This window comes from Zea mays, chromosome 2, assembly GCF_902167145.1.
Source record: "Zea mays cultivar B73 chromosome 2, Zm-B73-REFERENCE-NAM-5.0, whole genome shotgun sequence".
NCBI classification, from domain to species: Eukaryota; Viridiplantae; Streptophyta; class Magnoliopsida; order Poales; family Poaceae; genus Zea; species Zea mays.
The window spans coordinates 228,640,904-228,785,082 of NC_050097.1; the positions used below are offsets into that span (position 1 = coordinate 228,640,904).

The window sequence follows — 144,179 nt, forward strand, 5'->3', positions numbered from 1 at the left end:
TATCTCCTGGTGGAGCGAGAAAGAAGAGCCCTGCTGCTCCTGCTCCTGTCGTCGACGTTCCTGCTCCTCATGCAGACGGTGGTGTAGTCTCTCCAAGTGGCTGGACTGTCCGGCCACGGGACGGCGAAGCGGACGCTCAGCAAGGCGGGAGGGTAAGAAGGGGATGACTGACTTTCGTGCAGTGTGTCTAAGTCGAGCCATCTACCAAAGACATCGCAAGCAAAGGGGTAAGAACAGAATCAATATGACCAGCAAATAATGAATCATGAGTGAATGAAGGATTAGAATAAAACATGTTTTTTTCAGCAAGGTATAATATATAGTAGAACATAGGTTTGGTCGGTATGACCAACTTTTGAAGGGATATCAAAGTCAAGGCAGAGACAGAGGTCTATAGTCCTTAGAACGACCATTCTACTCTAGGTTAGCGGTCCTACAGTCAGCACGGCTTTGATACCACTTATGTCACACCCGGTTTTAGAAGGCAAACCGAATGCGAACCATGTACGTGCCAGGATCAGTTATTCACGTACACAGCAGTTACATAACATGGACATCATCACACAGTGCTCAAAATAGTATTAAAAGGGAATAATAGTCGATTACATCGTACGTCTGAGACGTCCATATAGTTCTTACAGTAAATCAAAGTGCGGAAAAGAAACGTAGATAAACGCGGCCTTCACAGGCAGCCGACTGGGGGTTGCCGCTAACCCACACCTAGAACTCGTCATAGTCTTGGAACTCCTGGAAGTCTCCTTCCACAGCTTCATCTTCGCCTGAGCAGTGGTTGCAATGCTGACAACCTGGGGGGGGTTTGGTGTGTAGAGCAAGGGTGAGTACACATCAACATACTCAGCAAGTATCCTGTTTGGCTGTAGTGGACTAGCTGTATGTGGGGATGAGTCAAGCAGTTGCTTTTAGTTGGTCAGATTATTACTTACTAGTAGAAAGCCAAGTTTTAGCATTACCCAAGTTATTAACCCGATGTACCCTTTCCAAACGGAAAGAATACCACTTACCAGCACCATAGTCATAACCAGAACCATCGATCTCATAACCACCTGTACCACAATGTCTCTGATCAAGTACCACTAATCACTGGAGCTCCCTTGGCCGCTCATAACCGCGAGCACGGCTGATATATCAGTTTTCAAACACTCTGCAGAGGTTGTGCACTTTACCCACAAGCCGTGATTCCCATTCTGCCCGGAGATCATGACTCTCCATTGATCACTACCAAGGTGACCCAGCAGGGCATCACTACGTAGCCTTTACAAAGATTCCCCGGGGCTGTAGCCACCCGTTAGGTTTCCTAAATGTACCGCACTCCTCCCCAAGGGACAAATCAACCTTGGCAGAGCGAGCCGCATACACCGAGTCCCATTGACGGCACGACGGCTAAGTGAACTACACCCCGGATCCTCTAATTATTCAGCTAAGGGCACCCCATTCCACCCTCATGGTTGCACTGTTTTCCCGGGCGGTCATCCATAGAACAGGTCCTTACGGAGAGGCACTCGAGAAACCGCTCGAGCCCCCTTGAAGGTCACAAGTACAACATCATAATAAGAGAAGGGAAAACAGCGTATCATAGATAATCTCATCATGTTCATTGATTAGAGTTTGAGCAATAGCATAAAGCTAAACAGTAATAATCCAACCCAAATAGGTAAGCAAGGATAGGGATAACAAAAGCTAGTCAAACCTTAGGTATAAATATGTAAAGCGGGGGGTGAATTAAAGAATGAATAGGACAGAGATAGGTCAAAGGACACTTGCCTCCACCAACCGACTGCTGCTCAGGGGCTTCTCCTGCGAGTTCCTTGGGCTCTTCAACCGGATCGTTCTCTATGCGATTGCAAACATACATACATCCACACATTTAATACAAAAGAACAGTACACCATACAATAGAATGCAATAAGTAAACAGACGTTCTACGCGGGCTCGCGAGTACGGTTAAGAGAGAAAGAGGAAAAGACAGTCGAGAAACGATCACGTTACATGATTATAAATTAACCACTCGCTTAATGGAAGGAAATTTAATGTAGACACTATGTTTAGCGTAAAGTAAAGTCATGTTTCATGTCCAATTATTATAAGCAGGTGGAGGTAAACAAAAGGATGGTCGCGCGGCGAGACGCGCGACAAAGCTCTCTAAAACAAATTAAAAGTTAACGACTCGTCGCGCGACCGAGCACGCAACGAGACACTTCGCCTTAGATACGAGGAGACGTTAAACGTCGCGCGACGAAGCGCACGACGGCATACGTCGACTAAACTGAGTCCAAAGTGGAACGTCGCGTGAATACACACACGGCGTTACACCTTAAACAACCTGAAACAAAAAATGGGTCGTCGCGCGACGAAGCGCACGACGCAACACAAGATAGAATCTGAATTTAGACAAACCGTCGCACGGCGAAGCGCGCGACGCAACACGCTAATTAACGAATAATCACCGCGAGCGCGGGCGAGCGAAGATACGGTCGGGCGAGGCCGGGACGGGAACGGGCGGCCGAACGGGGGGAAGGGCGGTTGAACCGGCCAGGGGGGCGGCCGAGGCCGGGCGGGCACGGGGCAGGGTGCGGGGGCGGCCGAGCCGGGGAGGGGTCGAGCGGGGGGGAAAGGCCGGGGACGGGGAGCCGAGCGCCGCCGCGGGAGGGAGGCCGGGCGGACAAGCCGGGGGCGGGCGCCGAGCGCCGCCGCGGGAGGGGCCGAGCGGACGAGCCGGGGGCGGGCGCCGAGCGCCGCCGCGGGGAGGGCGAGCGGACGAGCCGGGGGCGGGCGCCGAGCGCCACCGCGGGAGGGGCCGAGCGGGCGGGCAGGGGCGCCGCCGCGGGGAGGGGCCGAGCGGGCGGGCAGGGGCGCCGCCGCGCCGGGCAGGGACGGGGTCGGGCGCGGGCAGGGGGAAGAGGGAGGGTGCGCGCGCGGGGAAGAAGAGGAGGGAGAGGGAGAGAGAGAAGAGGAGGGGAGGGGAGCTCACCTCGGGGTCCAAAATCCGGTGATCGCCGTCTCCAAACCCTAGGGCACCACGGGGAGAGAGAGGTGGGAGAGGGAGAGGGAAGTTGTTGTGCGGGAGATCCAAATGAGGGAGAGAGAGAGGATGGGGGGCGCAGGGGGGGGGGGGTTGGGCGCCAGGGGCGCGCAGGCCGGGCCGGGCCGGGCCGGCTGAGCTGGGCTGGGCTAAGTTGGGCTGGGCCGAGCCACTTCGCGGATCGAAAACCCACGACGAGCGCGGACCACTAAACGAACTTAAAACGCGAATCAAAATCCGGAACGGAACGAGACGAACACTCAACATCAGACAAAGAAATGTGCTTCGGCATGATGCAACACCCATGACACTTAGGTTTTGGTTTATACATGACGCGGACACCTGCCGCTATACTGATTTGAAATTGGGAAGAAGGAGCAAAAGGGGAAAGAGAAAAGAGAGTAACGCCCGAATTTGGTGAGAGAAAAGAAGAAAAAATTCTACCCCAAATTCAGGGCGTTACACCGGGCCCAGTGGCTAGTGGCTTGGGTGGGCACCAAGGTGCGTGGCGGGACGCATGCGGGTGTGGGCGCGTCCTGACGAGCGGGGTCCGCCTGTCAGCGACCCGAGAAGAGGGGAGAGGGGTTTGACACAGGGAGGCTAAAAGTGGGCCCCTTGTGTCAGGGTTGCCGTCTACCTCTCGCCCGTGCATGGCGTGTGAGCCGTGTGTGGGGTCGATGGTGCACGTGGAAGGGGGGACGTTGGGTGGCGGTGGTGGCTGGTTGGAGGACCACGGTACGACGGCACAACGCCGCCGTTGTCCCTCACCGACGAGAACGCAACGAAGAAGAGGGAACGGAGGGAGAGAGAAAAAAAGAAGGAATGACCTGCTATTTTACCTCGAGTGGAGCTCGGCCGGGGCGGGGCTTCGGACGGCTGTGGTGGATCTCAGGCAAGAACAGCGGGGCGGGCTCGCCGTGGGGGCTCCATGCGTGAGCGGCTTGTCAGGCATGGCACCGGCGAGCTCAGAGCGGCGTCAACTCTACGCGAGGGCGGTTGGCTACATGGGCGAGAGAAGTGAGGTGGGGGAAGGTGGCGGGCGTGCACAAGTGCTCAAAAGGGGTCGGGGTGGCGGCAGTTTCGCGAGGAGGGCGTGGCGTGGCCCGCCTTCCTTAGCGTGCGTGCGCATGGGGGGTAGGGGAAGTGGTTACGTGGGGTCGAGGACGAGTTTAAATCAGCCGCAATCCACTGACGAGTGGGGTCCACGGGGTGGCTTTGCGGGCGACGGTTGCGGGGGGTGGGGAGGTGGGTGGGGGCTTCCGGTGCGTTGGGCCCGCTGGTCAGTGACCACGGGCCGCGAACACGCAGGTGCGCTACGGGCGAAGCCGCTGACGGGTGGGGCCCGCTGGTTGAGGAAAGGAGAGGGGGCACAGGCGGTTTGGGCCGGGAATGGGCCGAAAGGCCAGTTAGGCGGGGGTTAAGGGCCTCTTTCCCTTTTCTTTTTCCTTTCTCTCTTGGATTCATACTCAAATATGCCACAAATTCAAAGGAGGTCATCACAAGCATATGCATCACACAAGGGTAAAATTTGGGGTTCAACATGATGCAACACTTCATAAATACTTTAAGGTTTTATCTCGTGGATAAAATAAGTACAACTCCAACTAAAACAAGAACCCTCCCTCTAAAGGAAAGAAGAAATGGGGGTTAAGGGATAAAAGAGGAGGAGTAACACTTGAATTTATGGATAAAAGCAAAGAAATTTTATACCACCAAACTAAGGGTGTTACAACATCATCCACTTCACTCGATGAAAGACAGATTATACGACGATGCCCAACCCTCATTTGATTTGCCCGACCTCAAACTCTTGTAAAAAGGCCCCACTTCGACCTTAGCTTATAAAAGGATGGGAGAGGTCCACGCTCAGGACACAACCAATCGAACAACCAAACGCCATAACACTTGTACGCATTAACACACCCGAGACATGGGAACTCCTTCCTCCCTTGCCTATTATAACCCCTACTACAAACTCGTGTAGAGTAACATAGATGGTACAACTAGACATAGGGACATTCTACATGAACCCGTATAAATCTTTGTATCATCTTTGCACACCATCCCTCCCTTGACGCGTAAAGCATGATAATTACTAGCCAGTGGTACGAAATATCAACAATAAGCTTTATATTTATTTGGATAAAATATTTTAGACATTTTATATGACCCATAATGCGTAACAGTTTTTCTACATCTGAAATAACAAGTTTTTAGAGTTTTTTTAATTTGTGCCATTAGTTAAGCATCAATGCTTAGTTTTACCCCTATCTAGTAGTAAGAACGTCTCATTCAATACTACTAGAGAGAAGTAAACCTTAGGTGTGCTAGTGAACTAAGAGCACAAATTTAGGACATGTTTGGGATAACTTTTTTGTGAAGAGCTTTTCTGAGAATTTGGATTCCTAAATAATCTCACTCTCACAAAAATTTAGATATCGCGAGGCTTGCACGTGGAGGAAGATAAAGGGGTCTGCGCGGTTTAGAGTTTAGAAAGCTCAGATTCTTTCCATCACGATGACTCAATAGATTATGCATGTACGTTGATTTAAGTAATTTTCACAGAAGAGATTCTCGCAGAAGCGTGCTGAGAAACGAAATGTTTGGTTGCTAGAAGCCGATTCTGATGGCCAGAATCCGACTATAAGCCAAAACAAACATGGTCTTAAAATTCTCATTTATAGGAATTGTTCGATTTAGGATGGATCGGAGGGAATTAAAGGGGATTAAATCTTTGCTAATCAAAATTAAATAGAAAAAATTAATATCTCAATAATCAATCCTCTCCGACCCACGGCAAACGATAGTGTACAACTTAACCCTCATGTCGTGTCTTTGTGTTAATCTGCCCTGATGCGGCTAGAGATGACAATGGGTATTAGAAACCTGACAGCTTTTACCTGATATAAAGGCGGGTATGAGATTATTTCTCTACCCATAGGTAAAATATATCTGCATCAATGCCACTATAACAATCTAATAAAGTCCATCTTAACTAAAATAAAACTCTTCTCTAGCTATCATTTATCTAGTATGTAATCTTATGATATGTTATAGGTGAAGTTTAACTTGTTTTTTATGTTTATTTAATATTTTGAGTGATTAATATATTGAAATTTAAGACTTTTCTAGTGAGTATAGGTTACGCGACGGATAAAATTACCCGCGTGAATAAGGATATGAATACAATTTTATACCCACGACCCTATACAGCTAACCTAGAATTTTTTTGATACGTACCCGTTGGCATGATGTGGCAAGAGGCCCCGAGCACATCTTTATCACTTATCAGCGTCAATGGGCCACTCGGATCTCTTTTCCCAGCGCACGGGCGGCCCACGAACGGATCGGCGACTCCTCTCCATCCGTCTCCTCTCTCGCCGGCGTTCTGCCGCACTGCAAATTCGAATTCGAACCCGAATCCTCCCTCCCCCCTCCTCTCGGCGAGAGGAGGCTTTGTGAGGGCCGCCAGGATCGACAGGATGCAGAAGAAGCCTGATGACGCCATGGAGGAGGAGGCGGCGGCGGCTCCTGGGCCGGAGATAGGGTTCTGGTTGGCAGCACGGCGGCGACTCGCCCCAGAAGACCCCTTCTTCGCTGCCGGGGACCTCGAGCGCGAGCTCCTGGCCAAGCACGTACGTTTAACCCCCCTCCCTCTCTCTTCATACTGCCCCCGCTACACGCACGCTGATCCCTGTTGCAAACGCATCGGTACGGCATGCCTGGGGAGATTCTCGTTCCCGCGGTCACTTGGGGTGATGCAAATTCCGGTGCGGGCAAGCCAATTTTAGTAAAGGGTTAGCGGCGCGGCGGGCGGCCCTTGATTTTCCTCAGGAAACTGCCGGCCCCGATATTTATCGGGATGGTGCTTGTACGGGTTCTATAGCGCTCTCTGCTGTAGGGCGGTTGATCCAGAACCATAGGGTTATATTTGGGGAGAACTCTAGCTAGTAACATCAGCGATTTGATGCTAGGCGTAATTCCATTCGTGTTCTGTGAACTTGGTAAGAGGGCCCTAGATATTCTTGAAATTAGAGGCTCCCTTCAGCTTTCAACTCCTTTGCTTTTGTGCCAGGCTTGCACATAATGTGTCCTTACTTTTTGTTCTTTGTTTGCCATGAAGCTTGCCCTGGATCTTTCTGAAGATGACCGCAACCAGCTTGAGAAGATGGAAGTAGCCAGCACGTGGTAAGAACTTATATTTGATGACATTGATTATCCATTGTAGGGATTCTAGTGGAGAACACCGTAGTAGCTAATGATTAAGCTGAAATCCTGTCTCTGGTGTCCATGCCACTGATAGAAGCCAACTAGAAGTTACATGGTCAGGCTCCTACTTTTCATGCCTGAGATATACTAGTGCGGATTATGTTTCTGCATCAGATGCATGCATCTACGGTATTCATTCACAATCACAACACATTTTCAGCAATGAAAACTTGTGGTTGGTACTATACTGTGGGTTTCTTGGCATCTATCAAGTACAACTTGTTCTCTTATTGAAGGATTTAGATTCTACATGAGCATATAATCTTTATTTCCCATTGCCTTGAGTTTGTCTTTGTTTTTTTAAGCTACATGGATGCTCCTTTGAGGGTACTCTACATGAACAATCTCATCGCATTATGCTTGTTTTCGCCAAGGGAGCTTCCAACTCCTTGAATTCCCTGTCAATTGTCACTTAAGGCCTTATTCAGTTGCACATGCATTGGAGGGGATTAAATCCCTTTCTATGAAATTTTGACTAGGAAGGGATTTATTCTCCTCCAATCCCCTTCAATTCACTCAATCCCCTTCAATTCACTTCAACCGGACAAGCCCTAAGTTGGTCTTACCGATAGAGAAGAATATGGGAGTGCTTTCTGTATAACTAAAACCGGACATTGTCTGTTCACCTTCAACACTGTTGCCTACTGTAACGCTGAAGGAAAAGTCTATTTAAACTTAACCAAATGCCCTTAGGCTGGACTGAGGAGTAATGTTTGTTACTAGTTTCAAGGTCAAAAGGCCTTTTTTCGTAACATAAGGAATGAACTCTCCTAACATAAAGATTTTGTGTTCTATATACTGCAGCGAGTGCTTTCCCATATTTATTCCATTTTTCCTGTACATTTTCCCAATGTGCTTAAAAACTCTTGCAGCACAGTGTTTTGTCCAATTGCTGGTTGTGGTGCTCATCTAGATTGCCTGGAGGAGTTTGAGGACCACTATGTCACTCGACATACTGCTTCATGCTCTGTATGCTCGCGAGTTTATCCAACTTCAAGGTTGCTGAGCATCCATGTTTCTGAGACGCACGACTCGTATTTCCAAGCAAAAGTTGCCCGTGGTTTTCCAATGGTAATGGTCATATGTTTATTTATCAGCTACACAAATGGGTTGCTTTTTTACATATTAGCAAATGGGTTTCTATTTTTTTTTAACACTGCTTATAAGATTTTTATACACCATCAGCATTGTTCTCTCTGCAAATCTACAGAAGTGCTTTTTAGTCTGACAATGACCATGTATGTTGATACCTGCAACTTGTTATAACAGTACGAGTGTTTGGTGGAGGGTTGTGGTATGAAATTGAAGAGTTACAAGAGCCGGCAGCAGCATCTCATCGATAAGCATCAGTTTCCCAAATCATTTGAGTTCTTCAAAAAGGCACGGGACTCCCAGCGTCAGCGGCAGAAGTCCCAGAGGAGGCAGACTGCTCACAAGGGTGAAGAGACAAGGGATAATTCGATGGACGTCGACGGAAAAGGTGCAAGGCAAACAAACCGGAGGTACCGGCTGAAGCAACATGATCATAGCGAACCGAAAGAGAACAAGCAGCAGCATAAGGAGGCCCAGGAGGACGAAATGGAGGTCGAGCAGAAGATTGATGAGCTCACCTCTGCTGTATCGAGGTTGAGCACAGCAGATTCTACGCCCTCAAGCGTCACCTTTGGCCACCGTCGCTCTCGTGGCCTTACGTTTGTTCCCAGGTCAATCAGGCAGAATAAGCAGGCGGCCCTCCCAGCTGGAAGCAACAAATGACTAACCACTGTCATTTGGCCTTTTGGTAGTTCCAGAATCTGGCTTGGAGCTATTAACTTTGTATGAAAAAATGATCTTGGATGTTAAATGTACACGGAAGCTCATGTTTCCACTGATATCCTTGGATGACTCAGTGGCAAACGTTTTCTTGGCTATATATAATGGTGTTATACTGCTTTGCAGAACGCAACGCAGTGGGCCCACAAACTCTGTATGCTGTATTGAAATGTTGCATAGTTTCGTAGACTGTTCACCGCGGTTACTCATAAAATTCTTCAACTATATATTACTTTTACACCCCATAAATTTCTCCTCTTATATACTATTACTTTTGTACCACGTCTCCAAAATTTCACTCCTACTTTTTCATCTCTGCATTGGTTCTATCTAAATTCACTCTATATATCTGTACAACAATAAAATATTATTTTCTATAGTTACTTTTCATATATTATCATTTTTCCTTTACTAACAATTACTTATGGGCATAAAACCCGAGAACTGAACAGTGCAAATCCCGTCCTGTGTGTGGTGGTGGTGGTGGTGGTGGTGGTGGGGGGGGGGGGGGCTGTAGGGGCAAGCGCTGGCGGTTCCTAGCGGTCTACTGTAGCTCTCGAGCTGGTGAGGAGGGGTAGGGGAAGCTATTGTAGTCGATCTTTGACTATCTGGAGTGCATGACGTTTCCCCTCCTCTCCCCTACGACTGTAGCAATATGCCAATATAGCATCTCACTAGCGCTGCAACGGCTCACGCCAAGGACCCCCATACGAGGTACAGTTGAATGGGAGGAAACAGGGAAGCGCCAAAGCTGGTGATACCCCTCGTTCTATGATATTCTGGCCAAGGCTTAATAAGATTGATAGAATACTCATACCAAAAGATGTATCTTCTTTTTTAGAAGCCTGTCTCGCAAGAATCTCTAGGTTAAGCATGCTTGGCCTAAAGCAATCTTGGGATGAGTAATCGACCAGGAAGTCTTCTCGGGTGCGCATGAGTGAGGACAAAGTGCACACAAAAGACTTGTGTTGATATGTGGGAATGGTCTATAATTCTGAGAGCTATCATGAGTAAGTACCACCGGTCCAAAAGTAGATAGGATGTTACAAGTGTTATCAGAGTTAACCCTCAAGGTTTCACGGACGTGTGTGGGCTAGGGGTTCAGGTATATGGTGCATAGCACATGTGGGCTCAGAGTGGTCGCATGAGATGACATACGACAACACCAGACATGCAGATGTGGCCAAGAGGGGGAGGTTCCTGGCTTAGGGTTGACCGATGAGGACGTCAATCTTCTAAGGGGAGTGGATTATGATATCCTGGCCCAAGGCTTAATAGGATTGATAGAATACTCATAACAACAAGGTGCATCTTCTTTTTTGGTAGCCTACCTCGAAATAACCTCTACATTAAGTGTGCTTAGCCTAGAGCAATCTTGGGATGAGTGACCGACCAGGAAGTCTTCTTAAGTGCGCATGAGTGAGGACAAAGTGCGCACAAAAGACTCGTGTTGGTCTTTGGGGATGGTCTATGGTACTATTAGGCTGCCATGAGTAAGTACCGTCACTTTAGAAGTGAACGGGTTGTTACACGTTCTGTGTGCACGACTGTGTTTGTTGGTTAGTAAAAAAATTAATAATAGATGGTGAATATGTATGGAAAATGATATTATATGGTGGTAGTCGGGTATAGGAAGAGAATATAGGGGAAATCGTTGTGTGAGATGAAAAAATAGGGGTAAAATCTTAACAACATGGCACAAAAGTAAGATATATATGGAAAAATTTAGAAGTAACAACTACAACAGTCATAGGGACGCCATTGAGTAGACCCACACGTGATGCACCTCCACAAGTCACTTCTAATAAATCGCAACCATTAAGATTTTAGTCAACCATATATCATGAAAACTGTCCTGCAATAATGACACACATGGTCGTGTTATACGACACATCTTAGAGCATGTCTATATTCTATATTATACTTAAAGCACCAGCAGATGTTTTTAATATTAAATATAAATTGTATATATGTATATACATTTTTTATAAAATAAAAAATATATAATCGTGTCAAACCGGATCATTACTACGGGCCGAGGCTACAGCCTAAACACGACACGTCGTTTTTGGCTCTCGCAAGCATTAGGTCGTTTCTGAGACTATATTGGCGCAATGGACTCAATGGTGTTTGAGGTTTATGAATTGGATGAAGCAATAATGATTTGTCACACTAACAGTAAAATAAAAAGGTTATTTGTTGGTTTTAAACGTTAGTAATTGCTACGAAGTAGCATAATTTATTTGGAGCGCATCCAATTTTTATTGATGCCTGACTTTAGCAATCACTCCATATTTTGATCTATCTCTACTATACCTAAAGCACTAGTTTCAACGGTCGTCTGCATCATTTTTTACAAAAAAATCCATACATTTCTTTCAAATCAATTCAACATAAAATATTAAAAAACAGTGCAGCGGGTGGGATATGTTAAATAGTAGTGCAAGAGGTGGGGTTTGAATCCACACCCTGATGAAAGACGGGTGCAAGACACTGGGTGAAGCTGTCTAACCAATAGAACATTATGTTCAGGTGTTTATAATATTGAATATAAATCATACATATGTATATATGATTTTTTGTAAAATAAAAAAATAATCATGTCGGGCCGGGCCAGCACTACGGGCCGAGGTTACGGTCCAAGCACCGCACGATGCTCGTACCGGGTTGGCCATCTATACCTCCGCACAATAATCATAGTTCTCGCCTCAGTTGCCACCGCCTCGTTCGTCATTCTACTTCTTTTCTCTCTCCCCTCGTGCTCCTCTGCGCCGTCGCCTTCTCCTGCTCCCTCGCCGCGGAATTCCGCAACGTCAAGGTACGATGCCCTCCCCTGCTCCGCGCTCCTCCCCAGCACAATCCACGCGCGCGCCCTCGAACCATGGCGCGTCGATCTGCCCGTGGCCCCTAAATCTCGCCCCGGCTCCTCTCCCTTCCCTAACATTGCACGAGGAGGTGCGTGCTGAAGATGTGGAGCAGATCCACGTCGATGATGCGCGTCAACAGTGGGCTCGCCGGCGTCGGCCCGTTCAGGAGGAGCACGACGGCGATGGAGTCCTCCGTGGGGAAGTCGAGGAGGTCGTCGATGTGGTGAGCCCTTGTTCTTAGCCCCCACCCCGCCGCGCAACCCCCTCCCCCCGCGAGATCAACCCCTAACCCAGTTCAACAGATCCGTCCCTCAGTCACGCACCTCACCTCCAACTCGGTGTCCTCTCCCCTCTGTGTCCGGCATGGCGCAGCTCACCTCCATAGAGGGCCTCCGCCCGCGCGCCGTCATCCTCTCTAGAAAGCCCCACTCAGTCCACGCCCTAGGGCGCCCTCCTCCCTTGAGGGATTCCTGGGCTTCGCAGCTGCTGCGGGCGCTCAAGTGTCTCACGCAGTCCCTCGGCGGTGGCGTCGTACAGTTGCTCGTGTTCTGTTATGCCTCAAGTGAGGGAGAACAGGACCATCAAGGCGCACACACGTTTTACTAGGACTTGCCAAATATCTGCTTTAGTTCGTCTTACATAGACCAGATAGCTGTCATGAGCATCCTACGATGTTTTTGCATGCCTGCGCCATACACAGTCCCAAAGTGTCACTCCGCACTACACTACTGCTAGCAACCAGTTTGCACCTCCTATAGCATCTAGTGGTTAGTCTTCGTCTTCTTCGAAGTCCCTGACCTTCACATCTGCATCTTCCCCATATTGGATACAGGTGCCGATAGAAGATAGCACATATTGTATGCTGTAGAAACAGGGCTAGTTAGGGATATGTGAACCAATCGACATTGTTGGAGACTTGTTCTCAAATGCTTCAAATTAAGAACAAGGCAACATAAAAAGTGTTAAATGTTAAATTCCTTCGTCCTTCAAGACATTATGTCCCTTCGGATATAATGAATTCCGGACGAAGGTTATGAAGGAAGAGACCTTCGTAAGCTCGACAGATGATAAAGGAGAATACATATACGAAATACGAATAATAATACAGATATTATTATCAACTTATTTTTATTTTGCATTATCAAATTCATAATAACAAATTATAAATGTACCTTCAAATTGACGAAAGGTAAAGGTACAGGCGTGATGCGAAAAGCAAATGCCAAGTCAGCCTGAACAGTACGGGAGTACTGTTCATCTATTTATAGGCACAGGACGCAGCCCGTGGAGAATTACATTAATGCCCTTTACATTTATCAATAACTTTATAGTAATTCTTCGAGGTCTAATTTGGCTTTTCATCATATAAGTCGGTTCCCCTTTCCTGCTGTCATACCGAAGCTTTTTCTGCGCATAGCTTCGTGATCATCTTATCCTTCGTCATGATCGCCTTCCGTCCTACTCAAGCTTCGTCTTGACCATATTCTTGTATACTCGTGACCCGATTCCGAAGATACATGTTCACATATTTCACTTGGAAAACACTGTCAAATCATGTTTTTGAGGACCTTCGGAAGCTGAAGGCCCCCAACAGTAGCCCCTCGCAATATTAATTTGCTGGAATGATAAATTCATATTGCGACATGGATGAAGGCTTTAAGCCGAAGGTCCGAAAAAACACCTTCCCTTTGCTAGAATAGCAACAGTCTTTGACAAGCGGGACCCTCCAGTTTTCAATGCACTAGGTGTATAAATAAGAGCTCACCACCAGTTTATTTGGCACGCTCCCTTGCCATCTGCTTTTACTCACCCAACTTTTAGCCTGCGCGCAACAACACTTGCTTGGCTTTTTAAATTTTTAAGCTTCGGTTTCGAGAGCACTTTCTCAGTGTTTGCGAAGATGTCTGAAGATAAGAAATCTATTGGTGATTCAAAGCTAAGCCTTTCTGAGGAGATGCATCTCGGCTTTCTTGAATCAATATCAAAGACTAATACAGAGAAGATTACTAGGGAGATTTTGGAGGGTTTATCTGAAGATACTGGTGACAGTGACAGTTATGATGTGGATAGTGGTGGTGAAGATTCCGAAGATCGACCTTGGTGACCAAGCCATGCCGTTTTTGGTAAATCCAGTATTAAAGAAAATCATCTTGTCAATATGAGGGGTAGATATTTTTGGGACTTATCTGTTGTGAGGGATGACGAAGGAGAGAAGACTTGTCCGACTCCCGAGGAAAATGAAGTCGTGATATTCCGAAGCTTCTTAAAGGCTGGACTGCGATTTCCCTTGAGTAGTTTTGTCGTGGAAATACTGAAGATATTTGAAATCTACCTTCACCAACTTACCCCCGAAGCAATCATAAGGATAAACATCTTTGTGTGGGCCGTGAGGAGCCAAGGTTTGGAACCTAATGCAAAAAGCTTCTGCAACATACATGAGCTATTGTATGAGACAAAACCCTGGGGTAAAGAGCAGTATCACAACAATTTTGGCTGCTACAGCTTCGGCGCCCGGTCTGGGTCAAGCTGCCCCGTGCCAACCTTTCAAAAGAGGTGGCCCGGCGACTGGATGACGGAATGGTTTTATGTGAAAAATGACTTGAAATCACGGGAACATATTAAAGGTATCATTATGTGCCCTATCTGGCAACACTTCGGCCTCCGGAAGCCAAAGGTGGAAATGAATGAAGCAGCCGAAGAATGCCAGAGAGCCTTCGGTGTTGTTTGCTCTTTTATTGGGACAAGGGATTTGGTCCAAGAACACATTGCTTTCAGAGTATGGCCACTTGTGGAAAAGTGGGAAATGCCAGAGGAGACCATTAAAGAAACTGACGAAGGTGGACTAGTCAGGCTAAAATACACATTCAAATACGGAGATAAGTTCGTTGAGCCAGATGATGACTGGTTGAAAAGAATTGAGGTCATAAGTGACGAATTGCTTGGGGTATACTCAAAGGCCGAAGATACTGCATTATCAGCGGCCTTCGGAGGCCGAAAGAAGAAGAGACTCAACCGAGTATTTTATGCAATTGGGTTTGTTTACCCCGACTACGGTTATCCAACGCGGGGTCAAAAAAGAAAGAATACATCTTCTGCGAAGGAAACTGCTTCAGCCGCTCTTAGCGAGCCGGCGCCGAAGAGGAAAAGGGTAAAAGTTCTCACTAGAGATGGCAATGGGTACCCGAAACCCGAATACCCGACGGGTTTTATCCGATATGAAGGCGGGTACGGGATAATTTCTCTACCCGCGGGTATGTTAATGGGTAAAAACCTCTACCCGTTGGGTAGACGGGTACGGGTATGGGTTGGTACTACCCATACCCGTCTACCCGTGGGTAAAATATACCCGCATCAATAGCACTATAAACATCTAATAGAGTCCAACTTAGCTAGAATAAAACTCTTCTCTAGTTATCATTTGTCTAGATACCAAGTTATGTAATCATATGATTTGTTATATGTAAAATTGAAGTTGTTTTTATATGTTTATTTAATATTTTGAGTGATTGGTATATTGGAATTTAATTCTTTCCTAGCGGGTACGGGTTACCCGACAGGTAAAAATACCCGCGCGGGTACGGGTATGGGTAAGATTTTATACCCGCGAGTATATATGGGTAACCCGACGGGCAGAATTTTTTTTGATGGGTACGGGTATGGAATGATACTACCCGACGGGTATGTACCCGTTGCCATCCCTAGTTCTCACACACCGGCCACGTTATATTGAACCGGCCACAGTGCCTGAGTTTATCGGTGAGACCTCTTCGGCCACTGAAGCTAAAGAACCAACTCCACTGCCAAAAATCGAAGAGCTGGCCGAAGTGCCAGCAACAGAAAAAACAGAAGAACCGAGGACTGAAGAAACAAAGACATCAGAAGTTTTAAGTCCTTCAGCAAAAATTGAGGCAGCAAAAAGCCAAAAGGGTCCAGCAGTGACCCCAAAAAGAAAAAGGATGGTTAATGTGTTGGATGTTTTGGAGACAATTAAGTCTTCAAGCACAACTCCGAAGAAAATTGTTGAAACTTCCGAAGTGCATACTGAAGCCTTTGTTGCCGAAGCTTCAAAGCAACAATCTGAAACTGAAGCTGGGCCTTCAGAGCCCACGAAGGTAAAATCCTTGGAAGCCGAAGAAACAAAAATGGCAGAGCCAATTTTGGTTGAAGAAACTAGCACTGCTGCCCCCGAAGCATCCTCCAAAGCCCTCGATTATATTGTACGACATGCTTCGGGAAAAAGATTATTTGAAGAAGAGATTTTTGAAGCTAATCACTATGCCCGAGAACTGAAGTATCCAGAGGGGGCCTTAGTATTCAATGGCACAGACGAAGATGACTTCTTATATTGTCTCCCAGATAACAAAGAATTATCCGTCTGCCGGGAGATGGCTAGAAGTATGGGGTTCCCGAAGCTTGAAGCTGGCCTCTGCGCTATGACAAAGGACGATCTTGCAGATAGCCTCGCATATAATAGTCTGAAGGTATGAAAATTGTATATTTGGAAATTTATTATTCTTTTATTCTTATACTAATTCTTTTCATATAGGGTTTAATACTTAGCAACGCTTTGAGAGCGCAAAGGAATGCTGAAGACGAGAGCTATAATATTGCTTTCAACAACCTACGAACAGAGGTTATTAAGCTGAGGAACGAAGCCTTGGAAAAAGATAAAATTCTGCTTACATTGGTGGATAAGATAAAGGAAGACGAAGCTACTTCTAAAGCTCAAGCTGAGGCTCAGAAGCACGAAATCGAGGATCTTCGGAAACAGTTAGCCAGAGCTAAAGTAGAACGCATACTTGAAGAGACGAAACGAGAACTTAGCGATCAATGGGCAAATCATTTAGAAGGAAACGTTGAAGAGCTTCATGCATCCAAGAAAAGGTGCCATGACAAATATATAGAATGCGCTAAGAAAATAAAAACTAGCTTTTGGCGCATTCTCGAGCGAGGAAAACTTCACAAGGGGTAACCCCGAAGGTCCGATTGAATGGATCAATCACGAAGCTGAGGCCTTTGAGGAAATTTTGAATAGCCGCAGAGACATATGTGCCTTTTTGGGTGCCAGGGGGATTGCTACTATTTTGGAGAGGAAAGGCTGTGAGCATGTGAAATCTTTGGCACAATCCGAAACTGCCTTATCCTCCGAAGATATAAAAGACCCCTCGGCCGAAGCAAGCATGGTTGGTGGAAAATTTTTCACCGACATCTCGGACAATGGTGGCCGGGAAATGGCCCAAGAAATTATTCAAAAAAGCGAAAAAGGCATTCATGATGCTAGAAAAGTAGCAGAGGCCGCTGAGAAAAGCGCAGAGCCCGAAGGGCAAATAGGTATTAACTAGTGCTTTTTGACTCTTTGTTGTAATTTTTTGATTTCGAACTTGTTCACAGTTTGTAATAGTAATAAATCTGTATCTACTCTTCCCTCAGAACCTGCTGAGTCATCTGCGGGCCCCCACACGAAGGGGGATGACGAAATTAGACAAATGGCCGAAGCCATCATGGATAGAGTTGTTGATCAGCTTCTAAACGAAGCTGCAGACGAAAACATTTAGAATGTAATATTTGTTGAGAATCATGTGTAATATTGTGTAACTTAGGGTGTAATATATTAGCTGTTTATAGTTCTATTCTTTGCGATGCATGAAACATTATATACATACCGTTTTTGAGCCTTCGGCGAAAAAACACCTTCCCTTCTTTTCATGCTTCGTAAATAATATCCGTGTTCTCATAAAATCAGTAGCCAATCCTCGTAAAATCAATAATCAATAGATCTTTCCATTTCAGAGTTTGACGAAGATATAACTCTTCAATGGCTATTGTTTGTGCCGTGTCACTATTTCTTCAAAACGATCTTCGAATATCAATATTGAGACCCCCCTTCTTGCGTTGTTGATGCACTATGATGTATGATGTTATGCTATGCAAATGATGTAATGATGTGATGTTATGCAAAATGATATTTGCCGAAGGTTGACATTTATTTTTCACTGTAAGCCTCCCTTAGGAGCTTCTTCGCCTTTTACTTCAGCGGAATCAGCGTTTATTTTTCGCTGTAAGCCTCCCTTAGGAGCTTCTTCGCCTTTTACTTCAGCGGAATCAGCGTTTATTTTTCGCTGTAAGCCTCCCTTAGGAGCTTATTCGCCTTTTACTTCAGCGGAATCAGCGTTTATTTTTCGCTGTAAGCCTCCCTTAGGAGCTTCTTCGCCTTTTACTTCAGCGGAATCAGCGTTTATTTTTCGCTGTAAGTCTCCCTTAGGAGCTTCTTCGCCTTTTACTTTCAGCGGAATCAGCGTTTATTTTTCGCTGCAAGCTCTGCATTCCCTTCGGAACGACTTTTGAGCAGAAAACTTACACTGCGCTCCCTTAGAAACGACTTTTTGCTGTTTCGAAGAAATCGCACTGCATTCCTTAGAACAAATTTTTGATAATTCGAAGGTCCTCCTTGCCACCATAAATTCTTATGCTTCAGCAACTTAAGCCTATTGAGAAGATATATTTTTCTTATGGTAAAAAGCGAAACTGCTACAAGAGATTGAAAAACGATGAAAAGCACTTAAACTTCCCATAATTGTTCCTTATTAAAAAGAAAGTAAGACTGAAATGCGAAAATGCGAAAAGCTGCTGTCGAGGTAGGATATTTGTCAGTAAATATGCTTCGACTCTGGCACAGTGCTATTGACTGTGCGAGCTTCGGACTCCTCTCTGAAGTCCCGCTGAAGGTGATTGTGCTGACTCCCTTCTGGCTGCTGACCTCGTTGCGTTGGTGGTGGCGGTGGAGGCTGTTGCCAAGATGCTTGGGGTTGACTTGCCGAAGCAACAGAAGCTGCAGGGTGGTTGCCTACATATTCTGGAATGTAAGGCGAATGGTACGAAGCAGTATGCATGACTTGCTTCGGCTGACTCTGTTGTGCTGCAGCTTCTGCTATCTCCTTTTGCTTCTGGATGGTAACATGACACATCCTGGTAGTATGGCCCTTGTCTTCACCACAGAATAGGCAGTAAATTTTTCTTGGCTGATCCCCAAACCTTCCCCCGAAGCCCCTGGCGCCTCTGCCCCTTGGCGCTGGCGGCCGGAAAGAGCTTTGCTGTTGCCCCGAAGCTTGCGAGGAGTACTGTGGACTTTGCTGTTGACTCCCTTTGTCATCACTTTGAGTAGAGTTGTGAATTGACCTGACGTGCCTCGGATGGAATCTTCCTCCGAAGCCCCTGGTCATTTCAGAGAACCTAAATGCTTCTTCCCTTCTTTGGCGAAAATCATTGTCAGCTCGAATATACTCGTCCATCTTCTGGAGCAGCTTCTCCAAAGTTTGAGGAGGCTTTCTGGCAAAGTACTGAGCTGAAGGTCCCGGCCGAAGCCCCTTGATCATGGCCTCAATGACAATTTCATTGGGCACTGTTGGTGCCTGTGCCCTCAGACACAGGAACCTTCGGACATACGCCTGAAGGTATTCTTCGTGGTCCTGGGTGCACTGGAATAAAGCTTGAGCAGTGACTGGCTTCGTTTGAAACCCTTGGAAGCTGGTTATCAACATGTCCTTGAGCTTTTGCCATGAGGTGATTTTCCCTGGCCGAAGAGAGGAGTACCAGGTTTGTGCAACACTCCTGACAGCTATGACGAAAGACTTTGCCATGACCGCCGTGTTGCCACCATACGAAGATATGGTTGCTTCATAGCTCATCAAGAATTGCTTCGGGTCTGAATGACCGTCGTACATGGGGAGCTAGGGTGGCTTGTAAGACTGTGGCCAAGGTGTAGCCTGCAGTTCTGTTGACAGAGGAGAAGTATCATCAAAAGCAAAATTTCCATGATGGAAATCTTCATACCAGTCGTCCTCGTTGTAGAAGCCCTCCTGATGAAGCTCTCTGCGTGGAGGCCTTCGGTTCTGGTTATCTTGAGCAAGATGACGAACTTCTTCAGAGGCTTCGTCTATCTGCCTTTGTAGGTCAGCTAGACGAGCCATCTTTTCCTTCTTCCGTTGGACCTGTTGATGGAGCATCTCCAAGTTTTGGATTTCTTGATCCAAGTCGTCCTCCGGAGGCGTTGGACTGGTGGCCTTCCTCTTCTGGCTTTGGGCCTCCCTGAGAGAAAGGACATCCTGATTGGGATCCAGCGGCTGCAGAGTGACAGCCCCTGTGGCTGAAGCTTTCTTCGGCGGCATGACGAAGGTGATGCTTGCCGAAGATGTTCAAAACTCAAAAAATGGACGTGAGTTCACCGGAGGTGGGCGCCAATGTTGGAGACTTGTTCTCAAATGCTTCGAATTAAGAACAAGGCAACATAAAAAGTGTTAAATGTTAAATTCCTTCGTCCTTCAAGACATTATGTCCCTTCGGATATAATGAATTCTGGACGAAGGTTATGAAGGAAGAGACCTTCGTAAGCTCGACAGATGATAAAGGAGAATACATATACGAAATACGAATAATAATACAGATATTATTATCAACTTATTTTTATTTTGCATTATCAAATTCATAATAACAAATTATAAATGTACCTTCAAATTGACGAAAGGTAAAGGTAAAGGCGTGATGCGAAAAGCAAATGCCAAGTCAGCCTAAACAATACGGGAGTACTGTTCATCTATTTATAGGCACAGGATGCAACCCGTGGAGAATTACATTAATGCCCTTTACATTTATCAATAACTTTATAGTAATTCTTCGAGGTCTAATTTGGCTTTTCATCATATAAGTCGGTTCCCCTTTCCTGCTGTCATACCGAAGCTTTTTCTGCGCATAGCTTCGTGATCATCTTATCCTTCGTCATGATCGCCTTCCGTCCTACTCAAGCTTCGTCTTGACCATATTCTTGTATACTCGTGACCCGATTCCGAAGATACCTGTTCACATATTTCACTTGGAAAACATTGTCAAATCATGTTTTTGAGGACCTTCGGAAGCCGAAGGCCCCAACAGACATTTTGCATAAATATCCATAAATATCATGGCAAAAGAAATGTCAGCAAGGAAGAACGAATCGGTGAGAGAATTCATTTCAAACTAGCCAAGTCCCCTTCCTTTTCATTCAAACCCCCCATATATCCTGTTGCGGTCTTTCATAAAGTTGCCAGATTCTAGGGTCGAATCAAACATGATTTTGTAACAGCACGAGAACACGCAATAGATTACTACTGCATCAGTGTCTTCTAGGTCAAATGTGGTATATGAAATGTGGATCTGTAGGCAATATTAGAAGAAAAAATCACATGCTTTCCTTTCTCAAATCAAGTGGAATGAAATTAACCATGCTGTAATCATCAACCTACACAATGGAATTTAGATTAATATTGCAAGTTGGTAGCACCAAAATAAGATGCTAAAAATATTAAATGACACGCTGAAGGAAGTGATACAATTAGAATATTGGAATTGGTTCACGAACAAAGGAGAGAAGAATATAGCACGCTATCCTAGAAAAAATAATTAAACAAGCATGCAAATAAATACATCTTCTTGCTTGTACAACTTTATATCAATGTTTCCGAGCTTGTGGTCAAGCACAAAGAAACTAACTACTTCAATTGGTTCAGACAATAATGACTTATGCGGCTTCCAATGGAACACATATGGACGTAAAGTATTCAATTATATTACTATTTACTAGATTAAAAAATAAAGCTACCAGAAATCCATGTGAGAATCTCTGACAATCTAAATTTCCTAAGACATCCACAATCTGAATTTCCTAAGACATCCACAGATTTGGCAGTATTTGAATCGAGCTTTCCACGGCCAAGAATCGGTGATAGATTCCACTTCCCATCCATAAATAAATAAAACAAAGGTGAATTGCCCATGGTCCATTGGACGACAACGAACATGACACATGCACCATTAAATTTGAAACACACTAAAGCTGTTGTAACTGTATCTGGCTTATAAGACATAAGCACCAAGGAAGACGATCTGTTCCATGGTAGTACTGAAAGGGAAATAGGGTCAAATCTTTTCCAATTGAATTTTGGTGGTTGAATTGCCCAACACAAATTATTGGACTAACTAGTTTGCTCTAGAATATATGTTCTACAGGTGCCAAAGGTTCACAACAAACCAATACAAAGATAAAAGAAAGGGTTTAAAACAAAGGAGCAAACTATACCGAAGGCAGCCGTGGTCTGGCGCACCGGACTGTTCGGTGCACCAGGGAGAATCAAATCAAACTTGCTAGCCTCGGGAATCTAGGGAGGCCGCTCCGCTATAATTCACTGGACTGTCCGGTGTAACACCGGACTGCCCGGTGTGTCAGCGGAGCAACGGTTACTTCGCGCCAACGGTCGTCTGTAAGTGAACAGTGAAAGCAAACAGTGCGCAGAAGTCAGAGCAGGCGCCAGAAGGCGCACCGGACAGTGAACAGGACATGTTCGGTGCACCACATGACAGAAGCCTTCACCAACGGCCATATTGGTGGTTGAGGCTGTAAATACCCCCCAACCACCACACTTCAAGGCATCCAAGCATTCACTACACCTCATTCAATACAAGAGTAATACACAACACTCCAATACACAAATCAAAGCCTTCGATCAAATCAAAGTCCCCAATTCAACTCTAGTTCTTAGGACTTGTGAGGAGATCGACTTGTGTTCTTTTGTTGCTCTTGTTGCTTGGTTGGCTTTCTTCTTTCTCTCATTCTTACTCTCAAAATCTTGTAAGCGAAGCAAGAGACACCAATTGTGTGGTGGTCCTTGCAGGGTCTAAGTGACCCGGGAAATCAAGGAAGAAAGCTCACTCGGTCTAGGTGACCGTTTGAGAGAGGGAAAGGGTTGAAAGAGACCCGGTCTTTGTGATCACCTCAACGGGGAGTAGGTTTGCAAGAACCGAACCTCGGTAAAACAAATCACCTCGTCTCACTCTTCATTTGCTTGTGATTTGTTTTCTCCCTCTATTTCGGACTCAATTATATTTCTAAAGCTAACCCCGGCTTGTAGTTGTGCTTAAGTTTATAATTTTCAGATTCTGCCTATTCACCCCCTCTAGGCGACTTTCAATTGGTATCAAAGCACGGTGCTTCATTAGAGCCTAACGCTCGAAGTGATGTCGGGAGAACACGCCAAGAAGGAGATGGTGACCGGCGAGAAGCCCGCCACAAGCCATGGGAAGGCTCCATCAGGAGAGTCCCGCAACAATAAGAAGGAGGAATCACCTCCTCACAAATCGCATCGGAGTGGTGAGAAGAAAAAGAAGATGAAGAAGGTGGTCTACTACGAGACCGATTCTTCGTTGCCATCCACCTCCGGCTCCGACGCGCCGTCCGTCACTTCAAAGCGCCATGAGCGCAAGAAGTTTAGTAACATTCCCCTACGCTACCATCGCACTCCTAAAAATACTCCCTTACTTTCCGTCCCATTAGGTAAACCACCGGCTTTTGATGGTGAAGATTATTCTAAGTGGAGTGAAATGATGAAATTTCACCTAACCTCACTCCACACAAGTATATGGGACGTTGTTGAATTTGGAGTACAGGTACCATCCGTAGGGGATGAAGACTATGATGCGGACGAAGTCGCCCAAATCCAACACCTCAATTCCCAAGCAACCACTATACTCCTCACCTCTCTAAGTCGAGAGGAGTATAATAAGGTGCAAGGATTGAAGAGTGCCAAAGAGATTTGGGACGTGCTCAAGACCGCGCACGAAGGTGATGAGGTGACCAAGATCACCAAGAGGAAAACGATCGAGGGGGATCTCGGTCGCTTCATGCTCAACCAAGGAGAAGACCCGCAAGCCATGTACAACCGGCTTAAAACCTTGGTGAACCAAGTGCGCAACCTCGGGAGCACCAAGTGGGATGACCATGAGATGGTCAAGGTTATTCTTGGATCACTCGTATTTCTTAACCCCACTCAAGTTCAATTAATTCATGGTGATCCAAGATATAAACTAATGTCTCCCGAGGAAGTAATAGGAAAATTTGTGAGCTTTGAGTTGATTATCAAAGGCTCCAAGAAGATCATCGAGCAAGGTGCCTCCTCCTCCGTACCCGAAGCACAACTCATTGCATTCAAGGCAACGGAGGAGAAGAAAGAAGACTCTACACCGAGTAGGGTCCCCATTGACGCCTCCAAGCTCGACAATGAGGAGATGGCACTCATCATCAAGAGCTTCCGCCAAATCCTCAAGCAAAGGAAGGGGAAAGATTACAAGCCCCGTTCCAAGAAGGTTTGCTACAAATGTGGTAAGCCCAGTCATTTTATCGCTAAATGTCCATTGTCTAGTGATAGTGACAGGGAAAACGACAAAAAGGGGAAAGAGGAAGGAAAAGAAGAAGTATTACAAGAAGAAGGGTGGCGACGCACATGTTTGCCGGGAGTGGGACTCCGACGAGAGCTCCAGCGACTCCTCCGACGACGAGGATGCCGCCAACATCGCCGTCAACAAAGGACTTCTCTTCCCCAACGTCGGCCACAAATTCCTCATGGCAAAGGACGACAAGAAGAAGAAGGTAAAATCAAGATCCTCCACTAAATATGCAACCTCTAGTGATGAGGATAATTCTAGTGATGAGGAGGATAACTTGCTTACTCTTTTTGCAAATCTTAACATGCAACAAAAGGAGAAATTAAATGAATTGATTAGTGCCATTCATGAGAAGGATGAACTCTTGGATAGCCAAGAGGACTTCCTAATCAAAGAAAACAAAAATCATGTTAAGACTAAAAATGCTTATGCTCAGGAGGTAGAGAAAAATAAAAAATTAATTAGTGAGCTAAGTAGTTGCCATGACACTATTTCCAACCTTAGAATTGAGAATGCTAATTTAATTGCTAAGGTTGAGAAGTCAAATATTTGTGATGATTCAATTGTCAATCTTAGAAATGATAATGCTAGTTTAATTGCTAAGATTGATCAATTGAATGCCTCTCTTGCTAGCCTTAGGAATGAGAATGAAAAATTAATTACTAAGGCTAAAGACTTGGATGTTTGCAATGCTTCCATTTCCAATCTTAGAGATGAGAATGCCATTTTACATGCTAAGATTGTTGAATTAAATGATTGCAAACCCTCTACATCTACCGTCGAGCATGTTTCTATTTGCACTAGATGTAGAGATGTTAATGTAGATGCTATCTATGATCACCTTGCTATGATTAAACAACAAAATGATCATATAGCAAAATTAGATGCTAAAATTGTCGAGCATGAACTAGAAAATGAGAAATTTAAATTTGCTCGTAGTATGCTTTAAAATGGGAGACGCCCTGGCATTAAGGATGGCATTGGCTTCCAACAGGGAAACAATGTCAAGCTTAATGCCCCTCCTAAAAGATTGTCTAATTTCGTTAAGGGCAAGGCTCCCATGCGTCAGGATAATGAGGGTTACATTTTGTACCCTGCTGGTTACCCTGAAGATAAAATTAGGAGAATTCATGCCAAGAAGACTCATCTCACCATGCTTTTATTTATAAGAGTGAGGCTTCTAGCTCTAGGTGTTCTACACATATTAAAATGCCTAAGAAGAAATCTCCTACTGCATCAAATGATCATAATGTTTCATTCAAAACTTTTAATGCTTCTTATGTGCTAACTAACAAATCAGGCAAGATAGTTGCCAAATATGTTGGGGCAAACACAAGGGCTCCAAGACTTGTGTTTGGGTACCCAAGGTGCTTGTTTCTAATGTAAAAGGACCCAATACCGTTTGGGTACCTAAGAACAAGGCCTAAATTTGTGTTGTAGGTTTATGCATCCGGGGGCTCAAGTTGGATCATCGATAGCGGGTGCACAAACCATATGACCGGGGAGAAAAGGATGTTCTCCTCCTATGAGAAAAACTAAGATCCCCAAAGAGCGATCACGTTCGGGGATGGAAACCAAGGTTTGGTCAAAGGATTGGGTAAAATTGCTATATCACCTGACCATTCTATTTCCAATGTTTTTCTTGTAGATTCATTAGATTACAACTTGCTTTCCGTTTCTCAATTATGCAAAATGGGTTACAACTGTCTTTTTACGGATATAGGTGTTACTGTCTTTAGAAGAAGTGATGATTCAGTAGCATTTAAGGGAGTATTAGAGGGTCAGCTATACTTAGTTGATTTCAGTAGAGCTGAACTCGATACTTGCTTAATTGCTAAGACTAACATGGGTTGGCTCTGGCATCACCGACTAGCCCACGTTGGGATGAAGAATCTTCACAAGCTTCTAAAGGGAGAGCACATTTTGGGACTAACAAATGTTCATTTTGAGAAAGACAGGATCTGTAGCGCATGTCAAGTAGGGAAGCAAGTTGGTGTTCATCATCCACACAAGAACATCATGACGACTGACAGGCCACTTGAGCTCCTCCACATGGACCTATTCGGCCCGATTGCTTACATAAGCATCGGCGGGAGTAAGTACTGTCTAGTTATTGTGGATGATTATTCTCGCTTTACTTGGGTATTCTTTTTACAGGAAAAATCTCAAACCCAAGAGACTTTGAAAGGATTCTTGAGACGGGATCAAAATGAGTTCGACTTGAGGATCAAGAAAATAAGAAGCGACAACGGGACGGAGTTCAAGAACTCATAAATTGAAGGCTTTCTTGAGGAGGAGGGAATCAAGCATGAGTTCTCTTCTCCCTACACGCCACAACAAAATGGTGTAGTGGAGAGGAAGAATAGAACTCTATTGAACATGGCAAGAACCATGCTTGATGAGTACAAGACTTCGGATCGGTTTTGGGCCGAGGCGGTCAACACCGCTTGCTACGCCATCAACCGGTTGTATCTACATCGAATCCTCAGGAAGACATCTTATGAACTCCTCATCGGTAAAAAGCCCAATGTTTCATATTTTAGAGTCTTTGGTAGCAAATGCTTTATTCTTGTTAAAAGAGGTAGAAAATCTAAATTTGCTCCTAAGGCTGTAGAAGGCTTTTTACTTGGTTATGATTCAAACACAAGGGCATATAGAGTCTTTAACAAGTCCACTGGACTAGTTGAAGTATCTTGTGACATTGTGTTTGATGAGACTAACGGCTCTCAAGTAGAGCAAGTTGATCTTGATGAATAGATGATGAAGAGGCTCTGTGCATCGCGCTAAGGAACATGTCCATTGGGGATGTGTGTCCTAAAGAACCCGAAGAGCCTCCACAAGCACAAGATCAACCATCTTCCTCCATGCAAGCATCTCCACCAACTCAAGATGAGGATGAGGCTCAAGACAATGAAGGAGAAGATCAAGAAGATGAGCCACCTCAAGAGGACGGCAATGATCAAGGGGGAGATGCCAATGATCAAGACAGGGAGGATGAGCAAGACCCAAGGCCGCCACACCCAAGAGTCCACCAAGCAATACAACAAGGTCACCCCGTGAACACCATCCTAGGAGACATTAATAAGGGGGTAACCACTCGATCTCGTGTTGCTCATTTTTGTGAACATTACTCTTTTGTTTCCTCTATTGAACCACACAGGGTAGAGGAAGCACTTCAAGATTCGGATTGGGTGTTGGCGATGCAAGAGGAGCTCAACAACTTCACGAGGAATGAGGTATGGCATTTAGTTCCACGTCCTAACCAAAATGTTGTAGGAACCAAGTGGGTCTTCCGCAACAAACAAGATTAGCATGGTGTGGTGACAAGGAACAAGGCACGACTTGTGGCCAAAGGGTATTCACAAGTCGAAGGTTTGGATTTTGGTGAAACATATGCACCCGTAGCTAGGCTTGAGTCAATTCGTATATTACTTGCCTATGCTACTTACCATGGCTTTAAGCTTTATCAAATGGACGTGAAGAGTGCCTTCCTCAACGGACCTATCAAGGAAGAGGTCTATGTTGAGCAACCTCCTAGCTTTGAAGATAGTGAGTATCCTAACCATGTATATAAACTCTCAAAGGCACTTTATGGGCTCAAGCAAGCCCCAAGAGCATGGTATGAATGCCTTCGAGATTTTCTTATCACTAAAGGCTTCAAAGTCGGCAAGGCCGATCCTACTCTCTTTACTAAGACTATCGAAAATGATTTGTTTGTATGCCAAATTTATGTTGATGATATCATATTTGGGTCTACTAACAAATTTATTTATGAAGAGTTTAGTAGGATCATGATTAAAAAATTCGAGATGTCTATGATGGGGGAGTTGAAGTATTTTCTAGGATTTCAAGTGAAGCAACTCCAAGAGGGCACTTTCATCAGCCAAACAAAGTACATTCAAGATATTCTCACCAAGTTTGGAATGAAGGATGCTAAGCCCATCAAGACACCCATGGGAACCAATGGGCATCTTGACCTCGACACGGGAGGTAAATCCGTAGATCAAAAGGTATACCGGTCGATGATAGAATCTTTATTATATTTATGTGCATCTCGACCGAACATTATGCTTTCCGTATGCATGTGTGCAAGATTTCAAGCCGACCCTAAGGAAGTTCACCTTAGGGCCGTGAAGCGAATCTTGAGATACACTATACCACAACACTAGAATAGCGTCGGACATCAGTCGGTATAAATCAATAATTGTGGACACATGGTCAGTCGGTAAAAATAGTCCACAGATCATGGGTCGGTATAATTAGATTTTCCGACAAATCATTAGTCGGTATATTAGTGTCGAAGTATCCGTCGGCTAAGATATATGTCACAACAGCCCATGTGTCGGCATATAGATTGGGCCATCCCGCGCTAAAAAGCCTGCCTAATTAAACCCTAGCACTTTTCTTTTCGCAACTATCTCAGTCGCCACTCGTTGCTTTCCAATCGACGCCGTCGTACGCTGCAACCAGGGATCCACGGCCACCGTCGCGCGTCGGCCGGGGAGCGCGTCACCGTCGTCGGGCCGTGGACATCGCCGTCGTCGAGGAGCGCGCCACCGTCATCGGGCCGTGGAGCTCGCCGTTGTCGAGGAGTGCGCCACCGTCGTCGGGCCGAAGATTCTGCTCTGCCATTGCTATAGCAGTGCACAAGTTCCAGGTGAGAAGCACTGTTGCTTTGCTTAGGCGTTTTTGTAGCAGTGGAGGTGCGACTTGCGAGCGCCGCAGCTTTGGGACTGGGGTGCGGAGGTGGTGGCAGGGGCGAGCGATGCCAGCCACCAGGAGTAAGGGCAGCATGCGAGCTGGACGGTGCCGTTGTCTGCTATGGACGCGGTCGCTCTGTGCCTCGGCATGCAGCAGAGCTGCTACAGACTCGAAGTGTTGTGTGCTAGCCATTGGTGCGGACGGTTGGGGACTGGGATTTCAGGCCATCCTTTTATAAGTGTTCTTTACTGGTGCTACGACTCAAGTGCGGCTAAGAATCACTTGTTGTTTGATCAAAAACCAAACCACTACTACTCTGCTACCCATTATTAGGTGCTGTTGCTGCAGTGCTACAATGAGGACCGAGAGATTGAGGTGAGAAATTGGGGATTAAGGTGAATGGCTAAGATTTGAGTATTTTACATCGATTCATTGAGGTCAGCCTTGTGAGCACAAGCCTGTGTGTGAGAAGATGACGATCTCAATTTCCCCCAAAATTTTCTATCGAATTAATATATTTCTATCGATTCATTTTACTGTAATGTGACAAGCTCATTTTTGAGGCAGAGAAGTTAATTAGGTCACTCTGCTATAGGTAAAAAGAAACCCCCCTTTTTACATGAAGTGAATCCGGTTTCGATTTTTATAGGAAGCACATGCAATTTTACAAATAATATAGACAAATATAGGTCTTAATTAAAAACTAATATAGATAAGCATGGATACACAGAGGAGCTAATTTCAAAAGTTTGCCGATGTCCTACACAGAGGAGCATGGATAAAACCTGGATCGATGCCGAGGCTAGGTACAAATTAATTACTTCACAAACATTGAATGTGTTGTTAATTGTCAAGTAACATAGAATTTAACATAAATTTGCATGTAGGCACACCAAGGTATATCAACAAGGAGTGAATGGTTTCTTAGCTTTTGCATTTAGGAATTCAGCTATAGGCAACAAAATATTATGCCTTGTAAAAGGTGTTTTAACTCATTTTGGAGAGAGGCAAGTGAAGTACGTGAACACTTGATATGTGATGGGTTTATAAAAGGGTACAAAATATGGAACTTACATGGAGAAGCTAGCTCCTCTTCTGTTAATCAAGGGATTGAGGCTACGGAGGAGTCTAACGAAGATGATGACATATCAGATTTGCTTAGAGATTTAGTTGCCGGTTTAGATGATAGAGGTGATTTTGAGGACAATAGTTCTGTTATTGAGCCTTGTGAAGAGCTAGTTTCCATCCAAAAATTGGTCGCAGAAAATAGCAAAGAGTTATATCCCAGTTGCCAGAAATATACACAATTGCGTTTCCTAATTAGATTACTCCACATCAAACTCCTTGGAGGATGGACCAATAGATCTATGAACCTGCTACTAGATCTACTTAATGATGCCCTTCCTGAGGGTTCAACACTCCCTAAAAGCTTTTATGAAGCTAAGAAATTGGTGAAATCTATAGGAATTGGGTACAACAGTATTCATTCATGTCAAAATGATTGCATTCTCTATTGGAAGGACAATGAAAATTTGGATTCATGCCCAAAATGTAAGGTTTCACGGTGGAAATCAATACGAAAGAGTCTAGATGGGAAACATATCTACAAAGTCCCTAAAAAGGTTCTCCGTTATTTCCCAATCAAGAAAAGACTCCAAAGGTTATTTTTGACCTCTAAAATGGCAAGTCTAACGAGATGGCATGATGAGGACCGGAAAAAAGATGGTTTGCTAAGGCATCCTGCAGATTCACCTTTATGGCAGAACTTTGACCAAAAACATCCTAACTTTGCTGCAGATAGCCGTAATATCCGCCTAGCATTTGCAACTGATGGCTTTAATCCATTTAGGAGCAAGAATGTTAGCTATAGTGTATGGCCTGGTATTTGTATTCCCTACAACTTTCCACCTTCAATGTGCATGAAGCAATCAAATTTTATCCTTTCTTTGCTGATTCCTGGTCGAAATGGACCTGGTAGTGCGATGGATGTCTATTTTCAACCCCTTGTTGATGATCTGCTAGATATGTTTGTCAATGGAGTTAGAACTTATGATGCTTCAAAGGGTGAGTTCTTCAATTTGCGAGCAGCAGTATTGTGGACTATTACTGATTTCCCAGGTCTAGGGTACACGTCCGGATCTATCACCTCTGGTGAAGCAGCATGTCCTGATTGTCACTACCATACTTGTTCACTTAGACTTAGTAATGGCAGCAAGACTTGCTTTATGGATCATCGTATATTCTTGCATGAAAACCACCCATTTAGGTTTGATGCTGATAAATTTGGTGGCAAAACTGAGTTTAGGCCAGCACCTACTCCGCTTTCCGGAGAACAAATTTTAGAGTGCACTAAAGATCTTAATCCAATTTTTGGCAAGGATCCATCCGGAAAAAAACAAGCAAAGCGCAAGAGACGCAAGGAAGGGGAACCATTAGTCATTTTTAAAAAGAGATCTATTTGGTTTAAACTCCCATATTGGAAAGATTTAATGTTGCGACATAATTTTGACTTCATGCACATAGGGAAGAATGTGAGTGAAAGCTTAATTAATACATTTTTGGGCACAGATGGAAAATCGAAGGATAACTTGAATTCTCGGTTGGACCTTTAAGCTCTAGGCATTAGAGGTGATCTTCACCCCATTGAAGTTGAAGACCAATATTATTTACCACCTGCACCTTACTCAATGAGTTCTAATGAGAGAAAGCTATTCTGTCAAGTACTAAAAGGGGTGAAGTTTCCTGAGGGTTATGCATCTGATATACGACATAATGTACATGTTAAAGAGAAAAAGGTATTTGGCCTTAAGAGTCATGAGAGCCACATAATTCTACAACACCTGCTGCCGCTTGCTGTGAGAAAAATATTGCCTGAGGTGGTCAGCGCTGGAGTGATTCGTATAAGTAATTTTTTCAAGAAACTTGCATCACCTGTCATTCGAATCAGCGATATGGAAAGTCTTGAGGCTGATATAGCTGAAACATTGAGCTTTCTTGAGATTGTATTCCCACCTTCTTTTTTTGATATTATGGTACACTTGATGGTACACCTTCCTACCCAAGCAAGGATAGCTGGTCCAGTCCATTTCCGTAGCATGTGGCCAGTAGAGAGGTAATTTTCGTAGACATATTCTACCACAGTGAAAAATATTACACACACAAACATTATAACATTAACAATTTGCTAATTATGTGCATAGGTATTTGATGAGATTGAAGGGTTCTGTTCATACAAAAAGCCACTGTGAGGGATCAATTATGGAGTGGTCTTTGTTTACTGAGTGCCTTACATTTTGTGCTCGGTATTTACATGGTGAGACTCATTTGAACCATCAACTTAGAGATGATGAACAATATAGTACAACTCCTTTCTTCCATTGCATTGGTCGAGGATTAGCTGGGAAGTGCACAGTGAATTTAGACCACAAAACATGGCTACAAGCCCATAGATACGTCTTGTTCAACTACGACAATATAGGTCCTTACTTGGAGTAAGTTTTCTTTATTCTTGTCATTAGATGATCCCTTTCCTGTTGCATTAGAAATGATAAATTGAATTTTACAGCAAGCATGCTCACTATCTCTCCTCAATTGGGGTTCGGAATAAACGAGCGGTCAACCGCATGCAGCATGAATCCTTTCATGAGTGGTTTAGGTTGCATGTAAGTAAGAATAAAACTAAGCATATACTATTTGATATGAAATTACCTTTAACTTTGACACTAGTATTTCAATATCACAGGTGGAAGAAATTGGTGAAGAAGCACCACATGAGATAAAAATTTTAGCTAAGGCACCAATGATGGTTGCACGGCAATATAGTAGTTATACCATTAATGGGTTCAATTTCCACACAAAGTCCTATGATGAGGGTAGGTCTATTCAAAATAGTGGGGTTGTTGTAGTTGCAGAGTCAACATGCTTTGAAGGGGGCAGAAATGATGACATTATTATTGGAAACAAGGCCTATTATGGTATTATAAAGGAAATTCTTGAACTAAACTATCACCACAACGGAAATGTAGTGTTGTTCAAGTGCGATTGGGTTGACAATCGTGTGGAGCACAAATGGGTAAAAACTGATCAATTTGGGATCACAAATGTCAATTTCAAGCATCTGTTCAATACCGGTGAAAAAATATCAGATGAACCATTCATTCTAGCATCACAGGCACTTCAAGTATTCTATGTTCCTGATCCGATTGATACTGAGTGGGCTGCTGTTGTTCAGTCAAAACCTAGGGACTTGTATGATGTGGATGATTTGGAGAACGAGCACACAGATAATTGTAGTGGACAAGCTATGCTTTTTCCCATTCTCAATGGCAATGTGACAGTGGATATTGTAAGAGGTGTTGTCCCTTCTGTTAGAGCAGATATAGATGGTATAATTGTTGGTCCAAAAAAGTCTAAAAAAAGCTCTACGAAGTAAGTAATGTAAAAAATGGTACATGCTGGAAATTTTTACTACCTTGCAAAGATCGCTAATTTGGTGTCCTTCTTTTCAGGAGAAAATATGACAAATGCAAGAAGAAACATTAATGATGCCCCTATAAATGCGTACGAGCAGCAACGGATAGCAATCATTGCAGAAAACAAAAGGAAGCTAGCATCTCTTAATATCCCTACTTTGAAGACCGCGGGTCCATCCGAGAAAAGAACAAAGGTTTTCTCTAAACTACAGGTCCATTGCACATTTTTCATGGTAATATTTACAACATCATGGGGCTTTTTTGTAGAGGACTCATGACACAAGTGTTGTAGCAACCGAAGGTCATAATTTACGTGCAAGGCCACAAAGAAACTATAATGGGAATGAAAATATACAGATCGCTGAAGATCTTGTGATAAATCAATCAGATGGAGACTTTCTATGTGATAATGAAGGTTGTAGTATGCATATTCTCTTGTATCATAAATAAATATATGTTGACCTATTTCAGATTTCTTATGTTTTAAATTACTTGCAGCAGATTTTGAAGACATTCCAAAAAAACGAGCAGGGAAAGGAAGGGGTATTACTAGGCTAGATGACATATTCGCAAGGAAATCTGACATGCCTAAAATAAAAATAACACTAAATGAACATGGTCAGCCTGTTGGAAAAGATTGTAGGAAGTTTTCTAGTGCCATTGGGTGTCTAGTGAGGAAGAAACTATCAGTTGCATGTGCTGATTGGAGGCTGGTTCCTGCTGAAAAGAAGTATGAAGTTTGGACAAGCATTAAGGTATTATATCTATCATTGCTTGTATTGTTTGTGTTGTCAGCTTTTCTTTAGTTTTCTTAAGTAAGTCATCAAGTCATCAGGTAAACCATGGGAATGCATAGCTGGTGTTCACAGAGCCTGTTTATTCTCAAGCTTTTTTTATGCCAAGGGACCTCATAGCTGGTGTGCTTTTTTATGCCAAGGTCCTGTTTATTCTCAAGCTTTATATAAATGAAAAATAGCCCGACAGAAACCACTTCATCAACACTAGAATCGACATTTTGTCCAAACTGCAGGCTGGATACTTCATCTGATGTCTGCTGTATAGAATTCATTTCAGACATATGTTCTAGAATTATATACTCACTGTTGGAGTAGTATTCCCCTGTTTCCTTGCTACTGGTTTTGTTGTGCACTATGACTTGTGTACTAGAGAACATTATATTCCTATGTGGTAAATGACTGTTCAGCTCTTCCATGGTACATTAGGAAATCTATGACATCGATGCTGCTGCCTTCAATTGGTTCCTTGCTAGTGCCGGGAGAAAATGGAAGGAATTCAAGGCAACCCTAAAGGAGCAATACTTTAATGAGAAACTAACAAATGAGGAGCTGAAGACAAAAGTTGGTGACAGAGTTGATGATGATGCTTGGAATTTTCTCACAGAATATTGGATGTCTCCTAACTTTGATGTAAGGAAAAATTAATATATTAAACTGCATTATATAGTGAAAAAGTGTGCTGAATTTATTTATTTCTAACATAGGCTCGCACGGAAATTGCCAAGGTCAATCGCTCAAAGTTGGAGCAACATCATACATCTGGCAGTAAAAGCTTTGCTTGTTCTGGTCATGAAATGGTATGAAGAATTATCTATTCTGTTGTACTTTACTACACTTTTGTTTTGTATTTTCACAACTAAATTAAAACACTTTAGGAAAAGAAACTAGGGCGTCCTCCTCGAAGAGATGAACTTTATATCAAAACACATACAAGAAAAAATGGAGTTCCCTTGGGTCCAGCAGAACCAATAATTGTAAGTGTGTCCCTCAAAAAACTTCAATATTAACACTACTTTTGGTCTATAAACATCCACATTCTTTTTTGTAGAACAAACTTAAAGCAATAGTTGAAGCACGTCCAGAGTTGAAGGAAAGATCAATTCAACAAGGTGATGCCTTTGCTGCCGTTTGTGGAGAAAAGGAACCAAGAGGACGGGTTCGTGTTTTGGGTCTAGGTCCAACTCCTCAAGAAGTTGGTACCCCTGGGTTGAAGTGCTACACACCAACAAGACTTCAAATGGAAGTTTTTGCTCGCAAAAAGCTTGAAAGTGAGAAAGCAGCCTTAGAAAAACGTATAGCGGATATGCAAGAGGAAATGATGGAACGAGAAAGGCAAAATGTTGAAATGGGATCACACAATGATTCAAATTCAAGACTCCATTCGCAGGTGTGCTTTCTATAAATGTTTATTTATTTTATGGTCTTTTTCTATAGTACAGGAAAAGCTACTTAGAACCTTAGGCATGTGTTTCATTAGGCATGTAGATATATAATTATGGTATATATTTTAATCTTTCATGTAGAGCCCAAGAGAGGAGCATATTCACCAGGCGCATGATGCTCAGTTCCAAGAAGATGATGCTTCTCTAGATAACCATTGTGAAGAGGATGAGTACGTGTTTCTCCCCAGGGGTGGTAATATTCGCCCTACAAGCGTGACCACAACTAGGCCAAGAATTGTTTCTGCGACTCGCTTTTCACATGATGCACTTGTAATATTCTCAACTATTCTACAAGTTTGTACCTGTCACTTAAAAATAGTTCAGTTTTATTCATTGACTTAATGCAGTTCTCACAAATATGTTATGTATTTCAGGTTGGGGAAGATGGTGCACAAACATCTGTACCACCCAATGAATGCAACCCGATTCAACCTAAAAGAGCAACCACATCAGTCTGGCCTAGAAATGATGCTGCCACTCGCTTTTCACATGATGTTCGACCAAGAAATGATGCTGCCACTCGCTTTTCACATGATGTTCAGCTAAGAAATGATACTGCCACTCACTTTTCACATGATGCACTAGTAACATTCTCATCTATTCTACAAGTTTGTGCTTCTGATTTAATAGCAGTTCTATCCATTGACTATGTTCTCACAAATATGTTATCTGCTTCAGGTTGGGGAAGATGTGATACTCTATGCAATGTTGAGATCTGATCCTGTGGCAAAGGGAACAATTACTTCAACTAATCCAAACACTGTGCTAGGAGGTGAAAATCTTGGAACACAATTTTGTGAAGTAGTTGTGAATGTTGTGCTAAAAAGGGATGCAGATCTGCCTCGCCCTTATGACCATATGGAGACCATGGGTGATGCTTATATGATGCCTGTTGCATGGCCATACAAGAGAGTAATAACTGCACTTGCCTTTGCTTCTATTTTTCATGTCTTAGTGTAAACAAAGTTTCTAATTGTTGTTATGTTTGATAGATGAAGGTCAGCAAGGCTTCCAAATCATCCCATGTTGCTACTGGTATGGTATTTTGTTTTTTCTTATTCACATGCATAGGACCACATAGCTCTTCCTTTCCACTAGTAGCAAAAGGAAACATCCATCTATAAATACTGCAATCTTGATTAGTGTTAGTTGTTTCGTGTTTGTTTTGCAGAACCTATTATTCTAAATTTCTTATCATGTATCATGTATGGTGCACTCTAAAATGCTATTTCATTTTTTGTTATCTATGTGACTTAGTTTATGTTTCACATTTAATAGATTGCTGAATTAGAACCCTGGACTCCATTATCTACTTATGCAGTGAGCGCCATCAATTAGAACACTAGATTGCTGCTATTTCACATTTGTGTTTTGGTTGGTTCAGAGTTCATAGCACCATCAATTGAGCTGTTGTGCATATGCAGTGAGGAAATAGAGGTTGGGGAAATGAGGGACCTTGTTAGGCTGGGGAAAGATTAGTTGTTTATGCTGGGTGTGGCAGCCCCCTTTCTCTTTGTATAAATAATTATTTGTTGTATGTCCTGATGGGCACTTCCTGGGCTATGAGAGGGAATGATCTCCATATTATTTCTGCAGTTTCCTGCATACTCAATGTTGAGTTGTGGTGCCTTATGTTCATATAGCTACTCATTGCATTTCAGGTAATTCTGGGATATGCTAGGTAGCACATTTGATGGACCAGCTGACAGCAACTTGTTCAAACAGCAAGCATATGGTGTAATGGAGAAGGGTTGTCTTCTTAGTTTGCAGCTTTTGGGTTTCCTACATTAAGACTGTAGTTGTAGCTTTTGGGTTGCAAGCATATGGTGTAATGGAGAATGGTTATAGCTTTTGGGTTGTTGTGTTGACAACTGTAATAGTACTGACTGTGTGCTGTTTGGAAGCGACAATGCACTTTTGCTGCTTGTGCTTGGTACCTTTGTTTCAAAGATTGTTGAACAATTTCTTGTGTGTCCTGAGAAATCAAAATGTTTCTATGCTGATGTTGAATCAATGAATGATTGTGCCAATAATTGTGTGCAAATGGTGAATTGTATTGATAATTTGGGGGTATTATAATAATTAGAAATATATTGTACATATTTTATGTCTGAAAAGTTCGCGTCAAACTGTGGGTCGCTAAAAATGCATATACCGTTTCACTATCAGTCGGTACAACTAGTCACAAACTGCGTGTCGGCACAACCAGGTCGGTCGATATTACTCATTATGGTGTCCGACTATCCGTCGGCATAGATTCGTCGGTCGGCAAAAACTTTTGCCGACGCCAGTATCACCGACCTATACTTGCAGTCGGCATAAGTCTATACCGACTAATCCTCGGTTGCTATAGCCACTTTTAACGACTCTAAAGGAGTTGCTAAATTTGGGTTGTGGTATAGTGATATTTAGTTCAAACACCTAAGTTTGGTCTTTGGTACCCTAAGGGATCCTCTTTTGCTTTATTAGGATATTTCGATGCTGATTGGGCAGGGTGTAAGATTGATAGGAAGAGCACATCAGGGACTTGTCAGTTTCTGGGGAGATCCCTGGTGTCTTGGGCTTCAAAGAAACAAAACTCAGTAGCTCTTTCTACCGCCGAAGTCGAGTACATTGCCGCAGGCCATTGTTGCGCGCAATTACTTTAGATGAGGCAAACCCTTAGGGACTATGGCTACAAATTTAGCAAAGTTCCTCTCCTATGTGACAATGAGAGTGCAATCCGCATGGCGGATAATCCCGTTGAACACAGCTGCACTAAGCACATAGCCATTCGGTATCACTTTTTGAGAGATCACCAACAAAAAAGGGATATCGAGATAGCCTATATTAACACCAAAGATCAATTGGCCGATATCTTTACCAAGCCTTTAGATGGGCAAACCTTTACCAAACTTAGGAATGAGCTAAATATTCTTAATTCTAGGAATATTGGTTGATTCTTTGCACATGTAGCTCATTTATACCTTTGATCATATCTCTCTTCATGTCTATGACTAGTATGTTTTTCAAGTATATTGTTATGCTTAGTCATAGAATTGAAAAGGAAATAGAGTATTCGGCAAAGAAGGCGCTTCCACTCAACTCCATTGATATTTGTCGGTATTCCGTATTATTCTCCACTTTGGTATAATCTTCACTCATCTCTATTTATTTGCCATTGGGGAGAAAGTTAAAGGGCTTATATTTCACTCATAAGTATTAGTTTTTGGCGATTCATGCCAAAGGGGGAGAAAGTATGAGCCCAAAGCAAAAGGACCGCACCACCACCAAATTTTAAAAATGAAGTTTTTCAAATTGATATCTTATTGTGTTCAAAAGGGGGAGAAAGTAGTATCTTCAAAAATTGCAAAAACCCTCTTGAACACTAAGAGGAGAATTTTATTTAGGGGGAGTTTCTGTTTAAGTCAAAGGAAAAGCATTTGAAACAGGGGGAGAAAATTTCAAATCTTGAAAATGCTTCTCTCAAATTTATTCATATTCCTTTGACTATTTGCAAAATGTTTTCAAAAGAATTTTACAAAGGATTTGCAAAAACAAAACTTGTGGTGCGAGCGTAGTCCAAAATTTTAACTAAGAGAAAATCATCCACGCATATCTAGTAGAAATAATTATTGGTTTCAATTCCAAGCAACCTTTGCACTTCCTTATGCAAACTAGTTCAATTCTGCACTTTTATATTTGCTTTGGTTTGTGTTGGCATCAATCACCAAAAAGGGGGAGATTGAAAGGGAAATAGGGTCAAACCTTTTCCAATTGAATTTTGGTGGTTGTATTGCCCAACACAAATTATTGGACTAACTAGTTTGCTCTAGAATATATGTTCTACAGGTGCCAAAGGTTCACAACAAACCAATACAAAGATAAAAGAAAGGGTTCAAAACAAAGGAGCAAAGTATACCGAAGGCAGCCCTGGTCTGGCGCACCGGACTGTCCGGTGTGCCACCGGACAGTGTCCGTTGCACCACCGGACAGTGTTCGGTGCACCAGGGAGAATCAAATCAAACTTGCCAGCCTCGGAAATCTGGGGAGGCCGCTCCGCTATAATTCACCGGACTGTCCGGTGTAACATCGGACTGTCCGGTGTGCCAGCGGAGCAACAGCTACTTCGCGCCAACGGTCGTCTGCAAGTGAACAGTGAAAGCAAACAGTGCGCGCCTGCGCGCGTAGAAGTCAGAGCAGGCGCCAGAAGGCGCACCGAACAGTGAACAGGACCTGTCCGGTGCACCATCGGACTGTCCGGTGGCCTAGTTGTCAGAAGCTCCAACGGTCGGAACCCAATGGCCTGGTGACGTGGCTGGCGCACCAGACAGTGTCCGGTGGCGCACCGGACTGTCCGGTGCGCCATACGACAGAAGCCTTCACCAACGGCCATATTGGTGGTTGAGGCTATAAATACCCCCCAACCACCACACTTCAAGGCATCCAAGCATTCACTACACCTCATTCAATACAAGAGAAATACACAACACTCCAAGACACAAATCAAAGCCTCTGATCAAATCAAAGTCCCCAATTCAATTCTAGTTCTTAGGACTTGTGAGGAGATCGACTTGTGTTCTTTTGTTGCTCTTGTTGCTTGGTTGGCTTTCTTCTTTCTCTCATTCTTACTCTCAAAACCTTGTAAGCGAAGCAAGAGACACCAATTGTGTGGTGGTTCTTGCGGGGTCTAAGTGACCCGGGAAATCAAGGAAGAAAGCTCACTCGGTCTAGGTGACCGTTTGAGAGAGGGAAAGGGTTGAAAGAGACCCGGTCTTTGTGACCACCTCAACAAGGAGTAGGTTTGCAAGAACCGAACCTCGGTAAAACAAATCATCGCGTCTCACTTTTCATTTGCTTGTGATTTGTTTTCTCCCTCTCTTTCAGACTCAATTATATTTCTAACGCTAACCCCGACTTGTAGTTGTGCTTAAGTTTATAATTTTCAGATTCCGCCTATTCACCCCCCCTCTAGGTGACTTTCAAGTACCACATTGAAGGAACATTTGGCTCAAGCTATAATACTTAGCATATCTTAACTTGCCAATGAATTTATATCCAAAGGATATAAACTGAAATGTACAAATCCAACAATTATGGGTGCATGCATCACTAAAGAGCTCTGATAAAAATATTTTAACATTAAATGCTTGTATGAAGGATGATTCATAGTAGGCTTACCAGTTCAGCTAAACACTTGTTCAACTTGCCAAACCAAGGTGCCATCTGCCGATTCAGCTGTGAAAGAAGAACCTGTGCATTTGGGTCCAGGTACCTAGAGCCATTGGAACATTAATACAAACAAGGAAATTCAAACCTTTAGAACTATGCAAGGGAGGAAAGAAATAAAACATTTGCAAGAGAGGAAAGAAATAAAACATACTCTTCTACATCTTTTTTGTTGGAGATCAGATCCATCTTTGAAAGGATGTTGATATGAGGAAGTTCAAGCTGAATCATAGCAGATAGAGAAGCCATGCAACCACTAATGTATTTTGTTACATCGCTGACAAACTGGATCATGAAAAAATAACCGTACTCGGGCTTGGGTTTTGGTTCAATATATATTCATTGTCAAGAAAATTTCTATTCATGATTCAAACCCGTGAATCAAGAAGGTAAACAGCGCAAACGTTGAAAATTTTCCGTTTCAGGTGCTCGACAAAGTTCCGCAGAACTGGAACATGTGTGAAGAGTTCAATCTGGCCTAAAAAGCAACATGCAGAAGCTTATTAACCACTACACATAATGTCAACCCTGTAAATATGTAGTTTTCATGTATATAATAATTATTAGAAAGACATACTCCCTCCGTTCTTTTTTATTTGTCGTGTTTTAGTTCAAAAATGAACTAGCGGACGGCAAATATTCGAACACGGAGATAGTACAAACTAGCATTGTTAAACACAGCAGAGGTAACCCAAAATGGTATTTTGTATATAATTGGTGGACCTGTATAATGCACAAGGCCACAAGCAGTAAAAAGAATGATTGCTTGATTTTTCACATTCATGTAAGTGGCAAGAATAAGTGAGATGAAATTGTGCAACTATTATAAAACAATTAAAGCATGCAAAGATGAATCGAGAATATACCAGGGCAATCAAACACAAGATAATCATCATCTAAGTAGTTCTCTAGCTGTTCATCAAACCAATCATCCAAGCTGTCTTCAAGGTGCCTGAGGTTTTGTTAAGGAAACAGAAAATGAAAGCATAAAATCCTAACAAAACAAACTCCATGAACATAAGGAACAATATCTTCATGAATTATTACATTGTCATAAGTTGGCTATATTAGTCCTTGAGCCAATCCATCCTGCAACATTCTGTCTCATCAGTTTACATCCAATGATTGCATGATCACATTTTACAGGGCTTATGTTCTAATGGTCAAAGTAATGAATCGTGCCCTTTAAAATAATATGTAATAAATGTTGAAACTCAAAATATCAGTCTCACAGAACAAACAAGTGCAAAAAAAGGTAAAGCAAATCCAGTTTTAGCTCATAACAGTCTGCCTTTGCAGGTCCAACCCATTAGCAAGCAATAAGTGTAAAAATGCACCAGCAGAAGTGCATTAGTTCAGAACTAGAATCCTTCGGATACAAGGAAAATAATTAAAAGGTTCTAATGATAAAACTTACAAGTTTTAGAGGTCCATAATTTCGAGGAACAGATATCTTAAGCACTTCATTCCATACCGGATTCAGATCACTTATTTTAACCGTTGATTGAGCTTTCTGCAGTTAGAACCAATTGTTGAATTTTTGGAGCAAAACTAACAGGATAAATAAAATGATTTGTGTATATAAACTTTATATAAATATACCTGCCCTCCGAGGCCCGAGCGTTAAAACAACATATGGATTACTTGTTAGCATGTCTCTAACGGCCAAGTTGGTGCCTTTGACCAGTGTGATATTCAACTCTCCAACAAATTCTCTTGTATCTTCCTATGATAAATTTGTAACGGTAAGGCAGTTTGACAAAATCACTACAACCATACAAGTTTCAATGAACATGCTCCATCACAGACATGCAATTGCTATGCAAAAATCATATTAGCCATGAAATAGGTGAGATAAATATAAAAAAAATGTAAGACATATTTCTCAGCACAACTTACAGAGATGTCCTTCCTTGAAGTGCTAGAGAAATTGATATCTACACTCTTCATAGAGGTGGTAGATTTAAAAGATGATCTTGATGAAATGCGTAGACTTGGCTTCAAAAAATCTTGTGTCTCATACTTAGCTCTGTATATAAAAAAGATAAGGGATTATTATATAGGCGAACATTGGTGACATTACAGAGCACCGATGGAACAGTTAGCAGACCTTATAATTTTTGTCATATATTCCATCGTTGAATCTGGTTTGGGTTTTAGGTGATCTTTTGGAAGAAAAGCCTCATAAATTGAATTTGCATGTGAGTTTCCACCAACCTCAACCATGGAGTCGATATCACTATCAGACCAATCATCCAAAGTTACAGATAAAACCTGATGGAGAATAGCGAAACCATGAAATGAGTAAGGAGTCTAAGCGTGAACTATGACAGACTAAAGATCATAAGAGTACTAAAAATGCTGATGAGTTTGAAGGTGCATTGACATATATGTACAGTACAATGAAAAGAAATGTAAAAGAAGTTTGTCATGTTCAAATAACCTTTGAGATGTCAGGTCCAAGTGCCCTATGAACATCTCCACATTTTAAGCAAAGAAACACTCCAATATTAGCAGATCTGAAATGCACAAAAAACAAATAGCTTTTACAACTTATGTATAATGAAATGAAATAAAAACAAAATAAAGTATTGTGCATATTGAGCATTTTTTTTGTTTGTTTTGTAATCAATGGCATGGGTATAGTAGCAAAGCTGTGTGTGTACACATGGGCGCTCCATTGCATTCTGTCTTCATATAAAAGAAATCAATGATCCAGTTTATCAACATAAAAAGGAAGGATCTTTTGTAGAGAAGCCATGTAAGTAGCTATCTTCTGAAATGATAAACATAATAATAGAAGTTCAATGAGAAACAATGAGGCCACTTACGCCCATTTGGGATCAGGTGCACCACAGTCAGCACATATCCTATTGTCACTTTTTATCATGAGATCCTTCAATTTTCTTGCTTTGCCTATCAAACAATTAACAAGAATTTAGCAAAAAAAGTGCATGTGACAGAAAATAAAAGGAACCGAAGATTCACTTGCTACTATTTGTGGAGTTGAATAACGTAATATTAACAAATCAAGGTATAGCACAAAAATACACTCTTATATCCTATTCAATAATATACAATATAGTGAAGTTCATGCCAGAAATTTGTTTGTTTATTGGATTATGATTGTTATTGTATTGTCATGTACTCATGTCATCGTTATTCTTTAGATATAAGCATGTTACAGAATAAAAGCATGGCACATGGCATATAACATATACCATGTTATCAAAGAGTATCTTATATACCTACAACAGGCTTAGTTGACTTGATGTGTTGGTAGCGATTAGCGGTACTCATCTTTGCGGCGCAACTTTGGATAACTCACGAAACGAACTACTTGGACCTGCAGACAAGATATGGATTAGCCGGAGTTGAGGATCATTTTCTTATCATGATGAAACAAACAAACATGTCAAATGAGAGAACAAAAAATGAAGCTTTTTATTTCATAAGATGAGAACATAGCTCCATGATACACACGAATCACTATACAGCTGCTGGTCCCTCACTACAAATGAAGTTGCACTAGCCAACGAATATCAGGCCAAATATAACTTAAAGTCTGGTTGTTTAAAAATGAAGTGAAATAGAAGAATTAGTGTTGGAGCTAGAACAAATTTGTGAATACTGGATATCAAGCTCACAGGGTTGGCCCGTGAAATTTCTTTCATATTTATCACCTAGACAACTAAAACGAAGTGGAAGAACCCATCATCCTGGTAATTATGTTTGGCTGGCTCCGCTCATGTTGATAAGCTCTGCAATCACAAGATGTACATGACTACAAGGTAGAACAAGAACCAATGGTCCTCCCTTGCCTCTGCCACCACAATACCCCAAAGGCAGTGATCACCCAACCCCAAAGGAATATGCAAGTGACATGTGTTCTGAAGCATGACAGAAAGAAATCGCCATAGATCAGGCAGGACTACAAACTAAAATATATAGCATGAACAACTATTGGTGCTTGGCATGAGGAGGGGGGATCGTGAGTATCAGACATTGGTATCTGTTTATATCTCACCAGTATCTCAATTTCATCCAAAGCATGAACCACCCTATTATTCCATACAATAAGAGCTGGGATGTTTATGGATTGTCCCAGCCTTCCGATGCGATCAACCTAGATTCCATTCCAACAACGTGTGTTGATGGTTGCATTCAGACGAGAAATCGCATGAAATGCCTACATAATTCAAACTCTCCAGTAGGGACAAATTGATGTCGCAAACAAACAGTCGCGACCCAGCGAAATCAAACGCATTCACGTAAATCGAATCGCTTCCGCACTATCACGACGCAGCACATCCCCCCTAACTCCCAAACGGATCTTGTAGCCGACCGCATCAGCGCTTGAAAGCATTACTTGGGCTAAATAGAAACATGATGTCACTTGAAAACATTCTCTTTTATAGAAGACTTCCATCTTCTTTTACAATATTTGTTTCACTCCAAAAAGGATATTAGTGTTTTTAGAGTTGGCACATAATTCATCTGGAATGCATGAACAAGATTAGAGTGCACCATCATTAGTATATTGTTCTATTATTATAAAAATGACACTTGAAAACATTCTCTTTTAGTTACCATGATGTCGCCTTGTTTGATATTGGAAGGTTCTCGTGCCCTGTGTGTACTGAGACTAAAGTGTCTAAGGAGGTGGCCAAAGCTGAGCCAAGGGGTAACGAGTACCAGGTGCTTGTGTAAGGAATGATTAGGTAATTGGTGGAAGTTGCACACTAAAGAAATTATTACGATGTAAATGGCAAAACCCAACGATTTATATGGTCTTCGTAGCAACCCATGGGTACTCCACTAGGCCCGATAGAAAAATGACTTCTAATAATGTCAATCCCTCGCGTCGCATAGTAGAAAACACAGATTTATATGATTTCCGTAGCAACGCACGGGCACTCAACTAGTAGATATATATAGATACAAAATCAAGTTTTTATTGAATATTCAAATGCACATGTAGCTCCTTTATTGAATACAATGGTAACTTTAACGATAAACGATAGATGAATGGTGAGGCTCAGTTTAGTGTTTAGACGTGTTTAAACGGAATTAAACTATCTAAATGGTTTTCTACTATAGCAACATTTCAGCAAAATTAAATAGCTTTTCACTAACCTTTTTTGAAATAAGCACAAAGCTTTTGATGTCCTCTCCATCTAAACAATGTACCTACAAAAGAAGGGTTAGTATGTAGTATGTAAATTTTAGTAAGAGTAAATGAGTAAATCCACAAATATATTTGGTTTAGCGATACAACATTGTGATAAACGGACAACAACTCTGACATAAAATATTACATATCCATATAACCAAAATGGCCAATTCAAGAAAACTAAAATCTCCCTAAGTTTAGCTAATTAAAAAACAACTAAAACATGCAAGAAGACATATTCATGTATAGAAACTATCAAAAACCAAAGGAAAGAAGGCAAGCTCGGGTAGAGAAGGTGAGGGGAACCCTAATAGTATCAGGCCAATGCAGCTGACCCACCACATTTTAGCCCTATCAAGAAAACAGTCAAATAAATAGGCTAAACAATGTTTAAACCCGATTAAAATCGTTCCATTTAGGCCATTTAGACCGAAGAAAATGCTCACGAAACATGACCTCAAACTTGCGATCGAGTTGTTTTAAAATAATATAAAACACAAACAAAGTCAAAAAATCATGAAACTTGTCGGCATGTCATGATATCATATGTAGAGGCTGTGATAAAAATTTGAAAATGTTTCGTGAAAGTTGTCAACACACTATGTGTAGAAACCTAGCCGACATTTACATGAAATCATAAAACTTCTATGGAGGCATCGTTGACCCTGTGCCCCGTGCCACTAGTCAGTCCAAGCCCCAACCACAAGCACACCCGTATCTGCACGTCATTCCCTGCTCCGGCCACCGCCAAGGTGAGGAGCTCTATTTTTACTACTGCAGTTCATAATCCAAAGTTAGATGAGATTTTCTTTCTGTCTCAGTTTGTGAAAGGGCTGATAGTTGTCTAAATGTCCAAAACGAGTGGGGCAGTTGCATAATCTATTAGTAGAAGATATGCAGATTGTGTTGACTGATCAAGTTCTCTATCAACTTGATCAAGAGGATCAAGGAGGGGAGGATCCCTATCACTTGTCTTTGCATGCTATTGGTGGTTTTGATGCTAAGAGTTGTATGAGGATTAGAGCCTTAATACAAAATCAGGTGATGTTGGTCTTGATAGACTAAGGCAGTTCAACTAGTTTTGTGGATCGGAGTTTGGTGAACCGACAGAAATTACCAACTAAAGCATGTCGAATGGTTCATGTCACAGTAGCCAATGTATGGGTCTTGTTGAGTGCCATTTAGTACTTGGCTCTGAGACTTGGAGTGATGGTCAGCGGGAGAAGCTCCGTTTTTAATTATGGCTTGGATATAATTGTGGTTATGATGTTGTGTATAAACTTTAGAACACAAGTTTCACTTTCTTACTAGAAATTGAACTTGTGGATGACTTAAGGACTAGTTGAGTTCTATATTTGCAATCAATTCAAGTAATATTGGGTTAGTGACTAGTGCATAGATTGATGTATATGTGGTTATCGACTATCGTGGCATTGATGTATATATGTGCATGTCATCCATCGTGATGTTAGTTTTCTTGCAAGTTTAGAAATCTCATCGTACAGAGGACGTTCTATCAAAATTTTGTGCTGACAGACTTGTCTTCCTTTTTTGCAGAGAAGGTATTTGTCTTCCTAGAAGTTGTGTGTTTGCCTGCATCGCGTCGCCACTGCACCGACCCGCCACAGCCTCAATAGCCTGACTCCACCGTCACCCTAGGTATAACCTCTTTTTCGCATCATGGCCATAGATTATGTAATCCAGTTAGGCATCTCCTGTTCAAAAGAGATACAATGTAGATATGCAGATCTTTGCATATCTACAAATGTATCTGTTTCGAATTGTCCACATTTTTTAGATAGCCCGCAATTGCGTAGATGGTGTTAGTTTCCATGCTCTACTCTGGTCCGAGAAATAATTTCAGCGTCACCTCCCTATTGTTCTCTAGACAGTACACTCTCCCTGCTAGGACGTGTATCCAAAGAACAACGAGGAGGTGCTGTCGAAACTCTGTCTCGAATCGGAGTAGAGCATGGAAACTAACCCCATCTACGCAATCGTTGGTAGGATTAGGACCTATCCTCACCTATTAGAAGGTAGGAACGTAGTGCACATGCATTATAAATTTATATTAAACTATACTCAGTTATATATATTAGAGGATAGATGATCGTGAGTGGATGTACACAGGTCATGTAGGAAGGAATGGTGTCACCCCTAAATGGATTAGAAAGACCGTTTCTTTCGTGGAACGAGCATTTGGCGAAACTGCTAAAGGAGCGAGTCTAGTCCCATGCTCGTGCAGCAAATGTGCTAACAGGAAAAGAAAAACAAAGAAGGCCATGGTAAAACATATCTAGAAGAATGGATTTATGCCAGACTATAGTCGGTGGATCTTCCATGGTGAAGCGTATCGTACGAGAGAGGAGGTGGTGAGACAATGCATCGAGGATTATGATGCTGATGCCGGGGTAGCAGATATGTTGAACGACTATAATGAGACACACTTCGCCAAAGGACGTACAGAGGATGAGCTAGAGGCGACCGCAAAGGCATTCTATGACATGTTTGATGTGGCATAGAAACCCCTTCACGACAAAACAAAGGTTTCTTAATTGGATGCCATTGGGTGTATAATGGCGTTCAAGTCAAAGTAAAGCATGAGTCGAGGCACCTTCGATGTTTTGTTGACAGTTATTGGCAGCCTGCTTCTAGAGGATCATGTTCTGCCAAAGAGCATGTACGAGGTACAAAAACTCTTTCGTGCACTCAAGATGATGTATGAGCAGATACATGTTTGTCCGAAGGGCTGTGTGCTATTTAGGAAAGAATACGCAGAGGCAAAGTACTATCCAAAGTGTAAATTGTCTAGGTTCATGGAGGTAGACTCTTGTGATGGATAGAAGAAGCAGCTCGACATCCTCGTGACAATCCTACGTAGGTTCATGGAGGTAGACTCTGGTGATGGACAGAAGAAGCAGCTCGACATCGCGTGATAATCATATGCCACCTTCCATTCATACCGAGGGTCTAGCGTCTATACATGACCGAGGAATCCACGAAACAGATGACATGGCACAAAAAATGGCAAATGATACAATCCTGACAAGATGGTGCACGCGTCCGATGGTAAAGCATGGACCCACTTTGATGCCATTCACCGTGAAAAAGCCAAAGAGGCACGTAATGTATGTGTTGTGCTGGCCACAGATGGGTTCAATCCCTATGGAATGGCCGCTGCCCCATACACATGTTGGCCCATGTTTGTTATCCCCATCAATCTCCCCCTCGGCATATGCTTTTAAAGACAGAACATATTCGTGTCGTTGATAATTCCTGGACACCCGAGGAATAAAATGGGTGTGTACATGGAGCCTTTGATTGATGAATCAGACCGTGCTTGGGAGGGAGGGGTATGGACGTATGACCGAGCTACGAAAACAAACTTCAAAATGCATGTTTGGTACCAGTACTCCATGCATGACTTACCGACGTATGGGCTATTCTGCACCTAATGTGTTCACGATAAGATCTCATTCCTAGTTTGCAAGGAAGCTCTTAGGTTCATTTGATTGAAAAAGGGTGGCAAATATTCGTCATTCGATAAACATTGACAATTTCTCCCTCCTGACCATGTGTTCCGACTAGACATCAAGAACTTTACGAAAGGTGTCGTAGTGACAGATCGCATATGAAGATTATTTTTAATCGATGTAATGGTTGATAGTGATGATGATACTTATGATTCGGCTAACCTGGACACATATGAACATTAATTTTAATCAATGTAATGCTATATTTTATTTATTTCACATCTGTTTCTAAATACAATTTTTTATCAGTGCTTATTTGCTTACTCTTAATTGCAGGTTGTTGGACAAAGATGGTGGACGGTGGGATAAGGACAAAGAGGGGGAGGAGGAGCACCCGTAAGACGGAGGAGGAGGTGCAGCAGGACAACAACACTCAACATCAGGTGGAGCAGTAGGCCCCTGTCGATGTGGCGTAGCAGGATGACGACGACGCTTAGCTGGATGTCTAATGTTCTGGCGCTTTAGGTTCGAGGAACGTCTACTTGTGAGGTCCCGTGAGTCTCCCTCAATGACCCAAACTTCGTGATAAGCGGCCGCTGATTCGACCCAATGGGGAGAGGTATGTAACTTTAGATGTTGTCACTGCTTTTTCATATTATGTGTTCAAATTCATAGTAGAAACTAATACTTTTTCTTTATCACCTGGATGTTAGAAATATGCCCTAGAGATAATAATAGAGATGAGCATATTTCTTTGTATCCTAGAGATTCTAAATGATGTCCATAGTCAGAGTCGATGACTAGCACATGTATTAGTTGATGACTACATTTCATAAGTCATGGACATGGAGATGTTAAACTAATAATGTGGGCGCATGTATGACATGAGGCTGGACCGACCCAACGTGAGATATTGTAATATAGTTCTCTTTTTGCAACATGTATAATGTATCCTTAGCCTGAGATTGCCGCATGTTCTCAAGATGTGAATTAACTTACTTAGGGACTATCAAATGCTACTATGTAACTTGGTAGTTATAAAGGTAGTTTTTGGTTTGTCAGGAAGCATGATGTGAGGCATGGTCAATCAAGATGGAATTTGTCCCTCTCTTCTTGAGAGAGATATCTCTGGGCCCCTCAAGTGATTGGATCAAGAAATGCATGGCCGTGCTAGGGTTAAGTGTTAACCAATGAAAATAATCCAAGTCACAGTATCAAGAAAGAGAGGTCAGCTTAGAGCCAGACCAAATATCAGGAGACAAAGATAACAACATGTACGTAATGTTGCAATTGTTCGCCTGATATGATCTTTATGTGCGCATAGGAGTTGACATGTATTGTTAGAGGCCGTTGTCAATTATTGGGCCAAGTAAGACTACTTGGGCCATGTCTATATTTACGTGAACCTATAGGGTCACAGACTTAAGGGGAAGGAAGCCTAACTCGGATTAGATCTAAAATTAGAAAGGGCTTTAGGGTTACTAATGGGCCTCGGAGTTAGAAGCCCACCAGAACACCTATATAATGAGGGGCAGGGCGCGGTTAAGAGAACCCTAATTCGACACGAGTAAACGACCAGCTACCTGCCCCTTGCCCTCGCCTAGCCGCCGTCACGAACCTAGCAGTTTGGCACATGACGCTTCCTCCCTGTATGTGTGGATACCTCGGAGGTGCTGCATCTAGAGCACTAGGACGAACCGCGTGAGGACGTGAAGGTCGCCGACGACTGCACAGCACTGCTCGACGCGTTCGTCTACATCAAGACGTCTTCCGCTGCCCTTCACGTCTAGTGGTAATTCCATGATCTATAAACGCAATAGTTCCTGATTTTATGGGGTCGAAAATTGTGTTTTGCGCTATTGTAGCCTCCCCATAATCCTTTATTGGACAGGTCTTGGAAGGTTGTGGACAATGCAGGGGGTCATGCCCGCAACCCTAATGGCATCCTCGGCTTTCTATGCAGGGAGCACCTCCCTGGACTTGTTGAGTACGTCATAGTGATGGGCCCAGTCTACACCTTCGACCACTATGTCTTCGCTCCCGATGCAGTAGATCGGGACGACATGGAATTCAACAATAAGGCGGAGCAGGTGAAGCAAGAGTTGTGGGTAAGTCCTACTTGCACTATATTGTTTAATACATCACATTTGTTGCACATTCTTGAAATAATGTATGAATACATGATTTTTTTAGATGCCAGGCTAGATACGAGGCCAGGGCGGATGTGGTGGCTACCACGAGCGGTAAGAAGCTCGTCATGGACATGCGGACATGGTGGCTACCACGAGCTGTAAGAAGCTCGTCATGGACATGCACTATGAGGCGCGAATCTAGGCCATCGCCACTCACCACAGCTTCATCCTTGGGGAGAAGGTGAGCAAGCAGGATGCCCGAACCATGTCGTTGACTTGGGACTAGTACTTGTAGGTAAATACAGAACTTTAATATTCATATTAAATATGCTTAATTTTATCTTCTAATAAGTCGTGTACTTGTTTTTTTAGATGATTCCTTATTGGTGCGCCGCGCATCCACAGTGCTGGGGGCAGATGATGTAGAGATGGTGCTCACCTGAGTGGGACGAGGCGCACAACGCTAGCCGAAGACGACGTCTGATGATGCAAGGTTCCTCCCACCACCAAGGCAGCCACAACCTCGGCAAATATGCATAAGCATGGGTACGTGCTCTTTTTTATTTAGGTATATAACTTTTGATTAGATATGATTTCTAACAATCTCGTTGGTTTTCTCGCAGTCGACATCACATGGTGGCTAACCTTGCTCTATCTTCTCGACATATTCTATGACCCACAAGGACAAGGCGATGTCCGATGTCACCTACAACCAGGAGGACGTGCCCGAAGCGTATAGCAACCCCGCCGTCTACAGCTGCCTCAATGAGTACACTACCATGACACAGGAGGTCCATGGGCCATATTATTTGTGATATTTATGGTCCTTGTGAGATATATGGTGTGTATGATGTGTGTGATGAATTTGTGATATCTGTGATGTATATGTGATATTTTTTTATTGCTTGGATGGAATAATAAAATCAAATAAAAAGAGGTATTCTGGCCACTTTACCGACTCGGCAAGATGTACTTTGCCGAGTGCCATGACCGTAGCACTCGATCCGGCAAGATATATTTAGTCGAGTGTCATGACCATAGCACTCGACAAAGAAGACACACCTGGGAACCGGTAAAGCTTCTTTGCTGAGTGTTGTGTCCGAGGTATTCGGCAAAGAAGCAACCTTTGTCGAGTGCTTTTTAATGCACTCGGCAAAGTGGCTATCAAAGGGACCCACTAGTGCTCCCGTTGCCGAGGGCTGCTACAGAAGACACTCGGTAAAGTCTCCGTCACCGTTACTTGGCGTTGTGACGACGACTTTTTTTTGTCGAGAACAAGGTGATACAAGTGTCCGACAAAAAATACTCGGTAAAGATGTCGTTGTTGATGTACAGTTTGTTGCGAGTGTTTTTGAGGCTCAGCAAAGCGGCTGTGTCCGGTAGTGCAAGCTGTAAGTCTACTGGTATCTAGAGACACAAAACGGTATAAAAAACAATCAGGTCCGCTGTAATCATTCGTAGATGTAGTTACCACAGAATGAGCTCCCGAATTGTCAAAAATAAACGAAGACCCGGCCCGCGCACGTACTTGATACAGTAATGACTTTCACCTTAATCGACGTAAAAGGTAGTCACGCGGAGGCGAGGCCCGGCCCGCGTTGGGTGGATCGCTTCTCCCTCTGCTGCTTCCGCGGGGCGCGGGGTCGGCCGGCCGGCCGGCCGGGCAGAGGCTGGCCGTGTTGGGCGGCACCACGCGGGACGGGAGGAAGCGACGTGTACGGGTCAGCGCGCGGCAAATCTTTATGCCTGCCTGCCGGCCGGCCGAGGCCTGGGACGGTGCGCCGGTCCGGGCGACGCGTGGCACGGTCACGTGGCCTCTCGCTGGCCGCTCTGTGAGAGCGCCAGTGGTTGGAGAGCGAAAGCGACTGTGGTAACAGTAGAAACCAACCAGTTCGTGCAATCATACAAACTTTTAATATGTGTTCACGTTATATTGATCTAAAGACCACATGGACGTGGATAATTTTGTACTTAACCACCCGCTGCTAATCACACATTTTCAAATTCCCTCCCACCACTAACGTACGTCCTCTTAGATCAATATCATGTGAGTTTGCATAATTGCACGGAGAAATTAGTTTGCACCAGCAGATATGATCCCGTGCTGACGATGATTAATTACGCGTGAAATCGCGCAGGATTAAAGTGGCTTTCACGAGTGTGCCATCGTCATTCCGATTCGTGGTGGGCAGCTAGAGGCTTGCTCCATTCCAAAGGCGAAATCGACCCCGACGACGCATCTTTACCATGAGCTAGCTTCGTGCGCAAGGCCGGACCACGTTTTCTTCTGCACTTGTCGTCCTTCTGAAAAAGCTACTACTGAACTAAGGCCTAGTTTGGATACTCTAATATTAGAGTGTTTTGAAGGGATTGGAGAGGGTGTAAATCTCTAATAGATCAAATACTCTCTCAATATATCTCAATCTACTTTAATCCCACTCATTAATAGAGTATCCAAACTAGGTCTAATGGGATGGGTAGACCACCTAACTGTCCGTCTATCTTCTTTTCCTTTCTGCCGAGTTTTAAACTGAAGTCGGCACGATCCATAGTAGTAGTAGTAGGGAACTGAAAGCTCGCCCATCTCTAGGGTGCAGTTCCCCATACCAATCTGTCCATCCAGTGCATACGAAACCAAGACCACAAGCATCTTTCAGACGCAGTTCACCATCTTCTGTATCTTCTCTGTCCTTGCGATTATTATTATTACCAAACGGATTCTGCCCCGTTGCCATGTCCTCATCTCTCCTCCATCATCTAGACTCGTAGCCCACAAACAACTCCCGACGTCAACAAAGTACCTGGCTTGGTCGGTGCTGTACACATGTTGCCACGTGTTCGCGTCCCTCCCGTCTCCATCAAATCGAGACAAAGAACCACCAGTAGCGCCACGCCAGGTGTCCTCCCCATCCCTATCGCACTGTAGTTTCCAAGAGTATATTTCGTGTATGTGTATATTAAACCTCAGCGCCCCCTCCCCTGAAACACCACCCAAACCCAAGCAGAGAAGCAGAGACACATTTGGCTCACTCACTCACACTCACTCGCTCATAGATTGTCCTGTCCGTCCATCATCTCTAGCTAGCAGCTTCCAGTGAGAGCGGCAAGCGACACCACAACCAGACAACACACCACCACCGAGCTGTGAGAATAAGTTCGCAGACAGGATGGGCAAGCTGTGGACGATCCTCACTCACCTCCACTCCCTAGCAGGGTACGTAACGTACGATGTGCAGTCCATTCACCTTCATGCCGCATCTGTTTTTTTTTCTCTCTCTCTCCCCTTCTTCACTTGTTTTGGTTTTGTCCTGCTTCTGTGTTCAGCCCTTTGTCAGTTCAGTTCCGATCGGTGATGCTGAGAACTGAGAACCGTCTGCTGCTCTTCGTTCCCTTTTTGCAGGCCAACGGTGATGCTGCTGTACCCTCTGTACGCGTCCGTGCGGGCGATGGAGAGCCCGTCCAAGCTGGACGACGAGCAGTGGCTCGCCTACTGGATCCTCTACTCCTTCGTCACGCTCATGGAGATGCTCCTCGAGTCCCTCATATACTGGTAATAACTACTTTTACTCACTGCTTAATCTTGTTTTTATTAGGCTCTAACCGTAACATTTGTTCCAAACGTACTCTGTTCGTTTCTTTCAGGATCCCCATCTGGTACGAGCTCAAGCTGCTGTTCATCGCGTGGCTCGTGCTCCCCAACTTCAGGGGCGCCGCCTTCATCTACGACAAGTTCGTGCGCGAGCAGCTCCGGAAGCACGGCCTCACCGCCGCCGGCTCCGTCAAGTCGTCGTCGCCGTCGTCCAAGGACAAGGACAAGCCCAAGAACAAGTTCCTCGCCTTCGTCACGCCCAAGAAGGTCAGAGCTCCTCAACACCAGATATATGCATCTCCTGTTACACCTGCAGATCACGATGTTTTTTCTCCCCTTCTTTTCAAGTATTTCCTTTCTTTGACTGAAGATGCCATCGGCGTGCTCTGTTTGAACGTTTCAGGATCATGAAGCTTACTGAAGTGGGTTGCAGTGATCCCATTCCTGGACCATGTCCCGGCAACCTGTAGTGCACTCCACTAGATTTCTGTTGTGTTTGTTCTCGACTTGAAATAGAGCCCGTTCGATGTGTGTGTGGCCATTCTGTATGTGTGAGCATCAACTCTAACATGGAATGGAGACAAGTGCCAACTTTCGGTGCTGATGATGATGTGAATGTGTGAAATTTATGTCTGCCTTTTCTCTCTTCTCTCTCTCTGTGAAAACGGCCGTGTTTTCGTTGTTTGGGCCGGAATCTTATGATTAAGTGCAAATTTGAAGAGAGTCATTAAAACATCAATTTTAATATAGTTTTCAAAAGGCCTGTCTCCATGGGCCAAACATCAAACCCCAGACCCGGCCTCGTTGCCAATTTGAGATACCAGTTGTACTTTGTAATATGCATATGTACCAATGCGTACAGTGAGTATATCAGCTGTGCAAAAACCTGTTGTGTAGTCAATACTTCTATATAATCATCGTGTAATCAATCTATCAGAAGTTAGTTTTTTTTTAAAAAAAAGTATTAAACTTTATTATTTACTCTATTAATATATCAAAATTTAAATAATCTATCGGTATATCAAATTTTAAGTTATCAATGATCCTAGATTGGAAGATATAAAAAAGAAAAAAAAATCACATTTTAATATCTGGATAAATTTAATACATAAAATTTACTCTATCGATATATTATATTTTGAGTTCTGATCTACACTATATTAAAAATCTTAAAATAGTAAATGTTATTAAAGGACTTAAAAATTTAGATTTTTGTTACTTTTAAATCTTTATATTGGGGTTCCTTTCTTAAAATTTTAGATCAGAACTTAAAATTTGATATAGTGGTATAGTAAGAACATATTCTAAACCTCTAAAATCATAGTTAGTCGTTATTCTAAACCTCTAAAATCAATAGTTAGTCGTTGAGAGATTTAAAACGGAATCAACTAATTGTTAGCTATCTCTTAAATAGCTATTAGTTGTTAGTTGCTTCAACCTAGCTAAAACAACTAGCTAACAACTTTTAATTAATTAACTAACTAATAATTAGCTCTAGACGTTTAGAATATTTTTTTGAAGTAAATGTTACTGTAGGGGGTCCTACAGTATTTTATTGCTTATTGCTTTTAAGGAAACCAGAATGGGGGAGAAGATACAGGGGGTGAGTACAGAGAAAAGAGGAATTACAGAACAGAATAAAGAAGCCATGTTCTAATTTTATCTCCAATTACTGGTTTAACTCGGTGGCTAAGAAGGTTCATTTCGGATTTGAACATAGCTCGACAACCTTCTATCGTGGGCGGAGTCTCATTGAACACCCAATTATTTCTGCATTTCCAGATGCCCCAGGTCAATAGAATTATAGCTTCAAGTTTCCAAGGGACGTGCCAACGTCTTCTGATTGTTAAAATGGTGTTTAGTAAGTCCACAGAATGTGAAGGAGAAATTCCAATTAAGGACCAACATCTCTTAGCAAAATTGCATCTGAAAAAGAGGTGAATGGCCGTCTCTTCAACTTGGAGAATACAGTTGTCACAGGAATAAGATTCCAAAAACATGGACCGTTGTCTCAGAAAAGCTCTAGTATTTAGTTTGTCTTTCAGTAGTAGCCAAAAGAACACCTTGTGCTTGGGTTGACATTTGGATTTCCACAACCAAGAGAAAATGGGGTGTGTCCACTGGTTACCCATCAGATGAGCATAAATCTTTTGCGAGGAAAATAATCCAGAAGGAGTAGAGCAGCACCATTTGTCATTGTGATTATCATGAGGGAGATTATCCATGCAATCATTCAACTCTTGAAGTTGAATGAAGGCTTCAATGGACAACGGTGCATGGAACAATTCTTGGGAGTCAGCCAATCTTGCTTGTAGCACAGTGATGTCTTTGCAGGCAGAGAAGGACCAAAGTTCAGGATACTGTGTTGATTTGGGAATACCATCCCAGTTATCATGCTAGAGAAGTGTTGTTTTTCCATCACCAATTTTCACCCTAGCAATACTCTTAAATGGTTGAAGCGTTTTAAGGACATCTCGCCACCAAAAAGAGCAAACTGGTTTATCCGAGGGCAGAGAGTTACTATAGTGATTGTTCCAAATAATATTGACCCAGGGGGTGGCAGCTCTGTTGAAAAATTTATGAAGGTTTTTCATGAGAAGGGCTTGATTTTGTAATGACAGATTGATTACACCCAATCCCCCCTGATGTTTTGGCCTGCAAACCGAACTCCAAGCAACTTGAGGGGGTTTCTTGGCGTTTAAATCAGCACCTCTCCAAAGGCAGTGCCTTCTGAGTCTGTCAATATGCCCGATCACCGTTTTGGGGAGCTTCAGAGTGCACATGTAATATGTTGGGAGAGAGGAAAAGACTGCATTAACCATTTGAAGCCTTCCAGCCTGTGATAAGAAGATGGAGGTTGACGCCAGTCTTTTTTCAATTTTCTGGATCAGGGGTAGAAAAGCACCCAATTTAGGTCTTTGGATACCCAAGGGAAGCCCTAAGTAAGTAAAGGGCAATGATCCAATTTTGCAATGAAAAGTATTTGCAAGGATCTCCATTTTCTGGTCCGTGACGTTGATGGGGTAAATGTTAGACTTATGGTAATTCACATGGAGCCCAGTGGAGTCCGCGAAAGAGTTGAGCATTGCTTTTAAGAAGAAAAGTTGTCTAGGGCAGGCTTCCATTATGAGAATAGTATCATCAGCATATTGTATGATAGGGAAATCCGTGCCACAATTGTTTGGTAATGGAAGACGAAGAATACCACCTTCGTAGGCCTTGTTGACAATAGACTGTAAAAGGTCAGCAACAAGAACAAAAATAAGCGGGGACAGGGGGTCGCCTTGCCTGACGCCGCGTCGAAAGTGAAATCTTTTCCCAGGGACTCCATTCAAAAGAACCTCAGAAGATCCGGAGCCAAGAATCATAGAGATCCAGTGGATCCATTTATTATCGAACCCCTTGTGTCTCAAGATCTCTAAGATAGCAGCATGCTCCAGTTTATCAAATGCCTTCTCAAAGTCAAGCTTTAGAATGACCATTTCTTTTCTGGATTTGTGACACAGTGAAATATATTCAAAAGCCCAAGCTAAGCAATCCTGGATCGATCTATCCTTGATAAAACCATATTGATTCCGATGAACGAGCTTTGTGATCACCAGCTACAGGCGATTGGCTAAGATTTTTGTTAAAACTTTGATACTCGTGTTAAGGAGGGAGATGGGTCTGTAGTCACCAACAGAATCAGGAGAGCCATTTTTGGGAATGAGGGTCACATATGATCCGTTGATGCTATGCATGCAGAGAGATCCTTCAAAAAATTTGTTGAATAGGTCATAGAAATCAGGGGCAATTATCGGCCAGCATTTTTTAACAAAGTCTGTGTGAAAGCCATCCGGACCTGGCGATTTATTTGAAGGCAGACGTGCAATGATTTGATCAATCTCCAGGCTAGAGAAAGGTTGTTCAAGCTCGGATAGATTACCAATTGGCTGAATCAAAGTAGGTAAGTTGAAGACCATAGTAGTTTGCTGAGAGGTCCCCAAACGGTTCTTGAAGGTAGTAAAAAGCACAGCTTCTTTTTTATTATGAGAGAGAGCCAAATTTCCATTATCATCTTTAAGAGAGGAGATAAGGTTATGTATGTGCTTGACAGTGGCATTGGCGTGAAAGAATTTAGTGTCGGCATCTCCAAGGGTGACCCATTTGATTTGACCTCTTTGCTTCCAATAAATCTGTTGTTTAGCTAAAAGATCTTGTAAATGAAGAAGCAGGATTTCTTTGAAGTTCCATTCCTGAATGGTTAAATCTCTGCTCTCCTCAATGAAGTCTAGCAGTTGCACCACTAACTTAACCTTATCAATCAATTTTGTTAAGTTGGGGAGAGACTTACACCAGCCATGGATATGCTTGCGTGCCCTTTTAAACTTTGCCATGAGCCTTTTAGCAGGGTCTGGTTGAAAGATAGGCTGATTCCAAGAGTCTTGAAAGATAGAGTGGAAATCATCAAGCTGAAGCCGATAGTTTTCAAATCTAAAGATGGGTGGCTTGGGCACATTGATTTGAACATTGACCATCCAAGGGATATGATCCGAGGTTCCTCTAGGAAGCGAGAGTGCAGAGGTAGCTGGAAAGGTGACCGACCAAGCTTGTGAGACAAAGCACCAATCAAGTTTTTCGAGAAGAGGATGACGTTGCATATTTGACCAAGTGTATACTTGTCCTTTGAGTGGAATTTCCTGCAGCCCCAGTTGACTGATTGCCAGATTAAAACTCATCATTCTGAGGTGATCCCCACCCGGTTTGTTTCGGTTATCAGGGGATCTGATCATATTAAAGTCACCGAGGAAGATCCATAATTTGTTATCATCAATCTCAATGCTGGAAAACCAAGAAAGAAACTCATCTCTCCTGTGAGGAGTAGAAGGGGCATAAATGTTGGTGAGCCACCAGGTTTGATTGGTAAGCTTTGTATGGAATCGGATTGTGTGACCGAAAGAATTTTGATCAATAATCTCCCCATCAAAAAGAGAGCCTTTCCAAATTGTTATGAAGCCCCCAGAAGCGCTAATAGAAGGACCGAATTCAAATTTATCAAAGGATCTGCTGCAGAAGCGACGAATGTAGGAATCATCAAAGGACTCTTTTTTGTCTCTTGGATACATATGATATCACATTTAGAGTCCGAGATGTTATTTCGTAAGGAATTCCATTTAGTCTCTGAGCTAATTCCTCTAATGTTATGGGACAAAATTTTCAGGGAGCGATGTAAGTTCTGAGGGCCGGAAGTCATGGTAAACTATCAGTCTTACAATTAAGGAATACCGGTATGCGTAGCATACACCAATAGGTCCTTATTCCAGTATAAATCCATAAACAGAAGAATTGAAAGGGCCACATAATCAACATGACATGAGGGGAATAAGGCCTCCAATGGGCCCAACCGAAAAAGTGCAAAGAGAGTCCACATAACAAATAACCGAACCTCCAGCCATAAAAAATTAACCATTTCAGGCAGCAAAGAGTCATTGACTCCACCATAGTTAAATGTATCAAACAGGAAAGAAACCTTGATTCCATCAGAGTACGTTTCAGAAAAAGCAAAAAGCGCCACATGCGCGCCAGCTCCAACCATTAACCAACAAAATAGTTGCCAACCAGTGTATAGAAAATACCAAACGACCCAAAAGGGGGAGGCCAAAGCCTTACAACCCCGCCGAGGTATTGTCTTCATCATCATCGTCATCATTGAAGTGGGGGGTCCCCCACCTGTTCATCAGAGAAGTCGGATTCCTCATCCTTGCTGTCGGTGGAAGTAGCCGGCCTCTGAATGGCAGTACCAATGGCCTTGGATCTGTTCAAGTCGTCCGGATTTAGCTTGGAAGGGGTCATTTTACAGAACTCAGCACCCAATTTCTTGATGACGTCAAGATGCATAGAGGGAGGGGCATTTTGAGTGCAGCATGAGCAATTTTTCTTGCCAAACCCAGTGCAATTTTTGAACCCCTTGGCCTTTGCCCTAAGCCTGGCACTCCTTCTGACTGTCGTGTCGACTGAGATAGGCTGCCTTTTTCTGGGAGTTGTCTCTGACTGGGGAGGGAGTTGAGGCTTAGCAGGGGAATCCTGATTGGGTGGAGGGGGAATTCTGATTGAAATGATGTCCATGCTAGGTGCGACGAATGCCGAGATAGCTCCGAACAAAAGGAATTTCCTGGCCCAATCAAATGAATCTGGTCTCATTAAAAGGCCCATGAAGAAAGTAGCCCAAATCTTTGGAACAGAAACTGAGTCATCATTGTCAGAGAACAAATCAGCCCAAAAGGAGGAACACTTTCTGGCCAATAAATCTTCAAGCGCAGGGTCAGGGACGGTTTGATCCAAGTGTAACATTAGGCCCACATTGATGTTGTCTTCAATTTGCATGTCGTCCTATCCCTCAACATTGTTTCCCTCCAAATTTATGTTGGCATGAGGGAAACCAGGCAGCGCGAGAACCGCTTCAGCCGGCGCCGGGGCTTCCTCCTGCTGGAGCTAGACTCCCTGAGGGATAATGATGTCGTTAAAATAACCCACCGAATCGTCAGAAGGGAGATCCTCAAGACCTGAAAGCTGGTAGCTGAACTGCTCATCTTCATTGTTCGCAGCGTTAACATTATTTGGTATAACCTCTGGCACAGGGGGTTGAGCCTGCTCAATAGGCCAAGGGTCCCAGCCATCATCAGCATTGGCAGCAACATTTTCCTCAGCATTGATTCCATCCTCAGGAGGAATATTGAGGTCGAACTGAAAATGGAAGTTGGGCATCGGCTGTCCCATACCAAAAAATTCAACCGGGAGCTGGTGACCATCATGGGGGTATGGAGGCACGGGGTCCTCATCCTGAGGTTGGGCGCCAAGCATGAACTGTTGTACAATGTCACATTGAACCGTCCAAGAGACACCCTGAAAACCATCAGCCATAGAGAAGACAATGAACTGTGGCACTTCCTGCAAAGAAGTCACCCTTGCGCGGACCAACAGCCTAGTAGCATTGTTAGGATCAGGGTCCCACATGAGAACCCTTCCAAAAGCACCCACCGCATTCTGAATGTGTTCATGAGTCCAGAAATCCATAGGGAAACCAAGCAGAATCAGCCAACATTCGTGATTAAAGGTTAGGGCACGCTGATTCCAGCCCTCATTGTGGCGAATAACAGTAAAGGAAAATCCTAGTGCTTGCTGGGGGCCCAAAGCCACTAAGTTATCTCTGTCGAACGCGAACCTGAATCGCACCAAAGCCTGTCCCAGATGAGAGCGCTGGATGCTCCGGACTTGGACCCGCCGGACTTCCACCAAATACTCACGGATAATATCATCGAAGATATGGAAGTTGACCTCATGCTCCGGTAAAGGGTGGACAAGCACAATGCCCCAATCTTCATGCGCCGAAGGTTGAGGACGAGTAACAGTATGTACCATTATCTCGCGATGATCGACTTGCTACGCCACGAAGCCATGGGGGAGGAACGGCGTAGGATCAACTCTGCGAAAAGCCATTTCTTTAGCAGCACCAAGAATGCTGGAGGGCGAAGGTGGCGGAGGTCCCACACTCATAAGGGAGCACGACGGCGATGGATTCTTCCAGGGCAGCGGAGCGGAGTGGGGTTTTGTGAACAGTGTAAGTTCCGTGGAAGGCGAAGCGTCGGCACTCGAAAGAACCGCCTGAGAGAACTCACCAAAGTTGTTAAAAGAGGGCGGGTGAGGGGGCCCACCTGTAAGTGAAAGCAGGGGAGGACGAAACCATAAGCGCGGAGGAAACCCCCAGGAGGCCTTCGCGAACTTATCGGGAAAAGAGACAACCGGTCGATTGCACTTCTGACCCGATATACCAAATATTTGAGAATTATTTCCAGAGAGAGAAAGATCCCGGAAAAACCGGTCACCCGACGCCGCAGGGACAGAAGAGCCATTAATGCCGGGGGCAGAATCCTGTCCAAAATTCTCCGGGCACTGTTCCAAAATCTTCTTGGGCCTCCAAACCAACATCCGCGGGGCCCATGGGGAGACGTGAGGGGTCCTCAGAGAAGACCGAAATCCTGAGCGAACCATGCGGCCAACTCTGCGATTTGAATAATTTTGAAAATGCGGACGAACAACAGCAAACATGATTACGGACAGAGCGGCGGGAGAAGGAAATCCGATCAAAAACCGAACGCCGCTGCATCTGCATCAATCCTTCGGGGGCACGAACAGACCTCTGTCGATGACCTAAAGGAACCAAATTTGCACCTGACAGAGCTGGATAACGAGACATTCGCATTCGGGGCCGGGGAAGAACGGCGATGAGAAACCAGTTTCCAGGAATTGGATTCCTCCGCAGAATAACGCTGCCACTCAATGAACCAATTAGGGCCGCCAGAATTCCACAGGTGCAGGTACGCCTTGAATACTGAGCAAGAGTAGGAGCGTAGATGATAAACTGCAAAACCAACAACTTTGTAAGAGACCGAAAAGCGAAACACCCGGTCTGCCAGCTGAGAAACCCTGAATAAATCAGCCTCGCCACCAACAAACGATTGAAGCAGAAGACCCACAGAATCTGGGCACAAACGCATGGAGCATCTGCCAAAGGAGACGACTAAAAAGAACTCATGGCGATCAAATTTACCCGGGATGGGTTGATCGGACGGTTAAACTTGCTGAAAATATAATCCTGAAAACGGAGACCGTCGGAGAAATCCAAGGACGAAGCAGACGAACCCTCCAGGGGGCCCCCATGGCCACGAGCAGGGGGGCGCCAAGAGATGGCGCGCCGGAAGACGCCGGGGGCGACCAGCGCTAAGACGCCTCCATGCTCAGATGTAGACGTTTAGAATATGACCTAAATAATAAAATATATCCATAATTTTACTACTTTTTAAATCATTTTTTATAGTTTAATTGCACAGCATTACATGAGAAGTTTGATTCCACAACGGTTCATTCATTGATTTGTTTGACCAATTGTGTGTGCACAGTACGCCTGATGGGCGACCATCACTTCAAGGCCCTTTTAGATTATTGCGTGTTTTTTCCCATTTCTTATGGTTTTTTCTAGTTTTTACAAAAATGAAATAATTTTATTTTTACACTCCTATAAAATTCTGTGTTCCATAGTTAGCCGGGCCACAGCCCACAGGGGCCTTGATGTTTCACCAGCCAGGCAAAGATGCAAGTGCACAGATCTCCTTTGACAACCAAAAACTCACTTGGCCGGCAACCATCTGTGTTTTTCCCGCCCCTATTTGTACGCATCACCATATCATTCAAACAACACGCATTGGCCATGCCGTCAATAAACCACACAGGCTTGCAATTGCAAACTGAGGAGGCAAGGCTGCAGCTGCAGTTAACTGTTATCGTCGCTGCAAATGGGCAAGTTGTGGACAATCATGTCTCATCTTCACTCCTTAGCAGGGTATGCGACGTGCTGTTTCATTTACCGAATTCAGTTTCACTCTCACACCTATGATTCAGTTTCATGATTTCTGTTCTCTCTTCCTCTTTCAACGTCGCTGCAGGCCAACCGTCACTCTACTTTACCCCTTGTAAGTTCACATAGCAACTTCTACTCTTTGGCTGGTCAAATCTAAGAGCTAGTTTGTGAACCACATTTTCCCAAGTGAATTCCATTTTTTCAAAAGAAATTAGTTCATTTTTCCTTTGGAAAATAAAAATTCAATGGAAAAATGGAGTTCCCAAACTAGCTCTAAAACTGCATGAATTTCGCGCGTTTTTATGGGATTTTATATACGGTCCACTTCCGTATGGGTGCGCGCGCACTCTACAGATACGCATCGGTGCGGGCGTTGGAGAGCTCGCCCAAGCTCGACGACGAGCAGTGGCTGGCCTACTGGATCCTGTATTCATTCACCACGCTCTTGGAGATGGTCCTGCAGCCCCTGATCTACTGGTAGATTTGTCGCGCGCTGCCCAGTTTTCCTCGCTGCAATTCTATACATAGAGGCTCACCTGTAAATCGTGGACGTGTCTGATTAGCATCTGTATGGATTTCAGGATTCCTGTTTGGTACGAGCTGAAGCTGCTGTTCATGGCCTGGCTGGTTCTCCCAAACTTCAGGGGCGCAGCATTCATCTACGACAAGTTTGTGAGGGATCAGGTGAAGAGGCGTACCGGCAGCACTCAGGCGGCAAGTGCTGCCAGCACTGGCAGCAGCAACGTCAGTGCTAGCAAAGATAACAAGATCCTTTCTACTTCCCCGAAAGAGAAGAAGCCCAAGAGGAAGCTACTTTCCATGGCCATTCCGAAGATGCTCAAGTTTTGATCGATATATGCACGTGTAAAAAGAAACCTTTTGTCCGCTTATGTGTTACTCCTCTATTGTTTTGTATGGTATCTCAGGGTACGTTTGGTTGCAAAATAGCTGAGATAGTTCTATCCTGACCTCTTATACTCAACCAAACAACTTTATTTAAGAGATCATTTTACTCTATCTCCTTCCGTCGTTATAACCAAACATACCTTTTATCTAACTCCTAGGACAAGTGGTTTTTTTTGGCTGTTTACTTTTTGACGTTTTTTTTGTCATCAATCTTGCATCTTGTATAACAGGAGCGGAGCCCGGCCCTTTTAAGGATTATTTAGTTAGGAGTGGATTGAGTAGGATTAAAGAGATTAAATTCATTACTAGTCGACTTTAAATAAAAGAGGATTTAATTCACTCCAATTCAAATATAACCGAGCAGAGTCTTATTAGGGTCAGCTGATCATGATAACTTTCTAAATTTCCGGTGAAAAAATGTTATTAATAAATGTAATTCTATAATCTGGATTCAGTCAGTAATGATAATTACCCGTAAAATATTTACTAGCTTCGCTACTGTTGTATAACCATTGTGGCTGTTGACGTTTTTTTTTTGCTTTTGACAAGGCTTCGATATTGATTTGGGTACGCTGAGCCTACAGAGTACATGATACCTCGTGACACAGTTAGTTTCATCGTCAGATTCACAAATCTAAGCAATTCTTTTTCTATATTCTTTCTCAAGTTGGATGACGTAGTGTCCACTACAAAAAATCCCTAAACTTTCGGTGGCCAAAAACAATCGAAAATAAGTGATCATTTTCGGAGTCCAGACTTTTCCTACATCATACGCATACTTACATTTTTTTTAATATTCATCAAATATCATTCATTCAAAATAACCAAGTCTACACATATTAACTATTCAACATCACATTCAACAGTATTCAACCATGACACTAAAATGACCTAGTCTCATTCATAAAGTCAACGAAAAAGCAAGTCCAGCAAAAAAAAAAGTATCATAGACACTAAGGGTCATTTGAGTTATGTCCACTACCGACGGAGACGAATATGTTAATGATAAAGACGCAGACGAATATGTAATGATAAAGTCAGTAACCTGATCATCTTGTTGTAAAGAGCAAAGTCCACCACTAGGGAACAAATTATGAGTTATATCATTATAAGTAACAAAATGAGCGTAGTTAAGTGTCATGGTTTCGGAAACCGGGGACACAAACAGGGGAGAACTCTAGCTAGATCAAGGCGAGATTTTGTGTTCGGTGGGGGAGGCTAGCGCAGACTCACTCTGAATGGTCAATCATGGGTGTCTCAAACAGGGGGTTTATATTGGTTCAGGCTGGTGTACTAGTTCAGTGTAGTGTTGATCGTACTATTAGCTGAGGGACATGTTACAGTAGGTGCAAGTGTAGGAATGAGGGAGTCGAGAACTCTAGCTGAATGCCCCCTCCTTTGGCTGTTTGGCCCCCTCCTTATTATAGTTCAAAAGGGGGTCCTTACACAGGGACTTGTTGTTGGAGGGTGTGATCTATCGTCTATGGTAGTCCTGCTGATGTGGACCTCTTAACGCTGTCTTGTGACAACCGTGCGACCGGTATGGCGGAGCGTTCCATCTACCCGGTATGCGGGTCACTATAGTGACTCTGGTGCTTAGTTTCCTTGTGGTGACATATGGCTGGACCCGTGTGTCAAAGTTAGAAGATGTTGGGGGTCTTACGTGGCGACACCCCGTCCCAATGTCAAGGACTTCTCTATTATTCAACTGTAGTGTCGTGGCATCATCCAAGACGATACGTGTGTGGCGACATGTCTTGTTGTGGCCGGTATAGGGTGGCAACTCCTGTCTTATATCCACATCAGTCGGGTACAGGCGTGCTACTAGTGCATTCGTGTCAGGAGGGTGTGGTATTGGGGGCCCACAAGCGTACTAGCTCCCATCACGGACATTGTGCATGAAAGGGAAATAGGCTCACACCTTTTCCTAAATGATTTTGGTGGTTGAATTGCCCAACACAAATAATTGGACTAACTAGTTTACTCTAGATTATAAGTTCTACAGGTGCCAAAGGTTCAACACAAACCAATAAAAAGTCCAAGAAAGGGTTCAAATAAAAAGAGCAAAAGACAAATCGAAGGCTGCCCTGGTCTGGCGCACCGGACAGTGTCCGGTGTACCAGGGAGATCAACTCCGAACTTGCCACCTTCGGGTTTCTGGAATTGCCCTCCGCTATAATTCACCGGACTGTCCGGTGTAGCACCGGACTGTCCGGTGTGCCAACGGAGTAACGGCTACAGCGCCAAAGGTCGACTGCAAAAGTGAATAGTGAACAGTGAACAGTGCCGATTGGGCACGCAGAGTCGGAGCAGGCGCCAGATGGCGCACCGGACAGTGAACAGGACCTGTCCGGTGCACCACTGGACTGTCCGGTGGCCCACATCTGAGAAGCTCCAACGGTCGAACCCTAACGGTTGGGTGACATGGCTAGCGTAGCGAACAGTGTCCGGTGGCGCACCGGACTGTCCGGTGCACCCTTCGACAGCAGCCTTCCCCAACGGCCACTTTGGTGGTTGGGGCTATAAATACCCCCAACCCCCAACACTTCAAGGAAATTCAAGTTTTCAGCCAACACATTCAATACAAGAGCTAGTGCATTCAATACAAGACACAAATAGAGTGAATCAAAATCTCTCCAAGTCCTAATTCTACTCAAAGCAATTAGTGACTAGAAGAGAGAGTTTTGCCGTGTTATTTTGAGCTCTTGCATCACTTTTCTTCTGAAAGTAGCCTAGAGGGGGGGTGAATAGGCTACACCTGAAAATTTTCACTAAAAACTTCGAGATAGGTTAAATTAAAGTTGCACTGGTGCAAACCGGTTCAGTCAATTTTAATTACAACTGAACAAGTTTGAACCTGCTCAACTTAAATTAGATAATCTGTTGAACAAATACGAAGTAGTGAAGAATATAGCTAACGACTTGCCCTACACAAAATCTACTCGAATGAATAATATGAACCAACCACCGAATATAAAGCGCTTGACAAGAACACACAAGAACACACGATATAACCCGAGGTTCGGCAACCACCACAAAGGTGTCCTACTCCTCGTTGAGGAACCCACAAAGGGCCGGGTCTTTTCCAACCCTAATCCTCCACAAGCCGACCACAAAGGTCAAGGCAATCACTTCTCAAATCATCTCAAAGAGCGGGTGATACAAACTTCTTGGGGTCGTCCACAAATTTGGAGACTCCCAAGCAACCTCTAACCGTCAAGGAACACGAGGTTCCAAGAGTAACAAATCCGCACACGGTTAAGTTTGCAACGAGCTCAAGAACAAAGAGAATGGGAGAATCGAGATGAAATTGACAGCGAGTTCGATCGAGTTCACCTCACACCAAGGGTCCTTCAAATGATTGAAGGAGATGCGATTGCGGGTGTGAAAGGTGAAATGAATGCGCTTGTTTGAAGGTTGGTCAGCCAAGAATTCGTGGGAGAGGCAGAAGTAAATGAGAGAGAGAGTGTGAGGGGGTATATAAAGGATCCCCCAAAAGCTGGCAGCCGTTGGGAGAAAAGGAGCAAAAACCGGTTGAACCGGTTTTCAGACCGGTTGAACCGGTTTCTACCAGGGGGATCCCGGTCCACTGAGCTACTCAGCTGGAGACTCGACCGGTTTCAAAACCGGCTGAGTAGGGAAAAAATTCGGCTCAACCGGTTTTAGAAAAATATCTGCTGCGACTTTTCTAACAGCTCTGACTGTCAGACAGGTCAGAGCAGAGGTGGCAGGTGAACAGTACCGAAACCGGTTGAACTGGTTTCAGGACCGGTTGAACCGGTTTTGGGGGCTGAAACCAAATTTTGAGTATTTTGAAGGGAACAAAAGTGGAGTATTTGTGGGAAGTAAAATTTGTTTTTCTCACGGGCATTCATGATCTGGAAAAATGTTCTCCAAGAAGTTTTCAAAAGATTTTGAACTTGGCTCATTGCACAACTTACTTAACGGTCGTGGATCCCTCTTAATTGCACGGTGATTCCTATGACTCAAGAATTATAAATTTAGCACCGCCGTTATTTCTTAGCACTTGGAGCACGCCATTTGATGTGGAATTTTAAATCCGCTGTGCTTCTCCTGTCTGTAGAAATATTGTGTACATACTAGGAGCAAACTTGTTAGAATCTTAGTTTGTTTTGTCATTAATCACCAAAACCCTCAATTAGGGTTGATTGCACTTACATCTTCTTCCTTTATTCTTGTTCCTAAGTTCTTTGTAATCAAAACAAGAGACACCAATTGTGTGGTGGTTCTTGTGGGGACTTAGTGTTCCATTTGATTGAGAAGAGAAGCTCACTCGGTCTAAGTGACCGTTTGAGAGAGGGAAAGGGTTGAAAGAGACTCGGTCTTTGTGACCACCTCAATGGGGAGTAGGTTTGCAAGAACCGAACCTCGGTAAAACAAATCACCGTGTCATCCGCCTTATTTGCTTGTGATTTGTTTTTCGCCCTCTCTTTCGGACTCGATTATATTTCTAACACTAACCCCGGCTTGTAGTTGTGCTTAAACTTTATAAATTTCAGAGTTGCCTATTCACCCCCCTCTAGGCGACTTTCAATTGGTATCGGAGCCCGGTACTTCATTAGAGCCTAACCGCTCGAAGTGATGTCAGGAGCTCACGCCAAGAAGGAGATGGTGACCGGCGAGAAGCCCGCAACAAGCCATGGGAAAGCTGCATCGGGAGAGTCCGGCAACAAGAAGAGGGAGGAATCACCTCCCTGCGACAAGTCGCACCGGAGTGGCGACAAGAAGAAGAAAATGAAGAAAGTGGTCTACTACGAGACCGATTCTTCGTCGCCTTCCACCTCCGGCTCTGACACGCCGTCCGCCACTTCTAAGCGCCATGAGCGCAAGAAGTTTAGTAAGATCCCCTTACGCTACCCTCGCATTTCCAAACGCACCCCTTTACTTTCCGTCCCACTAGGCAAACCACCGGTTTTTTACGGTGAAGATTATTGTATGTGGAGTGCTAAAATGAGGCACCATCTAACCTCACTCCACGCTAGCATTTGGGACATTGTTGAGTTTGGTGCATAGGAACCATCTGTGGGGGACAAAGGCTATGACTTGGACGAGGTAGCCCAAATCCGGCACTTCAACTCCCAAGCCACTACTATACTCCTCGCCTCTCTAAGTCGAGAGGAGTATAATAAGGTGCAAGGGTTGAAGAGTGCCAAAGAGATTTGGGACGTGCTCAAGATCGTGCACGAAGGAGATGAGGTGACCAAGATCACCAAGCGGGAGACGATCGAGGGGGAGCTCGGTCGCTTCATGCTTCATCAAGGGGAGGAACCACAAGCCATGTACAACTGGCTCAAGACCTTGGTGAACCAAGTGCGCAACCTCGGGAGCACCAAATGGGATGACCATGAAATGGTCAAGGTTATTCTTAGATCACTCGTTTTTCTTAATCCTACTCAAGTTCAATTAATTCGTGGTGATCCAAGATATAAACTAATGTCTCCCAAGGAAGTGATAGGAAAGTTTGTGAGCTTTGAACTCATGATCAAAGGCTCCAAACAAATAATCGAGCGAGGCGCCACCTCCACACCCGAGGTGCAACCCGTTGCCTTCAAAGCAACGGAGGAGAAGAAAGAAGAGTCTACGTCAAGTAGGTCCCCATCGACGCCTCCAAGCTCGACAATGAGGAGATGGCTTTAATCATCAAAAGCTTTCGCCAAATCCTCAAGCAAAGGAGGGGGAAGGACTACAAGCCCCGCTCCAAGAAAGTTTGCTACAAGTGTGGTAAGCCCGGTGATTTTATTGCAAAATGTCCATTATCTAGTGATAGTGACAGGGGCGATGACAAGAAGGGAAAGAGGAGGGAAAAGAAGAAATACTACAAGAAGAAGGGCGGCGATGCCCATGTTTGCCGGGAGTGGGACTCCGATGAGAGCTCCACCGACTCCTCTTCCGACGAGGACACCGCAAACATCGCCGTCAACAAAGGACTCTGCTTCCCCAACGTCGGCCACAAGTGCCTCATGGCAAGAGACAGCAAAAAGAAGGTAAAATCTAGAGCCTCCACTAAATATGCAACATCTAGTGATGAGGATAACTCTAGTGATGATGAGGATAACTTGCTTGCCCTTTTTGCCAACCTCAACATGCAACAAAAAGAGAGGTTAAATGAATTAATAGGAGCTATTCATGAGAAGGATGAACTCTTGGATAGTCAAGAGGACTTCCTAATTAAAGAAAATAAGAAGCATGTTAAGGTTAAAAATGCTTATGCTCAGGAAGTAAAGAAATGTGAAAAATTAACTAGTGAGCTAAGCACTTGCCATGATATTATCTCAAACCTTAGAAATGAAAATGCAAAATTGATTGCTAAGGTTGAGAAGTTAGATGGTTGTGATGATTCAATTGTTAGTCTTAGAAATGATAATGCTAGTTTGATTACTAAGATTGACAAGTTGAATGCATCACTCTCTAGCCTTAAGATTGAGAATGAAAAATTAATTGCTAAGGCTAAAGATTTAAATGTTTGCAATGATGTTATTTCCAATCTTAGAAATGAAAATGTCATGTTACATGCTAAGATTTATGAATTAAATGTTTGCAAACCCTCTACATCTACCATTGAGCATGTTACCATTTGCACTAGATGTAGAGATATTAATGTTGATGCTATTCATGATCACCTAGCTTTAATTAAACAACAAAATGATCACATAGCTCAACTTAGTGCTAAAATAAATGAGCATGACTTAGAAAATGAAAATTTTAAATTAGCTAGAAGCATGCTCTATAGTGGGAGACGCCCTGGCATTAAGGATGGTATTGGCTTCCAAAAGGGAGACAATGTCAAGCTTAATGCCCCTAAGAAATTGTCCAACTTTGTTAAGGGCAAAGCTCCCATGGCTCAGCATAACGAGGGTTACATTTTATATCCTGCCAGTTATCCTGAGCACAAAATTAGGAGAATTCATTCTAGGAAGTCTCACTCTGGCTCTCATCATGCTTTTATGTATAAGAGTGAGGCATCTAGCTCTAGGAAATCCACTCATGTTAAATTGCCTAAAAAGAAATCTCCTATAGCATAAAATGAACCTAATATTTCATTTAAGACTTTTGATGCTTCTTATGTGCTCACTAACAAATCAGGCAAAGTAGTTGCCAAATATGTTGGGGGCAAACACAAGGGGTCAAAGACTTGTGTTTGGGTACCCAAGGTGCTTGTTTCTAATGTGAAAGGACCCAAGACCGTTTGGGTACCTAAGAACAAGGCCTAAATCTGTTTTGTAGGTTTATGCATCTAGGGGCTCAAGTTGGATAATTGATAGCGGGTGCACAAACCACATGACTGGGGAGAAAAGGATGTTCTCCTCCTATGAGAAAAACCATGATCCCCAAAGAGCTATCACATTTGGGGATGGAAATCAAGGTTTGGTCAAAGGACTTGGTAAAATTGCTATATCTCCTGATCATTCTATTTCCAATGTTTTTCTTGTAGATTCTTTAGACTATAACTTGCTTTCAGTTTCTCAATTACGTAAAATGGGCTACAATTGTCTTTTTAAGGATATAGGTGTTACTGTCTTTAGAAGAAGTGATGATTCAATAGCATTTAAGGGAGTATTAGATGGTCAGCTATACTTAGTTGATTTTAATAGAGCTGAACTCGACACTTGCTTAATTGCTAAGACTAACATGGGTTGGCTCTGGCATCGCCGACTAGCCCACGTTGGGATGAAGAATCTTCATAAGCTTCTAAAGGGAGAGCACATTTTGGGACTAACAAATGTTCATTTTAAGAAAGTCAGGATTTGTAGCGCATGTCAAGCAGGAAAGCAAGTTGGTGCTCATCATCCATACAAGAACATCATGACGACTGACAAGCCGCTCGAGCTACTCCACATGGACCTATTCGACCCGATAGCTTACATAAGCATCGGCGGGAGTAAGTACTGTCTAGTTATTGTGGATGATTATTCTCGCTTCACTTGGGTGTTCTTTTTGCAGGAAAAATCCCAAACCCAAGAGACCTTAAAAGGATTCTTGAGACGGGCTCAAAATGAGTTCATCTTAAGGATCAAACAGATTAGAAGCGACAATGGGACGGAGTTCAAGAACTCACAAATGGAAAACTTTCTTGAGGATGAAGGCATCAAGCATGGGTTCTCTTCTCCCTACACACCATGTGTAGTGGAGAGGAAGAATAGAACTCTACTTGACATGGAGAGGACCATGCTTGATGAGTAAAAGACTTCGGACCGGTTTTGGGTGGAAGCAATCAACACCGCTTGCTACGCCATCAACCGTCTCTACCTTCACCGAATCCTCAAGAAGACATCATATGAACTCCTCACCGGTAAAAAGCTCAATGTTTCATATTTTAGAGTCTTTGGTAGCAAATGCTTTATTCTAGTTAAAAGAGGTAGAAAATCTAAATTTGCTCCTAAGGCTGTAGAAGGCTTTTTACTTGGTTATGACTTAAACATAAGGGCATATAGAGTCTTTAACAAGTCCACTGGACTAGTTGAAGTTTCTTGTGACATTGTGTTTGATGAGACTAACGACTCTCAAGTAGAGCAAGTTGATCTTGATGAGCTAGATGATGAAGAGGCTCTGTGCGTCGCGCTAAGGAACATGTCTATTGGGGATGTGTGCCCTAAGGAATCCGAAGAGCCTCCACATGCACAAGATCAACCATCTTCCTCCATACAAGCATCCCCACCAACTCAAGATGAGGATCAAACTCAAGATGATAAGAATGAAGACCAAGAGGAGCCACCTCAAGAGGAGGACAATGATCAAGGGGGAGATGCTAATGATCAAGACAAGGAAGATGATGAGGGTCCAAGGCCGCCACACCCAAGAGTCCACCAAGCAATACAACGAGATCACCCCGTGAACTCCATCCTCGGCGATGTTCATAAGGGGGTAACCACTAGATCTCGTGTCGCTCATTTTTGTGAACATTACTCTTTTGTGTCTTCTATTGAGCCATACAGGGTGGAAGATGCATTAAGAGATTCGGATTGGGTGTTGGCAATGCAAGAGGAACTCAACAACTTCACTAGGAATGAGGTATGGCATCTTGTTCCACGTCCTAACCAAAATGTTGTAGGAACCAAGTGTGTCTTCCGCAACAAACAAGATGAGCATGGTGTGGTGACAAGGAACAAAGCCCGACTTGTGGCCAAGGGATATTCACAAGTCGAAGGTTTGGATTTCGGTGAAACCTATGCACCCGTAGCTAGGCTTGAGTCAATTCGTATATTACTTGCCTATGCTACTTACCATGGCTTTAGGCTTTACCAAATAGACGTGAAAAGTGCCTTCCTCAATGGACCAATCAAGGAGGAGGTCTATGTTGAGCAACCTCTCGGCTTTGAAGATAGTGAGTATCCTAACCATGTCTATAAACTCTCTAAGGCGCTTTATGGGCTCAAGCAAGCCCCAAGAGCAGGGTATGAATGCCTAAGAGATTTTCTTATCGTTAATGGCTTCAAAGTCGGAAAAGTCGATCCTATTCTCTTTACTAAAACTATTCAAAATGATTTGTTTGTATGCCAAATTTATGTTGATGATATCATATTTGGGTCTACTAACAAATCTACTTGTGAAGAGTTTAGTAGGATCATGGTACAGTAATTCGAGATGTCTATGATGGGGGAGTTGAAGTATTTTCTAGGATTTCAAGTCAAGCAACTCCAAGAGGGCACCTTCATTAGCCAAACAAAGTACATTCAAGATATACTCACCAAGTTTGGGATGAAGGATGCCCAGCCCATCAAGACACCTATGGGAACCAATGGATATCTCGACCTCAACACGGGAGGTAAATCCGTAGATCAAAAGGTATACCGGTCGATGATAGGATCTCTACTTTATTTATGTGCATCTCGATCGGATATTATGCTTTCCGTATACATGTGTGCAAGATTCCAAGCGGATCCTAAGGAAGTTCACCTTAGGGCCGTAAAACGAATCTTGAGATATTTAATTCATACGCCTAAGTTTGGCCTTTGGTACCCCAAGGGATCCACTTTTGATTTAATAGGTTATTCAGATGCTGATTGGGCAGGGTGTAAAATTGATAGAAAGAGCACATCAGGGACTTGTCAGTTCTTGGAAAGATCCCTGATGTCTTGAGCTTCAAAGAAACAAAATTCAGTAGCTCTTTCTACCGTCGAAGCCGAGTACATTGCCGCAGGCCATTGTTGCGCGCAATTGCTTTGGATGAGGCAAACCCTTAGGGACTATGGTTACAAATTAACCAAAGTCCCTCTCCTATGTGATAATGAGAGTGCAATCCGCTTGGCGGATAATCCCGTTGAGCATACCCGCACTAAGCACATAGCCATTTGGTATCACGTTTTGAGGGATCACCAACAACGGGGGGATATTGAGATTGCATATGTTAGCACCAAAGAACAATTAGTTGATATCTTTACCAAACCACTAGATGAGAAAACTTTTAACAAACTTAGGCATGAGCTAAACATTCTTGATTCTAGGAATTTTGATTGATACTTTGCACACATAGCTCATTTATATACCTTTGATCATCTCTTTCATGTGCCATGACTAATGTGTTTTTCAAGTGTATTTCATGCTAAGTCATAGATTGAAAGGGAAATGGAGTCTTCGGCGAAGACAAGGCTTCCACTCCACTCCATCGAATTATTCATCCTTCGTCGTCGCTTCACACCGCTCTCCAATTTGGTATAATCTTCACTCCTATCTTATTTACCAAAGGGGGAGAAAGTTTGAAAAGGGGCTTATATTTCACTCACAAAAGTATCCGTTTTTGGCGATTCATGCCAAAGGGGGAGAAAGTATTAGCCCAAAGCAAATGGACCGCACCACCACTAATTTCAAAAATTTGTAGTCTTTCAATTTGTATTAAAGAAGTTTTTCAATTGGTATCTTATTTTTGATATAATTTCAAATTGGTATGACCTCTTTCAAAATTCATATCTAAAACCCTCTTGAACACTAAGAGGAGAATTTCATTAAGGGGGAGTTTTGTGTAGTCAAAGTAAAAGCATTTGAAACAGAGGGAGAAAATTTCAAATCTTGAAAATGCTTCTCGAAATCTTATTCATATACCTTTGACTATTTGCAAAAGACTTTGAAAAAAAATTCCAAAACATTTGCAAAAACAAAACAAGTGGTGCAAGCGTGGTCCAAAATACTAAAATGAGGAAAGCATCCGTGCATATCTTATGAAATGTAAATTGGTTTAATTCCTAGTAACCTTTGCACTTACCTTTTGCAAACTAGTTCAATTTTGCACTTATATATTTGCTTTGGTTTGTGTTGGCATCAATCACCAAAAAGGGCGAGATTGAAAGGGAAATAGGTTCACACCTTTTCCTAAATGATTTTGATGGTTGAATTGCCCAACAGAAATAATTGGACTAACTAGTTTGCTCTAGATTATAAGTTCTACAGGTGCCAAAGGTTCAACACAAACCAATAAAAAGTCCAAGAAAGGGTTCAAATAAAAAGAGCAAAAGACAAACCGAAGGCTGCCCTGGTCTGGTGCACCGGACAGTGTCCGGTGTACCAGGGAGATCAACTTCGAACTTGCCACCTTCGGGTTTCTGGAATTGCCCTCCGTTATAATTCACCAGACTGTCCGGTGAAGCACCGGACTGTCCGGTGTGCCAGCGGAGTAACGGCTACAGCGCCAACGGTCGACTGCAAAAGTGAACAGTGAATAGTGAACAGTGCCGACTACACGCGTAGAGTCAGAGCAGGCGCCAGATGGCGCACCGAACAGTGAACTGGACCTGTCCGGTGCACCACCGGACTGTCTGGTGGCCCACCTGTCAGAAGCTCCAACGGTCGAACCCTAACGGTTGGGTGACGTGGCTGGCGCACCAGACAGTGTCTGGTGGCGCACCGGACTGTCCAGTGCGCCCTTCGACAGTAGCCTTCCCCAATGACCACTTTGGTGGTTAGGGCTATAAATACCCCCAACCACCAACACTTCAAGGCAATTCAAGTTTTCAGCCAACACATTCAATACAAGAGCTAGTGCATTCAATACAAGACACAAATAGAGTTTTTGCCGTGTTATTTTGAGCTCTTGCATCACTTTTCTTCTTCCTCTTTTCTTGTTCCCAAGTTCTTTGTAATCAAAACAAGAGACACCAATTGTGTGGTGGTCCTTGTGGGGACTTAGTGTCCCATTTTATTGAGAAGAGAAGCTCACTCGGTCTAAGTGACCGTTTGAGAGATGGAAAGGGTCGAAAGAGATCCGGTCTTTGTGACCACCTCAACAGGGAGTAGGTTTGCAAGAACCGAACCTCGGTAAAACAAATCACCGTGTCATCCGCCTTATTTGCTTGTGATTTGTTTTTCGCCCTCTCTTTTGGACTCGATTATATTTCTAACACTAACCCCGACTTGTAGTTGTGCTTAAACTTTATAAATTTTAGATTTGCCTATTCACCCCCCTCTAGGCGACTTTCAGTGCACCTCCACCTCGCAGAGTTGCTCAGCAGAACCTGGTTGTCTGGTTTGCTTCACAGAGTTGCTCGGCAGGACCTCGTCGACCCGTCTGCCTCATAGGGTTGCTCGACAGGACCTGGTCGGCCCATCCGCCTTGCAGGGTTGCTCAGCATGACCTGGTCATCTGGTCCATCTCACAAAGTTGCTCGGCAGGACCTGGTCAGCCCGTCCACCTTGTAGGGTTGCTCGACGAAACCTGGTCGATTTAGATGGGTCATTAAGGGTCATGGGCTCACTTTGGGTACCCCATTCCTGGGTACCATCAGTAGCCCCGAACCTTCGTGCAATCCTTGGAGTTGTTCGGAGGCTTTCTTGTTGGCAACTTGAGTTTTAGGTGCACGTAAGAGCATCTACTAGATGCAGCCCCCGAGCCCTCGAGTAATTTCATGGAGTTGCTCGAAGGCTTTTTGCCGGGATCTAGGGTATCGGGTGTGCATAATCGCATATGCTAGATGCATCCTCTGAGCCTTCGAGTAATTCGTTGGAGTTGCTAGGAGGCTTTTTGCCAGTAACTAGGGTTTCGGGTGTGCGTAACCGCATCTGCTAGATACAACCCCCAAGCGATCTATGAGGACATCGTGGGGGGTTTATTCAGTTTGTTCGCAATCTTACGATGGACCCTTCTTTGCGCTAGTCATCGAGTTCCTTGTTCGCTCTTTTTTGCCGGAGCTGGGCACGGTCTCAGACCGGATTCCTAATTCAGTCGCATTGGCCACGAGCTTTTGTTCTTGGGCATGCATCTCCCCTCGGAAGGACTTTGGGTCCTTTTAAGGGGAGGGCCATCCCCCACTGACTTAGTCGGTGCGATGAAGTGAGATCTAACCACCCTCTGGTAGGGTCTGGTTTGGCGAGTGGCCCCGCTAGGGGCTCAGCCCGCTAGGGCATCTCATTAAGTCCTTCCTTATTGAACTCTATATCAGCCCTTTAGTCGGTTGGGCCGACCAAAGAGGGGCGTGGGTGTCACACCCGGGTTTGGAAGGCAAACCGAATGCGAACCATGTACGTGCCAGGATCAGAAACTCACGTACACGGTGATTACATAATTGGACATCATCACACATTGCTCAAAGTAAATAGCGGAAAGATACTTTATTACATCAAGATGTCCAAGACATCCACAGAGTCTATAACATGGTCATTAATATTATCAAAGTGTGGAATACGAAATGTAGCAGATAAGGCCTTCACAGGCAGCTGACTGGGGGTTTGCCACTAAGATAACTAGAAGTCGTCATAGTCCTAAAACTACTCAAAGTCCTCCATGTTGCCAGCATCTCCTTCTGAGCACTGAATAAAGTGGGGACAACCTGGGGTGGGGGTAGTTTTTAAAGCAAGGGTGAGTACATATCAACGTACTCAGCAAATGTCTCGTTTGGCTAAAGTGGACTAGCTCTATGTGGAGTTAAGGTTAAGCAGTTGCGTTTAGTTGGTCAAGTATTTATTACTAGTAGTAGAGACAAATTTTAGTAATAAACCCAGTTATTACCCAAATGTACCCCTCCAAGGGGAGTGTTGGTCACTTGTTCTCAAATGCTATAAATCAAGAACAAGGCAACACAATTGTTAATAGTTAAAGACCTTCGTCCTTCGAAGCATTATTTCCTTTTGGATACAATGATCTTCAGACGAAGGTCATGAAGGACATGCCTTCATCATTTCAGCATATAATCATAAATATAAATAGGAATGCAAAAGAACATTAAATACCATAGATAATGATTATGTCTTTGCAGTTAATTTATATTTGTATCCATAGAGAATAATCAACATTAATAATATTCATAATACAATAATACATTCGGTTCGCCGAAAGGTGTGAATGCAAAGATGATGTGAGAGAGAGATTAGAATCCAACGTGAACAGTACAGGGGTACTGTTCATCTATTTATAGGCACGAGACGTAGCCCGGACACAATTACATTCATGTCCCTGACATTTACTTACAATCATAATATGAATAATCAAGGACTAAATAGTCTTTTTCCCTTGAGTTGGTGACGACCTTCGACTTCGTCATAATACTAGGCCGAAGCTTCTTCAGCCATAGCTTCGGCTTTCATCAGTATCATCATGTCGCATATGCTTTTATATTATCATGTCGAAGGTGTTTTTGCCTTGAGGACCTTCGACGAAGAAGAAGACCCCCAATAGTAGCCCCTTCGTGGTGCTAGATCATTTTTCGTAACGAGCTCGATCCACGAAAAACACGAAGGCTTCGGAATGCTGATGATCCGAAAAACACCTTCCCTGAGCTCGTTGCCGGGAAACGATTAAAATATTCCGATCGTCGGTCGGTCGGTCCACCGCTCAGCCAGTGTAAGTGGTATGACAATTCACCTTCTCCCCTGTAACACTATATAAACAGACGGGTTGGTGAGGAGTTACCACGACATTCATTGCTATTGCAACGTTGTGCTGTTAAAAAATTTAACCATAGCCGAAGCTACATGCATTGCATTTTCAAGCAAGCGCTTTGTCACCTGGGATTAGTTTTGGCTTAAAGAACCTGAACACAGAAATGGCCAAGGTAAGATCCACCGCTAGGGTATCTCATGAAGGAGAGGATACCGAAATCACCGAAACAGCACCAATTTCAGAAGTAATGAAGCGATCAGGTCTAGTTGTGTCAGAGGAAGTTTCTGTCGAAGGTGCTTCCAATGCCAAAGCTGAATAGATTGTAGCTGGAGGCGAAAGTGATAATGAAAGTGAAGAAGATTACAGCATTCTGAGCCCAACAAAGCCTAGCCATGTTGAGTTTGGGAAATCTACTGTAACGGAGGATCATCTGTCACAAATTTCAATACAACATACAGTACCTTCTCCAATTCTGTGTAATTTCTCTTTGATGGACTCAGTACTTCGGAGACGAAGTATACCAGTGCTTGCTTTTTTGTTTGGCCATCTTGTTTCTCCTGTACAAGTGCCGCACTAACCTCAGCATGGGAAATAGCCAAATACAAAAGTAATGGGGCCCCTGATGAAGGTGGGGTTAGGGTTGTTAAATCTATCAAATACTGCTTCAATTCCTCGAAGGCTTTCTGTTGAGCTGGACCGCATTGGAAGACTTCGGCTAATTTCAATATTTCAAAGAAAGGCAGATTCCTCTCTGCTGATCTTGAAATTAATCTGTTTAACGATGCTAACCTTCCTGCTAACAGTTGAGCCCCCTTTTTTGAATTTATCGGCTCCATCCGAAGGATAGCTTCGATATTTCTCGGGTTAGCTTCGATGCCCTTTGTCGAGACCAGACAACCAAGAAACTTGCCCTTCTTCATTCCGAAGACACATTTTTCTGGATTTAACTTAAGACCAGCTTGTCTGAAATTGGCAAATGTCTTTTGCAAATCAACGACATGGTTTTCTTGCTTTGTGCTTTTCACTATAATATCATCAACATATGTCATCACATTTCAGCCAATTTGGGAGTGGAGAACCTTGGCAGTCATTCTGTTGAAGCTTCCTCCAGCATTCTTGAGCCCCTCAGGCATCCGAAGGTAGCAATATGTGCCACTAGGAGTTATGAAGCTTGTCTTCGGCTCATCCTCCTTTTTCATCCAGATTTGATGATAGCCTGAGTAGCAACCAATAAGCTCATGAGTTCTGAAGTAGCTGCTGCATCTACAAGGGAGTCTATTCTTGGTAATGGAAATTCATCCTTCAGACATGCCTTGTTGAGATCTGTAAATTCAATACACATCCTCCTTTTTCCATTGGCTTTCTTTACCATGACTGTATTGGCCAGCCACTCTGGGTATTATACCTCTCTAATAACACCGGCACTAAGAAGTCTTTTCACTTCATTTCGTGCACCTTTGGCCTTGTCATCAGACATTTTCCAAAGTCTTTGCTTCCTTGGTCTGAAGGACGAGTCTACATTGAGTGAGTGCTCGATGATGTTCCTATTAACACCACAGAGATCATTGGCTATCCAAGCAAAAACATCTTTGTTGTTAAACAAGAACCTTAGCAAAGTCTTTTCTTGCTCATCAGATAACTAAGACCCCAGCAACACTTTTTGCTCTGCTATATCTTCACACAAAAGCATAGGCTTTAGCTGATCAGCCGAAGTAGCTTTTTCTCTTTTATGCTTATACTGCTGATAAGCTTCGGTTTCATCTATGTTATGAATAGCCTTCGAATCCGTCCAACTTTCTTCGGCTCTCCTAGCAGCTTCTTGACTTCCATGCACAACAATGGGCCCTTGTTCCGATGGTATCTTCATGCAAAGGTATGCTGGGTGGAGGATAGCTTCGAAGGCATTGAGCGTCCCTCGACCAATGATTGCATTGTATGGATACTCCATATCAACAATATCGAAGACAACTTGTTCTGTCCTTGTGTTGTGAATGTAGCTGAAGGTTACTGGCATTGTTATCTTGCCAAGTGCCACTATTTGTCTCCCTTCGAAGCCACATAGAGGGTGCGTTGCATCATGTATCTTGTCATCTGGCTCTTGCATTTTCCTGAAAGCCTTTGCAAAGATGATATCTGCTGCACAGCCTGTGTCTACCAGGACATTGTGGACCAGAAATCCCTTCATAACACAAGATATGACCATTGCATCGTTGTGAGGATAATCCTTAAGCTGAAGCTCTTCCTGAGAGAAGGTGATTGGAATATGAGACCACTTTGACTTGATGAAGGGCCCTTGCACCCCAAGATGTTGTACCCTTCTCTGTACTTCTTTCTTCTGCCTCTTATTAGCTGGTTCAGAAGTTGAACCGCCTGTGATTGGGAGCACTAGCTTCATAGCCGAAGGTTGGTTGCTTTGCAGAACCATCATCACAGTTGTGGAAGTGAGTTCACTGGAGGTGGGCGCCAATGTTGGTCACTTGTTCTCAAATGCTATAAATCAAGAACAAGGCAACACAATTGTTAATAGTTAAAGACCTTCATCCTCCGAAGCATTATTTCCTTTCGGATACAATGATCTTCAGGCGAAGGACATGCCTTCATCATTTCAGCATATAATCATAAATATAAATAGGAATGCGAAAGAACATTAAATACTATAGATAATGATTATGTCTTTGAAAGGGAATTAGGCTTACACCTAGTTCCTAAATAATTTTGGTGGTTGAATTGCCCAACACAAATAATTGGACTAACTAGTTTGCCCAAGTTTATAGATTACACAGGTGTAAAAGGTTCACACTCAGCCAATAAAAAGACCAAGTTTTGGATTCAACAAAGGAGCATAATGGGAACCGAAGGCCCTCTGGTCTGAGAGCACCGGACTGTCCGGTGTACACCGGACAGTGTCCGGTGCACCAGAGGACTCCAGCTCCAACTCGCCACCTTCGGGAATTTCCAGAGGCGACTCCGCTATAATTCACCGGACTGTCCGGTGTACACCGGACAGTGTCCGGTGCGCCAAGGGAGGTCGGCCTCAGGAACTCGCCAGCTTCGGGAAACTCCAACGGCTAGTCCGCTAAAATTCACAGGACTGTCCGGTGTGCACCGGACTGTCCGGTGTGACTCCGGAGCAACGGTCATCTCCGCGCCAACGGCTCTCTGCCGCGCATTTAATGCGCGCTCTGCGCGCGCAGATGTCAGGCGCGCCCACTCCGGCACACCGGACAAGGAACAGTAGATGTCCGGTGTGCACCGGACACCCAGGCGGGCCCACAAGACAGAAGCTCCAACGGCTAGAATCCAACGGCAGGGATGACGTGGCAGGGGGCACCGGACTGTCCGGTGTGCACCGGACTGTCCGGTGCGCCATCGAACAGACAACCCAGCCAACGGTCAAGTTTGGTGGTTGGGGCTATAAATACCCCAACCACCCCACCATTCATTGTATCCAAGTTTTCCACTTCCCAACTACTACAAGAGCTCTAGCATTCAATTCTAGACACACCAAAGAGATCAAATCCTCTCCAAACTCCACACAACGCCATAGTGATTAGAGAGAGTGATTTGCTTGTGTTCTTTCGAGCTCTTGCGCTTGGATTGCTTTCTTCCTTCTTGATTCTTTCATTGCGATCAAACTCACTTGTAAATTGAGGCAAGAGACACCAAACTTGTGGTGGTCCTTGTGGGAACTCTGTGTTCCAAGTGATTGAGAAGAGAAAGCTCATTCGATCCGTGGATCGTTTGAGCGAGGGAAGGGTTGAAAGAGACCCGGCCTTTGTGGCCTCCTCAACGGGGAGTAGGTTTGCAAGAACCGAACCTCGGTAAAACAAATCTCCGTGTCTCACTTGCTTATTCGCTTGGGATTTGTTTTTACGCCCTCTCTCGCGGACTCGTTTCTTTATTACTAACGCTAACCCCGGCTTGTAGTTGTGTTTATATTTGTAAATTTCAGTTTCGCCCTATTCACCCCCCCCTCTAGGCGACTTTCAATTGGTATCAGAACCCGGTGCTTCATTAGAGCCTAACCGCTCGAAGTGATGTCGGGAGATCACGCCAAGAAGGAGATGGAGACCGGCGAAAAGCCCACTACAAGCCAAGGGAGCACTTCATCGGAAGAGTCCCGTACCAAGAGGAGGGAGAAGAAGAAGATCTCCTCCAACAAAGGGAAGGAGAAGAAATCTTCTTCTCACCACAAAGAGAAGAAGGAAAAATCTTCTTCCCACAAGCCGCATCGGAGTGGGGACAAGCAAAAGAGGATGAGGAAAGTGGTCTATTACGAGACCGACACTTCATCAACATCGACCTCCGGCTCCGACGCGCCCTCCGTAACTTCTAAACGCCAAGAGCGTAAGAAGTTTAGTAAGATCCCCCTACACTATCCTCGCATTTCTAAACATGCACCTCTACTTTCCGTCCCATTAGGCAAACCACCAACTTTTGATGGTGAAGATTATGCTAGGTGGAGTGATTTAATGCGATTTCATCTAACCTCACTCCACAAAAGTATATGGGATGTTGTTGAGTTTGGTGCACAGGTACCGTCCGTAGGAGATAAGGATTATGATGAGGATGAGGTGGCCCAAATCGAGCACTTCAACTCTCAAGCGACAACAATACTCCTCGCCTCTCTAAGTAGAGAGGAGTATAACAAAGTGCAAGGGTTGAAGAGCGCCAAGGAGGTTTGGGATGTGCTCAAAACCGCGCACGAGGGAGACGAGCTCACCAAGATCACCAAGCGGGAAACGATCGAGGGGGAGCTCGGTCGGTTCCGGCTTCGCAAAGGAGAGGAGCCACAACACATGTACAACCGGCTCAAAACCTTGGTGAACCAAGTGCGCAACCTCGGGAGCATAAAGTGGGACGACCACGAGGTGGTTAAGGTTATTCTAAGATCACTTATTTTCCTTAACCCTACTCAAGTTCAATTAATTCGTGGTAATCCTAGATATACTAAAATGACTCCCGAGGAAGTTATCGGGCATTTTGTAAGTTTTGAGTGCATGATCGAAGGCTCGAGAAAGATCAACGAGCTTGACGAACCCACCACATCCGAAGCTCAACCCGTCGCATTCAAGGCGACGGAGGAAAAGAAGGAGGAAGCTACACCAAGTCGACAACCAATAGACGCCTCCAAGCTCGACAATGAGGAAATGGCGCTCGTCATCAAGAGCTTCCGCCAAATCCTCAAGCAAAGGAGGGGGAAAGACTACAAATCCCGCTCCAAGAAGGTTTGCTACAAATGTGGTAAGCCTGGTCATTTTATTGCTAAATGTCCCATATCTAGTGACAGTGATCGAGGCGACGACAAGAAGGGGAGAAGAAAGGAGAAGAAGAAGTACTACAAGAAGAAGGGCGGCGATGCCCACGTTTGTCGGGAGTGGGACTCCGACGAAAGCTCAAGCGACTCCTCCGACGACGAGGACGCCGCCAACATCGCCGTCACCAAGGGACTCCTCTTCCCCAACGTCGGCCACAAGTGCCTCATGGCAAAGGACGGCAAAAAGAAAAAGGTTAAATCTAACTCCTCCACTAAATATGAATCTTCTAGTGATGATAATGCTAGTGATGAGGAGGATAGTTTGCGTTCCCTTTTTGCCAACCTTAACATAGCTCAAAAGGAAAAATTAAATGAATTAGTCAGTGCTATTCATGAAAATGATGACCTTTTGGATTCCCAAGAGGATTGTCTAATTAAAGAAAACAAGAAACATGTTAAGGTTAAAAAGGCTTATGCTCTAGAAATTGAGAAATGTGAGAAATTATCTAGTGAGCTAAGCACTTGCCGTGAGATGATCGACAACCTTAGACATGAAAATGCTAGTTTAAATGCTAAGGTTGATTCACATGCTTGTAATGTTTCAATTCCCAACCCTAGAGATAATAATGATGATTTGCTTGCTAGGATTGAAGAATTGAACATTTCTCTTGCTAGTCTTAGATCAGAAAATGAAAATTTGATTGCTAAGGCTAAAGATTTTGATGTTTGCAAAACTACAATTTCCGATCTTAGGGATAAAAATGATATTCTTCATGCTAAGGTTGTTGAACTTAATTCTTGCAAACCCTCTATATCTATTGTTGAGCATGTATCTATTTGTACTAGATGTAGAGATGTTGATGTTAATACTATTCATGATCATATAGCTTTAATTAAACAACAAAATGATCATATAGCAAAACTAGATGCTAAAATTGCCGAGCACAACTTAGAAAATGAGAAATTTAAATTTGCTCGTAGCATGCTTTATAATGGGAGACGCCCGGGCATTAAGGATGGCATTGGCTTCCAAAGGGGAGACAATGTCAAAATTAGTGCCCCTCCTAAGAGATTGTCCAATTTTGTTAAGGGCAAGGCTCCCATGCCTCAGGATAACGAGGGTTACATTTTATACCCTGCCGGTTATCCCGAGAGCAAAATTAGGAGAATTCACTCTAGGAAGTCTCACTCTGGCCTTAATCATGCTTTTATGTATAAGGGTGAGACATCTAGTTCTAGGCAACCAACCTATGCTAAGTTGCCTAGAAAGAAAACTCCTAGTGCATCAAATGATCATAATATTTCATTTAAAACTTTTGATGCATCTTATGTTTTGACTAGCAAATCCGGCAAGGTAGTTGCCAAATATGTTGGGGGCAAGCACAAGGGGTCAAAAACTTGTGTTTGGGTACCCAAAGTTCTTGTGTCTAATGCCAAAGGACCCAAAACCATTTGGGTACCTAAAGTCAAGAACTAAACTTGTTGTGTAGGTTTATGCATCCGGGGGCTCAAGTTGGATACTCGACAGCGGGTGCACAAACCACATGACAGGGGAGAAGAAGATGTTCTCCTCATATGAGAAAAACCAAGATCCCCAACGAGCTATCACATTCGGGGATGGAAATCAAGGTTTGGTCAAAGGTTTGGGTAAAATTGCTATATCTTCTGACCATTCCATTTCCAATGTTTTTCTTGTTGATTCTTTAGATTACAACTTGCTTTCTGTATCTCAATTATGTCAAATGGGCTACAACTGTCTATTTACTAATGTAGGTGTCACTGTCTTTAGAAGAAGTGATGATTCAATAGCATTTAAGGGAGTGTTAGAGGGTCAGCTATACTTGGTAGATTTTGATAGAGCTGAACTCGACACTTGCTTACTTGTTAAGACTAACATGGGTTGGCTCTGGCACCGCCGACTAGCCCATGTTGGGATGAAGAATCTTCACAAACTTCTAAAGGGAGAACACATTTTAGGATTAACAAATGTTCATTTTGAGAAAGACAGGGTTTGTAGCGCATGCCAAGCAGGGAAGCAAGTTGGCACTCATCATCCACATAAGAACATAATGACGACCGACAGGCCACTGGAGCTCCTACACATGGATTTATTCGGCCCGATCGCTTACATAAGCATCGGCGGGAGTAAGTACTGTCTAGTTATTGTGGATGATTATTCTCGCTTCACTTGGGTATTCTTTTTACAGGAAAAATCTCAAACCCAAGAGACCTTAAAGGGATTCTTGAGACGGGCTCAAAATGAGTTCGGCTTAAGGATCAAGAAAATAAGAAGCGACAACGGGACGGAGTTCAAGAACTCTCAAATCGAAGGCTTTCTTGAGGAGGAGGGCATCAAGCATGAATTCTCTTCTCCCTACACGCCACAACAAAATGGTGTAGTGGAGAGAAAGAATAGAACTCTATTGGACATGGCAAGGACCATGCTTGATGAGTACAAGACTTCGGATCGGTTTTGGGCCGAGGCGGTCAACACCGCTTGCTACGCCATCAACCGGTTATATCTACACCGAATCCTCAAGAAGACATCATATGAACTCCTAACCGGTGAAGAAGAGGCTCCATGCATCGCACTAAGGAACATGTCCATTGGGGATGTGTGTCCTAAGGAATCCGAAGAGCCTCCAATTGCACAAGATCAACCATCCTCCTCCATGCAAGCATCTCCACCAACTCAAAATGAGGAAGAGGCTCAAGTTGATGAAGAAGAAGATCAAACAAATGAGCCACCTCAAGATGACGGCATAGATCAAGGAGGAGATGCAAATGATCAAGACAAGGAGGATGAAAAGCAAAGGCCGCCACACCCAAGAGTCCACCAAGCAGTCCAACGAGATCACCCCGTCGACACCATCCTCGGCGACATTCATAAGGGGGTAACTACTCGATCTCGTGTTGCTCATTTTTGTGAACATTACTCGTTTGTTTCCTCTATTGAGCCACACAGGGTAGAGGAAGCACTCCAAGATTCGGATTGGGTGGTGGCAATGCAAGAGGAGCTCAACAACTTCACTAGGAATGAGGTATGGCATTTAGTCCCACGTCCTAACCAAAATGTTGTAGGAACCAAATGGGTCTTCCGCAACAAGCAAGATGAGCATGGTGTGGTGACAAGGAACAAAGCTCGACTTGTGGCCAAGGGATACTCCCAAGTCGAAGGTTTGGATTTCGGTGAAACCTATGCACCCGTAGCTAGGCTTGAGTCAATTCGCATATTATTGGCCTATGCTACTTACCATGGCTTTAAGCTTTATCAAATGGACGTGAAAAGTGCCTTCCTCAATGGACCAATCAAAGAAGAGGTCTATGTTGAGCAACCTCCCGGCTTTGAAGACAGTAAGTATCCTAACCATGTCTATAAGCTCTCTAAGGCGCTTTATGGGCTCAAGCAAGCCCCAAGAGCATGGTATGAATGCCTTAGAGATTTTCTTATTGCAAATGGCTTCAAAGTCGGAAAAGCCGATCCTACGCTCTTTACCAAAACACTTGAAAATGATTTGTTTGTATGCCAAATCTATGTTGATGATATTATATTTGGGTCTACTAACGAATCTACTTGTGAAGAGTTTAGTAGGATCATGACACAGAAATTCGAGATGTCTATGATGGGGGAGTTGAAGTATTTCTTAGGATTTCAAGTGAAGCAACTCCAAGAGGGCACCTTCATTAGCCAAACAAAATACACTCAAGATATTCTAAGCAAGTTTGGGATGAAGAATGCCAAGCCCATCAAGACACCCATGGGAACAAATGGGCATCTCGACCTCGACACGGGAGGTAAGTCCGTGGATCAAAAGGTATACCGGTCGATGATAGGTTCTTTACTCTATTTATGTGCATCTCGACCGGACATTATGCTTTCCGTATGCATGTGTGCACGATTCCAAGCCGACCCTAAGGAAGCTCACCTTACGGCCGTAAAACGAATTTTGAGATATTTGACTTATACTCCTAAGTTTGGGCTTTGGTATCCTAGGGGATCCACATTTGATTTGATTGGTTATTCGGATGCCGATTGGGCGGGGTGCAAAATCAATAGGAAGAGCACATCCGGGACTTGCCAGTTCTTGGGAAGATCCTTGGTGTCTTGGGCTTCAAAGAAGCAAAATTCGGTTGCTCTTTCCACCGCCGAAGCCGAGTACATTGCCGCAGGTCATTGTTGCGCGCAATTGCTTTGGATGAGGCAAACCCTGCGGGACTATGGTTACAAATTAACCAAAGTCCCTTTGCTATGTGATAATGAGAGTGCAATCAAAATGGCCGACAATCCCGTCGAGCATAGCCGTACTAAGCACATAGCCATTCGGTATCATTTTCTTAGGGATCACCAACAAAAGGGAGATATCGAGATTTCTTATATTAATACGAAAGATCAACTAGCCGATATCTTTACCAAGCCTCTTGATGAACAATCTTTTAACAAACTTAGGCATGAGCTCAATATTCTTGATTCTAGGAACTTCTTTTGTTAAAATTGCACACATTGCTCTTTTATATACCTTTGATCATGCTATGACTAATGTGTTTTCAAGACTATTTCAAACCAAGTCATAGGTATATTGAAAGGGAATTGGAGTCTTCGGCGAAGACAAAGGCTTCCACTCCGTAACTCATACTTCGCCATCACTCCAAGCAACTCTCTATTCTTTGGGGAGAAATGAGCATCAAACAAAAGGACCGGACTTCATCCTTGGGGGAGAAGTGAGCCCAAGGCAAAAGGACCGGACGTCATCTTTGGTATAATCTTAACTCATTTATTTTATGACCAAAGAGGAAAATAGCACTTCAAAGGCTCTAATGATTCCGTTTTTGGCGATTCATGCCAACAAGGGGGGGAAATGAGCCCAAAGCAAAAGGACCACACCACCACCAAATTCAAAAACTTAGTGTATTTTTCATTTGGTTTTTCTATTGTGTTCAAAAGGGGGAGAAAGTAGTATTTCAAAATGATATATCAAAACCCTCTTGAACACTAAGAGGAGAATCTCATTTAGGGGGAGTTTTGTTTAGTCAAAGGAAAAGCATTTGAAAAAGGGGGAGAAACTTTCAAATCTTGAAAATGCTTTGCAAAATTCTTATTCACTACCTTGACTATTTGCAAAAGAATCTTGAAAAGGATTTACAAAAGAATTTGCAAAAACATAACTAGTGGTGCAAGCGTGGTCCAAAATGTTATATAAGAAAGAAACAATCCATGCATATCTTGTAAGTATTTATATTGGCTCAATTCCAAGCAACCTTTACACTTACATTATGCAAACTAGTTCAATTATGCACTTCTATATTTGCTTTGGTTTGTGTTGGCATCAATCACCAAAAAGGGGGAGATTGAAAGGGAATTAGGCTTACACCTAGTTCCTAAATAATTTTGGTGGTTGAATTGCCCAACACAAATAATTGGACTAACTAGTTTGCCCAAGTTTATAGATTACACAGGTGTAAAAGGTTCACACTCAGCCAATAAAAAGACCAAGTTTTGGATTCAACAAAGGAGCATAATGGGAACCGAAGGCCCTCTGGTCTGAGAGCACCGGACTGTCCGGTGTACACCGGACAGTGTCCGGTGCACCAGAGGACTCCAGCTCTAACTCGCCACCTTCGGGAATTTCCAGAGGCGACTCCGCTATAATTCACCGGACTGTCCGGTGTACACCGGACAGTGTCCGGTGCGCCAAGGGAGGTCGGCCTCAGGAACTCGCCAGCTTCGGGAAACTCCAACGGCTAGTCCGCTAAAATTCACCGGACTGTCCGGTGTGCACCGGACTGTCCGGTGCGACTCCGGAGCAACGGTCATCTCCGCGCCAACGGCTCTCTGCCGCGCATTTAATGCGCGCTCTGCGCGCGCAGATGTCAGGCGCGCCCACTCCGGCACACCGGACAAGGAACAGTAGATGTCCGGTGTGCACCGGACACCCAGGCGGGCCCACAAGACAGAAGCTCCAACGACTAGAATCCAACGGCAGGGATGACGTGGCAGGGGGCACCGGACTGTCCGGTGTGCACCGGACTGTCCGGTGCGCCATCGAACAGACAACCCAGCCAACGGTCAAGTTTGGTGGTTGGGGCTATAAATACCCCAACCACCCCACCATTCATGGTATCCAAGTTTTCCACTTCCCAACTACTACAAGAGCTCTAGCATTCAATTCTAGACACACCAAAGAGATCAAATCCTCTCCAAACTCCACACAACGCCATAGTGATTAGAGAGAGTGATTTGCTTGTGTTCTTTCGAGCTCTTGCGCTTGGATTGCTTTCTTCCTTCTTGATTCTTTCATTGCGATCAAACTCACTTGTAAATTGAGGCAAGAGACACCAAACTTGTGGTGGTCCTTGTGGGAACTCTGTGTTCCAAGTGATTGAGAAGAGAAAGCTCATTCGATCCGTGGATCGTTTGAGCGAGGGAAGGGTTGAAAGAGACCCGGCCTTTGTGGCCTCCTCAACGGGGAGTAGGTTTGCAAGAACCGAACCTCGGTAAAACAAATCTCCGTGTCTCACTTGCTTATTCGCTTGGGATTTGTTTTTACGCCCTCTCTCGCGGACTCGTTTCTTTATTACTAACGCTAACCCCGGCTTGTAGTTGTGTTTATATTTGTAAATTTCAGTTTTGCCCTATTCACCCCCCCTCTAGGCGACTTTCAGTCTTCGCTGTTAATTTATATTTATATCCATAGAGAAGAATCAAAATTAATAATATTCATAATACAATAATACCTTCGGTTCGCCAGAAAGTGTGAATGAAAAGATGACGCGAGAGAGAGATTAGAATCCAGCGTGAACAGTACGGGGATACTGTTCATCTATTTATAGGCGCGGGACGCAGCCCGGACACAATTACATTCATGTCCCTGACATTTACTTACAATCATAATACGAATAATCAAGGACTAAATAGTCTTTTTCCCTTGAGTCGGTGAGGACCTTTGGCTTCGTCATAATACTAGGCTGAAGCTTCTTCAGCCATAGCTTCGGCTTTCATCCATATCATCATGTCGCATATGCTTTTATATTATCTTGCCGAAGGTGTTTTCGCCTTGAGGACCTTCGGTGAAGAAGAAGACCCCCAACAGGGAGATACCAGAGATCATAATTATAACCATCATCATAAATGGAATCAAAGTTCTTCTAATCAAAGAGGATCCCAAGGTTGCTCTTAATCGTGAGCTTGGCTGATATACCAGTTTCTAACACTCTGTAGAGGTTTCACACTTTATCCACAAGTCGTGATTCCCATTCTGCCCGGAGATCATGACTCCCCATTGATCACTACCAAGGTGACCTAGCAGGGCCTCACTATGTAGCCTTTACAAAGACTCCCCTGATGCATAGCTACTCGTTAGGTTTCGCCAGTCGTACAAACATAGTACACCTCCCCAAGGTGGGTGACTAACAAAACCAAATTGAATGAACCTCTGCACCCCCCTTGTTAGAGCGAGCACTACGCCCCAGCCCCCATTGACGGCCCTCCGGCAAAGCCAACTACACCCCCAGGTTCGTCTCATTATTTAGCTAAGGGCGTCCCATTCCACCCTCATGGTTGCACTATTATCCTGGGTGGTCACTCAACGAACAGGTCCTTAAGGAGAGGTACTCAAGAAAATGGCCTGAGTCCCCTAAAATATCACAAGATCATCATCGAGATAACATCATCGTATCATAAATGTTTACATCATGTTCATTGATTAAGTTAAAGCAAAAGCGTAGAGCTAACCATGATAACCCAAAGGGTAAACAAGGATAAGGTAAATACAGACTAGTCAATCCTTAGGTTTTCATAAAGTAATGCGAGACAGTGAATTATAAAATAAGTAGGACATAATAGGTCAGATGACACTTGCCTTCACCAGGTTGTTGCTCAGGACGATCTTCGGCAACACACTCAGGAACCACGGGCTGCTCATCATCTAAATAAAGCGATCATACATTCAATACATTTGGAAGATGACAAATGAACAACACACCAATCATGTACAAACAATGGAACACATCTCAAAAGGAAAAGTATAAACTCAAAAGGGAGTTTAGGTTATAGGGTGAACTAATCACATTCATTGGTTTGTTATTCTCTAAGTGTTGTTTATCTCCATGATTACATAATCTGATTCCACTTATTTTAATGAGACATAAGAGTTAAACCAAGGATAAATCCATATACTACCTATTATTAATCTCACAAGATTAAGCATCTATTTACCACTAGGGTTTTCCTTTTTACTTATCTTATTAAATAAATAAATCATTACATAATTAATTTATAGCCTAGGCATAAAATTAGAATGCACCAACAGTGAATGATCCTAATTTATTTGAACAGAGAATAATTCTATGAGCATTTTGCAATTTAAATCACTCAATTTGGAGTTCATATGCAAAAGATATGAAATAAACAAGTTTTGAAGTTTAAAATACAAAATTAGATCCAATTCTGTGATTAATAAAAAGGTTAGGGTCTGTTTATAAGAATCCAGGGGCCTATGCGCAAAACCTAAAGGATGTCAGGTTGAATACTAAAGAGTTGGGGTTTCTTTAACAAAATCACACGCGAAGGGGTATCGGGCCATCTTAGCCATCAAATCGCAGATCGATGGCCGAGATCAGACCCCGCAGACGAGCGCGCGGGCACGGGCGCACCGCGAGCGCTGACAGGTGGGCTCAAGGCGTCAGTGACCTGAGGTAGGACTGACGGAGCGGGCCCAGCGGCAGGGGCGCGGGTGAGGGGGCAAATCCGAGCAGTCAGATCTGAATTAGATGGCGAGGATTAGACCGGGTTTAATTGAAGTCAGGTCGTCCGATTAGGAATGAGCGGTTAAGATGGGCGTCTGGGATTTCGCCTTCGCCGGTCAGCCAGAGTTGGCGCTCCCCGCGGACACGGCGACGTCGTCGCCAAAGGCGAGGCAGATCGGGGTTCTTAGGGCGTTATGGGTCGGTCCGGATAGCTGGAGAGTTTGGGGATGACCTTCCAAGCATTTTGGTGGGGTCGGGGTTGCATGAATGGGGCTGAGATGACCAGACGATGGAGGGGGAGTCCTCGGCGAACCGGGGAACACCCCGGCAAGCAATAATGCACGACTAAGTGCAAGACAGGGAAAATAGGGGCGAGGTTAGGACGGTTACCTTGAGGGAAGACTTAGGAGCTCACAAACGGCGTCCGGGGCACGGAGAGGACACGAGTCGACGGCGGAGGAGCTACGGCAATGAACTAGTGAGCGCGGACCGGGCGAACCAGAGGGGAAGGGGACGAACTGAGGGGCGTCCCGGGTTGCGGGTGATAAGGCAGAGCTTACCGAGGCGACGAACACGGTGACGGCTCGACGGCGACCGCAGAATGGGCGCGAGACCACGATGAGCGACGACCGAACTCCCTGGGCGCGTGCGCAGAGCGAGAGAGTGGGCGAGGGTGCTCGACTGAGGGCACAACTGAGCGGGGGAGGGCGAGTGAGTGAGGGCGGGGTCCAGAAAAGGCTTGGGCGCATGGGGGCGTGGCCATAAATCGTGCGGTCGTGGGCGCGTCCACGGCGGAGAGCGCGGGCGGTTCGGAGAGGAAGGGTCCGACAGACGGGCCCCACTGGTCAGAGAGAGTGGGCGAGCGAATGGGCTTCTGCGCTGGCGAGCGAGACCCACGGAACAGCGAGAGAGGGCAAGTGCGCGTGGATGGGTTTGGCGCCGACAAGTCGTCCCCACCAGACGACGCTGACAGGTGGGGACCGCCTATCAGGGGAGGGCGGACGCGTGGACGCGGGCGCGCGCGGGGGACTGGGCCGGCTGGGCTAGCTGGGCCGAAATGGTTTTTTCCTTTTACTGGAATTTTCTAATTTCTTCTCTATTTATTTCTCTAGGATTTTCAAATCAAATTCAAATCAAATGCAAATTCAAACCATTTCAAACATGTGCATCAAACAAAATAATAAATTAGGCTCAGCATGATGCAACATTTTATGACCCACATAGTTAGTTTTATCATCTAAATTTGTACATATGAAGCTAGAATTTACTAAGTTCACCTAGGCTAAATTGTATTGAATTTGAATAAGTTTATCAAACCTCAACTCTATGAGGTCCAGAAGGATAGAACTGTGACAACCTCAACGGTGGCAGTGGCGGTGACGGCTGTCACTGTGGCAAGATAATTGTATGGGCATGTTGATGTTGCAATATTGACTATAAATACAAATTGTTAATGGTGCTAAATAGTCAAAATTCTAAATTTTCTAAAATCATACTTAGAATAATACAATTTTGTTGCTGAGAAATAAATTTAGCAAAGTACTCTTGTTGCTTCATATTGTACTCGTTTTGCACCCTCAGTGTTTCATGTAGGTTCTCTATGATAATATATTTCTCTATGCAACGACATCGGCTACTACTACCACCTAAACTTTGAGAGAAAGATCCTCTCTATGATCGGACATCTCATCTATCGAGTTGATCATCCTGATAAACATATAATATCTTCAAAATTTAAAATATATAAATTTTAGTTAAATGTAAAAACAAATTTTAAGAAATTGTGATCTCACTATACAAACACCTTTCTAATACCATGTAAATTCATGAGCTTCAATTCCTTTCCACAAGTCTTTCAATTATTCAATCAAGGGTTTTAGCGTCAAATTGAGTTTTGGCCTAGAATGTTCCAGACTTGGTATGACGAGGTAAAGAAATATAAATTCATACTTCATGCAAAGAGATGAAGGAATGTTGTATAGAATAGCAAGCATGGGCTAGTAGTAGGATGTCACGATTTAACCAAAAGGTGTGAAGCAAATAGTCGCTAGCCCAATGTGAACATTTCTCGTATTCTTAGCAAAATTTGGATCAAATCTGTCTAGAGCCTTTCATGTGTCTCTATCTTTAAAGATACATATGCAAAACTCTAGATGCAAGAAGATAGAACAGGGTTGGAAATGTTTGAACTAGCCATCCAAAGAAGACACTCGGTAAAAAAGGTTTTACCGAGTGTCGGCAAAGAATCTTCTTTGTCGAGTGCCAACGCTCGGCCCTCGGCAAAGGTTAACGGCTGTCAGCTCTAGACGGCCGCTGACGGCACTTTGCCGAGTGCCACCTTCACCGAGTGTTCGGCACTCGGCAAAGGCTTCTTTGCCGAGTGCCCGACAAAAAGCACTCGGCAAAGAGTCTAGCATTCGGTAAAGGTCCGGATTCTGGTAGTGAGAGAAGCGAGGGACAACGAGGATTCTTATGAAAGGAGGGGAAGAGGGAGATGGATTAAGCCCAGCGACGTGGGATTACAAGGAGGCATGCGTTGAGAGGGTGCACCTCGGCGACAAAGTCATTCATGAAGACTGGGAGTGCGATTACCGGACAAAGAAACTGGCAGCATCGCGAGGACGATCACGCGGCAACAACTACTTGCATAAATAGATGGATGGAACGAGGGGGCGAGGGGTGCTGCATTTATAGTTCTGGATTGGTATCTTGCAAAGGAAAGCAAATGGTGACTTAGAAGAGTAGAACTTTACCAGGATAAAGTAAGATGCGGAAGAGTAGTACTCTGCTAAAATATGGGAAAACTCGGACTCGATCGACCGTGTTTGTGATAGAATCTGGCCAGCGGATGGAAAGGGTGAGTTGGGGCAATGACAATGCGTGTAACACACTTTTTGAGTGGGTTTAGAAATATTTACATTCAAAATTTCCAAAATTAAAAATTACAATAATTCTAGTAATTGATTTAGTATTAGGCTATGAAAAATGCTTCGGAAGCTCTAAAAATCTAGAAAAAATTCTCGGAGATATTTTGGAACATGAGTAACTTAAATAAAATATTTAGAGTTCAAGAAAGATATTTGGGTGCATCTCAAAAATTAGAATACACTCAAAGATAAAAGGGAAAAAGGTATCGAAGATGACTGAAAAAACCATGTTAGGATTTTAGATATAAATTTGATGAACAATGAACAAAAGGAATTGATTTGGAGCACAAGGATATGATTTCTGACAAGGTCCAAGAGAAAAGATTAAGAGATTAATATCAAGGAAATCAGATTTGGTTCGTAAACAGATAGATAAAGAACAAAGAGAAAGGTTGTTGAACGCGTTTTGAAAACTTTGCACACTCACCAAACAAAACAACCAAAAGCTACAACCCACTACCAAAGGCTCGTTAGGTTAATTAGTTTAGGAAATGTTGAACAAAAAAGTTAGTTTGATATAACTAATTTGTGCAAAATATCTTCAACACCGGGAAGCAGTCACCTGCCGGTCCCGCACCGGGTGGCAGGAGATTTCTATGGCTAGTTTAGAAGTCCAAAACCTGGAGGAGATCGAAGGGGCTAAAATTCCCTCCTTATTCGAATAAAGAGGGGATTTTAGCCCCTCCAATCCCCTCCGGGTTTTGTACTCCCAAACTAGCCCATATATGGGAAAAAAGAATTGGCTCCTTGTTGTCCATTGGTTTGGCAGCAGACACCCATTTTTAAGTTCAATTAGGGGTACTGTTTTGAAATTTTTAATAGTTTTAAATCTAAAAATGGAAGAAATATATTTTATTTAGGGGTGTTTGAATGCACTAGAACTGATAGTTGGTGTCTAAAATTAGTTGAGATATACAAACACTCTAGCTAATAATTTAGCTAGTTATTTATTAGTTAGCTAATTCAACTAATAATTTTAGCCAACTAACTATTAGTTCTAGTGAATTCAAACACCGCTTAGACGTGGTGATAGGGTATAATGCATGGCGCGCTCATCAGGCTGTGTCATATATGAACTAGGCAAGAATAATAGATCATGGGGTGTGCTAGAGATGGCAATGGGGACCCGATCCCCGATTCCCCGCGGGGAATTCCTCTATTAGGGGATGGGGAAGTTTCTTCCCCCACGGGGATGTAAACGGGGGGAAATTCTTCCCCGACGGGTAAACGGGGACGGGGATGGAGAAGCATTCCTTATCCCCGTTCCCCGCGGGGACCTGTTAAACGTACATGTGACAATGATTTAATATAATAGTTAATGATAAAAATAAAGAATTACCTTGTCAAGAGATTACCCGTTGTACAAATACATTGATTTTAATGTGCACATAATGATTTTTACATCTAATAATGTGTATAAGTGACAATGTTTTACATTAATAACAAGTAAAGTACAGTTTAATTATAATTTAAGCGGGGATGGGGATCCCCGACGGGGATTTATTCCCGCGAGGAACGGGGATGGGGAAAAAATGTCCCCCGCAAGCGTTCGTGGGGATCCCCGCGGGGAATTTTTTTCGTCACGGGGATAGGTTTGGGGAGCTAAAACCCGACGGGGAATTCCCCGTTGCCATCCCTAGGTGTGCCCATATGGATCTCGCGTAGGGTTGCTCTTCTTGCCGGGATTTTACCGGTAAGGCCTGTCCATGTAGATTTGATGGTGTTAAAAAAATTATAAAAACTTTAATTTATTTGGGATTTAAATTTACTCAATCTCACCCATCTTTATGGATTTGCTCCACCCGCTATCAGAGATCGATATCATGTGTGTCACCCTCCGGCTGGGCCGTTGTAGAGTGGGTATTTGATCGCCCGTTAGTGATGGGCTAGGGTTCGGAGGTTTTTTCGACCGCGACCATGTTTCGGTCTCTTTTTAATATAATACTGGGAGGGTGGTCTTTCCCTCTCTAATCGAGTTTTTTTCCAAATGATTAGAAATTTTACTAAGGTTTTGAAAATTCACAAATTCCATCCAAGAGAACAAAAAATGAAATAATTGGTCTATATTTTACCAGGGTGACCGGCCGGCTGTAGACCCACAAAATGCTAGTTTTTGAGTGATTCTATGTTGACATTCTGAACCCTAGCCCCAATAAGCTAGGAGCTTTAGCTGTCTATTTTATTACATCATATCCACTCCATAGCACCCCCTGTAAACTCGAAAACTCCAAAGTAAAATGCACTTGGAGAAAGGTCCTGCTGCTAATAATCAATACCTTGTACCAACAGTACTGATGGAAACAGAACGGGAGTGTTTATATCAAAACACCAGACAGATTAGTAGTTCCGGCAGTTGCACATTGAAGAAATTGGGATAAACTTGGACCATTGGACACGAGGAGCTTTGGTATAAGGAATAAGGGGACCATGAATCAGAATGTTCATCAGTAGCAAGAGGGGAGGCCGGAACGAATTCAAAGCAGCAGGTTCAGGGCAGTGTCAGCATTGATCTGCAAACGCCAGCGTCCATTTGTGGCACGAGAGACCTCCCTATGAATTGGCAGTTGGGATGCCCAGGTACTTGCAGTTCAACGCTCAAAATCGGTGCAGCTGATCCACCCAATTTCTGACCATAACATGCGTGTGATGTGGTCCTTTTTTTTATCATCTGCTTTGACGACAGATCAACTGTTTGATACATACAGGTCGCAGCCAACCAAGAGAAGCGGTGTTTTATTTTGCTCGTCGTCGTTGACAGCATTTCTTCATGTGACACCACAGACGCATGGTTCCCACAAGGAACATGAAACCAAGTTGATTGTATGTTTTTAGATATGATATAATAAAAATAATCATCAAAACTACAAGATCAGACAGTAGTTTTTTTTTGTGCGAGGAGGCACATATGTCAAACAGATAAATATGTTACTGACGTTTTTATAGAATGATGAGGAAGGTATCAAATTGGATGGCTACAATTATTTAACTGTTCAACCTACTCCCGTAGCATCAAGTAAATATTAGTAACTGTTCAACCTACTCCCGCAGCATCAAGTAAATATTAGTAACATATCTATCTCACTATTACTATAACCGGAGCTTCTCCTATGTTTACAATCTTTTATAAGCTTTTTTTTAAGGACAATTATTACTTTGCTTATAAGAAAGTATATATATATCTTGTCGTTCTGCCTTTTTTCATTTCCTGTTTTGCGACACAATATCCACCACACCACGTCTTATTTTGTTGTTATAGTAGAAGGTATGAGAGTTATTAAAAGTAAGGTATGGCTGATGCCACACTAATCCATAATGGCTCCTCCGCCGCTGCTGTCCGGCAAACCATCACATTCTGTGACGCGGGACGTCGAGCAACTTCTGACTTGGGGCACTCCGGTCCCATGTGACAAAATCCCCCATTCCCATTCCTATCGTGCAAGCCATCACACACTCCGGACGTTGGGCCCACATTGCAGACTACGGGCGCCCACGTGACAGCCACCCTTAGTTTTGCACACAGCGGACCCACGTCTGCTCGCGCAAAAAGTTGCCTCAATTTGACACTGGCAGGAGCATTTGACCACGATTGCTTTCTCTGAAGAAGGAAGGCTTATAAGCCGGTAGAAGCTACGTTGGCTGGTCGGTATGGTCATAAAAATGTGTAAGCCGTGACGACAACATAGGTCGCGTGGGCTGTGTTTCTTTGGTGCGGCCCAAGTAGCTGCCAGGAGGCCGCACGCTTGTTACCCTGACCCAGCTTGGCTTTAGGGTCAGTCTCCCTTGCTTTCTCTGCCCAGCGAGCCCTCGCCCTCTAGCTCTTCCTGCTAGCGCCGTCTCCGTCCCGTGCTCCCCTGTTCATCGTCGATCTCAACCATCTCAGGAGCACCCGCTCACTCCCAGACGCCCGCGCAAAGGAATCCCCCACGATCTCCCTCCAAACTGCCCACTCCCTCCACGATCTCCCCCTCTATCTCATGATCCCTCCGCCCGCCCCCACCCCCTGCCTGCCACGCCCACGGGCGCAACAAGCCAACAACCCACACTCGACCCCGCTACCTCGATCTGTCGCCATAAATCTGCTACCTCCTCCTCGAGTCCTGCACTCCTGCTTGATCGCCCCATGCTCGACCGGTCGACCGGACGGAAGGGCAGCCCTGACCGTGACCACAGCGCGATGTGCGATGAGTGAGGGCGGTGGCGGGGGTTGGGACCAACGACGGAGAGCCACACAAAGAAGCCCGTCGGCGATGTTTTCCTCAAGGTTCACTCGCTCATTCCTTCCTTCCGTGTGCTATTGGCGTGTGATCTTAGCTAGCGCTATCTTGATTTCATCCTTATCCACGTGAATCCTGGATCACACTGCATGCAGATCGGATTACTGGAAGGCCAGACCAGCTGCTCGCATTCACTGGTGCACGGTGTGGGAGCTGAGAGCTCCATTCCTATGGCCGAGCCCCACCTCTCTTGGGCCCTTGTGCAGATACGCAGAGGTAGTGTCCCCTAATTTGTTTGTCATGTCCCCTAATTTGTTTGTCAGAGCTACTTGAGGATGTCAATGAGGTATGGCTCCGCTGGTTCATCAGTATTCAGTAATTACAAGGCATTATGAGTTAGCATGCTCCCTCCTACTAAGCTAGCTAAATGTGGTTATCAGGTCTCAATAAGTATCCATTTTTAAAAGTATAAATTGTTATAGCCATACATGCAAGTCTTTATTTTGGAAATAACCAAAGGTTCTGAACCTGCATTGTGCTAACTCGTCAATCATTCCTAAAATGCGATTCTTTTTTTCATTCAGAGTTCGGTTGGACAAATTAAGATGGATTGAGATCTTAGTTGTTAAGGTAGAAGCAAAAGCACCACCACTGAATCCTGTACTTTAAACGGTGACAGCAGCAGTTGCGGTCTTCGATATCTTAGTGTGTTACTTGGTGATAGCAGTAGTTGCGATCTCCAATATTCTAGGGCATGTTTGCCTCCCTCTTCTAAACTTAGAGATCTAAAAGCTTTAGAATGTTTTAGCTTTCTTTTGATGTCCAAATCTCTAATGCAAGGTGGGCTAAAGGTTAAAGCCAACTTTAGACCACCTGATGCATATAAGGAAGAAGGGTCCACATACACCATTCTCTGTGGCATAGCAAAATCGAGCTCGATGTCCTTGAAGATTGATCGAGATAATATTAGTCAGTACTGAATTTAATTTTAATGACAAGTTTGTAATGGGTAGGATAATAAGGGATATGTTACAGGTTGTTGGTTTCTTGGATGAATATACTGCTGCATAGGGTTAGGCCTGAAAGGAGAAACAGAACAGGATTGGTTTTTGTAGCTCTCCTCCCCTCATCTCTCCATGGGATTGGAATATATATAACTTTGTGAGTTTATATGGAAAGCAATAGATATTGTTTATGTCCTCTCTTCTCTTCTCTCCTCTCCTCTCCTCTTATGCCATATCACTGCTTTTAAACTATGGCAACACTGCTAGAGGCACTATTATATATCAAGTTCATATATTAAGAATTTGAACTCTGGCCTATTGATGATGATAATTGTTCATTGTCTGAAATTCCTTTATTTGACCTTTATATATGTCTGAAATTCCTAAACAACATTATGTCCATGTTTGTGTGTTAATATTTTTTGGTCATTATGTCATGAGTTTGTGTTAATAATCTGAATACTAAAGCATGTGGTAGGCACCATTATGTCTAAAATTCCTATACACATTGCTTATAATTGTTTGAGGATTACACCTGTCTTGAGTTTTTATATTAATAATCTGAATAGTAAGGTTCGTTGTACCTTGTAACACTTGAGTTTAGTTGTTGGCTCTGAACTCTGAAAAATATTTTTTTACCAAATACAACATCATATGTAATTTTACTACTGTGATTAAGTTGTATCACATATTCACAGTAGTATTATTGTGTTCTTCAAGCAAGTCAATTACAGTGAGCTTTTAGCCATGAATTTACAGTAGTTTATGAAAGATCATTCTTGAATTTTTGCCTTTAAATTGTCTTGTTAAATCTTGTATACTACACTACTAGGTGAGTGCTCGTGTGTCACAGGCCCGAGTTTCTCTTCAACGTCATCCCGGACGGCTCGTGGATGTCGTCCTCCATCTCATAACAGTATAACACACATTTGTATATATAAATTATCGAGCTATTATATGATCCCGTTGCAACGCACGGGCACTGAGCTATATATATATATATTGTATATTAGGAGCCCTGTGCTTCCAATAACTAGAGGAAGCCCAGGCCAGACAGTGCAATCCGGTCGAGCTGGACCAGGTTCACACGTCTATATAAGAAAATCCGGAGTGCTAGGGTTCAGTTTTCATGTGCGACGACGGCGGTTGCCCGATAGCGCGCGCAGCGGTGGAGCCCCGGCCAGTGGCTGCGGTGGTCGCGGATCCCCGACCTCGACGTGCGATGGCGACGGTTCCTCGGCGCCGGTTCCCAGATCGGCGGCAGCGGCTCCCCGATCTAGAGGGCGAGCGACGGCAGTGCCCTTGTGCGGGCAAGCGGCGGCGTTCCTGGGACCCCGAGGCGGCGACAGTTCCACGGCCAGCGAGCAAGCAGCGCCCCTCGATGGGCGAGTAGCGACGACGACACACGAGGCGTGAGGTTCGAGCGGTGTCACGGAAGGTGCGAGGTGCGCGCAGCGACGATCGCGCATGACATCCTCCGATCCGGCGCAGTTCGGGCGGCCCCAATGACGACATACATCTGTGCTTATGTCGTCGACGACGTCCTCCGGCGATTACCTCCTGCGATTCGTGTTTTCTTTTCGATTATTGTGTTTTATACCTATCACATGTATTATTTATGCTAAAAATTGTACGATTTTATGATTGAACACAGAGTTCGTATATCAGTTTGATGCATGCATATTTTTTGCATGCACATTGGAAAGGCAATTCCTTAATTTATGTTGCTCGTAATTTTTGCGCATGCAATGAAAAACTCCCACGATTTTGCCATAATTTTTGGATCTGTATAAAAATAGAAACTGCATGCATGCGACTGCCATGTTTTTCGGATCTGTCATAAAAATAGGATCGTAATAACAACCTATTAGAGCTATCAACCTCTCACATTGACTCGGTGTTTACACTTATAATTGAGAAATTTTATGCTCAAAACTTAAGGTTTTACACTACACCCGGAAATGCGTCCACCAGTGAACAATATGCCAGATTTTTTACGCACTGTAACGAATTGCATAAATACCTACACCGTGTAGTATAATTTGTATCAGTATATATCATAAATTAGTTATAATGCGTTTAGCTGGTAACAGATTTTTACGCAGTATACCCAATTGCATAATTATTTACACAGTGTAGCATATTTAGTATCACTATATATCATAAAATGATCATTACGAGTCTAACTGCATGTCTGTTGCAGCGATCCTAAATTTATGGAGGAAATAAAGTATTTAAAATAGAAACCGTCACACATATCTTTCCTAAATTTACGCTCATGCAAGGGAACATGTTTGACAAGCATGCATTTTGCCATAATTTTTTGATCTGTATAAAAATAGAAAACGTATGCATGCGGCTGCCATATTTTTCGGATTTGCCATAAAAATAGGATCGTAATAACAACCTACCAAAGCTATCAACCTCTCACATTTGCTAGGTATTTACGCTTATAATTGAGAGATTTTATGCTCAAAACTTAAGGTTTTTACGCTCCAACCTGTAGATGCGTCCACCAGTGAACAACATGCTGGATTTTTTATGCAGTGTACCGAATTGCATAAATACCTACACCGAATTGCATAAATACATACACCGTGTATTATAATTAGTATAAGTATATATCATAAACTAATTCTAATGTGTTTAGCTGAATGGTTGTTGGAGGGATCATATATTTATGAAGCAAATTAAACATTAAATACGATTTTTTGTTTCTATGCATGTAATTCATTTCCTTTCATTGCACATTTTTCCATCATAAATTCGTGTGCATGTAGCTGGTAACAGATTTTTATGCAGTATACTGAATTGCATAATTAGCTACACAATGTAGCATAGTTAGTCTCAGTATATATCATAAAATGGTCCTTACGCGTCTAGCTGCATGGCTGTTGCAGCGATCCTAAATTTATGGAGTAAATAAAGCATTTAAAAATAGAAACCACCACACATATTTTTCCTAAATTTACGTGCATGCATTAGATCGTGTTTGACTCATGCATGCATTCCTTTTTTTGCGCTAACAGACGTGGGGCAGGTGGTGCACCCGACAGCCTGGTTGGGCGCGCTGGATTCAACCAGTTTGCAGGGGTGGTCGGCCTGAGCTTCCTTTAACTATTGGAAGCCCAGAGCTCCGTTTTACCTGCCCTCTACATATATATATATATATATATATATATATATATATATATATAGTATTTAGAGTCCTGGGCTCTATTTAAGTACAGGAAGCCCTGACCAGGTGTGCAGACCGCACCGGAGCCCTGGGCTTATTGTACCTACCTGTGCTTACGCTAAATTATAATACGAGTTATGCTGATGTGTGTATCAGTTTATGCAAATATAGTATGCGCATATTACGTGAATCGGGCCCACGATCCTGCTCACGCGCTCACAATTATCCAGTCCCACGTCGTCACTATAAAAACACCCCCACGCCGCTAGGGATTAGGTTTTAGCGGCGGCGGCGGTTCCCTCGGGCGTGCGAGCAGGCGCCCGTGAGCAGGAGAGCCCCGGCCGCCGCGGCGCTCTCCAGCCGGCGGATTGGCGGTCATGGAGGGGGCGCGAGGAGAAGCCTCAGCGTCCGCGGCGGTACAGCTTCAGGAGGCACCGGTCGGGCGCGGCGGAGTGGGCGGCGGTGGTGCTGTTCATGGTGCTTGCGGTCGTGGTGCTGCTAGGCGCCGTGGCCGTCCTTGTGGTGGTGCTGCAGCTGCAGCCCCGCGTGCCGTACGTGGCGGTGCGGGCGGGCTGGCGGTGCTCCGCGCCTACCTGTTCCGCGTGCCCGCCAGGGGCATCCTCCCGCTGGCGTACGTGGCGCGCGCGCAGGGCGCCCCGCTGGGCGACGCCGGCAGCGCCGCCATGGAGGCCGCGCTCCGCGACGGCGTGGTGCCGTTCCGGGTGGATGGGGAGGCCCGGACGCGAAGGAAGGTCGCGGGGATCATCGGTGTCTACCAGTGGACGCGCCTGGCGTGCCAGCTCCGCTTCTTCTGGCCCAACGGCACCGTGCTCCCCTTCAGATGCCTCTCCAAGTCCAAGTTCTTGTTCTTCTGACCGCCGTGCCCTCTGTATTGTCTAGTGGCTACTCTTCTGACCTCAGTTCCATGGCCGAGCGTGAGCGTGACGGATCAAGATTCAGGAACAACAAATGGCTTCATCGTTTTCTTTCTTGTCTTGGATTCGTTCAGTTATTAATTCACCCCCATGTCGCATGTATAGGTCGACAAAAAAAGATTTTGTCTTGGGTTCTTTCTTATTGCATTTTATGCTTCCACTAAAAAGCAAGTGCCACATTCGTCGTTTTAAAACAGATCATTGATTTACGCTAAAATTCGTATCCATTTACGCTGTTTCGGATCACGTCTAACGCTTAAATCCACCTGACCTAGAACCCGAGCACGATCGGAGCGCGATTTTGACATCGTAATTTAGGCCACATTCGTTGTTACGAAATAGATTGATGATGTACGATAAAATTTGTACCCATTTACGCTGTTTGGTTCACGTTTTACGCTGAAATTTGACCAAGCCAAAATCCGTGCACGATCGAACGTGATCAATCTACGCTGTTTTAGCTAATATAGGATTTACGCTAAATTTCGTATTCATTTACGATGTTTTAGCTCACATTTTACGCCGGAATCTGCCCTAGCCAGAACCCGCGCACGATTGGGTGCACGCGATTTTCACGCCGTAATTTTGGGCTTCGTTTGCTGTTACAAAACATATATATGATTTACGCTAAATTTCGTACTCATTTACGATGTTTTAGCTCACGTTTTAATTACGCTGGAATCCGCCCGAGCAGAACCCGCGAACTGCGGCTGTAAATTAAAATTTATTTCCTTCTACTAATGCTCCTCGAACCGTAACTGTCCCTTTATTTACGCGATTATGCAGCACGTCTTTCCTTATATCAAACCGGTCAAGATTTATATAATGCATGGTTTATGCTATCATGTTACACATCGTTATGCAGTCGTAAACGGTGTGCACATGGTAATATTCGTTTCCGTGAGTCAAGGTACAAAATATCCCTTCTATGCATGATTTATGCACATTACTACATATATTTATGCGTGCGTATTTGTTTCCTCCCGTAACTGCGCCTTTATTTACGCGCACGAAGAGCACGTCTTTCCTTATCTCAAAACCGGTGGGAGATTTTAAATGTTTGCATGGTTTACGCTATCATGTATCACAACGTTATGCAGTCGTAACCGGCAAGCACATGCAAATATTCGTTCCCGTGATTCGTGGCATAAAAGATTCCATTTATGCATGAGTTATGCACATTTGTACATATATTTATGCGTGCGTATATCGCATGTCGCGTCTCAGCCGGGATACGTGGCTATCCTATGCATGGCTGACGCAAGCTGGCGTCCAGTGGGCCGAACGTGACCCGATCGGCCTCCTGGCTGGTGCTTCGCCCACTAACGGAAGCTCAGGGCTTCCATTACCTCTTCCCTATATATATATATATATATAAAGAGGTCCAACAGAACAGACCATGGGGGAAACCAGGAACCGCCTCCACAAACATACACCACTAGGAGTTGCAGGATACCAAAGGATAAAAACGATAAGCTCATACAAACACCAGCACTCCCTTCCAAAACCCACGCATCAAACCAGCACAAGCTCGGCCTCAGATAACCTCGATGTCAGACACCTCTCCTAATGCCGATTGGGAATTACACAGTCAATTCTTCAGTGAACTGATCCAGCACCTCGCCTTCTCCTGATCCTTTTGCTTGAGGAGAGAATTCCAAGTCTGCAGAAAAGATGTGGCGTCAAGATCTCATGTGGGCTCGTAGGAAACCGCTTCTCGATCGCCATCCTATTCCAATTACACCACATGGCCCAAAACATCCCTGCAAACATGAAGAGTAAAAGGTTCTGGTACCCCCTTGAGCTGATCAGGAACTACCCAGTTCCCAAAAAAAGTCTTCCACTGATCTGGGAGGATCCAGACCAAAGACAAGGTGTATGCAACACCACACGTATTTGGCTAGTACACAGTGGGCAAAAATGTGCTCAACAGATTCATTTTCTCCATAAAGGGAACAAGAAACGCCTCCTTTCCATTCTCTTTTTTTTCATCTCCATCGCAACTTGGATTTTCCTATTAATTTTTAAAGGCACCCTGCACTTCCAGATTATACCATGAGTGTTTTAGTGATTCCCCCATCGGTTCTAAATCTGTAAAGAGATTTGTGGTGAATTGATAAGACTTATCCAAAGCCCACGATATCGATTCTTCTCCTTGAGAACAGGTGTATCCCTGAAGCTCGGCACAGAGATCCTTCCACTCGTCAAATTCGGAAGCCGTAAGAGCTATATTAAAATACAAATTCCAACTACCATCCTCCAAACAGTCAGATACCCTAGCCTTTTTGTTCACGTAGTTGTCAAAAAATCCGGGATACCTACACCAAGTGTCCAACCAGAAAAGGGTTCCTTCCCCATCTTTGACTTTATTCACCGCCCCCACTAAAACAGCTGTTTAACTTTGTGTAAACCTTTCCAGAATTGCGAAACTTTTTTGTTTTTTGAATCTTTTATAAGTTCTATAAAATCTCCCCTTTATTTTTAATCTTTTATAAGCTCTAATTGTGTTGTCATCCGTGGGAGATCGAAGTGAAGTCAAGTTCTAATTGTGGGTTTTTATGATAATAACCATACAATTAGTGAACAAATAAGATTTATTGAGTTGACAAGCATATTAATAAAATTGAGAATAATGCATGTGATAATGGACCCCCCCCCCCCATTACTAAAAGTCATGTCAGTCGGCTCAAATGTGTTTAAATCCATTCTACATTTTAAATTTAAGTATCGAAAAAGATGTACTATTATGTGGGATATAGCGCATAAGTTCCAACATACAAGCATATGCTTAAAAGATCCACTACAATATCCTCAAAGCCTAGACACAATAACAAACCTCTTAGCTTTCTCTCTTGGTTGTTTGGCTTGAGTGGCATACTGCAACTTGAATTTAATCATTGGGTACAAAAGGAGTATATCTTCATCTCACCTACCTCTCATATGGTAACTTTGTTACCAAACCTTATTGTACTCAACCATAAAGGTATCTTCCTCTCTCTCAATCAATTAGAGCACCTCAACATCTTCTCAACCTTTCCGCTTCGATTCTTTAAGAATGCAAGAGAGCTCACCAACCTGTTTTAAACTCTAAGACCGTTTGGTTTGTGTTCAAGCCAATGGTTGTGTTTGGTACTCTTGAATCTTTGCTTCTAACAAGCTAGACAATCGCATGTAGAGCTTGTCACCTTGAGTGGTAGCACTAGAAAATTTGTAATGGCCCTCTTCATTTAGTAAGAATCATTAATCTCAAGATTTCACTCTCTTAACTTGAGAACGAGGATAACATTTCAGTAATCTAATCCTTTGTGGCTTCCTCAACAATGTGTAGGTAGCCAGCTTTGGCGAGTTGAACCACAGGACAAATTTTTTTATCTTTTATGTTGTTGCTTTATATTATGCATTGCTTGTTTGTGAGGTGATTCTAGGGTTTGGTCCCTACCAATGAATTCATGCTTCTATAGTAACTTTCAAGTTATGAATTAGGCTCTACTTAGAAAGCTCATTAATTTTCTCGATCTACTTTTCTTTGGATAGATATTGAATTGTATTGGACAACAATGCCATGACACGACAGTATCGGACTCCAAAAGGTAGTGTCGCATCCGTTGCTAACAAAAATTTAAATGTTGTTTTAACAGACCTATTCAGATCTCGTCTCTAGGCTTAGGATATCCTTAAAGTTAACAGGAGAAGCCCTCGAAATCAAAGGTATGGAATGGTCGCAATCTCAAGAAGGTGGCAAGCAAGATGGAGTGGCAAACACATCCTGAAACTCTAGGACAACTGTGAAATCACGATTGGAAGTTAATCAGGCAGAGCAATAGGACTGAATGAATCAACTACATGTATTCACACAAGGCTGCAATGATGCCTTGCAGAAGCACTTTGAAATGTCTGTTAGCAAAACACATCCACCGATCTTGCTAATGAATCTTCACGGGACTAACGAATTCTAGTCAACCTATTCCAAGGATGATGTCACATAGTGAGTGCGAGAGAGAGAGAGAGCAAACATCTTGGATGATAACCGTATACTTCACATGCTGAGATTAGTGAAATATAAACCACCCTGCCCCATCAGCCACATTGATAGCACCCGGAGTTGTTAATGGCACAACACTAGACAACTACTAAGCTCGAGTAGCATTAACTGCCAAATGAGTGGGAGCTATCTAAACCCATCAAGATGAGGACTGGTCTATCCTCAAGAGTACCCTAAGGCTCTGTTTGGTACGGCTCCGGCTCCTCCAAAAATGACTCTGATTCTATCTTCTCTTTAGGAGTAGCTCCTCTATAGGAGCTAGTGTTTTTTAACAAATTATTTGGAAAAACGACTCCTCTTAACAGGAGAGAAATGCAAGACGTGGAGTAAAGGAAAGAAACCACTAGATATGCATGATTTCGAAAAACGACTCCTCTTTAACAGTCTCTATATAAAAATGTTCAGTCTCCTTAGTGCTCTTTGTTAGGAGCTCTTTTTTAGACCGTTTGAGAGAGCTCCTTCAGAAGCCGGAGCGAGGAGATGGTTTGGAAGCCCTCTCAAAGGACTCAAACATACCCTAAAACTACATATACCGAGAAGAAACATGAACATTCCACCAGTTTTTTTTATTGCAGCGTGCATTTAGTTAGCTGCTGTACTGATGCATGCGATCGAGCTCTGACTTGTGGACAAAACCGTGTTGAGTCTCAGTTGTGTGTTCGTGAGTCCCAGAAAAATCTCTCAACGCAAACAGAGACTGCAAGCACGCCAGCCCGCTTGATGTGAAACAAACGACGGATGAGCACAGCACACGCTGATCGATCCTTTGCCAAAACCCTCTCAGCCCCAACTGAACAACCCGACACGATCCTCCGTTGGTTGCAGCTAACGAGCGGCATGCCAGTAGTCATCGCATCTACCTATCCACAACTGGAGGCGAAGTTTTTGGAAATTTCATCTTAGGGAGTTTTGTATGCGACCGCGACGACTACCCCATCCCAAGCACCAACGATCTTATGTCAAACTGTGATACGACGGTCTTCGTCTCCGATCGGTCGTTGCTCGCAGGCTGCTTCACCCTTTTGCTTCAGTGGTGTTGCAGGCTCGCAGTTACACGCATTAAACTCGCGGTCGGTCGCCTGCCACCTCGACCGTCTCATCACTGACTTCCCGGTTCCCGCCGTGTGGGAGTAGTGGCCATGGCACGGGTACGCATGGCAGACGGCACTGGCCACCACCACCCGTACGGTGCAGAGAGAGCAGTCCATTCAATCTGCTCAGCTAAACCTCACCTGCCCCACCCTCCCCAACGTCCTACGAGTTACGACCACAAGGAAAACGAAAGAAACTGCCCCAGCGGTGGTAAGCCATAAAATGGATTGGACTGTCTCCATTAGACACTATAAAATACACTATAAAATAGAGAATAGGAGACTGTAGATAACACTATCTGACACTGTTTAAACAGAGTAGAGTTTAAAATAGTGGATGAGATATGAGATAAAACAGGAATCCGCTGAAAATAGCCTAAAGAATGCTTCTGATGGATGTCTGAAAGTCCAAAGTATCCGGACTGGTATTCAAAAATGCTAATATGAATGTCAAATGAGTGAATTTCAAATTCGATTTCTAGTAAAAAAAACCATGGAATATCTGATATTATCCATGTACATGAAGAAAAGTATTTGACTTTAAATTATTTAAAACTCATTTTTATCACTAATAATCACTAATTACAAATGATTTTAATTTTAATAACGGTACTAGAAAAACAATACACACCATTTAAAATATTAAAAAATATTTATATGATAAATAAATAGTTATGTTAATTTTATATTACTAGTACTATACAATGATAAATTTTAATTAATAATAAAAAAGGCTAATTGTAAATACATTAGATTATTTGTTCGATTAAGACATTGTATTTATATGCATTATGTACATATTTTATTGTTAAAGAATATATATGTATATATATTAATGGATATGCTCATAATATGCTCATAATTTCCTCGTAACATGATTTTTTACCAACTATAAATCAACCAATAAAACAAATTGATACTCGTTATGACACTATGTTCCAAGTCAAGTAAGTATCCAACAGAATTCAAACTATTCATTCTATATTTGTATCCAATAATATTTGTATTCATATACGTATTCGATTTAAAATGTAGTAAATAGTGACATCCGATTTTGATTTCATACATATTTGATCTGAATCTGCATTGATCAAGTGTTCAAATAGAAAAGGAAGAAAGAGAAAATAAGCTACAAGGGCTCCAAGCAACGGTGTAACTAGATCATTTTATTTTACCAGTCAAGACATAATAGACTCTGTGATTGGATTTAGCACAAATGAGCATACTATTAAGAGAAGATCTTAATTGGACTTTTTTGTCATCTAGTGCTAGTAGACATTGAAATTTTGTGTGCATTGCATAGGCTTAAGTGACGCACTCTGAGAGCAAGCACTTATGTTTATGGAAAACACTTCTAAAATGCTAATATTGTTCTAATATGTTTTGCCAAAAAAATTGTGAGTTGGCACACTTGAGAAGAAAGGATAAAGTGCTCTCGGTGTAGCTATTCTGCATGTATCTGACATGTCCTTTGATGTACCAGGTTTATGCATCGAACATGAGGTTGTTCCTTTTATGTTGCATGGTTTTCAATCGGCCACAATGGAGTCCAGTGTGCACTAGATGTCCCTCACCAGATGTGTCTGGTACAGCATCGGATGGTGCAACAAAACAGGTCTTAAGAGAGAATGCAAATTGGCACATATGCTCTAAAGGTCACTAGATGTGTCCATTGAAGCACCGTACACCACATAATATAGAGAACTTAGAGAGCATGTAGAGAACTTAGAGAGCATGTAAAACACACACATATGCTCTAACATGCACTGAATGTGTCTAGTGTCTTGTCTGGTGTGTACACTAGATACCCAACACACAATAATGACTAGTTTATAGCTATTGGGAGTGCACCTTGTGGGTATATAAAATATAAATAGACCTTGTGGCCAGTTTTCGCTGGCATCTCAGCACCCCATTCACCTGTGTACACCTCTTGAGAGCCAAGATACAGTTCACTCACTTGCATCATTTGAATCATCTTTTGGTGAGACTAGAGAGCTAAGATATAGTCCACTCACTCTAGCTCATCATAATCTGACAGGATATCTCTTGCATCACTTTTTCTCTATATCCACTTATCTTTTTTCTATATTATCATAATCTGACAGGATATCTCTTGTAGCTCAGCTACATCACCTTATTATACTGCTCTCTCTCTCTCTCCTCTGTCTGTTCGATGTCAGCATTTAATTAATCAGCTAAGAGCCGGTCACTATACTTCTTGCTTGATATCAAATCAAATCTGAACCGCAGCGGCGCGCGCGGTATACGGCCGTGCATGAGCAGCCAACTGGGAATTTAATGGTTGTTGTTTGGTGGCCGATATGACAGTATATATATCCCGGGCAAATGGGCAATCGATCGAGATTCACCGTGTACGACACAGCGCATTAATAATCTTTCTGACCGCAGTTACAGCAGCTTTTGTTGTGTACTACGTACTGATGGAGAGTTGGATCGGAGAGTGTGGTCCTCCTGTGAATGGGCACGTACGCGCGTGCTTGCTGGAGTAACCGCTAGTAGCTACCAGGGGCAGGGGGCCGGGAGGAAACCAGGTAGTATGTATTATGTGCGTGTACTACGCCGTTGACACAAGTTTGTGTGTAGAGAGGGTAGGTACGTATAGCTAGCGCTGCCCCCTGCCCTCGAGCGAGGCACCAAACATAATCAATATATATACACCCTCTGTTTCTTTTTATTTGTCGTTGAATAGTGTAAAATCGCACTATCCAGCGACAAATAAAAAGAAACGGAGGGAGTACGTGGTATACGTGCATGCACTGCACCATCTATCTTCGCTGTACGCATGGCTAGCTAAGGCGTGGTACGTACTGTACGTAGTTAGTACAAGCTAGATCAGGTGGATACCACCATGCCGCATGTGCACCAGCACCACCGCGACACTATTAAAATTTGTACACCCTCGCTATCTCCAGCAGCGAGCTGCAGCTCCGATCCACTGGACTGGATCTCTCTAGCATGGGCTACCATACCATCGATCTATTAGCAGCCAGGCGGCGCGCGCGAATGGTGACAGTGAAGTAGAGGCGCATATACACTGCACGGGGGAATAGCATGGCTCGTGACAGCGGCGGCATTTACTGGTCGCAGCGGTGTCGATCCCATAATCTGGACCCGGCCGGCCGGCCGATCTGTGCTCGCTAGCTTGCCAGGTCGTCGCTGCGCATCGCGATCATCCTACGACCACATAATCGGCCCGGGCCCTTTTGGTTATTTAGTTCAGCCACTAAAGTTTAGTTAGTAGATAAAAGTTTAATCCCTACTATGTTTGGTTCTAGTGACTACAGATAATTATAAGAGAATTGAAACATCCTTTAGCATTCTCCTGTCATTAGTGCAACTGAAACAAAGGAGGGAGAAAAAGTGGAATTTATATGGTTTAGTCCCTTTTTAGTCACATCTTGAGGGACTAGAGACTAAAATAGTTTAGGGTATGTTTGGTTTGATTTTTGGCTTTGTTTTTTGCTATCTAAAAGGCAAAAGCCAAACCAAAGGGCTGGATCCAGAAAGCAGTTTTTTCTAAAAGTCGACTTTCTCTTAGTGCAAAAATGAAAGCACCATTGGACCTGCTTTCAATGTCTTTCGGATGGAACCGTGAAAACATATATCAAAGAACTTTTAACGGTTTCTAGTGTTTTCGACCAAACGATTTTTAACATTTTAATAGCTCACAGCACACAACAGCTTCACAGCCACATCCCAACCAAACAGACCCTTAGTCCCTGTTAGTCCCACAGTTTGACAATTTTGAAACTAAGGGCTTGTTTGTGAGGGCTCCCAAACGGTTTTGACTCTGGCTCTTAGAGGAGCCTTCACAAACGACTCCTCTCACTCTCCTTCTCTCGCGTCAAGAGGAGTCGTTTTGCCAAATGATTTGTTAAAAAAAACCTCGGTTCCTATATATGACCTGTTTTTAAGAGGACCTATTGCGTTTAGGGCCCCTTTGGCATGGCTCATTGGACGGCTCCAGCTTGGGCTCATCGTGTGAAGCTCTACCAAACCAAAGGGTCACAAAAAAAGTTTATCGTTGAGAGCCTTTTGAGAGCCTGAGCCGTTTTATTGCTAGGAGCCATAGCACCAAAAACATGCCTTCTCCTGGCTCCTTCTACGTTCTCCTGATACATCATTCAAAAAATATAGAAGAAGTTGTTTCGCCAAACAAATTGCAAAACAGCTCTGTCTCCTCTAGAGAAGCCAAGAAGTCAGAGCCGAAACTGTTTCCAAAGAAGCTAGACCGCCTTTAAAGGATCCGGAGCCGTGTCAAAAGAGATCTAAATGGGGACTAAAATAAAATTATAATCTTTAGTCTTTCAAAACAAACGCAACAGCTAGCCAGCGAAACCCTTACGCTGGCACTGTGCATGGACATTGACCATGGGATCTGCTAGGACTAGGAGCAGTCTCTGGCTGGCTGCTCATTCGTTTCTTGTGTTGGGAGGGAGACAAAGGATGTGGACGAATACTAGTGTTATTTATTATATAATAATAATTGTAGCATCTACATATATAGTATATACATGTTGAATTCCCCCTGCAGGTGCAGCAACCCCCACCCACCCGTTATTATTATGATTATTTTATTAATAATTTCCTTCACCATCTCCTCTCCGGCCAGGCACCCATAAATACCATACCACGCCAGGGCATCACACACCGTACCTCCGGCGCCTCCGACTCCGGTCCTCCGGCCTGCGCAGGCTAGCTAGCTCTATTTAGGTCCACCGTGCCCCCGCCGCGCAGGCAGGGGAGATCCAAGGGTCCGAGCAGAAGGCCGCCGGCGGCGAGCCAGCCAGCCAGCTAAAGCGATCCATATATACATATATACTATCGAGCAACACGTAAGGAAGGAAGGAAGAAAGAAGCCAAGCCCACCAGGGCCAGGGAAGAGAGCATAGCTAAGGAAGGAAGGAAGGAAGATGATGAGCAAGGAGGCAGTGGTGAACGCGTTCCTGGGCTGCTTCATGCACGTGGGGCTGGCGCTGGTGCTCGCCGTCTACCTCCCCGTGGCCTTTGTGTGCCGCCTCCTCCACCGCCTCCTCGTCCGCCCCTTCGCCAGGGGCGAGGACCTCCGCGGCAAGGTCATCCTCGTCACCGGCGCGTCCTCCGGCATCGGCGAGGTCAGCCAGCCAGCCACTCTCTTCTTCTTGCTTGCTTCGTTATCCCCCGCGCCCTCTCTCTGCCGCTGCTGGCCTTATCCCCCGCGTCGATCGGCCACTACGTAACTGAGGAAATGCATGCTTCGTATAGTACTCTCTTTGCAGAGTGCAGAGACACATATACCTAGCAGTGTAATACACACAAATAAGTAAATAAATAAATAAAAACATTCCGGCCGGTGCAGTGGTTGTTGGTACGTGAAAAATCTGGCCAGTATGTGTAGCGCGTCTAAGTTATTATTGTAGCCTTGTACAGGAGCTAAGCGCCTAAGCTAGCAAGAATTATGCACCACAAATAAACCGATCGACTAGCTACCTGGTGTGTGGCAGCAATGCATGGAATGGTTGCCCCCGTTCGTTCATGATGATGATAACGACGACGACCACCGGTCGATCGACGCGCGCACTACTCGTATCTATATACGTATCTATCTATCTTGTTCAATTCATTCTCGAATAAATGTCGCTGTGACCGATGATGGCGCTCCTCATGCATGTGGGTCTACAGTCGCTGGAATAAAAGCCCATTATATTCATGGTCATGGCCCCCCTGAACCCACTCACTGCTGCGTCTTTACTCCTAGCTAGCTAGGCTAGCTAGCTACAGTGGAAGGGTACGCGTCAGTCGAGGCATGCATCCCGATCGACAGTCAGAACAAAACAAGGCGTACGGCGTACCGAACAACAAAACTACTACACAGTCGTATACTAATATATGTTTTTGCTTGTACGTTGTTGTTATGAATTTTCAGCACCTGGTGTACGAGTACGCGAGGCACGGCGCGTGCGTGGCGCTGGTGGCGCGCACGGAGGTGGCGCTGCGCGCCGTGGCCAAGGCGGCGCGCGACCTGGGCGCCCCCGACGTGCTGGTCGTGCCGGCCGACGTCACCAAGGTCGACGACGCCAAGCGCGCCGTCGAGGAGACCGTCGCGCACTTCGGCAAACGTACGTAGTACGTCACTATGTATAATAAGAGTCTATTTCGTCGGGATTAATTAATTGCTGGCCACCAGCGGTACGTACGGTGCTCAGTAATAACGACGCTGTTGTGACCATCTGCACACAGCCATAGCATATAGTACTATAGCATGCATTCTAGATCAAGCGACAATAAGTAGCTCCATTCGGCTAAATGTTACAGCAAAAAGCAGATACCTATATTGTCCTTATATTAATTAGATACCTATATTGGTTTTACTATATACCTAGATACATGTAGCAAAACTACACACATCTAACAAAAGCTATATATAAACATCTTATAATTCAGAACGGAGAGAGTATTAATTTGGTTTGTACGACAATAAGAGTCTATTTCGTTCGCTACCTAATTTGTCACGTTTTACCTAACTTTTTTTATCTACAGTTATTTCTTCAACTCGAACGACTAATGTTAAGCAAAGTGACAAACCAAAAAGAGCTATAGATCTAAACGATCTTGACGGATTTTGCAAAGCCGGCCGCGCGTGAAGTCCATATACTATTCAATGATCATAAGGATACACATTGAGCCGGGGGGTTGGTTAGAAATTGGGCTAATTAATGAACTTTTCCTCGTTCACACCAAACCTTATTACACATATGACCGTGCCACAGCAAATCGCTTTCAGGTAGTATAGTGCATCAGTACGTGAATCAATGTCACACAGCTAGCACCCGAACTGGTTGAACAAACTAATTAATGGAGGCTCCTATATGCAACTTTTAATTGGTTTTTCATAAACATGTCTTGCCAATTGTTGTTTCATCTGTCAGGGAGTAATTTAAAAGCTCTATATATATGCAACAAATGAACAGCTAGCAGAGGTAGTGTCTGAATACTACTCTCGTCGTCGTCGTTGACCACCTATGCTGCTAGGCATGGATATATAATCGTGCCTTGTCCCTGTGCCAGTCTATATAATATATATAGCTCGATTCATAATATATATGCGGTAGTACTCAAATATCGAATACTGATTATGGAGGATTTTTTGCTTGTTTGTTTGTTTACACAGTGAATCACTTGGTGGCCAACGCCGGGATCTGGTCCAGCTGCTTCTTTGAAGAGATCACCAACATAACCGCCTTCCATAATGTTATTGTAAGGCATCATATCAAACCCTGTTATATATATTATGTGCTTTTTTTCCAAGCCAATGATTTGTTGCACTTATATTAATTTCTCTGTTTCAAATTATAATTTGTTTGACTTCTCGTGCCAAGTTTGACTGGCCTGCCTTATTCAAATTTTTTTGACAGAAAAATATGCAAAATTCGAAGCCATACTTAAGTGTAGTAGTATATTGTTACAACATCACAATAAAAAGTAACGATGGTTATATATTTTTTTTAGAAAAAAAAAGACGAGCTGGTGAAACATAAAGTAAAAGAAAATCATACGATCAAACGAATTATAAATTGAGACGTAGAGAGTAGTTGATTTTGGCTGGACATTCCGGTATATATATATGTATTCTGAACATCGGCGCTGCTAAAATGCACCTGGGTGCATTCTCTATATTGAATGCACCCAGGCGTAAGTCCTGTTTCGCGCGCCTCCCCGCCCCCGCCGCCGCCGCGCGCATCCCTATCCCCGCGCCGCCGCCGTCTCATCCTTCCTCCGATCCTCTAAACCTAGATCCCACCGCCGCCGAGCGCCTCCCTGTCCTCGCGCCGCCGCGCGCCTCCCTGTCCCCGCGCCGCCGCGCGCCTCTCTGTCTGCGTGCCTCCCTGTCCCCCGCATTAGGTGGGATTGCAAGCCCGCATTATGTGTGATTGCAACTGTTGTATAATTTTACTCAAATATCTGTAAAAAAATGTAAACAAAATGATTGCAACCGATGGTGTGTTGTAATTGCAACTGCTGGTGTAGTGTGGATGCAACTGCTGAGTTGCTCTTATGTGATTGCAAGTACTGAATAACTCTGAGAAATTTTGTTAAAAATATGATTGCAACTGCTGGTCTGGTGTAATTGCAACTGCTGGTCTGGTGTGATTGCAACTTCTATATAACTATGTCCAAAAATCTGTTAAACAAACAAGATTGCAACTACTGGTCTGGTGTAATTACAACTGTGGGTCTGTTGTGATTGCAACTTCTATATAACTATGTCCAAAAATATGTTAAACACACAATAATTGTAACTGCTGTCTGGTGTAATTGCAACTTCTGATCTGGTGTGATTGCAACTTCTATATAACTATGTCCAAAAATCTGTTAAACAAACAATGATTGCAACTGCTGCCTGGTGTAATTGCAACTGCTGGTCTGGTGTGATTGCAACTCCTATATAACTATGTCCAAAAATCTGTTAAACAAAACAATGATTGCAACTGTGTCTGGTGTAATTGCAACTGCTGGTCTGGTGTGATTGCAACTTCTATATAACTATGTCCAAAAATCTGTTAAACAAAACAATGATTGCAACTGCTGTCTGGTATAATTGCAACTGCAAGTCTGGTGTGATTGCAACTTATGTGAAGAGGTTGAGCCGTTCGCGGAGGAGCTGTTCACGGAGAAAGAGGGGCGGGGGCGGGAAAATGAAAAGGTTCTGTCCGGAGCGTGCAGTAGGGACGAAACCGGCCTGGGTGGGACGGTTGGCTCGGACCTGGTACATAGGTTTGGCCTGGGTGCATTCTCTATATTGAATGCACCCAGGTGTAATATATAAATACAGTTCTGAACATTCTGTATATATCGTGTGCGTGCGCGCATGGTATGGCTGCTGAATATATGCAGGATCTCAACTTCTGGGGTGCCGTGTACCCGACCTACTTCGCGCTGCCGTACCTCAAGGCCAGCCGGGGCAACATCGTGGTGACCGCCTCCGTCGCCGGCAGGGTGCCGACAGCCAGGATGAGCTTCTACAACGTACGTACTTAAGCTGCAACTTCCCAATCCTGTCTGTGTCACCCAGTCCAGGAACATTGGTACGGCATGATGAAATGCCGCTCACCAAACACCTGCGTAGCTAGATGGATCTGGTGATCTATCTAGCTAGCTATAATGTAGTTCAGCTACCAAGCTAGTAGTAGTAGGTCGACCGATCCACGTGCCGCGCGCTGTGTCGTCGTCATCTATATATCAGTCAGCTACAAGTAATTTTGCAGGCAAGCAAAGGCGCCGTGATACGTTTCTACGAGACGCTGAGGGCTGAGCTGGGGTCCCACGTGCACGTCACCATCCTCACGCCCGGCTACGTCGTCTCCAACCTCACCAAGGGCAAGGGCCTCCAGAAGGACGGCCATGTCGGCATCGACGAGGAGGCCCGCGACGTACGTGAGCTCGATCCGCCGCCCTCCCTTTATTTATACAATTTCCTCCTACGTGCACGCGAACAGTACAGCTACAGCGAAGAAATGGCATGCGCGCGCGCGCTTGCAGATCAACGTGGGGCCGATGCCGGTGGGCAAGACGGAGTCGCTGGCCGAGGTGGTGGTGGCGAGCGTGCGCCGTCGGGACTACTACGTCACGTGGCCCGGCTGGTACTGGCCCTTCCACATGGTCATGTGCGCCGCGCCCGAGCTGGTGGACTGGTTCTCCCGCACCTTCTACGTCTCCAAGTCCGGCGACCAGGACGGCGGCGGCGGCGCGCTCAGCAAGAAGATCCTGGAGGCCGTCGGCGGGAAGAAGTTCCTCTACCCCCAGACCATACGCTCACAGACCGCCATGGCACCCAATAACTGACAACCTACATATATATATATATATATATATATATATATATATATATATATATATATATATATATATATATATATATATATATATATATGTCATTTATGAGAATGCACGGTCGATCTGTTGTTGGATTAGAACAGTACGTGATGATCGAACGTACGGGCCGGCACGGGTGAAATTGTTTATTCGTTTCGTTTCGGGGTTTTTTCTTCTTCATTTCCTCTGCCTTTTCTCCACTTCCGATTTTACAAATGGTCAATGTGTATGAAGTAATTAATACGAATGTTCATTCGTGGTTGGCTTGCATTGTACGCCCCGTGATATTGGGGCATGCATGGGTGCAAATTGCAAAGTTGATGTACCTATATAGGTTTTGTTTGAATTTAACATCTCAAGTTAGAACTCACGAAAGTTGACATACAATTGGCTATATTTACTAGGGTTTACTCGAAGTTACACCGTTAATATACAATAGGATAAGTTTTGCTTGAATTGCATGGACAAACTGCTAGGTTGGACTATGTTATTAGAAAATTGTTTAAGATTTGTATACCTGAACTGGTGTAGCTATCATAGGGCTCCATTATGGTGTGGCAACAACGGTGGCAGTCAAAACTCTAGGAGAACTATGTTTAGACCATATTGCTGGAATGGTACATATTAAACAAATGTATTAGTATTACAGATGTTGTTTTCAAATCTATGAATGAAAAATAAGCATCAATCATGGTTACATTGAATCATTGCCGTGGCTCTTTCTAGAGCGATGTTGGCGTGGCACACTAGAGCCTTCGGAAGCCCTGTCCTGAGGCTCGTCCTCCTCCTGGTGGTCGGTCTCATCATCCTGGTACTCCTTGTCCCCCTCACTGGTGCTCCTTGTCCTCCTAGTACATCAAGTTCAATATTTATATCGATGTTAACAAATTCATTAGAAGCGTTGAGGAGGTCAAAGAACTTCTAAACCTCAACTGTAGTCGGATCCTGACGATCTGGTTCCAACTTTGTCCGTAGATCCTCATGCATCTGATACATCCTATCATCTCCAATGCCATCAACTTTCATTTGTGTGTCTCTTTCAAAGCGTGACTCTCCATGGAGATACCATATCTCATAGCCTGGCACGAAACCATGTGTACACAAGTGTAGTGTGACCTGTCTCTTATCATAGGCCGTCATATTTCCGCATTTGTTGCATGGACACCTAATATTATCTATTTGTGATAAAGCAGCAGCATGATCTAGAAACTCTGAGTCTTGACAAACCACTCCTCTGAGTGAGCCTTAGTCTTTTTGTTGAAACCAGTATACATCCACCCGCGACTGCCCATTCTTACAGCTGTATACAAGAATTATCCATAAGGTTTGCACGTTTCTACATGTTATGGACCTACATCTATATGTTTGTACATATCATGGACCAACCATTTTTAGACAAGTCTTACCATCGTAATTAACAACCACGCATTCGTTCGCTCCATACGACGACTCCGCAGCAGCTCTTTCTTTCCGCTTTGCATTGCCCTGCGTTGCAGACCTGCTACCTCGTTCCATCACAATCAAATCTGCAAACGGAGAGAACGGAAGTGGCACCATTGTAAACAAATTCTCTCAAGGTTACATAATGAGCAACGATTTCACAACGAAATCGATGAGTAACCTGCTGAATTGCTCGATTACTGTACTGAGTGCCGAATGCGGACATAAATCGCAAAGGCGATGCTCTGCTTCTGGGCAACAGTGCAACACTAAAAAGAGAAAGAAGCACGCTTATTCATGAATAGGAAACAAGCATATAAGCCAAACATGTGCCATAGCATCCCGTACTACCGCAAATCACAAGTAAGCACACTGGACAAAAAGTACTTTTTATCCTGCTTACACTAACCGATCAGGTTACTATACCTAGTGCAAAACCCAGATGCAGTAGAAGTCCAGGATGAAGATCTTGTGCACCGGGGCGTCGAGGTTGATGAAGACCTGTTGCTGTTCTGCAATGGGGCGTGGAGTTCAGTGTCCAGAACTCCAGACCACCAAACCGCTAGTTTGCGCTCCGCCGTCCAATGCCGCTCCGCTCGGTCTGCAGGAGCTCGCGAGGCCGAGAATCAACAGTGAGACACCGGCGCGTGGCAGTTAAGCAACCCTACGAGATGGCATAGCTGAGTGGAGTCGTGGACGTGCAGGAGGACAGGAGGAACGACGACCAGGACGCACAGGAGCAGCGTACCGAGCCGCCGCCGCCGCCGCGGCTCGCAATGCACAGGAACGTTGAATTTTGGGGAAGGGGATGGTATTGTGGTTGTGGGCGATTTAGGGTTCGACAAGGGTACTGGATGGGCCGTCCGGCGGGAGGACCCAGTTTAGCGCGAGTCTGTGGCGGGAGATCAATTCGGCTGATTTTTTTTTTTTTGGTCACTATAGTTTTTCTTTATTGTCCATTGAAAGAAGCGAAATTTCGAAACTCTCGGCGAGATTTCACATCGGTGTCCGTTTGGTTATCTACGGATTCTAGTAATGACATAAATTTTATCTGCTTTCCATCCAAACGTTTTGATTTCTTACCTTAGATAATGTGTCGTAAGGGAGAATCCCAATTATCAACTTTTTATGCAGAATAAGCCGGTTCACAAACGCCACCCATGCATATGGGCATGTATCATGTATGCACGTGCAGGCGCGCACAGTTTTTTTACATATTTGGATTTGGCTTTGAGGAAGAGGAGACGAATTTGCTGCTATAGGATCGAGTAGCAGCCAACTGAACTGAAGGTAAAAAATAAATTAAAAAATCACGCGTGCAAATTCGAGAGTGAGCTCTAGCAGGCTGCAACGTGCAAGAAAGGCTTTCGGTCGAGAATTTCAATCCCGTGCACCAACAAGCGCGAGCAGAGCGCCACGTCTTCCCTTTTCCCGTCAACAGGATTCCTATTTTTTACGCTGATCGCTATTTACTTCCAAGTAGGGTTGGGTAAAATACCGCCATGACCCGTACCATTTCCTACCTTTGATCCGATCGTTTTTGTATTTATGAAAAAATATGGAAACGTGACGAAAACGAAAGATAATTTATTTCGTCTGTTTTTTGCGGGATCTCGTTTTTTCAAATTGAACTCGTATTTATTCTATATTTAATAAATATGGAACGAGACTAATATGTATAATATATAAACTAAAGTCTCGTGCCTTTATGTGACAAATTATAGCATAAGTGGTCATGGTAACCATCGACTCTTTTCAATGACAAGTGGTCTAAAGTCTTAAACAACATCAGATATAGCTATATGTACACCATTAGCAACCAATCAACAATAGAATATTGTCTCTCTGTATCTATTTGTTTTATATTATTGTCCTTTCAATCAATCACTAGTTAACCGTTCATTTTATATTTCCGTTTATCCCGCTTCCGTTTCTGTTTCCGACTATTCCGGACCTGATCTCGTTTTCGATGATAAAATACGAATACGGAAATGGGAGAGAGGTTACGTCCGTTTTTATCCCCCCTTCCAAGGGTCGGCTGCTGACATACTACTTTTTCTATCCCCTAACACTTTCTTGAAACGGATGGAGTTTCGGCTATCCCTTGACACGCTCTTACTTTCTGGAAATGGTTGGGTTGCGGCTAGGGTTTCAAAATCATGTTGCTCTCGATTGTCGCGGATACTTTGCAGACAGGCGCATTGGTTACGGAGCCCACTTTGTCGCCCCTAACGGCATGTACAACCTTGAGCCTCCTGATCGATTTTCAATGCACAAGAGACACGTAAGAAATTGCATCATACAATAGGGTGTCTTTAAAATATGTCACATCGTACATACTGTCAAGAGACATTATGTATAGAGAGTCATGTAGAGACAGGCTCTTTGCGAAGAGTTTGTCTCTTATATTTTTTACATTTAACCCTCTAGATACACCTCAAGTGACGGGTACTAAATGACGTTGTACATGTCCTAAGGGCATGTATAGTCGAGAGACACCAAAACGGTTCTTCAAACAAAAGAGACAACTAAGAGACTCTATTATACAATGGAGTGTATATAAATGTAGTCTATTAACAAATACAAAAGTAAATGCGTCTGTACAACATCGGATCGATAGAAAAGATGATGAATTCGTACAATAGGAAGTGAGGCGTTTGTTACTACTTGGGTTATGAACCAGAGGCGTCTCTTCACGAAGAGACGGCTTCACGTTTTTTTGTAAATACCCCCTTTATACACCTCAAAAGCCTCTACATTAAACATCATTGTATATGTCCTAAGAGCAGTCCCAACTCAAGACACTACTTATAGTTTCTATAGCCTCCACGTCATCTTGAAACTACTACTAGATACTTACCTCTCCAATGCAAACATCAATATTACCTAACTGAATTTGATACTCCTCTGATCTTATTGTGTCTTGGATATCGTGTTGAAATCAAGTCTTATGCAAGATCCAATTTCTTACTCTTTCTTTATTTAATTGCTTGCCACATCATCTTTTAGCTTATGTGGTAGCTGAATTAATGCTATAGAAACCAGATGATGTGGAGAGTTGGGACTGCTTTAAGTGTGGAGGTCCCCCAGTGGCAGTGGTGGTCGTCGTGGTCTCCAGCCTTTGCCGTGGCGAACAGCACAGAGCGAGGGACTGCAAGAACTTAGGTTCGCCAGCCTCGCGACCAGCTCCGATATACCCTCTCTGATTTCGTCACCGACTAGATTACAGGGGCGTGAGGATAGGGATGGCAACTGGAAATTCTCTATTGGAGAATAGCTCTTCATCCCCGTCTCCGCAATGAAAAGATTTCTCCACGAGGATCCCCATAAACGCTTGTGGGGGACGTTTCTTCCCCATCCTTGTTCCCCGCGGGGATAAATCTCCGACGGGGATCTTCGCCCCAGCTTAAATTAAAATTAGGACATATATTGTTTTTGTTATTAATGTAAAACTAAGAATGATCCTATCTTCATTCTCTTTGCCGGTTGTTTGGTCAAAGATTTCAAAGGTCAGTGATTGTCTTAGTTTGGAAACTAAACATTACAACAATTATAATAGATGTACAAAACTTTCCATATACATGTTATTTTTTACATATTCTTGTGTGATCTTATTTTTGCCTACTTCAATTCTACAAACCACCTATACATGTTACATTGTCAATCGTAGGAAAATTTCCATATACACACTTGTACGTATCAACTATTTTCTATGTGTTTCATATTGAGAGAGAGATATTACATGTTTTACTTATCAACTATTTTACCTCACGCGCGAAGATACGTGCGACATGAAATAGTAGGCCACAACACGTGGGCGTAAGGCATCCTCGTTCGCGCAGCAAGGTGACTAAGGAAAAAATTATATACATTCTGGATATAAACGCTTTGTTTTACAGTCCCTCATATCCATCATTTAGAGATCCACAAAAAACAGATCAAAATTTTCAACTTAATTCTTTAGTAATTTTTTTTTCTTTTATTTGTATAGACTATGTGGTCGTAGATGTGAGTGGTTGTACAAAAATTTCTTTACATCTCAGATGCAAAGAATTTTTTTCGGTGAGTAGGTGAGCTATACGAGGCTCCGCGGGTATATGGACATATGGCCGGCGCGTCGGCAAAGGTGAGTTCCAGTGGCGCGCTGCCATGGTGGAATGGAAAATTCTAGTTAGTAATTTAATTTTATTCTATTTTTTAAATAAAACATAGATTTAGATCCATGACTTTTGTTAGCATAAACGACATGAAAAACGAAGTAGATTAACCAACAAATCACTGCATATGGAGGTCGTGTTGGCGAGCGGAGCGGAACAGAGGCCCATCGGGCCGAAGCGTAGCGACACCAACTAGGCTATCGGCCAGCAGCTGAAAGTCGCCTAGAGGGGGTCTAGAGGGGGTGAATAGGCAAATCTGAAATTTATAAACTTAAGCACACACTACAAGCCGGGTTAGCGTTAGAATTAAATGTGAGTCCGAAAGAGAGGGGGGAAACAAATCACAAGCGAATAAGAGCGAATGACACGGTGATTTGTTTTACCGAGGTTCGATTCTTGCAAACCTACTCCCCATTGAGGTGGTCACAAAGACCGGGTCTCTTTCAACCCTTTTCCCTCTCTCAAACGATCACTTAGACTGAGTGAGCTTCTCTTTTCAATCAATCGGGACACTAAGTCCCCACAAAGACCACCACACAATTGGTGTCTCTTGACTTGATTACAATTGAGTTGAACACAAGAATAGAGGAAGAAGAAAAGCAATCCAAGCGCAAGAGCTCAAATGAACACAAGTATCTCTCTCACTACTCACTATTTGATTGGAATGATCTTTGGACTTGGGAGAGGATTTGATCTCTTTGTTTGTGTCTTGTATCGAATGCTATAGCTCTTGTATGAGGTTTGAAGGCTGAAAACTTGGATGCAATGAATGGTGGGTGGTTGGGGGTATTTATAACCCCAACCACCAAAATAGCCGTTGGTGAAGGCTGCTGTCGAATGGCGCACCGGACAGTCCGGTGCGCCAGCCACGTCACCCGACCGTTAGGGTTCGACCGTTGGAGCTTCTGACTTCTGGGCCACCGGACAGTCACTGTACACTGTCCGGTGCGCCTTCTGGCGCCTGCTCTGACTTTGCGCGCGCAGTCGCGCACTGCTCACTGTTCCTGTAGCAGTTGCAGACGACCGTTGGCACTGGTTAGCCATTACTCCGCTGGCACACCGGACAGTCCGGTGAATTATAGCGGAGTGGCTCCCAGAATTCCCGAAGGTGGCAAGTTTGGAGTTGGGTTCCCTGGTGCATCGGACAGTCCGTTGCGCCAGACTAGGGCTGCCTTCGGTTTAACTTTGCTCCTTTGTTTTGAACCCTTTCTTTTATCTTTGTATTGGTTTGTTGTGAACCTTTGGCACCTGTAGAACTCATAATCTAGAGCAAACTAGTTAGTTCAATTATTTGTGTTGGGCAATTGAACCACTAAAATTCATATAGGAAAAGGTGTAAGCCTATTTCCCTTTCAATCTCCCCCTTTTGGTGATTGATGACAACACAAACCAAAGCAAATATAAAAGTGCAGAATTGAACTAGTTTGTATATTGTAAGTGCAAAGGTTACTTGGAATTAAACCAATATTCATTTCATAAGATATGCATGGATGGTTTTTCTTCTTATTTAAAATTTTGGACCACGCTTGCACCACTTGTTTTGTTTTTGCAAATGTTTTAGAAATTCTTTTTCAAAGTATTTTGCAAATAGTCAAAGGTAAATGAATAAGATTTTGAGAAGCATTTTCAAGATTTGAAATTTTCTCCCCTGTTTCAAATGCTTTTCCTTTGACTAAACAAAACTCTCCCTTAATGAAATCCTCCTCTTAGTGTTCAAGAGGGTTTTAGATATTAGTTTTGAAGAGGGTATACCAATTTGAAAATTATATCAAAAAAATAAGATACCAATTTGAAAACACTACTTTAAATACAAATTGAACGACTAAATTTTTGAAATTGGTGGTGGTGCGGTCCTTTTGCTTTGGGCTAATATTTTCTCCCCTTTGGCATGAATCGCCAAAAACGGATACTTGTGAGTGAAATATAAGCCCTCCTCGAACTATCTCCCCCTTTGGTAAATAATGTATGAGTGAAGATTATACCAAATTTGGAGAGCGGTGTGGAGCGACGGCGAAGGATGAATAATTCGATGGAGTGGAGTGGAAGCCTTGTTTTTGTCGAAGACTCCATTTCCCTTTTCAATCTATGACTTAGCATGAAATGCACTTGAAGAACACATTAGTCATAGCACATGAAAGAGATGATCAAAGGTATATAAATGAGCTATGTGTGCAAAAAATATCAATCAAAATTCCTAGAATCAAGAATATTTAGCTCATTCCTAAGTTTGGTAAATGTTTTCTCATCTAATGGCTTGGTAAAGGTATCGGCTAATTGTTCTTTGGTGTTAATATAAGCAATCTCGATATCCCCCCTTTGTTGGTGATCCCTCAAAAAGTGATACCGAATGGCTATGTGTTTAGTGCGGCTATGCTCAACGGGATTATCCGCCATGCGGATTGCACTCTTATTATCACATAGAAGAGGAACTTTGGTTAATTTGTAATCATAGTCCCTAAGGGTTTGCCTCATCCAAAGTAATTGCGCGCAACAATGGCCTGTGGCAATGTACTCGGCTTCGGCTGTAGAAAGAGCCACATAATTTTGTTTCTTTGAAGCCCAAGACACCAGAGATCTTCCCAAGAACTGGCAAGTCCCTGATGTGCTCTTTCTATCAATCTTACACCCTGCCCAATCAGCATCTGAATAACCAATTAAATCAAAAGTGGATCCCCTAGGGTACCAAAGACCAAACTTAGGAGTATAAACTAAATATCTCAAGATTCGTTTCACGACCCTAAGGTGAACTTCCTTAGGATCGGCTTGGAATCTTGCACACATGCAGACGAAAAGCATAATATCCGGTCGAGATGCACATAAATAGAGTAAAGAACATATCATCGACTGGTATACCTTTTGATCTACGGATTTACCTCCCGTGTCGAGGTCGAGATGCCCATTAGTTCCCATGGGTGTCTTGATGGGCTTGGCATCCTGCATCCCAAACTTTGCAAGAATGTCTTGAATGTACTTCGTTTGGCTAATGAAGGTGCCCTCTTGGAGTTGCTTTACTTGGAAGCCTAGAAAATACTTCAACTCCCCCATCATAGACATCTCGAATTTTTGAATCATGATCCTACTAAATTCTTCACAAGTAGATTTGTTAGTAGACCCAAATATGATATCATCAACATAAATTTGGCATACAAACAAATCATTTGCAATAGTTTTAGTGAATAGAGTAGGATCGGCTTTTTCGACTTTGAAGCCATTAGCGATAAGAAAATCTCTTAGGCATTCATACCATGCTCTTGGGGCTTGCTTGAGCCTATAAAGCGCCTTAGAGAGTTTATAAACATGGTTAGGGTATTCACTATCTTCAAAGCCGGGAGGTTGCTCAACATAGACCTCCTCATTGATTGGTCCATTAAGGAAGGCACTCTTCACGTCCATTTGATAAAGCTTGAAGCCATGGTAAGTAGCATAGGCAAGTAAAATGTGAATTGACCATTAGCATCTCCCCCTTGATCATTGTCCTCCTCTTGAGGTGGCTCCTCTTGATCTTCATCATCATCATCTTGAGCTTGATCCTCATCTTGAGTTGGTGGAGATGCTTGCATTGAGGAAGATAATTGATTTTGTGCTTGTGGAGGCTCTTCGGATTCCTTAGGACACACATCCCCAATGGACATGTTTCTTAGCGCGACGCACGGAGCCTCTTCATCATCTAGCTCATCAAGATCAACTTGCTCTACTTGAGAGTCGTTAGTCTCATCAAACACGATGTCACAAGAAACCTCAACTAGTCCGTTGGACTTGTTAAATACTCTATATGCCCTTGTGTTTGAATCATAACCAAGTAAAAAGCCTTCTACAGCCTTAGGAGCAAATTTAGATTTTCTACCTCTTTTAACAAGAATAAAGCATTTGCTACCAAAGACTCTAAAATATGAAACATTGGGCTTTTTACCGGTGAGGAGTTCATATGATGTCTTCTTGAGGATTCGGTGGAGATAGAGGCGGTTGATGGCGTAGCAAGCTGTGTTGATTGCTTCCGCCCAAAACCGGTCTGAAGTCTTGTACTCATCAAGCATGGTCAGGAGATATTGCAATTTTACCAAGTCCTTTGACCAAACCTTGATTTCCATCCCTGAATGTGATAGCTCTTTGGGGATCATGGTTTTTCTCGTAGGAGGAGAACATCCTTTTCTCCCCTGTCATGTGGTTTGTGCACCCACTATCAATTATCCAACTTGAGCCCCCGGATGCATAAACCTACAAAACAAATTTAGGCCTTGTTCTTAGGTACCCAAACGGTCTTGGGTCCTTTCACATTAGAAACAAGCACCTTGGGTACCCAAACACAAGTCTTTGATCCCTTGTGTTTGGCCCCAACATATTTGGCAACTACTTTGCCTGATTTGTTAGTGAGCACATAAGAAGCATCAAAGGTCTTAAATGAAATGTCATGATCATTTGATGCAATAGGAGATTTCCTTTTAGGCAGTTTAGCACGAGTGGATTGTCTAGAACTAGATGTCTCACTCTTATACATAAAAGCATGATGAGAGCCAGAGTGAGACTTCCTACAATGAATTCTCCTAATTTTGTGTTCGAGATATCCGACAGGGTATAAAATGTAACCCTCGTTATCCTGAACCATGAGAGCCTTGCCCTTAATAAAGTTAGACAATCTTTTAGGAGGGGCATTAAGCTTGACATTGTCTCCCTGTTGGAAGCCAATGCCATCCTTAATGCCAGGGCGTATCCCACTATAGAGCATGCTTCTAGCAAATTTAAATTTTTCATTTTCTAAGTCATGCTCATTAATTTTGGCACTAAGTTGAGCTATGTGATCATTTTGTTGTTTAATTAAAGCTAGGTGATCATGAATAGCATCAACATTAATGTCTCTACATCTAGTGCAAATAGTAACATGCTCAACGGTAGATGTAGAGGGTTTGCAAATATTTAATTCAACAATCTTAGCATGTAAAATAGCATTCTCATCTCTAAGATTGGAAATAGAAGCATTGCAAACATTTTAGTCTTTAGCCGTAGCAATTAAGTTTTCATTCTCAATTTTAAGGCTAGAGAGGGATGCATTCAATTTGTCAATCTTAGCAATCAAATTAGCATTATCATTTCTAAGATTAACAATTGAATCATCACAAACATTTGATTTCTCAACCTTAGCAATTAATTTGGCATTTTCATTTCTAAGGCTAGAAATAGTGTCATGGCAAGTGCTTAGCTCACTAGTTAATTTTTCACCCTTTTCTATCTCTAGAGCATAAGCGTTTTTAGTCTTAACATGTTTTTTGTTTTCCTTAATAAGGAAGTCCTCTTGGCTATACAAGAGTTCGTCCTTCTCATGAATAGCACTAATTAATTCAATTAATTTCTCCTTTTGTTGCATGTTAATATTGGCAAAAAGAGTGAGCAAGTTATCCTCATCATCACTATAATTATCCTCATCACTAGAGGTTGCATACTTAGTGGAGGATCTTAATTTTACCTTCTTCTTCTTGCCATCCTTTGCCATGAGGCATTTGTGGCCGACGTTGGGGAAGAGAAGGCCTTTGGTGACGGCAATGTTTGCGGCGTCCTCATCGGAGGAGGAGTCGGTGGAGCTCTCGTCGGAGTCCCACTCCCGGCAAACATGGGCATCGCCGCCCTTCTTCTTGTAGTACCTCTTCTTTTCTCTTCTCTTTCCCTTCTTATCATCGCCCCTGTCACTATCACTAGACAAAGGACATTTAGCGATAAAATAACCGGGCTTACCACATTTGTAGCAAACCTTCTTGGAGCGGGGTTTGTAATCCTTCCCCTCCTTTGCTTGAGGATTTGGCGGAAGCTCTTGATGATGAGCGTTATTTCCTCGTTGTCGAGCTTGGAGGCGTCGATGGGAATCCTACTTGGGGTAGAATCCTTCTTTTCTTCTTCCGTCGCCTTGAATGCGACGGGTTGCACCTTGGGTGTTGAGGTGGCGCCTTGCTCGATGATTTTCTTGGAGCCTTTGATCATCAATTCAAAGCTCACAAATTTTCCTATCACTTCCTAGGGAGACATTAGTTTATACCTTGGATCACCACGAATTAATTGAACTTGTGTAGGGTTAAGAAAAACGAGTGATCTAAGAATAACCTTGACCATCTCATGGTCATCCCATTTTGTGCTCCTGAGGTTGCGCACTTGGTTCACCAAGGTCTTGAGCCGATTGTACAATGCTTGTGGCTCCTCCCCTTGGTGAAGCATGAATCGATCGAGCTCCCCCTCGATCGTCTCCCTCTTGGTGATCTTGGTCACCTCGTCTCCTTCGTGCACGGTCTTTAGTACATCCCAAATCTCTTTGGCGCTCTTCAACCCTTGCACCTTGTTATACTCCTCTCGACTTAGAGAGGCGAGGAGTATAGTGGTGGTTTGGGAGTTGAAGTGCCGGATTTGGGCTACCTCGTTTGAGTCATAGCCTTCATCCCCCACGGATGGTTCCTATGCACCAAACTCAACAATGTCCCAAATGCTAGCGTGGAGTGAGGTTAGATGGTGCCTCATTTTATCACTCCACATACAATAGTCTTCACCGTAAAAAATCAGTGGTTTGCCTAGTGGGACGAAAAGTAAAGGGGTGCGTTTGGAAATGCGAGGATAACGTAAGGGGATCTTACTAAACTTCTTGCGCTCATGGCGCTTAGAAGTGGCGGATGCCGGTTCCGAGCCGGAGGTGGAGGGTGACGAAGAGTCGGTCTCGTAGTAGACCACCTTCTTCATCTTCTTCTTCTTATCACCCTTCCGTTGAGACTTGATGGAGGAAGAGGATTCCTCCTTGTGCTTGTGGGTGGACTCCCTTGAGTGTGTTCTCCCCGAGCTTGCGGATTTGTCGCTGGTCCCGATCTCCCTCATGGCGGATGCTCCCGACATCACTTCGAGCGGTTAGGCTCTAATGAAGTACCGGGCTCCGATACCAATTGAAAGTCGCCTAAGGGGGGTGAATAGGCAAATCTGAAATTTATAAAGTTTAAGCACAACTATAAGCCGGGGTTAGCGTTAGAATTAAATTCGAGTCTGAAAGAGAGGGCGAAAACAAATCACAAGCAAATAAGAGCGTATGACACGGTGATTTGTTTTACCGAGGTTCGGTTCTTGCAAACCTACTCCCCGTTGAGGTGGTCACAAAGACCGGGTCTCTTTCAACCCTTCCCCTCTCTCAAACGGTCACTTAGACCGAGTGAGCCTTTCTCTTCAATCAAATGGGACACTTAGTCCACTACAAGGACCACCACAACTTGGTGTCTCTTGTTTTGATTACAAGTGAGTTGAACACAAGAATAGAGGAAGAAGAAAAGCGATCCAAGCGCAAGAGCTCAAAAGAACACAAAAGTCTCTCTCTCTAGTCACTAATTTGTTTGGAGTGATTCCGGATTTGGGAGAGGATTTGATCTCTTTGTTTGTGTCTTGGAATGAAGTCTAGAGCTTCTTGTATGAGGTTTGATGGCTGAAAACTTGGATGCATTGAAGTGTGGTGGTTGGGGGGTATTTATAGCCCCAACCACCAAAATGACCGTTGGTGAAGGCTTCTGTCGTATGGCGCACCGAACAGTCCGGTGCGCCAGCCACGTCACCAGGCCGTTGGGTTCCGACCGTTGGAGCTTCTGACAACGGGGCCACCGGACAATCCGGTGGTGCACCGGACAGTCACTATTCACTGTCCGGTGCGCCTTCTGTGCCTGCTCTAACTTCTGCGCGCGCAGGCGCGCACTGTAGCATTTCACTGTTCCTTTGCAGACGACTGTTGGCGCGAGTAGCCGTTGCTCCGCTGGCACACCGAACAGTCCGGTGAATTATAGCGGAGCGGCCTCCCCGAATTCCTGAAGGTGGCAAGTTTGGAGTTGAGCTCCCTGGTGCACCGGACACTGTCCGGTGGTGCATCGGACAGTCCGGTGCGCCAGACCAGGGCTGCCTTTGGGTTGTCTTTTGCTCTTTTTATTTGAACCCTTTCTTGGACTTTTTATTGGTTTGTGTTGAACCTTTGGCACCTGTAAAACTTATGATCTAGAGAAAACTAGTTAGTACATTTATTTGTGTTGGACAATTCAACCACCAAAATCATTTAGGAAAAGGTGTGACCCTATTTCCCTTTCACGAGGGTATGTTCATGCGTTGGTAGCGCCTCACTGCCCTACGCACGACCATAAAATTATCTTGAATAGACCTTTTCTTGATGAACGCGGTTTGGCAGGGTGAGACGATTTCATGCATATGTGGCGCTAATCGGAGAGCAAGAGTCTTGGTGATGATTTTGACAAAGGAGTGAATGAGGCTAATCGGTCTAAAATCACCAACTGCCTCCGCTCCCTCCTTTTTAGGAAATAGAATAATATTTGCCGAGTTGATGAGCTGTAGGTTCATGCACCGAAGGTTGTGAAATGCCTTAACTGCCTCCATCACATCGTGCTTGATTATGTCCCAACAAGATTTAAAGAAGGTCCCCATAAAACCATCGGGACTAGGAGCCTTATCAGCCGACAGAAGGTCAATACTTTTTTTTTCATTTCTGCTTCAGTAAAAGGCATGTCAAGGGAGGACAAATTGTATCGCTGAGAGTTGAAGATGCCATAACTAATCTCCACTTACCTAGGTTGAGGACGTTGCATAGTGCTTTGGAAAAAAACTTTGGACCTCCAGAGACTTGTCTCATGCGTGACAACCCAACCATGCTCTTTCTTAAGTTTTTGGATGAAATTCTTACGCCTTCTAGAACTTGCTCTCCGATGAAAAATTTTGGTATTGGCATCTCCTAACTTAAGGGTGGTTAAGCGCGAATTTTGCCTTCTCCGAGCTCTCTCCACAACCGCCAACCCGATAATACATTGTTTCAGCTTATTTCTTAGACTCGATTCAATGGGGGATAGCTGCCTATTTTCTTGTGCTAAATTGAGTCTAAGGATGACTTCTAGAGCCATATGCAGATAGAGCCTTGCATATAGAATGATTTTATTATTCCACTAGTGTAGCACAGCTATCGTGTTTTGCAATTTGTGGTAGAGCCTATGGAATGGCTCATGATGAACCGATGGCTCCGTCCATGCTGCCTGGACCACTTGCTTGAACCCCGACAGCTTGGCCCAAAAGTTCTCAAACCGGAAGGGACGAGGTCGTCTTGGGCTGGTTTGATTTGAGATGGGGAGAGGAAAGTGGTCCGATAGCTAAGAAGACAAGGCTTGCAGCCCGTGACTACCGAAAAGACCCTCCCATTCACTGTTGCAATAATATTCTATCAAGCCTGACCAACGTTGGGCGTCCCATTTCATTGCTCCAAGTGAATTTCCTATTCTGTAAGTGTAATTCTTTGAGTTCACACTCATCTATTACCTGTCTAAATTGATTCATGAGCCACAGGTTAAGATGGTTGTTATTTTTGTCCCTTGCTTTGTATATGCAGTTGAAGTCTCCTAGAATGAGCCATGGTGTTCCCAACTGAGGCTTGAGATCTTGCAGTTCGTGTAGGAACACAGTCTTGTTACCGTTTCTCGTAGGCCCATACACCATGGTGAGGAGGAATGCGACGTTCGATTCCTTCATGTGAACATGAGATGAGATGTGATACTCACCCTTGGTATAGTTAACAAGCTCCATAAAGTCACCGTTCCACAGAAAAATGCCACCACGGGTACCACTAAAGCCACCAACAGGTTTGAAATAGAACATGTCCAACTTAGGTCCTCCCAATGAGGCTGCTAAGAATTGGTCAACAAAAATCAGTTTGGTCTCTTGCAAGCAAACCAGATGACAAGTAGTTGTGGCTATTGTCTCATGGACGGTTTCACGTCGTGCAACATTATTTAAACCACAGACATTCCAACAAAGAATTTCTAAATTGACCCCTGCCATTAGGAAAGGAAGGAATCCCGCCTGACAACAAAACAATAGTTGCATGAAGAAGGAAATGCCTTCACATTACCCTTAATCCGTGTTCTTAGCAACACACGATAGGAATTTAGCAAAGCAACAACATCAAACATTCCCCAGACTATAGCAAACGCAACAAAATAACAGTAGCTGCATGAAGAAGGAAGTGCCTTCACATTACCCATAAATTGGAGTCTTAGCAATACACAACAGTAACTAGGAAGGCCACACAACCCATCATCAGCACACCATCCACAATCTGTAGCAAACGCAGCAGACAGACAACAGCTACAAGAAGAAGGAAGTGCCATCTTAGCACCCATAATTTAGAGTCTAAGCCATACAGAACATGAATTAAGAAGCTTGCTACTAGTGACATGGGTTGAGCTGGGGAGCGCAACCCTCAGTTCTACTATAGCCAACTTAAACATAGTTTCAATAGAGGAGACACAATAAAGTGGCACTGCACAGATCAAGCAGCCACCAGCAGGCTTGAGCAGGCATTGAGCCTGGCCTCTTCCTGCAACTCTGCCACACTCTCTTGGCTTTCTGCAATGCTATCCCTAGCGACTTTCATCAGTGCCTCACGAGCTCTGCATCAACAACATCCAGGTTGAAGAGGGATTCTAAGGCAGCAGTCACCTCCTTTGGCAGTGGCCCTTTGAAGAGAGTGGAGAATTTCTGCAAAGCAAAATCAAAAGTCAACAGATCATCAGTTTTTAGAAGTCCAAGCTTGCGACATAAATTTTGTTGTGTGCGTATCATAGCAGGCATTGGCTTAGTAGCAGTGATTCTTGCACTTCGACGTACCGCGGAGACGTTGAAGACGCGTGGACGGTTGTTTCAAACAGTCGGCGCATCGGTCGGCTCCACAGCTTCAAGTACGGCTGCATATGGCGGGACGAAGATGGTCTTGAGAATGGAGTCATCGCTCGCTGTCGATGTGGCTGCTGCCACCCCCTCTACAATAGTGGGCGAGGATAGCCCCCACTGCCCGACACCTGCTGCAGCGCATCCTCTGTGCCATGCAACAGGGGGAACTGAACCCTCCTTGCACTGGCAGCAAGGATTCCAGGATGCGGCTGAAAACCCGCGACACGTCTACTAGGCCGTGTGTAGCAGCAACCTCTAAGGGAGCGGAGAGTGCACCCGACCAGGCTTCGTTCCCCTCAGTGCCTGCCGAGGTTGTGTTGCGGCGCCAGCGATACAGACAACCTGAACGGAAGTGGCTCTTCAGTTTTGGATATGGTGGTGGAGACTTGTCCTTCCTTTTCAGTTCAGTTGTAGTTGGGTTTGAGCTTGTCAGCGCCCGACACGTTGGAGTTTCATCCTAGCGTGCACGGTGTCGGCGTGGTTCTGAGCACGTAGCATCATGACCCAATAATCGACGTGGATGACCCTCATGGTTCCGTACACATGTCGCCTACTGCTCATTAACGCTTACTGCGTCATACGCCCTCCCATTCTGTAGCCACAGTCGCGATGGTGCTCACGGCGTGATTCCGACCGCTCCCGCTCCTTGGGTGTGCACGAGAGGCTCCGGAATACTCAAGAGATCCAACTGCTCCCTCTAGTGATGTGGCGCCCATGCAGTCGTTGTCATAGCTGTCGTCGTCTCGGTGGCCGTTGTTGTTGTAGTGTGGTGGAGTCGGGTCGTGGCGGTCCCAAGGCCCGCTCTCCCCATCAACTATGCCGAGCTACCAGCTGTAGGCATAGGGAGCAGCGTGGCCCCCTCTGCCTGCTGGGTCCTCCACCAAGTCTAGGTGCACGATGACGCAGAAAGTTAAGCCGTTGCGGGACGCTGGTGGCACATATCCTTCATATACTAGCGTTGTCCTGCCAACAATGGTCAACCAAGTTAACTTTGGGATATTGGACGGATCCACTGTCCAGGCACAGAGATTCAGCGTTCGCGCGTCCTCCTTCCTCAGGGACTGCTCTTCAACATAGTCCAGGATACAACTTCTTGTCACTGCTCTCTTGGCGATGTTCTCATTCCAGGCGTGGAGAGGAATACCCTCTGGACATAGGCAAACATGGTACTGAAAGTCATCGTGGTCACCATGTGTTGGAAGCTGCCACTGTCGGAAGCGGAAGTCGATGTTGCTGTCACACCCGGGTTTCGGGGGCACCAAGCCCCGGGCGCGAACATAATCACTAAGTGTGCTGAGACCAAGTCTTACACATATGATGACTCATGGTACAGAAATGAATGTCACAACATTAATATATAACGGAGTTCTGTACAAAATAGTTAAATAATTACATCATATGAAGACAACGATCGAGCAACCAAAGTTGACTCGGAGACGACGACCTAGACCTCTCATGAACTCATCACAACATCCTCCATGCACCTCATCCTGCGGTACCTGTTCTTGACCTGTGGGGCTTGTGAGACAGCAAGGGTGAGCTCACAGAGTCACATACGTTCATCGCTTAACAAGTTATGGGGAATAATGTGCATAAACTCACCAAAGGCGGGAGCTCATGTGAAGTGTAAGGCTTACCAAAGAGGATGGTTAAAGCTGAGCATTGCTTTTAAAGTTGGTCAAAATTTTATTAGCAATTACTAAGTATAAGTATATACCAACCCAAATAAGTAATATATCAAAATTGGTATCAACACCCGCGATGCAATGCATATGACAAATTAAGTTTAGTTCCATAAATTACTCATGTGAGGGTTCGAGCTGCTCATGACCGTGAGCACGGCTGAAATATCAGTTTTATACTCTATAGAGGTTGCACATCTTTACCCACAAGTCATGTTACCCATCTGCGAAGGGGTCATGAATCCCATACATCTCTACCAAGGAGGCGAGGCAGGGTAACACTACGAGGCCTTTACAAAGTTCCACTAGCTTCAGAAAACCCGATACAGTTTCTAGGAAGCTCCAATGCAAGGATCCCTCGCCTAACCGCCATCGCAACAAAATCAACCCAAGGACCTCCCTACATTGACCACTCCCCTACTGCCCTTGCCCTTTTCGGGTAAGGTAGTCATCCACTAGCTTTCCTAATTAGCCAACCAATGGCGTCCCATACCACCCTTGTGGTAGCACTGTTTTTCCGGGTGGTCGCTCCATGTTCCAATTAACAATATGATCTTATCATGAATAATAATTAAACAACAATATAATTGGAACATGATCATAATGAAATATTGGTTTCCCAAAACCAGGTAGAGCAACAACAAATCTACCCAATAATTTATCAGTTTGCAAGGCAGGGAATAATTAATGCTAGGGAAACCTATTAGGGCCCATCAAATTAACCTAAGCATGTCACAGTGATTAATAGTGAATATTATTAGGTAAAAAGGAGTGATCAATGACACAACTTGACTTAAACTCGAGATAACCTTGTTGTCCAGATGTTGCCTAAAAGTTGGGTGTTAGGTTCCTCGTCACCTCACCTCTACTCATAACAATACATAAAATCAAGCAAATAATGGACATAGTAACATTACACCAAAGCATAAGAATAATCTGTGTAGGAATATTCTACACGTCGTTACGAGGTCATAGGTTCAAGAATTACTAAATTCGGAGTTAAAATGAAAAACTTATGAATAAAACGACATTTTAGGCATCTAATAGATGAGACCTAACAGATATTGCATTTAAACTAGGCAGATATTAAATTCAAATATTTCGGTTGGTATTAATTACTTTAACAATTATTTATAAAATACGTAGGTTAGAACTATAAATTAGATTAACTAGATTGTTTAGCTAATTAACATTAATCAAATAAATTATTAATTAATTATCTAAAACATGTGGTATGATAAACAATGGCACTGCTATGTACGCAAAATTAATATGAACCTAACACAACTTGAATAAACTAAAACCAATAATTTGACCCAGAAGATATCGTATTTTTAATAAATTAGTAGGGCTACATAAAAATAGATGACATGACGCGATCTGATTGGTTAGATATGTTTGTTAAAGGTGAAACATGTTTGCTTATAAATACATGACCTAGCTGATGCAAACTTATCAGGATTACACCTTCTGTAAAATTTATGCTGCATGGCAGTCTTGCATGTAAAAGAACCTATGGTGTTGGTTATCTATTAGGCAGGATGCGTCAAGCCTATTTTTTGGAAAGACCTCTAACATACCACTAACTTACCTTACAATCAAGCCCTTCAATCTCGCGTTGCTGCTGGTCATCTTGGTTTTTTAACAATGAACTGGAGATCTGATCGACTAATCGGAAGCACGGTGACCAAACTCTCGCTGAGATGGTCACGACGATATTCTGGGCTACCCCGAAAGATGAACGGACAGTGAGAAATTGCTCGCCGAAGTTGTCGGTAGAGTTGGGGAGGACCTCGAACTTCGATGAGCTGGTCATAGCGGCTTTCCTCGGCAACGACGACTAGGGATGAAAACAAACGGGAACGGACGGGAAACTACCTCTCCCATTTCCGTTACCATTTTTTTTACCGAAAACGGGAGCGGGAACAAAAAAGACGGTAACGAAAATGGTTACGAAATATATGGGTATACGAAAACGAACGAATATTCACCAAAAACGAACGGTAACCGGACATTAGCCGAAACAACTACATGCACACAGCGGTGACAGCACACAAACAGCCTTGAGGACTTTACAAATGACAACAGTCAGCGGTTGCACACGGATTTAAATACACATAGGCACTAAGGCACACAGGTGCAGAGCTGCTGCTGCTCCATACAATAGTTTGATACAAAAGTTTAACAAAAGTTTATGGTTCATCACACACAGTACACAAGATATATCAAGGTTCATGGTGCAGAACTGCTACTGCTCCATACAATAGTTTGATCACACACCGCACACAAAATACAAGAGCTGCTGCTGCTCCATACAATGTATCTAAAGTTTACAAACATATTTCCAAGAATTAAGCACCATAACTAGTGGCAGACTCACAGTTAAAGCTCACCATAATCATTCATGACATCGAGATCACTATCAGCATCTTGTTCCTACAAGTTTGCAGAACCAATAAGCCTAAAGCCATAGATCAGTAAAGTAACAAAGAGTTCTACAAATAATATGGAAAATGGTTGCATACCTCAAAATCCATATGAATTGTTTCCGAAGGTTTTAGATAAGTCAAAATAGAATGAATAATTACTGAATCTGATAATACAAAAGAAAAAGACATATGCATGAGTATACAACATAATAAAATTGAAGTTCAACATATTAAAAAATGGGTACCTTTTCTTGATGCACGAATCCAATCTTTAGTGCATATAAGTGCTTGTACCATCTCAGGGTCAAGGCGATTGCGATATGGATCAACAACCCGGCCAGCAGCACTGAAGGTAGACTCTGAAGCAACCGTTGACACTTGTATAGACATCACATCACGAGCAATTTGTGAGAGAATAGGGTACTTATCTGTGTTGTTCTTCCAAAAAGCTAAAATATCAAATGGATCTTGCTTTAGAAGTGGTTCTGCCATGTATTTGTCCAATTCATTTAAATCATTTGTACTAGGCCCAACATCATCATACAAGAAACTCTCAAGTGCAACATTCTTCTTTTTAGCTAATGGTTCTGTTGGGTTGACATGTTGGTTTGCATTCATATCTTTGTTTGAAGGTTTTGATCTTGCATAAAATAGAAATAGGTTCTTCATAGCAGCAACTAACTCATCAAGACAGACATCATAGTAGTCACCATAGAACTTTTTCATGTAGAATTCAGCAAGCTTCTTCTTATACCTAGGATCAAGAAAGCATGCTAGTGCAAGACTCAAACTAGAACAACTCCAATATTTCTCAAACTTGTCACTCATAGATATTGCCATTGTTCTAATTGTCAAATCTTCATCCACACACCATTCATCAAGCAGTTCCTTTATTTCACAGAAACCTCTATAGAATAGATTTGCAGTTGGATATAAAGTTCCGGATAGTAACTCGGTAAGATCATAAAAATTTTGCAAGCACTGGAAAACTTTTGCAGCCATGCCCCATTCACTATCAGAAGGACAAATGTTGTTATACTTTTGACGGTTTGCTGTTTTAGCCTAATGAAAGTTGCTTTGTAGTGCAAGGCATCCCTAAGCATCAAATAGGTTGAATTCCACCTAGTTGAAACATCAAGTTGTATGCCCTTCGATGTATCTAAACCACATTCGGTAGCACGCTTCATGAGTTCCTCCCATTGTAAGGGAAAACCCTTAACAGTGAGGACCAATGCTTTAATTTTTTGTAGTGCTTTCGAAATGACAGCCATCCCATCTCTAGCAACCAAGTTAAGTACATGGCATGCGCATCTAACATGGAAAAAATGCCATCGCAAACCAAAGCAGTCCCATTCTCTCTAAGGTCATCAATATATCGTTGACTGCAACTAAGTTGCTAGATGCATTGTCCAAAGTCAAAGAAAACATTTTTTCTCAACAAACCAGTTAACCATGACTTCAGTAAAGGACTCAGCCAACTTATGCCCGGTGTGCCAACCATCTACATGAAAGAAACCCACTATTCTCTTTTGAATGTGCCACTCATCATCTAGCCAATGTATGGTGACACACATGTACCCTTTGTTTTGACATGATGTCCACATATCCATAGTTGCACTAAAGTGACAAGGAACTGTTTTCAAATGTGCATACAACTCGTCCCTTTCAAGTACATATATATCCAATATGTCCTTTCTAGCAGTTACTCTAGACTTCAATGGAAAGCTAGGGCGCAAGGATTTAATGAATTCAACAAAGTAATCATGCTCAACAATATTAAATGGGTACTCATGCATGATTATTGCCAAATAAATTTTTTTGACACTATCATCCTGATCATACCTGAAAGGCTTAATAGTAGTTATATCTTTCCCATCCTTTTCTAAACTGAGTTGTAGCTGCCCTTTCACAATCTTGTGAGCTGACTTCAAATGATTGCTAAACCCAGTAGTGCCATGGTTGCATTCAGCCCTATACTTTACCTTACATCTTGCAAAGTTGCAGTGCCCCCACACTTGTTCATACTTTTTCCATTCTCCACAATGACCACATTCTTCTCGGTAAAGTATTCCCAGACCCAAGATGTGCATCTTTTGTGTCTTTTTTGATTGTTACCACCTACATGTCCCTCATCGTCC

At 43.7% G+C, this 144,179-nt stretch overlaps 6 protein-coding genes and 1 long non-coding RNA gene across 13 annotated transcripts; 4 read left to right on the plus strand and 3 right to left on the minus strand.

Moving 5' to 3' along the window:
- The first annotated feature begins 6,390 nt into the window (after positions 1-6,390).
- LOC100282261 (zinc finger protein 511) lies at positions 6,391-9,264 on the plus strand. The gene is made up of 4 exons (NM_001155173.2): positions 6,391-6,675; positions 7,164-7,228; positions 8,182-8,380; positions 8,579-9,264. The coding sequence occupies exons 1-4, from the start codon at positions 6,523-6,525 to the stop codon at positions 9,062-9,064; spliced, it is 903 nt and encodes a 300-aa protein (NP_001148645.2). The 5' UTR covers positions 6,391-6,522; the 3' UTR covers positions 9,065-9,264.
- Positions 9,265-12,551: 3,287 nt separating this feature from the next.
- Positions 12,552-42,218, minus strand: LOC109944429 (GPN-loop GTPase 3-like). 2 transcript variants are annotated; one of them, XM_035965532.1, is made up of 6 exons: positions 41,721-42,218; positions 41,229-41,327; positions 41,009-41,139; positions 40,807-40,900; positions 21,204-21,259; positions 12,552-12,850 (listed from the first exon to the last, which is right to left on the minus strand). In XM_035965532.1, exons 1-6 carry the CDS (start codon positions 41,748-41,750, stop codon positions 12,757-12,759), a joined length of 504 nt encoding a protein of 167 aa, XP_035821425.1. In that variant the 5' UTR covers positions 41,751-42,218; the 3' UTR covers positions 12,552-12,756. The 2 variants fall into 2 exon arrangements, with proteins under 2 accessions (XP_035821425.1, XP_020404777.2); XM_020549188.2 differs by having other exon boundaries at positions 41,229-41,332; positions 41,721-42,143.
- LOC103649371 (uncharacterized) lies at positions 32,531-37,625 on the plus strand. Of its 4 annotated transcripts, none has more exons than XR_004856509.1 (13): positions 32,531-32,597; positions 32,678-33,601; positions 33,675-33,822; positions 33,906-34,162; positions 34,631-34,834; positions 34,909-35,001; positions 35,080-35,178; positions 35,253-35,591; positions 35,728-35,916; positions 36,021-36,187; positions 36,325-36,558; positions 36,639-36,681; positions 37,308-37,625. XR_004856509.1 is itself a non-coding variant. In XM_020548656.2 (13 exons), exons 2-13 carry the CDS (start codon positions 33,380-33,382, stop codon positions 37,325-37,327), a joined length of 2,058 nt encoding a protein of 685 aa, XP_020404245.2. In that variant the 5' UTR covers positions 32,531-32,597; positions 32,678-33,379; the 3' UTR covers positions 37,328-37,625. The 4 variants fall into 4 exon arrangements, 2 of the variants coding, with proteins under 2 accessions (XP_020404245.2, XP_020404246.1); XM_020548656.2 differs by having other exon boundaries at positions 36,021-36,230; XR_004856510.1 differs by lacking the exon at positions 32,531-32,597 and having other exon boundaries at positions 33,450-33,601; positions 33,909-34,162.
- A 715-nt stretch (positions 42,219-42,933) lies between the features above and the next one.
- LOC103649372 (ADP-ribosylation factor GTPase-activating protein AGD12) lies at positions 42,934-44,212 on the minus strand. Its single transcript, XM_020549189.2, has 4 exons — positions 44,103-44,212; positions 43,686-43,770; positions 43,298-43,373; positions 42,934-43,128 (listed from the first exon to the last, which is right to left on the minus strand). The coding sequence occupies exons 1-4, from the start codon at positions 44,152-44,154 to the stop codon at positions 42,934-42,936; spliced, it is 408 nt and encodes a 135-aa protein (XP_020404778.1). The 5' UTR covers positions 44,155-44,212.
- Positions 44,213-54,618: 10,406 nt separating this feature from the next.
- LOC100281016 (uncharacterized) lies at positions 54,619-55,812 on the plus strand. The gene is made up of 4 exons (NM_001153935.2): positions 54,619-54,846; positions 55,033-55,182; positions 55,275-55,488; positions 55,625-55,812. The coding sequence occupies exons 1-4, from the start codon at positions 54,800-54,802 to the stop codon at positions 55,640-55,642; spliced, it is 429 nt and encodes a 142-aa protein (NP_001147407.1). The 5' UTR covers positions 54,619-54,799; the 3' UTR covers positions 55,643-55,812.
- A 60,554-nt stretch (positions 55,813-116,366) lies between these two features.
- On the plus strand, positions 116,367-121,957 carry LOC103648012 (11-beta-hydroxysteroid dehydrogenase 1A). The gene is made up of 6 exons (XM_008672515.4): positions 116,367-116,873; positions 117,665-117,857; positions 118,910-118,995; positions 120,634-120,765; positions 121,005-121,169; positions 121,279-121,957. Exons 1-6 carry the CDS (start codon positions 116,673-116,675, stop codon positions 121,579-121,581), a joined length of 1,080 nt encoding a protein of 359 aa, XP_008670737.1. The 5' UTR covers positions 116,367-116,672; the 3' UTR covers positions 121,582-121,957.
- On the minus strand, positions 121,788-123,902 carry LOC103648011 (uncharacterized). 3 transcript variants are annotated; one of them, XR_004856511.1, is made up of 7 exons: positions 123,800-123,902; positions 123,478-123,715; positions 123,233-123,320; positions 123,018-123,137; positions 122,539-122,911; positions 122,310-122,459; positions 121,788-122,220 (listed from the first exon to the last, which is right to left on the minus strand). It is a non-coding gene; the product is annotated as an uncharacterized lncRNA (long non-coding RNA). The 3 variants fall into 3 exon arrangements; XR_563178.4 differs by having other exon boundaries at positions 121,788-122,459; positions 123,800-123,901; XR_563177.3 differs by having other exon boundaries at positions 121,788-122,459; positions 123,478-123,901.
- Between the last annotated feature and the right edge of the window lie 20,277 nt (positions 123,903-144,179).

Coding starts and splice junctions, on each gene's coding strand:
- LOC100282261 (NM_001155173.2), top strand. CDS start 6,523: ATGCAGAAGAAGCCTGATGACGCCATGGAGGAGGAGGCGGCGGCGGCT. Junction 6,676..7,163: donor GCGAGCTCCTGGCCAAGCAC/GTACGTTTAACC, acceptor TTTGCCATGAAG/CTTGCCCTGGATCTTTCTGA. Junction 8,381..8,578: donor TTGCCCGTGGTTTTCCAATG/GTAATGGTCATA, acceptor TTGTTATAACAG/TACGAGTGTTTGGTGGAGGG.
- LOC103649371 (XM_020548656.2), top strand. CDS start 33,380: ATGGTACATGCTGGAAATTTTTACTACCTTGCAAAGATCGCTAATTTG. Junction 34,835..34,908: donor GGATGTCTCCTAACTTTGAT/GTAAGGAAAAAT, acceptor TTTCTAACATAG/GCTCGCACGGAAATTGCCAA. Junction 35,592..35,727: donor ATTCAAGACTCCATTCGCAG/GTGTGCTTTCTA, acceptor TCTTTCATGTAG/AGCCCAAGAGAGGAGCATAT.
- LOC109944429 (XM_035965532.1), bottom strand. CDS start 41,750: ATGATGATTATCTTGTGTTTGATTGCCCTG. Junction 41,328..41,720: donor TCTTGTGTTTGATTGCCCTG/GTATATTCTCGA, acceptor TTTTTAGGCCAG/ATTGAACTCTTCACACATGT. Junction 40,901..41,008: donor AACAAAAAAGATGTAGAAGA/GTATGTTTTATT, acceptor CAATGGCTCTAG/GTACCTGGACCCAAATGCAC.
- LOC103649372 (XM_020549189.2), bottom strand. CDS start 44,154: ATGAGTACCGCTAATCGCTACCAACACATCAAGTCAACTAAGCCTGTT. Junction 43,771..44,102: donor GTCAACTAAGCCTGTTGTAG/GTATATAAGATA, acceptor ATTGTTTGATAG/GCAAAGCAAGAAAATTGAAG. Junction 43,374..43,685: donor GCACCTGATCCCAAATGGGC/GTAAGTGGCCTC, acceptor TGTGCATTTCAG/ATCTGCTAATATTGGAGTGT.
- LOC100281016 (NM_001153935.2), top strand. CDS start 54,800: ATGGGCAAGCTGTGGACGATCCTCACTCACCTCCACTCCCTAGCAGG. Junction 54,847..55,032: donor CACCTCCACTCCCTAGCAGG/GTACGTAACGTA, acceptor CCCTTTTTGCAG/GCCAACGGTGATGCTGCTGT. Junction 55,183..55,274: donor CTCGAGTCCCTCATATACTG/GTAATAACTACT, acceptor CGTTTCTTTCAG/GATCCCCATCTGGTACGAGC.
- LOC103648012 (XM_008672515.4), top strand. CDS start 116,673: ATGATGAGCAAGGAGGCAGTGGTGAACGCGTTCCTGGGCTGCTTCATG. Junction 116,874..117,664: donor CGTCCTCCGGCATCGGCGAG/GTCAGCCAGCCA, acceptor ATGAATTTTCAG/CACCTGGTGTACGAGTACGC. Junction 117,858..118,909: donor CGTCGCGCACTTCGGCAAAC/GTACGTAGTACG, acceptor TTGTTTACACAG/TGAATCACTTGGTGGCCAAC.